The 128743-nt window shown below is 47.5% G+C and overlaps 2 protein-coding genes and 1 pseudogene across 3 annotated transcripts; all 3 read left to right on the forward strand.

The window, feature by feature from the left end:
* The first annotated feature begins 528 nt into the window (after nt 1–528).
* IMPA2 (inositol monophosphatase 2) lies at nt 529–57164 on the forward strand. The gene is made up of 8 exons (XM_053571733.1): nt 529–843; nt 17229–17362; nt 26846–26950; nt 28836–28881; nt 31002–31110; nt 48560–48668; nt 49463–49614; nt 50817–57164. The coding sequence occupies exons 1-8, from the start codon at nt 748–750 to the stop codon at nt 50930–50932; spliced, it is 867 nt and encodes a 288-aa protein (XP_053427708.1). The 5' UTR covers nt 529–747; the 3' UTR covers nt 50933–57164.
* A 30456-nt stretch (nt 57165–87620) lies between these two features.
* Nucleotides 87621–108483, forward strand: CIDEA (cell death inducing DFFA like effector a). Of its 2 annotated transcripts, none has more exons than XM_053571825.1 (5): nt 87621–88007; nt 97987–98131; nt 100662–100808; nt 104853–105034; nt 108010–108483. In XM_053571825.1, exons 1-5 carry the CDS (start codon nt 87970–87972, stop codon nt 108191–108193), a joined length of 696 nt encoding a protein of 231 aa, XP_053427800.1. In that variant the 5' UTR covers nt 87621–87969; the 3' UTR covers nt 108194–108483. The 2 variants fall into 2 exon arrangements, with proteins under 2 accessions (XP_053427800.1, XP_053427801.1); XM_053571826.1 differs by lacking the exon at nt 87621–88007 and adding an exon at nt 88069–88418.
* Nucleotides 108484–125580: 17097 nt separating this feature from the next.
* LOC128572117 (interleukin-1 alpha-like) lies at nt 125581–126496 on the forward strand (annotated as a pseudogene).
* The last annotated feature ends 2247 nt before the right edge of the window (nt 126497–128743 follow it).

A 128743-nucleotide genomic window follows, 5' to 3' on the forward strand; every position in this document is an offset into this window, starting at 1 on the left:
AAGTTTAGGATCCAGATTTGAGTTTGAACAGTTTATCAAATTCAGTCACTGCATCGTAGTGCTAGGTTTTTAGCTGGCGTGACCGTCCCCAAACTCTCGCGCGGGTCCGCGCCCCGCCGCCGTCCGCTGGCCAAAAGCGATCCGCGGGACGGTGTGGACCCGGGTGCCCCCTGGGTCCTGCCCAGAGCGTCCGCCAGAGGCCAGTGGACACCTCGCGCCGAGTGCGTGCGGGGTCCGGAGCGGCACCACCGGGGTGGGGACACGACCTGCACATCCGGGGCTGGCCCGGAGTCTCCCGCGTGGGCGAAGCCGCCCCGGCACCCTGCGCTGCGGCCCCAGCCCCTCCCTTTCAGGCCCGGGGATCCGGGCCGGCAGCCCTCAGCGCACCGCGCGAGCGCTGAGTCTCCTAGCGCACAGCTAGGGGGCGGGCTCGGAGCGGGGCCGCGTTCACTTTGGGGAAGGCGGGGCCGGGCTCGGCGCGGGGAGGGGTGCGAGGCTCCGCGCTGATTGGCGTTCAGGACCTGCGCGGCGGGGCCGGGCGCGGGGCGTGGAGCTGGGAGCGCTGCGCGGCTTTCCTCGCCGCTGCCGACTCCTGTGTTTCCCGCGCGCGCAGCTGTAGGGCTGGCGCCGGACGAGGTGGGGAGTGACGGGAGCAGGTGGAGGTAGCGTTGGAGACAGTGGGTTCCGGGGTCCCGTCCTTGGGCCCGCAGAAGAGGGCTGAAGGTGGCAGGGTCCTGCGAGGACGCGATGAAGCTCGGCGGCGAGGCCGCGGCGGCTCCCGCGAGGGACCCCTGGGAGGAGTGCTTCCGGGCCGCGGTGCAGCTGGCGCTGCGGGCTGGACAGGTGAGCGCCGCGGCCTCGCGCTGGACTGGCCCAGAGGGCGGGAGGGCTGCCTTGGGGGGCGGCCGGGCTGGTGCTCGGGCCGCGTCACGCCCGCTCGGAACTTCGGGTCCCAGCAGGAGACCATTGGTCGGCGCAAACACTCTGCCTGGAGCGCGGGCGTGCGTCCCGGGGCTCCTCTGTGCGGAGCAGGCAGGCTCCTGGAGTCCGCAGAGCGAGAGAGCCGGGCGAGACGAGATGAAAGAGGCTTTGTGTTTGCTTCCTGCGCACCTTCCCTCTTCTCCCAAGGGAGGTGACCCTCTCCTTTGGCGGTCGAATGGCTAACTGAGGGTTATTTATCCTTTGCGTTGGAGAGAGTTAAAATGTAAAATTCCTCCAGGGCTGGCACACTAATGTTGCTAGCTGTGTGTTTTTAAGGACTTTGAATTGATCAGGCGACCGGTTCGCGGTAGTAGATGGCTTGGGTTCGCGCGCCACCCAGTCTGGCAGCGTGGCTGTTAGATGTCCTTCCTTGAGCATCCTGATACACTTGCTCTGACCCACACACTTGGTGGTTGGCACCGACCAGCGTTGCAGAGGAACTTGTTGCACCACCCGGAAGGATGGAGACCAGCAGCAGGGCGCCAGGGCTCTCAGAGCAGAGCGCAGCTCCGCCCTGGGTCCCTTCAGCGCGCGGGTCCATGCGCTTTCTTAAATACCTTCAGCAGCCCCGGTGCGCGGCAGCTGCGCGTCGTCAACTTTGGTGGATGAATGAACACTGGTTCTCCCACCACTGGGCTCGATTGTGTAGAAAGATGGCTTAGCTGTTTGCAGGGGCAGGAGCGGTGTGGACAGATTGGCCTTTTGTATCCAAACAGCATCTCTGCCCCCGCCCCAACAGTTGGGAAAAGCTCTACCAGTTTTCCCTAGGTGTTGAAATCCTACTGTTACCAATCTTAAATTTGAAGTGAGCTATTAAATCCAAAGTAACACTACTTGGACCCCTTTTGTGTGGAAGGGGCTTCCTTCTCTCTGTGGCTTTAAGGACCAAAGATTCAGGTTGTAAGGAATGAATGGATTAAAAACAGTGTTGTGAACTTTTACCCTTGGACCCCATCACCTTTCCCTTCTTTAGGAAAAAGAGGACCCCAAAACTCCCTTCAGGGCACACATTCTTTCTGGAGGGCAGACCCCGTGTGCTCCACTCTCCCTCCAGGCCCCCCTTGCAAAGTGTGCATCCTCGGGCTGTGTAGGAACTGTTAGGCTCCACCACCAAACTCCACTTTTCAGACCTTGGGAAGCCAGTTTAGGATCCAGAAGCTACTGTGTAACCCTGGACAGTTAAGTTATGGGTTACTGTGCTTTCAAATGTAGATCCTTGAAGAAACAGACAGTTTTGAGACAATTTAAAATAATTATTTAACAAGGCTCCGTGCCTGTAGCTCAGTGGTTAGGGCCCCAGCCACATACACTGAAGCTGGCGGGTTTGAACCCAGCCCTGGCCAGCTAAACAACAATGACAACTGCAACCAAGAAATATCCAGGTGTTGTGGTGGGCGCCTGTAGTCCCAGCTACTCAGGAGGCTGAGGCAAGAGAATCGCTTAAGCCCAAGCGAGGTTGCTGTGAGCTGTGATGCCATGGCACTCTACCGAGGGCGACATAGTGAGACTTTGTCTCAAAAAGAAAAAAATAATTATTTAACAAATGCTCAAATGGAGCTTATGATGTAGCAGGCACAGTTCTGAAGTCCCTATAATTTTTAACTTATTTAAGAGATATTTTATGTTTTTTTTTTTCAACTTGCCAACAACATAAAAGACTTTTTTAAGAAGAGGGGGAGGGTTGAAATAAAGAGTCTGCCATTAGGAGTCTGGTCAGGAATCCCTGGTCTGGGGCTCCCTTTTGGGGATTATGCTGATGCTTCCTGCCTGCTGGGCACTGGGTGAAGGAACAGCCAGAATGGACAAACAGAAGCCATATCAGGTCATCGGAACCTGTGTACAGAGGGACAGACTGTCTTCATGATGTCCTTATAGCAGTCTGGTGCCGACTGGGAAAAACAGCTCAGTAAGGCTGACGAGTGGTATGTGGTGACCCTATGTGGGGTCCTCCTTGGTGGAGGGCATGTCTGGCAGGTCCCAGTGTCTCCCCAGTGTGCAGCATCTTGCTCTCTTCTTGCTCACTCCTTGCAGCTGCTCCTGAGGCTGAGTCTGGGTTTTGGATGTGGAGAGGTTGGGGTAACTGAAGAGGGACTTCCCAAATGCGAATGCCCACTGCCCCTCATTTCTGATGCTGGCTCTGGTCAGGGCCGCCCTGGACAGTCTGCCACCACCTCTGCTCTGCCCCTGTTGGGAGCACCCCCCCCATTCTTTTCCTTCAGTGCCTCCTGGAGTCCCTCTGCCTCTGATTTCTAACCACCTGCTTCTAGGCTTTGGGGAGGGGTGGCCCCACCTGCACCCCAGCCACCCTTCACTACAAATAACACAAATAATGATCTCTGTTGGCTGTAGGCTCAGCATGTGTGAACAGGGTACCTTAGACACTGTTATTTTTTAATCTCCCTGCAGAGAAGGAATCGGCTTTGTTGGACCTGAAAGCTTAGACAATTTAGGGGTCTTCTTTAAGAAAACACATAATTACAAATTCAAATTTAGATATAAAAGTTATTTAAAATGAGAACATTCAGGTGGCATCTGTAACTCCAGAGGCTAAGGCGCCAACCACATACACCAGAGCTGGTGGATTCGAATCTAGCCCAGGCCTGCCAAACAATGACAACTACAACCAAAAAATAGCCGGGCGTTGTGATGGGGCGCCTGTAGTCCCAGCTACTTGGGAGGCTGAGGCAAGAGAATCGCTTAAGCCCAGAAATTTGAGGTTGCTGTGAGCTGTGACACCATGGTATTCTACCCAGGGCTATAGCTTGAGGCTCTGTGTCAAAAAAAAAAAAAAAAGAACAATCACAACTGCAATAAAGTTTAAGATACTAGGAAATACTGCCAATATCACAAAATATGTTTAAAAAAAATCCCAATTCTTTTACTGCTTCTCACTCTTTTGTAATATAGTCTTCACTCTTTTGGGGGGGAGGAGAGCTTCATGCTCTCTGTCTTTGAAGGACAATGATTTTGTAGTATTTCCTATCAAGAAAATGGACAAATTCAGCGTTTCCTGCAGCATGGCTAGTTGAAATTTATTACTGATAATTTAGAAAAGTTGGGCGGTGTCTGTGGCTCAAGGAGTAGGGCACTGGTCCCATATACCAGAGGTAGTGGGTTCAAACCCACCCCTGGCCAAAAACCACAAAAAAAAAAAAAAAGAAAGAAAAGTTTACCTAGGCTTCAAATTTGTTACTGGTAGCAGTTGGCCATATAAGTTTTTAGGACTGTGGTGAGACTGAGAACTTTCTATCTGTGTTCTTTTATGAATTAGTTGTAAGATGTGGGAGGTTTCCATGGACTCACTTCTTTTCTTTCTGAGACAGAGTCTCACTTTGTTGCCCTCGGTAGAGTGCCGTGGCGTCATAGCTTATAGCAACCTCAAACTTTTGGGCTCAAGTGATCCTCCTGACTCAGCCTCCCAAGTAGCTGGGACTACAGGTGCCTGCCACAATGCCTGGCTGGTTTTTTTTGTTTGTTTGTTTTTTGTTTTAGAGATGGGCCTTTGCCATCTTGGCCTCTCAGAGTGATTACAGGTGTGAGCCATGGTCCCCAGCCCCCACAGACTTGCTTCTGGCTCTGTTGGAAAGAGACCTTGTCTCTTCCTATGACCCAAGAGCAGCTCCTTGCTCACTCCTCTGGTCTTGCATGTCTGTGTCCCCATGCCAGATCACTCAGCAAATGCCTCCCATCAGACCCCTTTATACATCTAGTATTTTACCCTAGCTAGTGGCTAAGCAAGGAATGTGCATCTCTGCTCAGTTCCCCTTTAGCCAAACTAAGCATCCACTCCAGTCCCTCCTGACACTACATCTGATGGAGAGACAGGCCTAGTGGGAAAGACAAGGTTGGATCTACAGTAAGAATAGCTGACTTCTGCACATTTTAAAGTTTTCAGTATGGCCTTTTGAACACTTTTCTAGGGCCACTTGTAGGCGAGAGGGGGCGGCCTTCACATTTAAGCTTCATTAACTTCAGTTAATTCATCTCTGCTTATGTGTCTCAAAATCTTAGGACAAAGAAACACAAGCCCAGTGTTCTACCCTCTGCACTCCAGACTCCTTCCATCTCTGGCTGGCCCTGCATACCCCTGCTAGCCCCACCATGAGAAGGGGGCCTGTGGTCCTGACAACCCTGCTGCACCAGCCCGTCTTCCAGCCCATTCTGCTCCTCTGCTTGGTGCTTTCAAAACAGACACAGCCCCTGTGGGCCGAGAACCCTGCCCTCTCTCCAGACCCTAGACCCAGAGCCCCTTCCTTAGCCAGCAGTGTTCCCTGCCCAGAGACCTCTGCATCTTCCCTGGGCCTCCCTTGGCCGACCCTGTCCCATGAAGTCTTCATAGCTTCATTCATCCCTGGTCTGGGTGGGGTCTCTCCCCACAGTGGGCCCTTCAAATGTGGACACTGTCCATCCACATCTGTGCCTCTGGCCTTGCCAGCACAGTGTTGGTTTTGATTTGTGATTTTCCTTTTCACCAGGTATTCACACAGGGGATCTAGTGAGTGAAGTAACACTAAAAGGGCCATCGTAAAAGACTGTAGCACCCTGTTCTGTCCCCAGGACAGATTGAAAAGCCATTTCAGTGTTGTGGGAGTCACACCCATTTTCTTTTTTTTTTTTTTTTTTTGAGACAGAACCTCAAGCTGTCCCCCTGGGTAGAGTGCTATGGCATCACAGCTCATAGCAACCTCCAACTCCTGGGCTCAAGCGATTCTCCTGTCTCTGCCTCCCAAGTAGCTGGGACTACAGGCACCTGCCACAATGCCCGGCTATTTTTTGGTTGCAGCCTTCATTGTTGTTTGGCGGGCCAGGCTGGATTTGAACCTACCAGCTCAGGTACACATGGCTGGTGCCTTAGCTGCTTGAGCCACAGGCGCCAAGCCCCATTTTCTAAGTAGTCCACTTCCACCACTGCTTCTTGAGTCCTCTGTCTTAGACATCATCTGTTACGCTGTGTGGCTGCTTTGCCTGCTTGGGTCCAGGTCCCCATTAGGGTAGCCACATGAATGATTCACAGTTGAGCTGGACAGTATATACTTTTCTTTCTTAGGCAATTCGTATTTTCCTTAAAGTTAAAAAAAAGTTTTGCTTTGTTTCTCTTCATTTGTTTAGTTTTCTACATACGTATTGCCAACCATCCATCTTGAGAATTTTTAATTATGTCTTCAGTGTAGCCTAACTGCTTAGATCCTGCTACAGAGCACTAGTTCTCAGCCTGGCTGGCCTTGGCAGCACGAGGAGGGCTTGTTAAAGCAGGCTGGGTCCCACCCAAGGCTTCTGACTCACTGGGCCTGCTGGGGGTGAGCACTCCCAACATCCCTTGCCAGTCTGAAGACACACTCTGTGAGCTGTTCCTGCATGGTGTTTTATTATGTGAGAACATCACTGTTCATTCCTTCAACTTCTGAGAAACTTTGGGTAGTGTCCAGTGTGGAGTTAACATGTGTACTGTTGCTATGAACATCCTTGCATGTGTCTTTTGGTTATGTATATGTAAATTCCTGTTGGGATATATTAATAGTAGGAGGGGAATTTAATTGCTGTGTCATTGAGAATGTAAATTCTGCCAAGAAGTTCTCTAAAATGTACCAGGCTAAGCATGGTGGCTCATGCCTATAATTCTAGCACTTTGAGAGGCCCCAAAGGGAGGAATGCTAGATGCCAGGAGTTTGAGACCAGCCTGGGCAGCATAGCAAGACCCTAAGGGCCCATCTTTATAAAAACTTTAAGAATTAGCGGGCGGCGCCTGTGGCTCAGTGAGCAGGGCACCAGCCCCATATACCGAGGGTGGCGGGTTCAGGCCCAGCCCTGACCAAACTGCAACAAAAATATAGCCGGGCGTTGTGGCGGGCGCCTGTAGTCCCAGCTATTCGGGAGGCTGAGGCAGGAGAATCTCCTAAGCCTAGGAGTTGGAGGTTGCTGTGAGCTGTGTGATGCCACGGCACTCTACCGAGGGCAATAAAGTGAAACTCTGTCTCTACAAAAAAAAAAAAAAAAAAAGAATTAGATGGGTATGTTGGCATGTACCTGTAGTCCCTGCTGCAGGGGAAGCTGAGGCAGGAGGCTTGCTTGAGCCCAGGACGCTGCAGTGAGCTATGATAATACCATTGCTCTCTAGCTCTCCAGTCCAGAGGGCAGAGTGAGACTCTGTCTGTAAAAAAAAAAAAAAAAGAAGAGAAGAAGATTACCAATGCCACCCTGCTCTGTAGCATAAGGGTACCATCACTTCACATCTCCCATAATGTTTAATATGGTCTTTTACATTTTAGCCATTCTTATGGGCTTGAGGTGGCATTTTTTTTTTTTTTTTTTGAGACAGAGTCTCAAGCTGTCACCCTGGGTAGAGTGCCATGGCATCATCATATCTCACAGCAACCTTCAACTCTTGGGCTCAAAAGATCCTCTTGCCTCAGTTTTTTTATTTTTTTAGAGACAGGGTCTCAATCTTGCTCAGGCTGGTCTCAAACGCATAAGCTCAAGAAATCCACCCTCCTCGGCCTCCCAAGAGTGCTGGGATCAGAGGCACAAGCCACCATTTTATTGTGGTTCTCGTTTGCATGTCCCAGATGACTGATGAACTTTGTACATATTTATCAGCCTCTTTGATATTCTCTATTTGCTTTTAAAAAGGTGGTACTAAAACACTGACAAGAAATTTATTTATTCACTCAACAGATATTCTCTGAACAGCTCTGGAAAGGACTTTGGCCTTCAATATGAGTGTGATGAGATTCTCAGGGAAGGGTCCTGGGTGGGGCTCACAGTGCTACAGCCGCCAGCATTGGGAACTGGCAGAAAGCAGGAGAAAAGTGAGGAGGGTTGGACTGGGTGTTCTGGGAAGTGGGGAGGAAGACTCATCCTGAAGGCTGAGGTGACAGGTTTGCCTTGGAGTAGGGTGCAGGGTGCAGGAGAAGACAGGGTTGGAGGGTGACTTCCATGGTCTGGGCCTGAAAAACTGATTAAAGGAATTTGCCACTTCCTGCAGTGGTGATGTTGTGAGAAGCAGGTTTGGAGCTGTGAGGCAAGTACTCTGTTCTGGGCATGTCAATGGTGAATTTCCAGATTTCCAAGTGAGATGTTGAGTGTGGATCAGAGTTGGGTGGAGAGGCCGATGTGGAAATCACTGGCACGGAGAGGGTTCACCAGGGCGTGAGCAGGTGAGCTGCTGCCAACCTCTTCCAGAGATCCCTGGGTCCCAATGTGTGCAGGTCTATGCCTGGGAGGTCATTTCTCTGGAGGAGGCTGCCCCTCTAGAGCTATGGGCCTGAAGACACTTGTTGCTGAGGGCAGTGGGGCCTCCCTAGATGCCCACCCCAATGGCTGCCCACCCATGTTTGCCCACCCCAGTGGCTGCCCAGCTCCAGGGCATGGGGTTGGCCCAGGTGAAAACTCTAGAACTGTCACCAACTTCAGCAGAGACAGGATCCTGTGAGCAGCAGCTGAGGTGCAGGGTAGCAGCAGCCCCTGTGTGGGGGATGGGGGGGAGGCACATGGTCTCTGAGTGTTGGGCCCACTGGTCCTGACCCTGTGAGAGGCCACTGTCATTTTCCTTACATAACATTGTGAGAAAAACAAAGCATCTTTTCCCCAGAGGCATTTGCTTTTTTTTTTTTAATTAAATCATAGCTACGTACATTAATGCAATCATGGGGTACAACGTGTCAGTTTTATATACAATTTGAAATATTTTCTTTTTTTTTTTTTTTTGTAGAGACAGAGTCTCACCTTATCACCCTCGGTAGAGTGCCGTGGCGTCACACAACTCACAGCAACCTCCAAATCCTTGGGCTTAGGCGATTCTCCTGCCTCAGCCTCCCGAGTAGCTGGGACTATAGGTGCCCACCACAATGCCTGGCTATTAATTTGAAATATTTTCATCAAACAGGTGAAAATCATAGCCTTCACAGCATTTTCTTAGTTATTGTGTTAAGACATTTGTATTTTACATTTAGTAAATTTCACATGTACCCTTGTAAGATGCACCGTAGGTGTAGTCCCACCAATCACCCTCCCTCTACCCATCCTCCTTCCTCCCCTCCCCATTCTTGGGCTACCCAGAGGCATTTGCACCTGCTGCTGGTGGTAGCTTTGCTCCAGCCCTGGGACTGGAGCGTCATGAGGTCCCCTCACCTCCCTGGAGAGAGGCTGGGGGTAGGGCATCCTCTCCCCAGGACAGGAGATCCTGCCTCTGTGGCCAGAGATGCCCACTGCCCCTGCCTGGGACACAGACTCAATTTCTGTGGGGCCAGAGCAGAAGGAGACAGGTCACTCAGCAGGCCCAGCCCTGGGGAAGGAAAGGGCAGCCTGGTCCCCTCTGCTCTGGCCTCTTGCTGGGCCTCTTTCAGCCTCTCTGAGCCAGTCACAGGGCCCTGTGCCTCTGTCCCAGCTCCTGCCTGGCAGGCAGACTGGCCCTGCATGTGAGACGGTCACAGGGCAGTGTGCAGGAGGATGGATCAGCTTCCTGGAGGAAGTCACAGCTGAGTTGTGTCTTTAAAGTGAGAAGTGGGGTCAGCTAGAAAAGCTAGGTGATGGGCCAGGGGTCAAGGGAGTCAAGGTCAAGAGAGAATGTGACAGGGTCAGGGTGAAGCAGGATGCAGCACCAAGGACCCATGAAAAAGGTGCCTTGCCTGGTGCTTGAGGGGGGGAGAAGAGGCTTCTGGGAACGGTGGGTGTGGAGGGCATGTGTGCAGTCCTGACAGGTGGGCTCCTGGTGGTGGCTGTGACTGAAATTCAGGGGGACAAACGGGGAGAGGTCTGCAGGCTGGGTCAGCTGGACAGTGTGTTCAGAGAGGAGGCAGACCTGGACAGGGTTAGAAGTCATGGTGAGGGTGGTTGCAGCTGGGGGGCAGTTACCTCCCAACGGGGGTTTGTCCTTTGGCCCCAGGTCTTCTGTTCCAGGCCCCTGTTCCTGACCTTGCAGCTGTCCAACCCTGGGCAACTTTCCTGATTTCTCTGTGCCTCGGTTTCCTCAGCTTTGTCCCCAGAGCCAGGGCAAGGACTGACCACATCGTCAGTTGTGGTCTGCTCAGACTGGGGCCAGGGTGGGACTTGTGGGAGGTGTGGGCCAGCGTGGTATGGTAGGGCAGCGGTGCCTTCTCTGGGGACTCCTCGCAGAAGCAGGCACAGGGCAGGGGTTTGGGAGACTGATGAGCCTATGCCACCATGAGAGGGGAGGGTGGCCACTTATGATGGTGCTGCTACACGAGCAAGCCACTGGGGATGCTGAAGAAGGGCTGCCGGCAGCCATAGGGGTAGCAGGGCCCTGCCAGGGCTGCCCGTGCAGCCTCAGGGCTGAGGGAGGGTGCAGAGGGGGGCTGTGGGCACTGGCCCGGGGCTCCTCCTCGCTTCCCCACTTGGGGCTCAGGTGTGATATGTGATGCTTTAGCAGCTGGGAGCTGCTGGGAACATTTGTGCCACATGAGAGCCGGGTGGGTTACCTAGGGATCTGATGAACTTTGGGATTTTATCGACTGTCATGTGTGTTAGTGTTCTCCAGAGAAACAGGCCTTGCAGAAGGCTGGCAAGTCCAGGCCACAAGGTGGGCCTGCAGGCTGGGGACCTAGGGAGGGCTGATGGCCCAGTTGGAAGGGTGGAGATAAGAAGAGGGATCCCCAGGGCCATCTGCAGTACAGTCCCCTCTTACTTGGGAGGGCCAGTGCTTTTGTCTGTACAGACCTTCCACCAACTGGATGAGTCCCACCCACAGGAAGGAGGACAATTGGCCTTCCTTTGCTGATGAAAATGCTAACCTCACTCAAAAACACTCTCACAGGAATGCCTAGAATAGTGTTTGACCAAATATCTGGGCACCCCATAGCCTAGTCAAATCCTTCAGTCCTCACAAAATTAACCATCACACCCATTCACTTTATTCAAGTGAGTCCAGAGCATGGACCGTGGATGCAGGTCAGGCCCACAGCTCCAGTAGCTGCATTTTCCACCTCTAACAGGGAAAGACGTTGCTCTGTGCAGTCCCTGCACACTGCCCCATGGGCGGCCTGCAGAGTCTGGCTCTGGAGCATACGTGGGATACGAGTGTTCTGTAGGGCTGGGTGCAGAGATAGTGTGGGGACAGCTGTGCAAGACAGAGGCACTGAGAGACAAGGGGCATTTAGATGTGTCTGATGCTGGAGCCAGTGGTGTTCCTTCTGGATTTGAAATTCAGGCTTCCATGGCGTTGGTCCCATATTTTATATATTAAACATTAACAGAATGTTATTTGGAGGGAAAGACCCAGGCAAGGTCTGTGAAGGGTAGGCTTAGTTAGTGAGTAGCTGGAAAACATTAAGTCAGCATACACTAACTTCTTACCAGGAGAATGGAATGTTCAAAATCTCCAAGTCTGAGGGAACACAGCCGTGGCACAGGGTGCCAGCAGGCACTTGCCTGGCAGTGTCACCATTCACTCCCTAAGGAGACAGATGTGGCTGAAGGGCAGGACTGTTTGTGTCTAACTCAGGTTTGTTCCAGAAATGCAGCCCTTGGTTGCACACACTCTGCCATCACTGTCCTCTCAGTGTAGGAAATTTTGTGAATTAGACTTTTCTTAACTGTTTATTTATTAGCATCCCGCTTTAGACTTGTGCATTGAGTGGGGGGTGGGTTCTTATTTTTTGTCGTAAGTCATTACATTTTGTCTGGTACACACTCTCACATGTATGTGTGTGCAGCTTGCCCTGCACCTGCCCTCTGCATGCAGTCCCTCGCTTAGCTCTCAGCACGGCCCGGCGTCCCAGACACTGACTCTGTCACCAAGGAGGAGACTCGGCCGAGAGCCCTGTGGGGTTGAGTTGGTATCTGTCTGAATCTTAAGTGTCTTTATCCTCTCTACTTCAGTGATGTTGTGAAACTGGTGGAAACAAGAACTACATTCTAGGTGGGAATTTTTCACGTGCATGTTCTTCATAAAGCACAAGTGCCCCCATGTTTTCAGGTTAGCTTGCTGCTGTGAGCTCACTGGCAACTGAAAGGAGGGTAGTTTGCCTGGCTGCCTGAGAGTGGATGTCCACGGAGTGCCACCCCCCACACCTCTCACCCCTGCATGACTGCTCGTGGGTGCTGCCATCATCGGCACCCTCTCCTGGGGCATGGCTTGTTCTTGGACCCCCCTCAGATGATAGGTAGAGTTCTTGCCTGGAGAGGCGTGCTGTCCAGTGCAGGGGTCAGGACAGTGGCCTGGCAGAGCTCAGATACCACAGGCTGTACAGTGACAGCCAGGAGAAGGGGTCTCAGCTGGGACGGTGAGTGGCCAGCCACACAGGTGGCTTCCCAGAGGGGACATGCCAGAATAGGCAGAGACCAAGAGAACGACCGGCAGGAGGGATGTCATTGCAGGCACAGGGACATAGTGTCCTAAGACACAGAGGTGTGGGAGGGATTGAGCTGGCATGGGGAGCATCCAGGGCAGGCTGCAAGGCTGAGTGCTGCCCAGGCTGGGTGTGAAGGGTCTCACCTGTGAGAACCAAGACGGTGGCTGATGGGGAGGCTGGAGGCTGGGCCTGGCATGGGGCAGCAGAGTGTATAGGCTGGCCAGGGAATGCCCATCCTCCTGCTAGAGGACACAGGCACATTCGAGCCCCGTGGGCTGCCTTGTGATACACACCCATAAGAAAACCATCAGAGCAACCACAGTAATAAATATTAATAAAAACAGAAAATAGTGCTATCAGAAAAGAACAATACAGCGTCCTCCCGTGAGTGTGCACTTCCCTTCCGTCCTATGCAGGGTGTGGCTGGGCCCACACTGCAGCACACACACCCCAACTCAGCCCAGTACCCCTGTGCCCAACATACAAGGTATGGATGGTTGGGGTCTGGAAAACCTAGCACATAAAAACTGCAGAGGGTAGCTGTGACTCCCCAAGGGCACTCACTGTGAAGTCTTTTAGATTTTAGTGAGAACTCAGGGAGCAGCAACGAGGAAATGTCCTCAGTCCACTCACAGGTGCTCAGCTGCAGGGCGCACCAGCAGTAGGCAGGCACAGAGAGGAGTGAGTGGCGTGGATGCCTGGGGCCAACAGTGTCCCTCTGCCCACAGACACTGGCAACTCCTTGTGGAGAGATGACATTGGGGGTGTGTCATAAAGAAGGACCTAGCCACGATGGCCCATCAGGACCTGGGGTGACTGGTTCCACGTGGCTGCAGCAGAATAGCTGTGGAGAGGGGCAGGTGGAACAGAGGAGGAGAGAGCAGATGAGGACTGTAGTTACAAGGTTTGCAAAGGCCCAAGGAAGTCCGGTTAGCGAGAAGTCCAGGGGTGGGGTGGCCCTGCCTACTGCAGTCCCCAGGGACCCAGATTCCTCCCCACTTGTTGCTCTAAGGCAGGCGTCCTCAAACTTTTTAAACAGGGGGCCAATTCACTGTCCCCCAGACCGTTGGAGGGCCACACTATAGTTTAAAAAAAAAAAAACTATGAACAAATTCCTATGCACACTGCACATATCTTATTTCGAAGTAAAAAAACAAAACAGGAACAAATACAATCACACCACCTCATGTGGCCCGCGGGCTGCAGTTTGAGGACCCTGCTGTAAGGTGTGGGCAGAGCTGGCCCAACAGCACCACACCCACATCACAGCCTGTGGCAGGCAGTGTCCTTCAGAGGCTGTGACTCACAAGTTGCAGGTCCTATTTCCAGGCCACCTCTCAGGCAAAGCTTCCTGCCAGGGCCACCCTTGCTGTGGGGCAGGGCAGTGCAGGTTTTCAGGGAGGCCCTGAGCTTGCTAAAAAGAAGGGGAGAGTGGACATTGGGAGTCAGGTGGTCTCTACTACCAGGGCAAATTTGGAAGCTAATGTCTACCCCTCTGGGTTCTGACATGGTAATAGGACAACATCAAGTGCTAAGTGCTGGGGACATGCCCGGTCTGGCTCTGGTGGGGAGAAGGGCCTCGGTGTGTGGGCAGACTGGGCCTGGCTAGAGGGCTGGGGTCTGTGGATGGAGGCCATACTGCAGGACTGTGGAGCTGGAGGCTTTTAACAGAGCAGCCAGAGTGAAAGGACTGGGTGGTCTGTGCTCACCCAAGCAGTGAATATTGCAGAGTATCCAGGTGGCCTGCTGTGTGCTCCCTTCAGCATTCACAGAGCTCTGTGCACCTGCTGTGTGCCAGGGTGCAGCGGGGTACCAAAGAGAGCTTTAGCTCAAGGCCCAGCGAGGAAAGACATAGCCAGCAACACAACAAGGTGATTTCAGATGAGGACAAGTTGTAGACAGAGGATCAGAATATTTTCTGGAAGTCCCTGGGGTGGAAACACATTTGGCTGGGAGCTGTGAGATAACCTGTAAGCCTGAAGGAGAGCCCAGGAGGCATGTGTGGGCATAAGGTTGGGAGGGCTGGCGTAGCCCTGGGGGCCTGGGGTTTGTTCTAAGCAGCGGGAGCCAGAGGTGATCTGATGTGATCGATGTCTGAAAATCTTTACTCCAGCTTCTGCGTGGAGGCTGCAAGGGTGGCTGGCTTCCTGTGTGGGGACCCACAGGTGTGAAGTAACCTTCTGTGCTTTCTTGTGGGCAGAATCCTGGGGTAGAGGTGCAGGTTCAAAACTCAGAGCCCTGCACCCCATCCTGCCGAGTCGGACACTCTGGTCCTCAGTGGCCCTCTGCACTCTAGGGCTTAAAGACCTTTGCTCATTACTCAAGTGTGCTCCCAGCATCAGGGTGCATTAGAAATGAAGTCTCAGGCTGGGTGTGGTGGCTCATGCTTGTGATCCCAGCACTCTGGGAGGCTTAGATGGCAGGATCGCTTGAGTTCAGGAGTTCAAGACCAACCTGAGTAAGAGCGAGACCCTGTCTCTACAAAAAATATAAAAACTAGCTGGGTGTGGTGGCAAGTGCCTATAGTCCCAGCTACTTGGGAGCCTGAGGCAGGAGGATTGCTTGAGCCCAGGAGTTTGAGGTTGCTGTGAACTATGATCACACCACAGCACCCCAGCTTGGGCTGCAGAGTGAGACTCTGTCTCATTAAATAAAATAAAAAAAAAAGAATGAAGGAGCAAAGAAAGAAAAGAATGAAGGAGCAAAGAAAGAAAAGAAAGGACAAGCCTTAGACCTGTACAGCCACCACCTTCATCTCAATGGGACCTGAGGAGCTGTGCCATGTCCCCTCTGCTCTGTCCTCTGGTTAGGGCATCCCTCTCACACCCCTCTAGAGATGCACACAGACACCTCCAAGTTGCCACTGCCATGCAGGGTGCACACTCAGCACCCAGTGCCTTGTCTCATAGCTGAGGGTCCCTGGAGGACGGGCAGGCACTACATGCAGTTGCATTTGGTGAGAGATTACTGTGTACAAATTGGTGTTTTAAGAAAATTAGCCTGATAGTGATGAGCAGGATGTTGCAAACACAGGACAGAGAAAGGCCCTGTGGGGACAGAACGTTAACAGTGGTCGTCTGTAGTGGAGGGACTGTGCACGAGCACTTTGTGCTTCGCCTTTTATATGGTCTGTCTCACTCTAAATAGTCTGTACGGTGCAGCTGATATTTTTGCAGCCAAGATTTTATAAAACCTGCCTAGACTTGGCATGGGGTGGGTGCAGTACTGGGACAGGGCAGGGACAGTGAGAGACAGCAGGGCCTGCAGCCAGAAGCTTGGAGACATTGGCATTGGGCTCCTGCTCCTTCTCTGGAACTGCATCTGAGCACCCCACCCGTCACTGTCAGGACAGTACAGGGCCTGATGTGGAAGAGGGCCCTTGATAAAAGGTTATCAAAGCTGGCCGGGTAAGGTGGCTCATGCCGGTAACCCTAGCGCTCTGGGAGGCTGAGGCAGGGTAGATTGCCTGAGGTGATGAGTTCACGACCAGCCTGAGCCAGAGCAAAACCTCATCTTTAAAAAAAAAAGCTGGGCGTTGTGGCAGGTGCCTGTAGTCCAAGCTACTTGGGAGGCTGAGGCAAGAAAATCGCTTAAGCTCAAGAGTTTGAGGTTTCTGTGAGCTATGACTCCACAACACTGTACCAAGGGCAACAAAATGAGACTCTGTCTCAAAAACAAAACAAAACAAAACAAAATGGGTATTAAAGCTTGCAAACCAGATGCTGTGGTTCTCACTTATAATTCCAACACTTTGCGTGGCTGAAGAGGGAGGGCTTCTTAAGGCCAGGAATTTGAGACCATCCTGGGCAACATAGCAAGACTCCATCTCTATTAAAAAAAAAAAAATGAAAAATTAGCTTGGTATGGTGGTGTACACTTATAGTACCAGCTATGCGGGTGGCTGAGGTGAGAAGATCGCTGGAGCTCTGGAGTTTGAGGCTGCAGTGAGACATGACACCACTGCACTCCAGCCTGGACTACTGGAGAAAACAGCAAGCTCACAATGGGGATAGGAAGTTGAGTCTGGGTGGCTGGGCAGTTTAGGGTACTTTTGAAAGAAATATATGATTTGGGGTGGCGCTTAGTTTTGGAGGAAGGATCTGAGGTAGTTTTTAGGTTCCTGACTGTGTCATAACGATAAGGGATATGTCAGGTTGTTACAACAGACAGGAAGGATGAGAGGCTGGGACTAGAAATAGAGGTAGCTTTTTATTTTGCAAACTGGAACTGGTCCTTCCTGAAGAAACTGATTAACCATTCTCCATCCATCGTGCTGGGGACTTAGGGTGTCCTGGTACCTGGCACCTGGGGCTGTCCTAGTCTAGACTTTAGAGGCAGCTGGAACCTGTGCCCCACTCGAGCTCCTCTGAGGTGCTGTGCATTGTCCTGCCCAGAGCGTCAGTGAGAGCTGGCCCCGTGTCCTGAAATGCACTTGCTGGGATTCTCAGTGGAGATTTGCCACCTGGATTCAAGGGCATATCCCATTTCATGAGATTCATAAAATGAGTTAGGTAAAAGAAGTTTTTGCTTAACATAGAAATTTCCTGAATTCTAATTCATGAGGTTATATGAGGCAAAATTGTGTTATATCATGTTTTCTTGGGAAATTTTTACAGAGGAAGTTTTGTGCTCTTTTCAGAACCACTGTTTTTTTCTTTTCCTCCAAAGAAAAATTATTTCACAGATAGGACAAAATAACTTCAAACAGTGAGTGTGCCTTGTAAAAAGAATAAAGGTGTGGTAGAAACCCAGTGAACCTGGGGTGTGACATGGAGCTCTGAGGTCTGTCAATGATGGGAGAGGTAAGTGGCCCAGAGACTCACACCTCTGCCCCATCCCCACTGCAGGCAGAGTTCAGAGTGGCCTCCAGGAGTGGAGCACTCTTTTGTTTGGGGAGGACAATGTTTGAAGGCTTTACCTGGCTCTGTGCTTTTATTTCAGATCATCAGAAAAGCCCTCACTGAGGAAAAATGTGTCTCAACAAAAACGTCAGCTGCAGATCTTGTGACAGAAACTGATCACCTAGTGGAAGATTTAATTATTTCCGAGTTGAGAAAAAAGTTCCCTTCACACAGGTGGGTGTATTTGTCAGAGAAAACACCAGCAATGCTGGCCGTGCTCCTAGAGGGCGAGGGGGTTAAGATTGACCCCAAATCCTTCAATACATGGTAAACAAACTGATCCTGTTACATGCTCTTTTATTGCCTATGCGACCAGGTGTCTGGACTGCAGAACAGCCTGGACTCAAACTCCTAGGCTCAAGCAATTTCCTACCTCAGCCTCCTGAGTAGGTGGGACTACAAGTGCATGTCACACCTACTTGGCTAATTTCTTTTTTTTTTTTTGTAGAGACAGAGTCTCACTTTATGGCCCTCGGTAGAGTGCCATGGCATCACACAGCTCACAGCAACCTCCAACTCCTGGGCTTAAGCGATTCTCTTGCCTCAGCCTCCCGAGTAGCTGGGACTATAGGCGCCCGCCACAACGCCCAGCTTTTTTTTTGGTTGCAGTTCAGCCGGGGCCGGATTTGATCCCGCCACCCTCCGTTTATGGGGCTGGCGCCTTACTGACTGAGCCACAGGTGCCGCCCATACTTGGCTAATTTCTAAATGTTTTGTAGAGAAGGGGGTCTCACCATGTTGCCCAGGCTGGTCTCAAACTCCTAGTCTCAAGTCATCCTCCAACCTTGGCCTCTGAAAATGGGATTTCAGGCATGAGCCACTATGCCCAGTCCTGTTTTTATTAATTTATTAAAAAAATTTTTTTTTTTTGGCCGGGGCTGGGTTTGAACCCACCACCTCCGGCATATGGGACCGGGGCCCTACTCCTTGAGCCACAGGCACCGCCCTTTTTTTTTTGAGATAGAGTTTATGTCACCCTCGGTAGAGTGCTATGGCGTCACAGCTCACAGCAACCTTAATTCTTGGGCTAAAGTGATTCTCTTGCCTCAGCTTCCTGAGTAGCTGGGACTACAGGTACCCACTTCAAGACCCAGATTTTTTTTTGCAGTTTCTGGCTGGGGTTGGGTTTGAACCCACCACCTCCGGCATGTAGGGCCAATGCCCTACTTCTTTGAGCCACAGGCGCTGCCTAAAACCTCTCTTTTTTTTTGCAGTTTTTGGCTGGGGCTGGGTTTGAACCTGCCATCTCTGGCATATGAGGCCAGTGCCCTACCCCTTTGAGCCACAGGCGCTGCCCAAACACCCAAGTTTTTTTTTTTAGAGACAAGGTTTTACTCTGGCACAGGCTGGTCTCGAACTCATGAGCTCAGGCAATCCACCCACCTCAGCCTCCCAGAGTGCTAGGATTACAGGCGTGAGCAGCCGTGCCTGGCCTAGGTTACATTATTTGCATTTGTAAGGTAAAGTCCAAAATCTGATTTGCAGTTGAGTCCTGCACCCAGGAAGTGTGTCATATACCTCTGCATTGTACCCAGTAGGTGGGAACTTACTGAGCCCCTTTTCCCCTTCTGGAATTTCATGTGTTTTCCTCTCGTGTGAGTATGTAGTTGTTCATCTACTATTTTCAGATTAGTAGTGAGTACGTGGGATGCTTGCTTTTCCATTCTTCAGATACTTTACTCAAGATGAATGTTCTACAAATCCATCTAGTGAATACAAAAGATGGAAAGTCTCCATCTTTTTATGGCTAAATAGTATTCCATGGGATACATATACCACCGTTTATTAATCCATTCATGTGTTGATAGGCACTTGGGTTGTTTCCACATCTTTGGGATTGTGAATTGAACCACTGTAAACATTTGAGTGCAGATATCCTTAGGGTAAAATGATTATTTTCCTCCTAGATAGACATCTACTAATGGGATTGCAGGATCAAATGGGAGGTCTACTTTTAGCTCTTTGAGGATTCTTCATACTTTTTTCCAAAGAGGCTGTATTATTTTGCAATCCCACCAACACTGCATAAGTGTACCCCTGTCTCTGTATCCACACCAGCATCTGCAGCTTTGGGACTTTGCGATGTGGGCTATTCTCCCTGGGGTTAGGTGACATCTCATGGTGGTTTCATTTGCATTTCTCTGATGATTAGGGAGGATGAGCATTTTTCATGTGTCATCCATGTGTCTGTCTTTTTGGGAAAAGGTTCTGTTCATGTCACTTGCCCAATGATTAATAGGGTTGTTTTTTCTTCTCTTGTTGATTTGCTTGAGTTCTTTGTATCTTCTGCTCATTAGCCCTTTGTCCAACTCATAACTTGTGAATATCTTCTCCCATTCTGAGGGTTGTCTGCTTATTGTGTCCTTAGCTATGCCGAAGCTTTTTAAGTTGATCAGGTCCCATTTATTTACTGTTGTTGTTGCTGCAGTTGCCAATGGGGTCTTCTTCATGAATTCTTTCCCAAGGCTGATATCGTTAAGAGTTTTTCCCACACTTTCCTGAAGGGTTTTTATCTTTCATGTCTTAAATTGAAATCTTTTATCCACTGTGAGTTATTTTCTGTAAGTGGTGAGAGGTGCGGGTCCATTCTCAGTCTTTGACATGTGGCTAACCAGTTCTCCCAGCACAATTTATTGAATAGGTTTTCCTTTCCTCATTTATGCTTTTGTTTGGTTTGTTGAACTTTGTTTTTATTTGTATTATTAATACTATTATCTTGATAGCCATAATGTACAAATATTACCTTACAAATACTGAAAAGGCTCTACCTTTTATAACACATGCTCAGGGAAAGCTCCTGCTTCCCTGTACTAAGCCATTTATTATTTCTGGAGGGATTCAGTAGAAGCACGACACACCCAGATGCCTGTGGCTGCTTGGCTGTCTGTGCCGACTTTCCCAGGGGGATGGGGCACAGAGTGGCATGTTAGCTGTGGGGCCACAGACCAGGGCATATGGTAGGGACAGCTGGCACAGCTGAGCACCGGAAACTCTTCTCCCAAGAAGGCCTCTGCAGGGACGCCACCCTCTTTCTTTCTTTTGAGACTAGGTCTTGCTGTATTGTTCAATCTGGCCTCAAATTCCTGCACTTAAGTGATCCTTCCACCTCAGCCTCCTGAGTTTGCCACGTACTGTTTTCTTCTTTAAAGCAGAAGTTCTTAATCTTTGTGGTGTCACCCTATGGAGAATTCGATCTTTTCCTCAGAAAAATTAAAATATTTACACATGATTTTGCATATAGTTCCAAGGGAGCCATAGACCCAGATTAAGACATCCTCTTTTGCTCTGGGGGCCTCTGAGGCCCCTTCTCTCTCCCTCCCAGAGTTCTAAAGAACACGTCTTCAAAACAAGTACCTTGGACGCAAGGGCTCTCTTTTCTTCCTTGTGTAGACTCTCTTAAATTGTTGGATTCCTAAAACTAGATACCAGTTATTGGATCTCTGGGCATAAACTGTTATAGCTGACAGTTTGGGTTTCCATGGACTTAGGAGTTCAGCAATAGAGAAGGGATCTCCCTCAGGGGCAGCACACGGCAGGCTCAGTAGGTTTTTTCCCAAAATTGAAAATAAAAATGAAAGAATAAACCAGTGTTAAAACTTTTAACCTCCTTTTTTCCTGCTGCTCCTTCTCTGGAGAGAGCTCTCTATTAGAGGGCTGTGTTTGTTTTGTTTTTGACAACCTTTGTGTTTGAGGCTCTCTTATTTCCTGTTTCCTAATTAGGTTTGAAGTCAGTAGCTCTGGCATCTGTTATAATATTTATAAGCTGTACAACTTTTTTAAACCTAATTTTACTTAAATGGCAGAGTCAAACCAGCTATTTCAGGCTACTTAATTGCATATTTTGGTCTGGAGGGTTCTGTGGCCATGGCCATGTGGCTGTGACAACAGAGGGTAGCTCATCTGCACAGCGTCTGGTAAAGGCCAGGTCAGGCACAGTGAAGTCACTGGGCTCTGGTGTGTTAATTGGATTACTACACAAACAGCACTCTGAGATGTATCCCTGTTGTACCTGCTGGCACCACGTGCCAGTGGTTTGGCTCTGCTGTGCATAAATATGTGGGGTCAGTTCCATTTGTAAAAGGTAAACTTAGATGCTTATTGCTGTGTGCACAGGTAAGTGTTAGCAGATTGTCGGTGAGCCCAGGCATCTCCACCTGCACCTGCAGCCTTAGGGCTCAGGGACCACAGGGCTCCAAGCCCCTTTGGAAGACCATGATCTAGGACATGCCCCTTAGGCAGGGCATGTGTCGGGCTCATCCAGGAGCTTCCCCAGTGGGATGACACCAGGCCTCCATCTCTGAAACTCACCCCAAGAGAGGATCCAGACACCTGTCCAGGAAATAGTAATCAGGAGCCTTGGTTCCCAAATACCAGTCCATGAGGTAGTGTAGGCAGGGCTGTTGGGGAGGGACTTAGCTGCCCCACTGTTAGCCCAGGTCCTGTGTCCCCCATCCCTTGCTCTGACTGTGAACCCTGGGCTGAGGTGAAAGCAGGCCTGTCCCCTGCTCAGTTTGCCTCACAAATTCAGACCAACAAAATCCTTTTTCAAGGTTAAAAATAAAGTACTAGAATATTGGGCATTTAATTGTTTTAGATCATGGACATACTGATAAATTTGGAATGAAAAAAAATTACATACATACTACAAAATGATATGTATGTAATTACTGTTTTCCAAGTATTTAAATATAACTCTAAGTAGTATGTTTAATATAAGGTTGCTTATCATCCTTTCTTTGAAAAGATTGTTATTCTGAGCTTTCAACTTTCCTTATTTTTAGTCTTTTCTGAAATTGTCAAAAATAGATTGTAATTGTTATAGGGTGTTTTGTTTTGTTGGATTTTTTTGAGACAGAGTCTCACTCTGTCACCCTGGGTAGAGTGCTGTGGCATCATAGCTCACAGCAACCTCAAACTCTTGGGCTCAAATGATTCTCCTGCCTTAGCCTCAAGAGTAGTTGAGACTATAGGTATGCAACACCACACATGGCTAGTTTTTCTATTTTTAGTAGAAATGGGATCTTGTTCTTACTCAGGCTAGTCTTAAACTCCTGAGCTCAAGGGATCCTCCCTTCTCAGCCTCCCAGAGTGCTAGGATTACAGGTTATGAGCCATTCCACCTGGTCTGTTTTATTTTGATAAAATAATAATGTGATGCATGCTCCCTGGTTTTATCATTTTATTTTATGCATCTGTGAAATCTAAAGGTTTGGGTCCCTGACCTGGAAGACAGGCATAGACCAAATCTGAGAACAGTTAAGGTTTAGACTTGCTGCTTCCTGTGTCCCTAGCAGCTCTTCTCTGGGCCTCACACTCCTCCCCTGTGAATGAAGGACCTGATTAAGGTTTTCCCTAAGGCCCCAGCATCTGACTCCAAACGTGCTGTGGTGATGACAAAAAGCAAGCCAGCAAAGTAAGGTTGGGGTTTACAGGCTGGGTCGTGGGGTTTGTTGGGTGTCTCAGCCTGTTTGCAGTAGTGATTTTGAGTTAGATCCAAGTGTAGCTACTCTGAAAATATTATGTAGCTTCTCCGAAAATGTTCTGTAGCACAGCCTGGCCCCTTGTCAAAGGCTGTCTGTGTTTGCTCATTTAAAGGACTGGGCACAGTAGCCTCTGCCTGGGCCAGAACACCCACACACACCCCCACCACCAGCTGGCACCCTGCAGTATGCCTGCACAGAGGAGGGCTATCGGTGCACAAGTCCCCCGAGATGCCAGACAGTGTCCTTGAAATAGTAAACACATTCCCGGCCACCACCAGCTGGACATTGGCTTCCGGTTGCTTTGTGCTGGGCTCTTGTGTCACCTTCAGGCAGGAGCCTGAGGGACAGCTGGCAGGGACAGCCACTTGGTAGACTGGCCCTGACCTTGTCACAGAGTAAACAGACTAAGTAGCCAGAAAAAATCTTAGAGGTACTTGACTGTCAAAATACAAGGAGGGCCAGATACGGTGGCATGTACCTGCAGTCTCAGCAACTCAGGAGACCGAGGCAGGAAGATCGCATGAACCTAGGAGTTTCAGACCAGCCTGGGCAACATGGAGAATACCCTGTTTCCAAAAAAAGAAAAAAAAGAAACACAGAAGAAAATGAACAAAACTTACAAGGAGGGTTTATTACAACTATTATTTTTATTTTTTTGAGACAGAGTCTCAGTTTGTCGCCCTTGGTAGAGAGCCGTGGCGTCACAGCTCACAGCAACCTCCAACTCTTGGACTTAAGCGATTCTCTTGCCTCAGCCTCCCAAGTAGCTGGGACTACAGGTGCCCACCACAACACCCGGCTATTTTTTGTTGCAATTCTCATTACTGTTTTAGCTGGCCAGGGCCGGGTTTGAACCTGCCACCCTTGGTATATGGGGCCAGCGCCTACCCACTGAGCCACAGGCGCCACCCACAACTATTATTTTTAAAAGGAAAGTGGTTAAATTAGGCAGTGGAATGTATTCTATCATTCTAACTTGTTACCAAACTTTTAACCTTAACCTAGTTGCTATTTTCCTTTTGCCTATCAGGGTAATGAAATGTTCTTTTTGCTCCCTAAATTTAGTCATGTGCATTGTTCTTCTCTATTTGTGTCCTGGATTTATGTAGATGTTCAGAAGATGGCTTGTACAAAGGCCTCAATTATCTCACACTGACCACTATCTGGGTGACGGGTGCAGGGTGGACAGCACCTGCTCCCCTGCTGTGGAATGTTCTCTCCCATTTTGTGGGTATCAGGTTCCTACACGAAGGAAATCAGGTTTAAGTAAATGAAAATTGCACGGCCTTCCTCATATGTCAGGGAAATATTTTTGGTGCCCTTGAAGACCAGATGTGGTCTGTGCCTCTGCTGCCTTCAGAGGTGTGAGGCCAGGAGGGACTGAGGGTGCTTTTCCATTTTTTAGGCAGGCAAGTGGGCTAATGAGTGGAGGGCACAAAGGTGGGCAAAGAGGAAGAAAACCCAACCTCAACTGCTGAAAAGCCCAGCATTCAGGGTGGGCTGAATTGAGTTATTCCCATCCAAAATGTCTTGCAAACCTGGATGGAATGAAACACATTGTCCTCAGTAAAGTATGACAATGATGGAAAAGCAGGTATCCGATGTACTCAATACTAATATGAAGCCAGTAGACAAATTAATACACATCCACATAAGAAAAAAATTCAATTCAAGTTGGGAGGGGGGAGAGGAAGGAAAGGGATTGGTGAGCTCCCACCTAATGGGCACGATGTAAGGGTGTATGACATACCTCTTAGGTGTGGGACACAACTACAACAGGAACCTTACCTAACAAGCCCAAACGTTGTAACCTAATCATGTGTACACTCATATTAATCTGAAATTTCAAAACTAAAATAAAGCTTTAAAAAGAATGTCCTGGAGATCAGCCTGAACAAGAGCGAGACCCCATCTCTAAAAATAGCCGGGGTGTTCTGCCAAGTGCCTATAATCTACTCAGAAGGCCAAGGCAAGAGGATCACTCAAACCTAAGAGTTTGAAGTTGCTGTGAGCTATGATGTCACAGCACTCTACCCAAGGTGATAGAGTGAGACTCTGATCCAAAAAAAAAAAATATATATATATATATATATGTATATCTTGTATGCCAGTTCAGTGGTTCATGCACTCTGGGAGGCCTAGTGGGAGGCCTCCTTGCTGAGCCCAGGAGCCTGAGCGTGTAGAGAGGAGCTTGGTAGACAGGAGCATTGTGGTATTACCACGAAGACATACTGCTCAGCGACCCACAGACAGTGTCCCACACATCTGGCAGATAGGCAGACAGCTTACAGCCCTGAGTATCCTGAAAAGCCTCTCGGTGTTCTGGGTAGGTGGCACGAGTGCCACTCAGGTGGGGTGGGGGATGACCTGGTGCTAATGCTGCAGACTCAGGCTCCCTCCTCCTCCCTTAGAGCTGCCCTCCAGTTTCTCACTTGAAATCAGATTGAAAAGGGAAAGAATCTACACTCCTTCTGGCTTCCTGGGCACTCACCTTTGCACGTGACTCTTTTTTTAGGCCCTTCTGTATTGAATCTTATCCTTTCACTGCCTTGTCAGCTTTGCGCCCAACTCAAGCTTTGAAGCCTACTCCTTGTATGTGTGTGTTTTTAGGGTGTGGGCCTTTTTCTTTTTTTTTTTTTTTTTCTTTTTTTATATTTTTCTGTATGGCAAAGGATAAAAAGGAGGAAGGAAGGCCTACGGTTAGAATGATAAAAGAAAGGCACAAAGTTAAGAAGTCACAGAATCATCTCTGTCCCATTGAGTGACAGTTGCCGCTGGTAGAGTCCCAGGGCAAAGAAGCCATCAAGGGTCTTCTCTCAGCACCAGCTACCAAAGTGGGCCTTTTTCTTTAAAAACATAATTGCAAGTCATTCAGGGGAGGAAAATCACAGAGCCACAGAAGACACCCTTGGGTGTGTCTCCAGCTCATTTATCTAAGGGACCGAGGGACTATGACAGTGCAGAGCACAGACCACATAGCCCAGGAGATGGAGTGTCTCCAACTCATTTATCTAAGGGACCGAGGGGCTGTGAGAGTACAGAGTGCAGGCCCATAACGTGGAAAGGACAGTCCCAGTGTAGTGGGAGCAGGGTGGCATGTGGCAGCTCCTTTGCATGCCAAGTGCCAGGGAGTACCTGCCAGAGCATCCCAGCACCCTGCAGCCCTGCATCTGCACACCCCCCAGGCACCCACTCATCACATGGGACTGAGATGTTCTTTTTTTTTTTTTTTGTAGAGACAGAGTCTCACTGTACCGCCCTCGGGTAGAGTGCCATGGCGTCACACGGCTCACAGCAACCTCTAACTCTTGGGCTTACGCAATTCTCTTGCCTCAGCCTCCCGAGCAGCTGGGACTACAGGCGCCCGCCACAATGCCCGGCTATTTTTTTGTTGCAGAGTCCCTTGCCCAGGTGCTGTCCTGAGCAGCGGGGTGCTTGGTGATGCCGTCGGCTGAGGCAGGCCCTGCCTATGGAGTCCTCCCTGCTGCCCATGGCCTCCCTGACACACTGGTCCTTGGGGAATGCTCCCATGGCCTCTCTGACACACTGCTCCTTGGGGAATGCTCCCGTACATTGTACGTACGTAGCCGGCACCCTAGCCGCTGAGCTACGGGCCGGAGCCTGCAGAGGGCTTCTTACAAAGAAGGGGCCATGGGAGCAGGGAGGACTCCATAGGCAGGGCGTGTCCCAGCCCCACTCCTTCCCCTGACCCTGCCTGGCTCCTAGTCAGGAGACCAGGGGTGGGAGGGGCTGCTGTCACCTGTATTTGCAGTTCTGGAAACAGACCTGGGAGGCATCAGCTTCAGGTGACATTTAACCCTTCAGTGCCCATGTCCCAGCCCTGCCCGGAGGAGGGGCGAAGAGGAGTCCTGGGCCCACCCTCACTGCACTGCCCTCGGGGTCTCTCGGCCTAACTCCTCCCAACAGGTGCCCTTCACTCCTCTCTGCCTGGCCTGCTTACATTCCCTGGTGCTCTTCTGGAACCCAAGGATGAGGCTTTCTATACCCCACTACTCAGGTAGCCTGAGGGCAGATGGACAAGCAGGTGTCTTCCCCAGATATACTGCCTTAGCGAGATCTGCTAACAGTGCCTCCTTTCCCAGACGGGGACTGGAGGTGCTGTCAGGTGTACTGTTCTGTGCATGTTCCCTCAGCCTGGGCTCCTCCACCACAGGTTCATCGCAGAAGAGGCCACAGCCTCTGGGGCCAAGTGTGAGCTCACCCACAGCCCCACCTGGATCATCGACCCCATTGATGGCACCTGCAACTTTGTGCACAGGTAGGCAGTAGCAGGGAGCACCTCCATTACAGGGCGTGACAGTTCCTCTGTAAGTTTTCATCCATTGCAGGATGTGACACGTCCTCTATAAGTTTTCATCTTTCAAAAGCAGCATTTTTAAAGCAAGAGTATATAAACAAACTTATAGTTGGTTTATAGTCTTACTAAAAATGTGATCACATCTTGATATGTCTAAAATGAGGTTTTTCATTTGTGCGAGGCTCTCAGAGTGTGTACTTGTCTAAAAATTGTTTTCTTATGTTGATATGTTGGGTTACGTTTAAGAAGGACCACCTCAGAGAGTCCCTTGGAGAAGCAGGCAGGGTTAGACTCTGAAGCCTGTGCAGATGAGCAGTGGCAGACCCCGAGGTAGAGAGTAGCATGGACAGGTGAGATCCAAGAGCCACCTTTGTGTGTGCATGGGAGTTAACCTGTGATTACAGAAAGCAGGAGGTTTGGTGAGGCCAGCGGGGCCTAAGTATAGGGAACAGAGCTAAGTGCTGGGAAGGCACCAGGGCAGGGAGGAGACAGGGACACGACAACAAGCCCTCCCTGATGTCCGGGCAGGTGCTGGGCCTGCAGGTGCCTGTCCAGGGCCATGCACAGGTGGCTGAGGGCTCAGGACATGGAATGTCTGTGGAACGGGGGATGGTCCTCTGACTCGAGTGTGCCAAGAGCCCTGCAGAGATTCCCATTCTGTGGGACAGGTGGCCCAAGGCTCACGGTTCTCACAGGTTAATGGCCACAGGCCACCACTGCCAGCCCACAGGCTGTGCTGAGGGGACATTTGGGCAGAGCCAGGCAGTGGGGTTCCTCCTTCTTATCCTTTGTTTTTTCTCTAATGCTATGTTTATATGTAAAGCAATTCTGAGTACAGTGTTGTTAGTATAGCCTTTTTTATAGGTGAGGGACACCTTGAGAAAGGACTCATCCTGATGAGTCAGGAGACTCAAAGGGACAGCAGAATCCTCCGAAAAGGTCAGGCCCCTGTGGCAGTCTGACCCTTCTGAGGTGACCCTTCTGAGGCAATCAGTAGTGCTACCTGATGTCACCAGGTTGTCATTTCAACTGAAGCAGGACCCCTCCCTTGGGTCCCCCTAGGTGAGTGTCCCAAGGGCAGCACCCATCACCCTGTCCTGCTTGTCACTGCGCCCTGCTCATCTTAGGGTCCTCCCATGGTAGCAGAGACAGTTTCCAATATCCCCCTCTCTGCGGCCCTTGTCGGGCGAGGGGCCTGGCAGGCTGCTTGGAGAGAGTGACAGCTTCAAAACAGACTCTGTGAGTAAGGACAGTGCTGGAGCCCAGGTGAAGGGAAGGAAGGAGAAAGGGCTCCTGGGTGTTGCCAGCTGCCCTCAGGGCCACCTGGGTTGGGTCCTATGTGCTGATTCCTAGTTTTTCCTATAAGCCTGTAGTGCCAAGCCTGGCCACATCCCTGCCTGTCTGTGACCTCTGATGACCTTTACATAAAGGAAGGTCATCATAAAACTGAGCAGGACACACACATGGTGCTGGTGTTGCCACAAGTGGCCTATAGCAGAGAGCTGTCCCCATAGGGGGCTGTGGCAACTCCCAGGCCCCACCTGGGACAGGGCCTGACCTTTTTGGAGGATTCTGTTGTCCCTTTGAATCTCTTGAGAACCAGGATGATTACACAAGTCCAGATTGGGTGTCACAGGGTCAGTGTTGGATTACATCAGTCTCACATGACTTTCAAGGTTAACTGTCTTACTACATGGTCAGCTAGGTCTGTGTTGGAAGCAGGCAGTAAAGCTCTGGGAAGTAGTTTTAAAAATGAGCCCACCAGGGTGTAGGAAGACACTTGTGTTCCCGTGGGGCTCATGAGGCCACCTCCTGCTCAATGCACAGAGTTCTTTCTCCTTTGCAGGTTCCCCACCGTGGCAGTCAGCATCGGCTTTGCTGTTCACCAAGAGGTAGGCGGTGCAGCCCAGTACCCCCGGGCCCTCGTCCTTTCTTCCCATTCAGCCCCTGCCTCTTTAGCTTTCTGTCCTACTGTGACTGAGAGATCAAAGTCTGGTTCCCAAATCTAGAAGTAAGGAAGCACAAACTGGTTTTGGGGTGTGTAGGTGTGCAATTCCACTGCCAGCCCTCACCCCTGCTGGTGGCTGGCCCTGGCCTCTGCTCAGCCTTCTCATGACACTGCTGTGGAAGCTGAAGTTCCAAGTTAGTCTCAGTCCAGGTCAGTCTCCAACTGACCCCTAGAGCGTGTGATCTAGTCATAAACAAAGAGGAACTCCTATTTTTGGAGAACATTTTTAATTCCAAATGAGTTCTCTGTCTTCCTCTGGCTGTCAGTATGAGAATGAGGCTCTTTTAAGATTCTCACAGACCTCCTGAACTCCTGGTCAGGGCCTGCATGGAAGACGTGGGGCAGAGTTTGGATTCCATTCACCACGTCGAGCAGTAACACTTGGAAGAGCCTCCACTTCTCTGTAGTTAGAACAGCTTCAGCTAAGTGGGGCCACAAGCAGGTACCCCCCTAAATTCCCTCCTTCAAGTAGTGTTTGTTCCTTTCAATCCTGTCTCAGTGTAGACCCCCCCCCGGCGTGGGGGCTGAGAGAAGTTTACACCCGTCTCAGAGCACCCAAGTTGAAGACAAGTAAGAATTTTAATACTGAGATTCGGGTAAGGACTAATGGCTAGCTTGTTTTTCTGCTACATGCGTGAAACCCTGTGGGTGTGAGAGGCTGAGCTCTACCTTACGGCTCCATTGCTGTTTGTGACTAAGGTCTCATCGCTGACAGGGGAGGGCTGGCTAGTCCTGGCCCATCTGAGGTATGCTGTATCAGTTCCATGTTCCCAGCAACTCAGCAGGGAAGTGCTGTGTGGGGCCAGGGCAGCCCCTGAAGTCTGGGGCCTCTCAGAGGCTAGAAAACTGTGGGCTCTCAGTAAGAGTTTCCTGGATGATGCCCCTCTCTCAGAAATCAACCCCTTTTCTATAGGCTGGGGCATCTATCAGGGCAGCTCAGCCCAGGGCTGGCCAAGGCTTTGCCACGGCATCTGGCCTGAGTATTTCATTTTCCAGAGAACTGGATACTGGGCTAATCCCCAAACCAAGCACGCCTGCTCATCCAGAGCAGGGGAAAGCAGAGAGGAAAGGTAATGAAGACATGAGGGCATGCACTTGCATCATTTTCGCACTGACCCCTCCATTCTGCCATTTCTGCTTGGGAAAATGTCACCTGACACTGTCACCTGGTTACAGCAGCGAGTAACTCAGTGCTCTGCCACTCAGGATGAGTCCCACACCCTTACTGGGTCATTTCTCTTTTCCCAGGGCTGTCCTTGGGTTTCTGTGATTTTGTTGACTTTACCAATGGGTTCCTCACTCTTCATACATCAGCAATTTTGGAGATATCTTTCCAGGTTTGGTTAGAGTCACAGATAACCTTGTTTTTCCAGTAAAAAAGAGCTTTCTAAAGAATTAAGCTTTTTAGCTGGGCTCGGTGGTTCACACCTATACTCCTAGCACCCTAGGAGGCTGAGGCAGGTAGATTGCCTGAGCTCAGGAGTTCGAGACCAGCCTGAGCAAGAGCTAAAAAAGAAAAACTAGCTCGGCATAGTAGTATATGTCTGTAGTCCCAGCTACTCCAGAGGGTGAGTCAAGAGGCAAATTCTTGCTGAAGCCCGAAAGTTTGAGGTTACCGTGAGCTATGATGCTACGGCATTCTACTAAGGGTGACAAAGTAAGACTCTGCCCACCCCCCACCCCCGAAAAATTAAGAAAGAATTAAGCTTTTTAAATAACTTTTTGTTACTAATGCCAATGATGTTAATCATTTAAAAGCTAAATAATTAGTCTTAATATCTTTTAAAATGTAGTTATTTAACAAAATAAAACTTTACTTCATGTCCAGGTCTAGTTTTAAATCTAGGCACTGATTTTTTTTTTCTGTTCCTTTTTGAAAGGTAATTTCTGTCCCATCATCATTGACTTAGTCTTAATACCTAGACCAGCCATCATCTTTAAATCACTGTTTTCTCCATGTCAAAGGAATGAATCGCATTGCTTCCTATCCCCTCTGCACCACAGCTTGAATTCGGAGTGATTTACCACTGCACGGAGGAGCGGCTATACTCGGGCCGGCGGGGCCGGGGCGCTTTCTGTAACAGCCAGCGGCTGCAGGTCTCCAGAGAGACAGGTGGGCCTTCCTGGGGCTTGGCTCACTTCGTTTCTGATGGAAAAGTGTGAGTGGAAAGTGGTAGAGTCACCACCATGAGGGGCGGTAGTGGGACCCTCCTGCCAATGCTTCCATCTCTTTTTAGACACATCATGTCCCTGACAAACTGGAAGTCGAGCCAGCTCCCTGTCTTGATGTGCTGGGTAATTTAAGGCCTGGAAGCCTTAAATAGTGTCGTTCTGCTCTGCACTCAACATCCTTGACCTTTAAGGTTGAAAGAAACTGTTTGCCAGTTAGGACTTGGTCTGGTGAGACCAAGTGAGCAATCCGAGGCAAAGGGCAGGCAGAAGGGTGCTGGAGCCCTTGGAGGACCTAGGCGCACCCTGGTGGCACTGACATCCCCTTGTGGTGTAGCTCAGGTGCAGTCTGAGGCTCTTTGTGCTAGGAGTGTCCAACCTTTTCTTTCCTGCTTCACATTAGAAGAACTGTCTTGGGCCACATAGTAAATACACAAACACTAACAAAAGCCGATGACCAAAACAAGGTCTGTGCATACTTTTCATGATATCTGATACCACAGATAAGGAAAACAAGTCCTCACAAAATCAGCATATGGCCCATGGGCCGCAGGTAGATTAACAGCATTTGCCTTCAGTGTATGGGAGAAGACTTCCTTGAAATGAACCGTATAAACAAGGGGTCTTCCCATGCACCTCAGCTTTTATTTATTTTTTATTTTTTATTTTTGTAGAGGCAGAGTCTCACTTTACTGCCCTCGATAGAGTGCCGTGGCATCACACGGCTCACAGCAACCTCCAGCTCTTGGGCTTAAGTGATTCTCTTGCCTCAGCCTCCCGAGCAGCTGGGATTATAGGTGCCTGCCACAATGCCCGGCTATTTCTTTTGTTGTTGTTGTTGTTGTTGCAGTTTGGCCGGGGCTGGGTTTGAACCTGCCACCCTCGGTATATGAGGCCAGCGCCCCACTCGCTGAGCCACAGGCGCCGCCCGCACCTCAGCTTTTAGAAAGGGGCTACTGGCCACACACAGTGACAGGCACCTGGAATCCCAGCGCTTGGGAGAACCACCGAGCCCAGGAGTCTGAAGCTGCAGTGAGTCAGGATGTCACTGCACTCCAGCCTTGGTGGCAGAGTGAGACCCTGTCTGTAAAAGATGGATGGATGGATGATAGGTAGAAAAGGAAAGGAAGATGTTACTGTTGAACTCACGCCGCCAGTGACTGCACACGGCTGCCTGTCACTAACAACAGGCCTGTTTAGGGGTTCCCCTGCTCTTTTGGGCCTTTCTCCCCAGTTGATTAAACTAAGCTATTGCATTGTGAGATAGGGTCTATAGGGGACAGAGAAATACCAGGTAGGAATACAGGGAAGAGCGCCAGGCTAGAAGCAACTGGATGAGAAGACTTTAAAAGCTCCATAGTGTCCGCATGTCCGGGTTTGAGAGGGTGGAGAGCATAGTCCCACCGATTTCTGTAATACTCTGCCTGTTTCTGAAGCTGTATATCCCAAGCCCCTCTTTCCTCTGGTTCTGTCCATTTGCTGACAGTCAAGTCCACCCCCACCTGTTTCCAGTCTTCCTTTTCAAAATGCCTTTCCGAGCACGCTTCCTGCATCAAGTCTGTTTATTCAGCCCTTTCTTCTTCCCTGGCTGCCTCCGTTGTCCTGCTGGCCTCAAAGCAGGGAGAAGAGCCAGGGAGGCTGGGCAGACCTGCTATCAGAAGAGGGCACACCGGTGAGGGACAGGATTGGTGATGCTGGACAGGACAGGAAGCCACAGGAGCCCTGCGAGCTGGGCCAGGCAGGCAGAGTGCACAGGGCTCCAGGAGCACCGCCAGGCCCCACCTCTGCACTAGGAGGTGGCACAGCCTCCAGCCCCCCTTCTCCCTCTCCAGAGAGTTTAGTTGTCTGAGTAAAAAGCAGTGTTAATTACAGCTCTGCTGCTGAGAGGCGCCCACTCAGGTCTAATTGTGCAACGCTGCAGGGAGGAAGCATGTTGCTGAGCCCTGCGAACTTTGCTCCATATTTCCTGGGTTCTAACACTGAGCTCTATTCACACCGCGCTTCCTGCTGGCTGCCACACTCTCAGTCTTGCACCAGTGGGGGCCTACTCCCTCACGTGGCCCACCTGAACCCTCAGGAGGTACCCAGGAACTTCACGGAACAAAGGAAGCAACAGGCTCCAGCCCGGTGGCATGCATCACTCAGACCTGACAGTCACATCCCCTCTGCACCAGTGTGTTGCCACAGCTGCTACTTCTCTCCAAAGTGCCCATGTTCTAAAGCTCATTTGCAGCTTTTTAAAAATTCTGGCAGACAAGATGCAGTGAGTTGCTTTCAACCCTGCTCATGTCTTTTATGTGGGTGACTGGAATTCCTTAGGAGTTGACAGATTGGACTCTAGCATCAGGGTTGTCACTAGGCAGGCCAGATTTCAGATCCTGATTCTGCCACCCTCCAGGGCAACTGGAACTTGAGCAAGTTGGTTAACCTTTCTAAATCTCAGTCCTCGTGTTTAAAATGAAGGATGCATAGTACCCTGAACCCCATAAATGCATCAATGTACAAAGTTATGATTTAATAAAAAAACAATTAAAAAAAATAAAATGAGGATGTTGATGATAAGAGTTGCTGTGGATGAAACAGTTACATGCACAAAGCCCCCAGCACCTGATATCTACCATCCAAAAGTGAGAGCTGTTGTCAAGGAGAAATGGGAGTCCTTTGCACGAGACCAGTCAAGTCATGACTTGTTAAAATCAGGATATGTTTCTAGAGGATACCTCTGTTAAAACCACCACTACTACTAATCCTGTCTCTACTTCTCCCCGCCTCCTTTATTTATCATTCCTTTCTAGAATATCATCAGCTCACAAACTGGAAAACAAACTACACTTGCTGGAGTAAAGGATTAGATGAAGTCCACAATTTCATTAGTAGCTAATGCTTCAAATTCTACCATGCAAAATTTCAGACATACACAAATTAGGCAGAAAAGTACAGTGAAACCTATGGCTGTGACACAGCAACAACACTGTCAGGAACTTCACCCAGACCTCACCCCCAACTCCCTGCAAATCCCAGACATCTCTTTATTTCTTTTTATTTTTTTTTGAGACAGTCTCACTTTGTTTCCCTCTAGAGTGCTGTAGTGTCATAGCTCACAGCAACCTCAGACTCTAGGCTCAAGAGAGTCTCTTGCCTCAGCCTCCTGAGTAGCTGGGATTACAGGTGCCTGCCACAATGCCCGGCTATTTTTTAGAGTCAGGCTCACTCTAGCTCAGGCTGGTCTGATCGGCCTGCCTCAGCCTCCCAGAGTGCTGGGATTACAGGCATGAGCAACTGTGCCCAGCCTCTGACTGTTCTTTTTAAAAAATCATAAAACACATGTTGTTCCCTACCAAAAATTAATCATTCCTGAAATCATTACTTCTCTAGTCAGTGTTCACATTTTCAATGGCCTCTTTATGGAAAATGGTCTTCTAAGGCCATAGTCTGGGTTTTGGGGGACTTAACTGCTCCCAGAGGGTTGGTCTTTGTTACTAGGCCTGTTCAGTGCACTCAGCTAGGAAATCAGTTGCTTTTTATTTTTATTTATTTATTTTTTTGAGACAGAGTCTCACATTATCACCCTTGGTTGAGTGCCATAGCATCACAGCTCACAGCAACCTCAGAGTCTTGGGCTCAAGCAATTCTCTTGCCTCAGCCTCTCGAGTAGCTGGCTGGGACTACAGGTGCCCTCCACAATGCCAGGCTATTTTTAGAGACAAGGTCTTGTTCTGGCTCAGGCTGGTGTCGAACTTGTTCGCTCAGGCAATCCACCTGCCTCAGGCTCTTAGAGTGCTAGGATTACATGCATGAATCACCTCGCCTGGCCATGAGTTGCTTTTTAGATATAAAATTCATCATGAGTTATGCTGATGTTTTTTATTCAAATTCATGACTACAAGCTTTTCTCCTTAACTCTGTGTGTCTCCTTCCCCCATGCTAAGAACCCTAGTTCACAGAGACTCCAGGGACGATCAAAGTCATAGTAGCATGCAGTTACTTGTTTGCTTTAAACCCACAATGCACATTTACCAGTTTCAGACTAACACTATGAGCCCTGCTATCAACAGATGATTACTGAAAATAGTTCAAAGAGCATTTAACTTTGTTTTGTCTTTTTGTGCTTAGTGCCTCTCCTAATGCAACATACAGTCAGGTCACTGTGAGGGTCACCAAAATTAGTCCTCTGGGTTCCTTGTTATGCCACCAACTGAGGATGATCATTTAGATATGTTTGCTTTACTTTAGTTTTAACTTGGAGGGATTACTTTTTGAAAATTTGATTTTTTGACAATTATGTAAAAATAAGCACAGTATTCCAAAGTCAAATCCGTAAGGTATATCCAGAGAGCTTTAGCTTCTTTTTCCTCCCAACCATTCTCTCTCCTTCCCCCATAGATAATCCCAAGAAATTTAATTCCTGGGCTGGGCACGGTGGCTCATACCTGTAATCCTAGCACTCAGGGATGCCTTGGAGAGTGGATTGCTTAAGCTTAGGAGTTCAAGACCTGCCTGATCAAGAGCGAGACCCCTGTCTCTACTAAAAATAGAAAAAAAAAAGAAATTTAATTTTTAGAGATGAGGTCTTGCTCTGGCTCAGGCTGGTCTCATACTTGTGAGCTTAGGCAGTCCGCCTGCCTGGGCCTCCTAGAGTGCTAGAATCAAGTAGTGGTTTCTTAAAGTTTGGTTGCAATTTGAAATTTAACTCCACAGCATTGGGGTTTTTGTTTCTTAGTCACATCGAGATGTCTTGGGCTGTCCTATATTTTGAATAGATCTTTTGCCCGTGGATAGTTTTGTAACTTCATACATTGGTCATTGGGAAATGGGTTCACTGACATGCTTCATTATAAAATACTAAAAACTATCATGCTCGTTAATATCATCACTCTTCTTGGGAGAAGTCTTTACATCTTGGGACAATATCAGGCTTACAGTGATAGATACAAGTTTTCCCAAATTCTAATTTCCACTTGAAAGCTTGAATTTTATCATTGGCAACATTGGCAAAATTAAAGGTTGGACTCACTGCTTTTTCAAGAAAATGCCCTCCAATTCCAAGTCTGAATAACCATAGTTTATCTAAATTTTCTTTGTGTATGTCCCTTCTTATCACAATATTCAAAAGACATCTACTTAGGTTCAAGATTTAATGCAATTGATTTTTTTTTTTTTTTTTTTTTTGAGACAGTCTCCAGCTATTGCCTTGGGTAGAGTTCCATGGCATCATAGCTCACAGCAACCTCCAACTTCTGGGCTTAAGTGATCCTCTTGCCTCAGTTTTTCTATTTTTAGTAGCAATAGGTTCTCGCTTTTGCTTAGGCTGGTCTCGAATTCATGAGCTCAAGCAGTCCACCCACCTCAGCCTCCCAGAGTTCTAGGATTACAGCCATGAGCCACTGCACCCAGCCTGTAATTGATAATTTTTGCAGCTTTGTTATTCTTAAGTAAATCTAACATTTCCCCCACTCTGTTTATTGCAGTGTTGATGGCAGTGCAGTGAGCACTGCTGCAGGTGGTGGTGGTGGCCGCCACATCTCAGCAAGGCCATCTGCAGCCCACTGTCACTGATTGCAGTTATATCATCAGTGCACATATTAGCCCGGTGAGAAAGGCAGAGAATGCTTTAGTTCATTATGAAATTGTTTTAACCCTATAAATTCTTGAAAGAGTCTCAGGGACAACATTTTGAGAAATTTTGCTCTAGCTGATTTCTTGGGAAAGGCTCCTGAGTTCTTATAAGTTCATTACAGATTATCAGTGACCTTTATATTTGAAAGTCATTTTTCTGGTAATAAAACCCATGGGTCACATTTTCTTGTCTTAAGTGTCTTTTGGGGGAGAGGGGGCAGAGTCTCATTCTATGGCCCTGGGTAGTGAGGGTGTCCTGGCATCATAGCTGACAGCAAACTCAGACTCCTGGGCTCAACTGTTGTTTTCTTCTGAGTCACTTTTCCTTGGCACACAGGAAGTTCTTTCAGAATGTAATTTCAAGTCTTTTTTTGGAGAGTTATCTTGAATTACAGTTTTTAGTATTTCTTCCCTTCCAAATTCTGATCCTTTGTTTTTTTATTTTCTGAGACTTTTAAGTATGATGGGTGTCTGCTGCTTACCCTCACCGTCCCTCCCTTTTTCTTGTATCCTTTTTACCTTCACCGCCAATTTCTTTATTTCCTTTTCACCCTCAATTTCTTGTAAAGCACAATCTCTTGTTTATTGTCTATCTTTTCTGAAGTATTTTCTTTTCTAATATTTTTCCAAGCTCTGTGACCTTTAATTTTAAGTTATGCTGGTCTTCCATATCTTCACAAAGCAGAAACAGCTTTCTGTAAAAGAAATGAAGATATAAAACATCTTGGTTACTTCCTGTTTCTTGAAATTCGCCTTGCTGAGCTGGCGGGGGTGGGGGGGGGGTTGGGGCTGGAGCAGTTTTTGTAGTTTCGTGACTCTAGAGCTCCCTCTTCTGTTGTTTCTGTGAAGTCTTCAAACAATTGGTCTTGTCTTTAGATTTTCCTTTGAGTTTTAGGCTCTGTCCTTCCTGTCCCAGTGAGTGCAGGACCGCGCCTTGTGACAGGCCCCGCATGTCCAGGAGAGGCTTGAGGGTCTCGCAGACGGTCCGGGCTCCCGGTTCCCTCCCGCAGCACCAATCCTTGCGGATCTGGGTTTTACATTACATAGGCTCCAGTTCTGTCTTTCCTGGGATTCTAAACAGTATTTTGTCCTCCAGATTACTTGGGTAGTTTTAAAAATAATTAATTGAGGTCAAAGTCATATAACCAAAAAATCACCATTTCAAAGCGAGCGATTCAGTGACATTAGTCCATTCACAGAGCAGTGTGGGCTCAGCGGCTGAGGCGTCTCCCAGCCCCAGGCTGTGCTGTGCTGTCTCACACTTACATTTTTAAGTTAAACAAACTTAGATTTTATTTTCATTTCATGTGCATCACTCTTAGTGGTCTATAAGAAGTCTGACAGAACTAGGACGTGTCCTAACAACACGCTGTGGTGTGAGCACTGTCCAGGAGCCCAGCATCCCACAAGCTGACCAGCTATGGGTACCACACTTGGAGAGCCCTGGCTCCGGAGCAGCCTCGGCCTGCACAAGTGCCTCTCCTCCACACCTGCAAGTTGTACCTTCTCTCTTGAGACAGAAGTATTCTTTGATACTCAGGGTATTTTAACTAGTATTATTCAACAACAACAAAAAAAGGGTTTTCAAACTGTCAGAAGTCACAAACTTTTTTTCACCCTAAAATAAATTTACTGAAAGAATATGTAGAGATGCCCTACTTCAAAATCAACTTGACTTTTTTAATTGTAGTAAAATGTATATAAGATTTGCCCTTCTAATTGTCTTTACGCATACTATTCAACAGCCGTAACAGCATTGTCAGTATAAAACCACTGTACACTTCCAACTTTTTATTACTGCAGCCATATACTCCGTTCCCATTATACATTAACTCTCTATTCCTCCATGAAATCAGAGAATGTTTTAAATTAAGAAGAGGTAAGTATTTGATTTACTACAGTAAATATAGGGCAAAGGGTAATAAATTTAAAAATTGTAATTGTGGAAAATTACTCAGAAATTATCACAAGACGGGGAACATCATAGTAAATTACCTTTCTCCCCCTTATTTGAAGCAGTATAAAATAGTAAGGAGGATTTGTCCATAAATGAGAACATTCAGGCTCCCCTTTTACGCTTGTCTTGATTTTTTAAGATATTAGATTAATATATGAGTACAATGATTAGGTTACATTGTTTGCATTTGTTAGGTAAAATGCAAGTTGTAGTTGAACCCTTCACCCAGTAGTTGTGCCCTGTACCCTACACTGTGCCTGATAGTTGACAGCTTACCAAACCTTCCTTTTTCCCCTCCCTTTCCTCCCTCCTTCCTTCTTGAATTTAATTGGGTTTTTCTCTCGTGTGAGTGCGTGGTTGTTCATCTACTGGTTTCACATTAGTATTGAGTGCGTTTATTGGATACTTGCTTTTCCATGCTTGTGATACTTAGGAGGATGTTCTCCAAATCCTTCCAGGTAAATGCAAAAGATGTAAAGCTCTATCTTTATGGCTGAATAATACTATTCCATGGTACACATATGCCATAGTTTATTAATCCATTCATGGGTTGATGGGCACTTGGGTTGTTTCCACATCTTTGGGGTTGTGAATTGACCTGCTGTAAACATCTATCCTGTGGTAAAGTGGTATTTTTTTCTTCTGGGTAGACACCTACTAATGTGATTGTAGGATCAAATGGGAGGTCTACTTTTAGCTCTTTGAGTATTCTTCATATTTTCTTCCAAAGAGGCTGTATTACTTTGCAGTCCCACCAACAGTGTAAAAATGTTCCCTTCTCTCTACATCTATGCCAGCATCTGCAGCTTTGGACTTTGTATTGTTGGCTCTTCTTATGGGGATTAGGTGATATATCAAGGTAGTTTTGATTTGCATTTCTCTAATGATTAAGGACAATGAGCATTTTTCAGGTGTTTGTAGGCCATTTGTCTTCTTGGGAGATTTTGTTCATGTCTGTTGCCCAGTGATTAATGAGATTGTTCTTGTTGATTTTTTGAGTTCTTTGTAGATTGTGGTTATTAGCTCTTTGTCAGATTCGTAGCATGCAAATAAATCTCTTCTCCCATTCGGAAGATTGTCCATTTGCTTTATTATTAATTTATTCATATACATATTTTTTGGAGCTAGAGTCTCACACTGCCACCCTGCATAAAGTGCATCATAGCTCACAGCAACCTTAACCTCCTGGGCTCAAGGGATCCTCTTGCTTCAAGCTCCCTAGAAGCTGGGATTACAGACGCCCACTATGATGCCCAGCTGGTTTTTCTATTTTTAGTAGAGATGGGGTCTTACTCTCAAGCTGGTCTTAAACTCCTAAACTCAGGCAATCCATCTGTCTCTGCCTCCCTGAGTGCTAGGATCACAGGCATGGACTGCTGTGCCTGGCCTGCCCATTTGTTTTAATTATTGTATCCTTAGCTGTTCCGAAGGTTTTTAGCTTGATCAGGTCCCATTTATTTGTTTTGGGTGTTGCTACAATTCCTAGTGCAGTCTTCTTCCTAAAATCTTTCCCCAGGCTGATTTTGTCAAGAGTTTTTTCCACTTCTAGAGTTGTTATCACTTCGTGTCTTAGATTTAAATCTTTTATCCATCATGAGTAGTGAGAGGTGCGGGTCCAGTTTCAGTCTTTTATGTGTGGCTAATCTGTCCTTGATTTCATTTGGGGAAAAAAGTACATTGGCAAGAATAAGAATGAATGAATTCCTGGCAACCAGAAGAGGAAGGTGCTAGACGCAGAGCCATCTTTTCATAAATTGGAAAACTACACCAAGAAACCCTTTTCTTTCACAGAATCACCAGTCTGGCCTGAGTCTGGTACCACCACATAGGGGCTACCCAGCCTGAGCAGGTCACCTCCCGTCCCCCTGACTCAGGGATTGGACGGTGCTCAGCACAGGGCTGTCTGGAGGGAGGATGTCGTGGTAACTGTGAGAGGTGGCACTTCCTCCACGTGACTTAATTTCCTCTTGTGAAGTAGCCCCAGGGTGCTCTTCCTGTGTCAGCCCTGAGGTGTGGAGGGGCTGCCTGTCCTGGCTGGCACTCGTGACTTTCCTCCACATATGATGCGGTTGGCCCTGCCATCAGGTGCAGACAATGGGCGAGGCCTTGGAGAGTGGTCACACTTCAGTTCCTGGAGTAGGTGCTTATCTCCCTGTGGAAAGTGACTGTTCAGCTTCCTGGTTCTTGAGGGGAAATCTTCAGTGTCTTCCTTAATATCTTCCTGCAGGGATTAAGAGTGGTACCAGTAAATGCCCTGTATATAAGGATTTCATTCTCTTGAACTTGTATCTCAGAGAAAATCTCTTTCTGGTTTTTTTTTTTTTTTTTTTTTGCATTTTTTGGCCGGGGCTGGGTTTGAACCGGCCACCTCTGGCACATGGGGCTGGCACCTTACTCCTTTGAGCCACAGGCGCTGCCCTGTTTGTTGTTGTTGTTGTTGTTGTTTTGAGACAGAGTCTCACTGTGTCACCCTTGGTAAAGTGCTATGGCATCACAGCTCACAGCAACCTCAAACTCTTGGGCTTAAGCAATTCTCTTTCCTCAGTCTCCCAAGTAGCTGGGACTACAGGCACCTGCCACAATGCCTAGCTATTTTTTTGTTGCAGTTGTCATTGTTTAACTGGCCCGAGCTGGGTTTGAACCTGCCAACCTTGGTGCATGTGGCTGGCGCTGTAACCACTGTGCTATGGGCGCCAAGCCAACAAAAATCTCTTTTAAAGTATACATCCAGCAGTAAGGGATACCTGTTAGGGACTCAGAGATAGTGCAAAGTCTCTCACACCCCAGTGAAGTTGCTAGAAGGTGTAAAATTGATGAAGCTTTTCACAAGGGCAGTTTGAAAACTTATATCAAAATCTAAAATATACACACCCTTTGATTCAGAAATCCTACTTGTCAACCTGTCTTTTTTTCCTTTCAGATTAATATAAGGGCACATACAGTTAGGTTACATTGTTTGCATTTGTTAAAGTCCAAGTTGTAGTTGAGCCCTTCACCCAGGAGGTGTGCCCTACACCCCTACATTGTGCTGGTAGTGACAGCTTACCAACCCCCCTCCCTCTTCTCCGCGTCCCCCTCCTCCCTTGAATTTGATTGTGTTTCTCCCATGTGGGCCTGTAGTTGTTCATGTACTAGTTTCATTTTCATACTAGTATTGAGGGCATTGGGGCATGCTTTTCCATTCTTGTGATACTTAGGAGGATATTCTCCAGTCCTTCAGGTAAGTACAAAAGGTATACAATCTCCCCATCTTTTTTTTTTTTTTCTTTTTAATTTCAGGTTAATGTGAGGGTGCAAATAACTAGGTTACAATGTTTGTATTTGTTAGGTAGAGTCCCTCTTGTAGTGTCTTGCACCCAAGAGGTGTGCTATATGCCCTTACATTGTGCCCCTTAAGTGGGAGTTCACCAATCCCCCCTCTCTCCTTTCTCTTTCTCTCCCTCCATCTTTCTTTATGGCTGAATAGTATTCCATGGGCACCTGGGTTGTTTCTACATCTTTGGGATCACGAATTGAGCTGCTATAAACATTCTAGTAAATATGTCCTTATGGTAAAATTGGGTTTTTTTCTTCAGGGTAGATACCTACTAATGGGATTGTGGGATCAAATGGACTTTAGGGATTCTCCGTTCTTCCTTCCTAAAAGCCTGTATTAGTTTGTAGTCCCACCAACAGTGTAAAAGTGTTTCCTTCTCTCCACATCCACGCCAGCATCTGCAGCTTTGGGACTTTGTGACATGGGCTAGTCTCACTGGTGTTAGATGATATCTCAAGGTGGTTTAGATTTGCATCTCTCTGATTAGAGGCCATGAACATTTTTGCATGTATTTGTTGGCCATTTGTCTTCTTGGGAGAAGATTCTGTTCATGTCTCTTGATGTGGATTGTTTGCTCTTGTTGATTATTTTGAGGTTTCCATGGACTACGGTCAGATTTGTAGCATGCAAATATCTTCTCCCATTCTGAAGGTTGTCTGTTTGCTTTAGTTGTTGTGTTGTTAGCTAAGCAGAAGCTTTTTAGCTTGATCAGGTCCCATTTATTTATTTTTGGTGTTGCTACAATTGCTAGTGGAGTCATCTTCATAAAATCTTTCCTCAGGCTGATAGCATCAAGAGTTTTTCCCCAAACCTTCTTCTAAGAGTTTTCATCATTTTGTGTCTTAGATTTAAATCTTTTATCTATCATGAGTCAATTTTTGTTAATAGTGAGAGGTGTTGGTCCAGTTTCAGTCTTTTACATGTGGCTTATCAATTCTCTAAGCACCATTAATTGAACAGAGATTCTTTTCCCCAGTGTATGCTTTTGTTTGGTTTATCAAAGATCAGATGGGGAGATGAGGTGGGTTTCTTTTATCTCTAGGTTCTCTATTCTGTTCCATAGATCTGTATGTCTTTTTTTAGGAACAATACCATACTATTTTGATCACTATAGACTTGTAGTATAACCTGAAGTCTGGTAACATGATAACTCCCAATTTGTTTTTATTTCTTAGAATTGCATTGGCTATTTGGGATTTTTTTCTGGTTCCATATGAAACAAAGTACTATTTTTTCAAGTTATTCAAAGTATGACATCAGTGTTTTAATGAGCATCACATTAAATCTGTAAAGCACATTGGTCAGTGTAGACATTTTAAGAATGTTGATTTTTCCCAGCCATGAGCATGGTATGTTCTTCCATTTGTTAGTTATCTCTTCTTTCTCAGGGTTTTGTAGTTCTCTCCGTAGAGATTCATCCCATACTTATTTAGGTATATTCCAATGTATTTTATTTTATTTGAAGCTACTGTGAAGGGATTATGTCTTTGATTTGATTCTCAGTTTGACTGTTGTTGGCATATATGAAGGCTACTGATTTGTGAACATTGATTTTATATTGCAAGATTTTGCTGTACTTCTTGATCACTGCCAGGAGTCTTGTGGTTGATTCCCTGGAGTTTTCTAAGTATAAGATCATATCATCAGCAAAGAGTGAGAGCTTGACTTCCTGTGTCCTCATTTGGATGCCCTTGATATCCTTCTCTTACCGGATTGCATTGGCTAGAACTTCCAGCACTATGCTGAATAGTAGTGGAGATACTGGACATCCTTGTCTGGTTCCTGTTCTAAGTGGAAATGCTTTTAGTTTTACTCCATTCAGTATGATATTAGCTATGGGCTTGTCGTAATTGGCTTCTATCAGTTTAAGAAATGTCCCATCTATGCCTATTTTCTGGCCAATTTTATTGATTTCTTGAGACAGATTTTGGACTGTGTTTTCCACCTTCTCTTCAACTCCATTCATCTTATTTGCTATCTATATTCTGAATTCTATCTCTGTCACTTCTACGATTTATTTTTGGATGACATTTTCATCTGTACCTCCATTGTTATCCCTACAGTGAATTGATCTGCTCTGAATTTTCATCTTGCCAGCATTCTTCTGCTGATTCCTCCCCATGGGTGTTTCCTTTTTTTTTTTTTTTTAATTTTAAGCTGAAAGGTTAGGGTCTTCCTAAATCATTAAGGGAGATTCTAGTTAGGCTCACTTAGGTGGCTGACAGGCAGCCACTGGAGCCTGGAGGGTGGAGTCTGTGTCAGTCTTTTTAAAAATCAATATGACTGTACAGACCTATATAGAAAAATATTTACTTTACAATCGATTATAATAAGAAGAGTGGGAAATGTTCATTTCTAGAAGACTGGTTAAATATAAATTGCAGTTATTACAGTGAACGGAATAGAATGCAGTTGTGAAGAGCAAGGTACTAATAGTAAAGGATGTTTACAAGATGGTTTGTTTTTTGGGTTGTTCTTTTTTTTTTTTTTTTTGAGACAGAGTCTTACTCTGTCACCCTGAGTTGAGTGCTGTGACATCACAGCTTACAGCAACCTCAAACTCTTGGGCTCAGGTGATTCTCTTGCCTCAGCCTATAAGTGGCTGGGACTATAGGTGCTCACCACAGTGCTCAACTATTTTTAGAGATGAGGTCTCACTGTGGCTCAGGCTGGTCCCAAACCTGTGAGCTCAGGCAATTCACCCACCTCGGCCTCTCAGAGTGCTAGGATTACAGGCGTGAGCCACTGTGTCCAGCCCAGGTTTGGTTTTTTGTTTTTTTTTTTTGAGACAGAGTCTCATTCTGTCATCCTGGGTAGAGTACTGTGGTGTCATACATCAACCTCAAACGCTAGGGGTCAAATGATCTTTTTGCCTCAGCCTCCCAAGTAGCTAGGAATATAGGTACCCACCACCATGCTCAGCTAATTTTTCTATTTTTAGTAGAGACAGGGTCTCACTTTTGCTCAGGCTGGTCTCAAACTCCTAAGCTCAAGGGATCCTCCTGCCTTGGCCTCCCAGAGTGCTGGGATTACAGAAATGCGCCTCCACGCCCAACCTATAAGATGGTTTTATATGAAAAGAGTAACAGAATAACCTACAACAATGTTTTTTAAAAATAACTATGGTACATGTCTGGGTATGTGTAATGTTTGAAGTAAATTAAAAATCGGGCTCAGGGGCTGAGTGTGCTGATTCATGCCTGTAATCCCAGCTCTTTGAGAGCTGTGGCAGGAGGATCACTTGAGCCCAAGAGTTGGAGAGGAGCCTGGGCAACACAACTAAACAATCATCTCTATAAAACACAAGAAAACTATCTCGGCATCATGGTACATGCCTGTAGTCCCAGCTACTTGGAAGTCTGAGGCAGGAGAATTGGCTGAGTCAGGAGTTTGAGATTGCAGTGAGTTACTATGAATACCACTGTACTCCAGCCTGGGCAACAGAGCAAGAACCTGTCTTGAAAAAGAGAGAGAGGGGGAGGTTTGCACTTCTTTATCAGGACATGTCCTCCTCTGACAGTTCATCCTTCCTTGATTTTTCTGGTTAAAATAACATGTAAACCTTCCAGTTCTGTTCCTTTATTTTCTTTTTTTATTTTCTTCTTCCTTCTACTTTATTAGGATTATAGCAACACTGAGCTGAAGGTACAAAGAGAGAAAGCTCCCACGGTCCCTCCCGTGCACAGCCTCCCCTGCCAGCAGCATCCCCACATGGGTGCAGTGTTAAAACGAGGCCCTCTATGGACACATGGTTATCACCCTAAGTCCATGTTACACGAAGGCTCTTTCTTGGTGTATAGTTCATTCTGTTTCTTTGGACACACGTGCAGCAGGACGTGTGTACCATTACAGTATCATGCAGACTGGTCTCCCTGCCCTGAAATTCCCTGTGCTCCCTGCTCCTCCCTCCCTTCCCAGCCCCTCAAAACCCCTGGTTTCTTATAGTCTCCATAGTTTTCCCTTTTCTAGACTATCACACAGTTGGAATCGTACATTCGTGCGTATTTTTCATGTTAGCTCCTTTCACTTAGTCTGTGCATTGAAGTTTCCTCCACATCTTCACAGGCCTTGATAGCTTGTTTCTTTTTAGCACTGAACAATATTCCACTATTTGGATGGACCACAGTTTACTGTTCATGTACTAAAGGACATCTCAATTGCGTCCAAGTTTCGGCAATAATAAAGCTGCTGTGAACCTTGATTCGTAGGCTTTGGTGTGAAAATTTAAGTTTTCAACTCCTTTAGGTAAATACCAAGGAGTTCAATTGCTGAATCAGATGTTTAGTTTTGTAAGAAATTCCCAAGCTGTCTTCCAAAGGGGCTGCCCCATTTTGCATTGCCACCAGTGATGAATGAGAGTCCTGTTGCTCACCCTGACCAGCATCTGGGGCTGTCTGTGTGCTGGGCCCGGCCATTCTGAAGGCTGGACGTGTCTCCTCCTTGTGAGGATCTGGGGCTGTCTATGTGCTGGACCTGGCCATTCTGAGAGCTGATGTCTCCTCCTTGTGAGGATCTGGGGCTGTCTGTGTGCTGGACCTGGCCATTCTGAGAGCTGATGTCTCCTCCTTGTGAGAATCTGGGGCTGTCTGTGTGCTAGACCTGGCCATTCTGAGAGCTGGACGTCTCTTTGTGAGGATCTGGGGCTGTCTGTGTGCTAGATCTGGCCATTCTGAGAGCTGGACGTCTCTTTGTGAGGATCTGGGGCTGTCTGTGTGCTGGATCCGGCCATTCTGAGAGCTGGATGTCTCCTCCTTGTGAGGATCTGGGGCTGTCTGTGTGCTGGATCCGGCCACTCTGAGAGCTGGACGTCTCCTCCTTGTGAGGATCTGGGGCTGTCTATGTGCTGGACCCAGCCATTCTGAGAGCTGAACCTGCTTCCTCCTTGTGTTAATTTGCATTTTCCTCGTGACCTATGTTGTGGCGCATCTTGTGTGTGGTTATGTCTCTCTTCTGGGGAGTCCAATTTCTATTTTTAAATTTTATTTAATAGGCACTCCCCAAGTTACTATCTTTTCAAAGGTCATTTTTAGGTAAAATATTTATAATTTAGAATTAATTTCCCGCCAAAATTAGTGTTGTACATGGTTCTAGATTCTTAGACTGGCTAACAATATTCTACTTAACTCAAAAATTTCTCTGATAAACGAAAAATGTTAGTAAAGTGACAAAGTGGTCCAAAACAAGGACTTTTGTTAGTGCTTCCTGAAACACTGCTTTCACCCTCATGCTGCAGCCAGCTACCCAGGCCCCACTGTGCCTGGCCCTGCTGGTGTCTATTTCTTCAAAAGACATCGTTTTTCACCCTAGAAAAATACCATGTTTGTTTGTGGCCAAGTGAAGGTGGGGATTGTAAGGTAAACAGTGAACTGGATCCTGTCAGCAGATCTGGCAGTGATGACCTGAGCTCCAGGACCCCTGGCTCCTCGCTCGGTGGAGGTGGTTGGGGGCGTGAGTCTGTGGGCCCTTCCTCCTCCCAGACTCCCAGGAAGTGGTGTCAGCCCAGCTGAGTGCTGGGTGTGTCTGTATGAATGGCTGGGTCCTCCTGAATGCAGAGTGCTTTGCTGTGGAGCCAGGTGCTTTCCAGAAAGTGCAGGGAGTATAAAATGAGAACTTCCCTAGAAGAAAAGGGCAGATGGATGGCTCAGATTCTGATTTCCTCAGTAAGAGGATGACAACTCAAAAACGGCTGCACAGAATCAGGCCCATTTAGCTGAACAGAGGTGGTTTCTGTCCCTGGAAAGTCACTCTGTGTTGTCATCCAAGCACACCTGTTTGGCTTTGTTGTGCCTGAGCAGTGAGGCCTGACAGGACATGACTGAGGTTTGGCTGTGTTTGGTGTATGGAAAGCAGGGACAAACTGCTCAGATCTCGCAGCAGCAAATCAGGGACAGAGATAGAGTCCCAGGCATGTCCTTCACTCCCAGCCAGGCTCACGCATTCAGGCAACAGAAGCACCACAGCCTGGCCGGTAAATGGTGGGAGGGTAAGCAGCTGTGTCCACTGGGATCAAGCCTCCCTTTCCAAAGACAACATTGTTCAAAAGTTGGTTCTCAGAAATTAATAAACAGAATAGTAAAAGAAAATAGAAAGATGCTTTCTCTAAATGCTTTGTGATCACAGCATTTAGAGAATGAGGTTTTTTTTTTCCCTCCAAACATTGATTTTATTTGTTATTGAATGAAGGTGATTTTCATAAGCCACCAAATCCTTTCAAGGTCTTCACATTACCTATTTAAGACAAAGTATCCTTTGAAAAGTCTGCTCCCTCAGCTATCTGAAACAAAATGGTGTGAAAGGAGCAGTGATGGAGACTGGCAGAGTGCAGAGTCTGTCTCCTCCCCACGTCCTTATTTTCAACATAGCTGTCACAGAAACCTCCCACGTGAAGCACACCAGAGGGGATCCTTGCTCTGAGAAACAAAGGCTCACATTTGAGTTTTGCTTCAGAGAAAACCCCAACTGCTCAGTTGGTTTTGCTGGTGATGGGAAATCTTTCTATTGCAGATCTCTCCAAGGCCTTGGTTCTAACAGAAATTGGCCCCAAGCGTGACCCTGCGACTCTGAGACTGTTCCTGGGCAACATGGAGCGGCTGCTGCATGCCAAGGCTCACGGGTAGGGCCAGTCCCGGGAACACTGTGGCCAGAGGGGAAGGAACTAAATACTCATTCTTGCCAAAAGTTCCTCCCTGTGTGGCAGGAGTGGGAGGGGGCTGCATACACCACCTGCAACCCTGTAACACCAGGCGCAGGGAAGCCAGGCAGTGGGTCTGGCCCCTGTGGGATGCGACATTCCTTTGGCTACACAGCCCATGTCCCTTCAGTTTGGTGTTTTAAGGATCTGCATACACTCTGTGAGGCCAAGGCAGGTGGATTGCTTGAGCTCAGAAGTTCAAGACCAGCCTGAGCAACAGAGAGTGAGACACTGTCTCTATTAAAAATAGAAAAATTAGCTGGGAGTTGTGGCAGACTCCTGTAGTCCCAGCTACTCAGGAAGCTGAGTGAGGCAGGAGGATCACTTGAGCCCAGGAGTTTGCTGTTGCTGTGATCTATGACGCCATGGCCCAGGGTACAGAGTAAGACTCCATCTCAAATTAAATAAATAAATAATTTTTGCATAACTGCTGTCCAGGCCCTTGTCCAGCGCATCCTTGCTCGTTCTCAGAGCCCTTCCTAAGTGCACTGGGGCTTCAGGCAGTTACTCTGATTTGGCACACCCTAAGGGTCTGTGCAGTGACTGCTAGTCACGTGAGAAGGCTCATGTTGAAAGTCAAGCCCAGCAGAATTACGCTCAGGTCTCCAGCTGTCCTAGCTGCATTTTGGGTTCCAGGGCTGCGTGACCAGTGAAGTCAGCACGCACACAGGAAGGAAGCCCACCCCACCTTAGCCGCCTCCTTCCCTCTCCACCAGGGTCCGTGTGATTGGAAGCTCCACCTTGGCGCTCTGTCACCTGGCCTCGGGTGCTGCCGATGCCTATTACCAGTTTGGCTTGCACTGTTGGGACCTGGCAGCTGCCACGGTCATCATCAGAGAAGCAGGCGGCATCGTGATGGACACTTCAGGTGAGCCCCCCTGTGCCCAGTTGCACAAACTAGACCAAGTGATGCCCAGAGTGGACGCCCTCTGGGATCCCCACTTCCCCTGAGTTTCTGACAGTGAGTACCCTCCCAGCTGGACTTCCTTTTTGCACCTGCCAGCTGTAGGACCAGGGCACCTTGCTGGATAGCAACAGCACTTCACACTCACGTCGTCAACAGGTGTAGGCTCTTACACATGCACACCCAGATGCACAGATTCAGTGAGGGAGACGGGGCAGGGGCCATGCTCCCCAATATCTGAGGTCAGCTGCTTCCCCATGGCCCCATAGCTTGATGATAGCTCAGCACTGGTACAGGGTATGTGTGGCCTGCTGGGTCTTAGGGGTATTGATCTGGACAGTGGCCTGGTCTTGCTTCTGTGAGGTCACCTGACCTGGGAGCATGTAAGCCTTGCACCTGTACTCTCTGCCACATCCTATCTCTTCAGACTGAGATCTGAGTTCAGGAGCAGCAGTGAGGGGCCAGGTGAAGCCCGCTCAGACCTGGTTCTCAGGAGCTCTCTGGCAGGACACTGTGGCTCACATCTAACCACTGGATCTAAGCAGTGAGTTTTTTGTAATATGATTTCTACTTTTTTCCTATTTCTCCTTTGAAAGACCTTAATTGAGCTATCAGAAAGGTATAAAAATGAAGAAGTCTCAGCCACAGTAGACTGAGTAGTCAAGTTTCAGATTTTAAAAGCCTTCAATACTCTGGATTTTACCATGTCAGTCCCTGGATCCCAGGAAGACACAGGCCTTCACTGTCTACCTGGTGGCTTGGCATGTGGTCTTCAGGGCAGTGGGGGCTGTGGCACCAGCAGGCTCAACCCCACCCCGCCATGCTAAGTGACAGCCTTCACTTCCCGAGGCCCTGCCAGCCCAGGTGCAAGGTTCAGGAGGAGAAGGACTGGTGCCCGCCCAGTCATGACTGAGATACTGGACTTTGCATCCTCCCAGCAGACTCTAGATGGCGCAGGTCCTGGCCGCCCTTGCCTGCAGTCTCACGAGGGCAGACAAGGAGGCAGGTGTGAGGCCCCACCCCTCTCCCACGCCAGGTCGCTGCCAGCCCCCTCGTCTGTGCAGGCACAAGGGCCCTGGTGGTCCCTGCATGTGAGATAAATTGTCGCATGAGATTGTCGAGCCCCTCCAGTAACCTGGGGCGGCCCTCCCTTCCTCTCTCCCCAGGTGGACCTCTTGACCTCATGGCATGCAGAGTGGTTGCTGCTGGCACAAGGGAGATGGCCATGTTCATAGCTCAGGCCTTACAGACTATTAACTACGGGCGTGACGATGACCAGTGAGCGTGATGGCAAAGGAGCTCTGAAGGCCTTCGTGGGGTGCTGCAGGGCCCCTGTGCTGCGGGCTCTACTTCCTGCCATCTCAGAGAGAAATGCTGTGCTCAGGTGCGCAGCACATGCGTCTATCTCATGGGGACTGGCGTTTAGCTGGTTCTTCCTGTAAGCTCACATAGCCTTTCTCAGGTTAGTGCCTGTTCCTCTGTCAGAGCCAAAAGCCAAATCTCCCAGCTTTGATAACCCAATCATGATTTCCCCCAGAATACAAATCTCAGGTAATATACAAATATACAAATCTCTTTAGAACTGCAGGGAAAGTGGACTGGGTCTCAGCCCCCACCATGGCACTTCAGAACACAAGATGCCTGGCCACTGCCCCCAGACAGCCTGGGGTGTGGCTGCAGACCAGGCTGCCAGAAACACAGAGCTGACAGCCCCTGTTGTCTGCTGCCTCTGATAAGTGCTCTGAAAACAACTTCAGTGATCATCACGTCAGTGTTCAAAATCCAAGATAGGGGACTGACTGAAAAAAACTAGCAGCCCAAATAGAAACCTCTGAAATGCTATTGTTGTGATCCATTTAATGGGGAAAAATTGCGCTGTATTTTCTAGGCCTTATTTGTTTCTCGTTAGGAAGATTCATATACCGTATAAGGATAATTCTAAAGAGCCTGTCAACTGGCTGGCCAGGGCATCCTTTCTGAAGTTTGAGAAAGTCAGTCATAGAAGAAGTTCCAACTCGTTCTTTTTTCTTTTGAGACAGAGTCTTATTCTGTCACCCTTGGTAGAGTACCATAGCATCACCCTCAGAACAGTTACGGTGGTGACACAGCTCACAGCAACCTCAGACTCCTGGGTTCAAGGGATCCTCCTGCCTCAGCCTCCTGAGTTGCTGGGACTAGAGGTGCCCGCCACAACACCTGGCTAGTTTTTTCTATTTTTAGTACAGACAGCATCTCGCTCTTGTTTAGGCTAGTCTCGAACTCCTGAGCTCAGGTGATCAGCTGGCCTCGGCCTCCCAGCGTGCTCTCAGTGAGCCACTGTGCCTGGCCTCAACCCACTCATAACTTCTTCTGTCATCTTCCGAATTTGCCATCAACACATACAGGGCATTTGTGAGTCTCCCTGGCATCTGTTGTCTCTGGCTTCTCTATGCTAACATTGGGGATTGCCCCTAAAATGACCCTGTCACTTTCACCTGGCTTACCTGGCAGTCTTCAGCAGCCTCTCCTCTTTGGTCCCCTGAGGCCACAAGGCCCCTGCTGCAGATGCTCGGGGGCCACACTGATGCTTGGCTTTCACCCTCCTGGGCAGCCTTGGGGACAATCCCCCGGGGACTCCAAGGAAGATTCTTTGGGAGCAAAATACCCTAATGCTTTGCTTCCACTTCCCCTTGGGCTGCTTTGTCATATAAATTTACTGTCTAAAGGAAGGCATCTCCTTTTGCCTGAATGGGGGGCCGAGTAAACTCTGGATATGCACAGTTCAAGGGCCTGCAGGTGCTGAGACTTGGGTCTCCTTTGGGACTAAGCAGCCTACTGCCCATAGGCACACGTCTGGCTGCACACAGGCCATGGCCTCTGGGGGCCTCTGAGCTGTGGATCTCCTGCACCCTCCTGACCATGTCCTGTCTTTCACTGCACCCCCAAGTGGGGCAGATCATTCCTCCAGGGACCACCCATCCCACACTGAGATCTTCCACAGTGTTAGAATGTTGTGGGTGTTAAGCCAAAGTCTGTCCACTAGTAATGTGCATCTCTGTTCTGATTTTAACCCTGGGGTCCATGAGGAACAGCACCCCTCCCACCACTCCCTGTCCCCAGGTAATGCAGCTCTGTCCCCTCCCTCAGCCCCAGGTGTGTCTTCTAGGCTTCAGGTTAATCTTGCAGTCTTTGAGGAGGTGCCAGGCCACTGCCTCGTGTGACCAGGTGCAAGTCCCCATTTGCCCTTTGATTGTGCATGTCCCCCCTGGAAGCCCTGGTTGGCCAGAGCCCAAGCGTGCAGGTGCTGAGACACACTTACCACAGCAACCTGGTCATGAGGCGGTGGGGATGCCGGTTTTGTCCTTCCTGTCTCCTCATCCCCACTGCCCGTGCCATAGCCTATCAAGGTTTCCTGGACCGCAATGCTGCCTTCCAGCCTCGCAACAAGCCCTCTGGGGGCTTGTTAGCATCATGCTCCTCCGTCAAATCACAGAAAATGTTGACTGGGATTGAAAGAAGTGCAGAGCCCACCAGTACCTCACCCGAGAACCCTCCAGGGTCACAGGTCCTTCACCACCTCCAAGGGTCGCCACAGACCAGCATCCAGCACAGCCCAGTGTGGCTCACACCTCTGTGTGACCAGAGGATGGCAAAGGTCTCACTGTCATCTAGATTTGTAGAACCCTGCCTTCCATAGCCACATGCACCTGCTTAATTGAGGTTAAACTTACTCAGTTCCCATGTGTGGCTGGTGGCTGCCATGCCAAGCAGTACAGGTGCTCCATCCACTCAGGATGTCCTGTTGGGTACCAGCATGGAGAGGGGCTTTTTAATAATCTGAAATCTTGTTTTATTTCTATATAGTCTCAATTTTATGGCATCTACATTCTTCCCTGTTTTTTTGCCAGTCTTGTCCTCAAAGATTCCTTGTAGCAGTCTTGCCTACAAAGTAACCGCTGTGTGTTGGGAGCTAGTGGCATGGAGCAGAGCTGAGAAGACCTGGCTAGGTCAGGCAGGGACCGAGCAAGCCATGCACCTGTCACACAGCTGAGCCAGATTGGGACCCAGACCTGCAGACAATACTGTGAGACTCTGACTCTTAAAGAGAAAACCTCGCAAAGGGAAAGGAGTGACAGGGCATGATCCTGGGCCTCAGCAAGGCAGGGCACAGCATGGGCGGGGTGGGTGCGCGTCAGCCCAGGGTCTGTCGTGGGAGCTGGCCCCACTCTGCCCGCCCAAGGCCAGGCTGCAGCTGCAGCTGCTAAAGGGTCTGCACAAGGGCTGGCCAGTGCCCTGCACGTCACTGTCACTCAGCACATGTGAGCACTTCACCAGTCCCCTTCTGAACCAGAACCTTCTGGCCTGAGTGTCCCCAGATGGGTTTGAGAGCCAGGGTCACCCCCGTGGAGCAGACATGTGGCACGTGTTTCACCAACAGAGTCAATGTGAGTGGCAGAGAGTGGAGATGGGGGGGGGCACTTTCCTATCTGGGCTCTGATTCTGCTGAAGTAACATTAGGACCATGTGAAGGGAATCTTCTGCTGCCCCTAACCCTGGCTTAAGTCACCTGTGTATGCCGGAGTCCTGGAGCATGGGCGCTGTCTGCGTGTCTGCAGCTGACGGAAGTCGAGGTCTGTGTACACCCGAGTCCTGGAACATGGGCACTGTCTGCGTGTCTGCAGCTGATGGAGAAGTCATCCTTGCAGCAGAGTCTTGTGCACATGTGTGTTATATGTTAAAGCCACGTTCAAATTAATTCGGGGCAACCAAAATATGTAAGAAATTAGATTCTATTTTCCAGATGATGTCAGTTTTAACACATTTTGAAGATGAGTGATAGAAATGAAGGGAAAGCAGCGGGCAGTGTGGATGTGTGGTAGGGGAGTGAGTGGGAAGGGCTCGGGCTCAGATGATGGATTAGCTGCCCTGGGTCCTCCGTGCACAGGACAGAGAGAGGTGATGGGTGCAAGTGACACAGGATTCTCTGAGTCATGTAGTTTCATAATTTTTCGAGTTTTCAATAGGAAAACATCTTGGTGCGCCCTCCTCTAGGCCTGCCTCACCAGGGCAGCCTACACTGCCATCTCCACAGTGACAGGCTTCTTTGTCAGGTATTGGGCACAGGCAGGTGCTAAGAACTGGGACGTGAAGCACCAAATATGTACACGAGTGGGGGTGTTCCAGGTCTTGGCAGAGAACCTGGAGCAGGGGTTACGCCTCAGCAGACTTTGAGGCCATGAGGAGATCCGAGCTAGACTCATACATGCCAGGGCGAGGATCAACATCAATACTGAGTTAAGGGTTGTGCTTAAAATGCAGTTGTCCCAGAGACCCTGAGTGATCGTCCCCAGACTAAATAAATGTCGTGTGAACACAGTGGCCCTCAGCTGTGTGCACTGGGGAGCGCCCTTGGGAAGCACCTCTCTGAAGCTCATCACCTGTGCTTCCCAGGGGAACTGGAAGTAGTGCAGGTACTCTGGCAGTGTGACAATTTAAAAATATTTCTTCTTTGGCTTGGCGCCTGTGGCTAAAGTGGCTAAGGCGCCAGCCACATACACCTGAGCTGGCGGGTTCGTATCCAGCCCTGGCCCGCTAAACAACAATGATGGCTGTAACCAAAAAATAGCCGGGCGTTGTGGCGGGCACCTGTAGTCCCAGCTACTTGGGAGGTGGAGCAGGAGAATCGCTTGAGCCCAGGAGTTGGAGTTTGCTGTGAGCTGTGATGCCACAGCACTCTACCAAGGCCAATAGCTTGAGGCTCTGTCTCAAAAAAAAAAAATCTTCTTAAATATCAGTCTCATGATCAATCCACAATCTTCAGCCATCTTTATATCCTGCTTTGAGAGAACTAACTAAAGGAATTGAAATCTCCATTAAAGTGAAGTATGAGGGCGGCTCCTATAGCATAGCGGTTACGACACCAGCCACATACACCAGGGCTGGCGGGTTTGAACCCTGCCTGGGCCAGCTAAACAACAATGACAACTACAACAACAAAAATAGCTGGGCATTGTGGCGGGTGCCTCTAGTCCCAGCTACTTGGGAGGCTGAGGCAAGAGAATCACTTACACCGAAGAGCTTGAGGTTGCTGTGAGCTATGACACCATGGCACTTTACCCAAGGCCACAGCTTGAGACTATCTAAAAACAAAATAAAATAAATAAATAAAATGAAATATGTCTGTGAAGCCTGCATGTATCAGAAGGAAAAAGAAATTTGAAAGCAATACCAAAATAGTATTTAACATCTTGAACAGTTAATAATATCTTTTAGGCATAAACATGTAACTTTGAAAACATTAGCATAAATTTCTAATGTTTAAAGATTAGGAAGAAAGATTCCAGGGAAACAAATGTGTGGAAGTGTAGCTGGACAAGGGTCAGAATTCTGCTTCTGACTTCAGGTCTTGGCATCACATGGAGCAGCCATGTGGCCACAGGCATGTCATTTAAGGAAATGGAGGCCCCAAGGGCACCTGTAGCATGTGTGAGCTGCCGATCTCCAGAGCTTGCTCCAGCTGCCTCACTAGTATCACTGTCAGGAGTGTGTGTTTTTTGGCTGTACTAGTAAATTCCTCTTACTGGTAGCTGATGTTTGGAAGTCTTCATTGGCCACTCATGAGCGAGCACTGTGTTGGCCACGTTTTATAGTAGTTTGGAGTAATATCAGGAGCACCTGTGCAGTGACTGAGCTGCCACTCTCATCCTTCTGGGCTACCAGATGGTTCCAGCCACAGACCACAGCAGCCAAGAGGACTCTGGTGTTTCTGTCTTCTCTGGAAACAGCTTGATTTGGCATCTTATTGCTTTGTTTGCACAGATTTTGTTTAATAGGACTTTTCAATAAGCAGTATGGTTTTTTTAAAGTGAGGGTTGAAAATGTATGTTCAAATTTCTCCAAATTGCCACTTATCCCTTTAGGCTTAGATTTATAAAGTTTTTATTTCCTCAGAATATACTCAATACAGCTCTTCTGAGTATCTATATACAGATGTGCAAGAAATTCCTTAAATTCCTCCATGTGCCTTTGGCGATAAGATGCTCATTAGTCATGGAATGTGGTTTTAGTTCTTAAATGTCTTATGAAAAGTTTTCTTCAAATAAGTAACTCCCTGCAGGAAAGGCCTCTGACGGGCCCTGAGGGCAGCAGAAGGCCTTGGAGAGGACCCAGGGCGGGCAGACGCCCTACTCCTTGCTCTGGCCTGGTTGCCAGACACCGAGGCCAACTAGGTAAGCCGGGGTGCACATCCTCATGGCTGCAGAGAGCAGGGTGGGGTTCACTCCCTTTGGGGCACGTGGGCTGGCCCAGTCCACCTCAGACAGCCTCCCCCTCACTGTGTTCTTCAGGGTCAGCACAACTTCGCACTGTGCCCATCAGTGTCACCAAATCTTCAGAATTCCACTCGTAGGCCTCCAAATGCCTTCCCTAATTTTTCCTCTTTATTTCCACAATTGTACTCAAAGGGCCTTGTGCATAAGAGTTGTTGAATGTTTTGGTACCTTTATAATCCAATGCCAAATAAAAGGTAAAACGTTTGTCCTGGTGTGTCAGTATCACCATCCAAACAGACCAGGAGTTAGAAAACACCAACTTGGGTCCCAGGGGCCGCCTGGGCTCCCTGGCGGCCTCCCTCAGGGCCACTATGTGAAGCTACCAATGGCTGTGGCATATCAGCTGGGTTTGTTTGGGGTTTTTTTACAATTAACTATTCAAGAGTTAAAAGATCATGGTATCTTTCATAGCCAGAGACTATTAGAGAAAACTAGGAACATAGAGATCACACAATTGCCTCCACAGCTCTGCCTAGTTTATGGAGCCACTTATAGTCAGTTCTTCAATCCCAGAAAATCCTACCACAGCCCTGCTCAGTATAACCATGTGAGTCTCCGGGCTTCCTAACATGGAGCAAGGTACAGCTAGAGCAGGCTTTTAAATGCACCAGGACCGATCGGTGGCCTGAAAGCTTGTGTGATTTTCAGAAGCACACCAGGCCATTTGAACCGATGCTTTTGGTCCCCAGTAGATGGTGGGACAGGCCAGAGTTGTGCATGTGGCCTACTCAACAGCTGGGTGAGCTGACTTGCTTGGTGACGTTTCTGTAAGATGTGTGAGACCACACTGTTAGGCAGGCCAGTGGTTAGACAAGGCAGGGCGTATGGTGGGTGCTATTTGGGACGGGCTTGAGTCAGGCTGGCCTGAGTTGCCATGCTGAGTTGTCATGGGAATGGCACTAATGGGGACCCCGCAGGTACAGGACCCTGCAGGTGCTTTGAGACAGAGACTAATCAATGTCCCAAGGACTTGCTGACAGCAGAAGACATGGTCATACTGTCATGAGTTGTTTGGGGAACAGCCTGATCAGGACCCTAGAAAGAGGACTCTCAAGAAAGAACAAGTGACATGTTAAGGGGGTCCCCAAGGACTGACCAGTCAGAAAGAAATGGAAAAACCACAAAGTAGGTGTGTTGTCAAGACCTCCATAGAGTCTCGGGAGTATGCACACCATCATAGTTGATGGTGTCACTAAATTACCTACCCTCACTGACATTGTAAAAATCTCAGCCATCAGCACCATGACAGTTTACAAACTAACTGCCTCACAAGGACAGAAAAGGGGAGGGCTCCCAATTCCTGGTATTTTTCACCTTTTCCAAGAAAAACGCATGAATTACAATACAATTAACATAAAATTAGGGAATCAACATAAAAGGAGAAATCTTTTTTTTTTTTTTAAGACAGTCTCACTATCGCCCTCAGTAGAGTGCTGTGGCATCACAGCTCACAGCAACCTCAACTCGGGCATAAGTGATTCTCTTGCCTCAATTTCCCAAGTAGCTGGGACTACAGGCACCTGTCATAATGCCCAGCTATTTTTTTGTTGTTGTAGTTGTCGTTGTTTGGCAGGCCTGGGCCAGGTTCGAACTGCCAGCCCCAGAGCTACAGGTACTGAGCCAAGAAATCTTGTTAAACTCAGGGTCCCCTCCACTCACAGAGGCTGACCCATTCCTTCTCTGGAATGTTCTTTCCTCCTCCCCCCCTTTTATTAAGTCATATACACATAGATCATGAATACATTTAGAATGTTCTATGCTTTAATCTTTTTTTTTTTGTTTGCAGTTTTTGGCTGGGGCTGGGTTTGAACCTGCCACCTCCGGCATATGAGGCCAGCGCTCCTTTGAGCCACAGGCACTGCCCTGCTTTAATCTTTAATAAAACTTCAGCACTTTGCCTGCTCACACTTGCTCACTCTGCTCATTCATTCCATATACTCGGTACCAGTCACTGTTCTTCAGTACTGGGAAGCAAGAATCTAGGAACACAGGACCTGACACTTGGCCCCAGCCCTAACAGCACACCTCCCAGGGTCATGCACAGCAAACAAAACAGCATGTGCTCTCATGGGCACATCAAACATGCACAGAAAGAGCAGAAAGACTGCTAGAGCCAGAAGGAAGGACCCAAAGCCAGGGAGTGCATCTCAGTTTCAGCCCACAAATGGCTTCCGCTCCTGCTGGTGAAGGCCACAAAGTGGAGTGAAGCTAAGCCACCCCTGAAGCCCCATATAGAGGACTGGAGTTCTGTCTGGAAGTGCCTGGACAGTCTCCACTGAGCACTGGCCAGCCACCAGGGGATCACATGGCTCCTCACCCGCCGTATCACTGCCCATCAGCAGCCCCCACCAATCAACAGCAGCAAGGGAGGGACAGAGGCTGAGGTGGAAGGTGAGTACCTGGTATGCGGGAGTGGAGGTTACAGCAGCTTGTAGGGATGGAGAGGCCAAAACCTGAACTTGAAGTGGCAGGAAGAGGCAGTGGTGCTGGCCTCTGGGAGTGGGAAGACTAGGTGTGCCTCGGACACCGGAGTTCTTGAAGAAGCAACACAGCGTCCTGGAGTGTGATGTTGCAAGGGGCTTTCAGCTTTGACGCAGTTTTTGCCAATTATTGAGACAATGAAAAGGATCTTTTTAAGGTAAAAGCCATCTTGTTGGAAGAGTGGGAGAATCTGCCTCAGATCCATCTTCCTGCTTGTGGAGCTTGCAGGCTGTTTGAGGAGGGTCCAAGCCACGGGCAGCCCAGGGGCTGGTATCTATAGTGGGATGCCTTCCTGGGGCCTTCGGAACCTCAACTCCTTTTTCTTCCAGAATTTCTGTTATTTTTGGGAAACAGGTCAGAAAGGCTGTCATGCCCTATTCATCTAAGAACGTACAACACGAGACTGGCAGCATCATAAAATATACAGAGTCATTAGAAATTGTCTGCGGTGCCAGTCACAGTGGTTTCCACCCAGGTGGCTGGGGAAGAGTTCCCACTCACTCTCACTGTAGGCCTGAGCAGACTGAGGGATAGGGCAGGACAGGGCAGGCTGCTGAGCATCGGGAGGAGCCTGGGGGACAGCTGCGGGGTTTCAGAGCTTCAGGGCTGGGAGGAGCCAAAAGTGCTGGGATGATTCTGTGACACTGGCAGCCCCTCTCCTGGACAGCTAGCCTGGACGCTGTTCAGGGAGAGGAAAGGGAGCTCTGAGGTGGCAGGCACAATGCAACTGTGAGGATGGCGTTGTGGTCATGCTGTGGGCTGTCCTCTCCCCAGGGTGCTCAAGGTGACTTGGGTGCCCTGACTGAGCAGCAGAGCCCACGAGGGGAAGGGCATCTTAGGGGCCACCTGGCCGGCCCTGCTTCAGACTGCAAGCAGGTCACACTGTCTTAGCAAGTCTCCGGGCGGACTAGGGGCAGGAGGCAGCTGTGACAGCCACTGGTTGCTCCGGTCACGGTGCCAAGTATTGAGCCATCCCCTTGTGCAGTAGCCTAGGGCTTAGGAACTTGGCGCACTGGGTGAAGGGCACATTCCCCCTTCACGCCCATAGGACAACCTTGCTTCTCGCACCTGGCTGATGTCTCCATATTGGCCCTCCAGTCATCAAGGCCTCCTCAAGGATGGGCAGGAGGTGAAAGTTCCTCACCCTTCTGGGTGTCAGCTCCAAGCGGCTGCTTACTGGGACAGTCTCCTAGTGGTGAAGCCTGTGATTCTCAAGCGTCAGCATGGACTGTCACCTGGGTAGCCTCGAGGCCTCTTTCCCTGACTGGACACGCCCCTTCCCTCCCACCATGTCTGGATGTCCCTTGGCTGGGAGAAGAACAGGTCTCACCTAGATGTCGTAACTGAAAGTCACACAAACACAGCTGGTATGTAGGTGTCAACTTGAAGAAAGCCCAGACAAGCTATCCAGAAAAAATGAATTCATTTGGGAATACAAGGGTTGCAATCTGGGACATATGATGGGACAGACCATGGGCATATTCAGGGGCATTGAGGCAAAAGAGACCCTCAAAGACAGAGAAATCGCATAAGCTGCCTATGACAAGGTTTGTAGGTCTCAGGCTCACCAAGGAGCTGGCATTTGTTCATGGGTGGGGACAGCCCTGGCCAACTAAGGGTCCTGGGCAATGGTGCCTCTGTAATGCTGCGGCCCAGAGCAGGCCTTGCAGTGAGTCCTCACCACCCGCACAGGGACGGTCTGACAAGGCCAGCAGTGCTGGTCGTGAGGGCCTCTTCTTCACAGCTCCTCCCACTCTGCTATGTGAGTTTGACAAAGGCAACTCCATTTTGGCACAACAGCTTTCACAGAGGTGTTTGTTTATTTGCTTGTTTTCAACAAGGATTGAGTTAAAGCCTTTAATGCATATTGTAATTAAGATATATCTCCCCCGTCATGTTCCTATCAAGTCAGAGTTTTTTTCACCTTTTAAAAGAGCAGAATAGTTACAATTAGGTTTGCTCGGCATTCTCCATATTTTAATAAAATCAACATTCGTGGGCAAAAGTTTAACAGTATTTCCCCTTTTGCAATTCGCAAGGCAGTTAGGGGGTTGCCCTCCCACCTGTCTCCAAGGCAGATGAGGGGGTGAGACTCCTCTAGTAGGTGGCTTCCAGCTGGCAGAGGAGCTAAGAGGGGGCTGCAGTGCTGTGTCCTTGAGCATGGCGGCCCAGTACAAATAGGTGACCACCTGGGCAGCTTCTGGGCAGCTGTGAGTCACCACCTCCGTCTGAACTGGCCTGCAGGAATGAAGGTTTCAGTTCCACAAAACTTGGAGAGACAGAAAATACTTTTGCCTTTTTTTTCAGACCATTGCCTATGTGACAAAGTCCCCACTGTCAGTTAACCCCCTTCCATGTCTGTGGGGGAAGGGCAGTGCAGGCTTCCCTCGGGGCCCTGGGAAGGGTCTCCCATAAACTGTCGATTAGGGGCTGCTCTTATCCAGAGGTGGGCAAGCAGCAACACCTTATCCCACTTTAGGTGGGTTCCATGTAATTTTCATTCTAGACATTGGGCTTTGCTTACTTGCTGGGTCACCTCTCCTACAGGGAGGGCCTGTTATCACTCAGGTTTCTATCGGGGGTTCACACAAAGAAGCAGGAGGACCACAGACATTGTGGTCCAAGTGCAGATGGTTGGAGGCAAGGCTTCCCCCACGGACATCATGTGGAGAAACCAAACATGGTGAGGCAAAGGAGACTCTTGAAGACATGGTGATTCCTTTTATTTTGAGACAGAGTCTCACTGGTTGTCTGGACTAGATCACAGCCTGATTGCCTCAGCCTAGTTCACAGCCTCTCTTTTGTTGTATAGAGCATTCTCTGACATCACTTAGAAGCATTTCTCAGGCTTCAGGCCTCAACCTTGGCCCAAACAAACTTCCTATCTATATTAATTTTGCCTTAATTTATTTCTTCATGTCAATGTGACTTTTTTTTTTTTTTGAGACAGAGTCTCAAGCTGTTGCCCTGGGTAGAGTGCTGTGGCATCACAGCTCACAGCAACCTAAAACTCTTTGGCTTAAGCGATTTTCTTGCCTCAGCCTCCTAAGTAGCTGGGACCACAGGTGCCTGCCACGATGCCTGGATTTTTGTTGTTATTGTAGTTTTCATTGTTGTTTTAGCTGGCCCAGGCTAGGTTCAAACCCGCCAACTTCAGTGTGTGTGGCTGGCGCCATAACCACTTTGCTATGGGCGCTGAGCCTTTTTTTTTTTTTTTTTTTAATAGACTCACTCTGGACAGAGTGCCATAGCATCATCAATAGCTCACAGCAACCTCAAACCCTTGGGCTCAAGTGATCCGATTGCCTCAGCTTCCTGAGTAGCTGGGACTACAGGTGCCTGTCACAACATCCAGCCATTTTTAGAAAGGGGGTCTCGCTCTGGCTCAGGCTAGTCTCGAACTTCTGAATTCAAGGAAATCCTCTGGCCTCAACCTCCCAGAGTGCAGGGATTTATAGGCGTCAGCCACTGCTGGATGTTTGCATTTTAAAGGCAGGATTCTTAGGCTGTGGAGAAGCAGACCTTTTTAGCACCAGGGATCAGTTTCATGGAAGACAATTTTTCCGGAATTGAGATGGAGATGAGGGGGGAAGAGGTTGATATGAGTCTGCAAGCAATTGATGTATTATGGTCTCATGTAGTCAAACCTCTCTGCTAATGGCACTCTGTATTTGCAGTCACTCCCCATCACCACCTCAGCCAAACCTCAGACCATCAGGCGGTAGGTGCTCACAGGAGCATGAAACCCAGACCCCGGCCATGTGCAGTTAATGTAAGGTCGAGCTCCTGTGAGCATCTAATGCCACAGCTGATACGGCAGCAGACAGAGCTCAGGCTGTGATGCCAGCTGTGGGCAGTGCCAGTGACTGCAGATGGAGCTTCACTGCGTGAACTCCTGCTGTGCAGCCCAGTTCCTAACAGGCCACCTGCCAGCACAGGGCCTCCACCCCAGGGCTTGGGGACTGCAGTTCTAGAGGATAGTTTGGGGTGGTCAAAGATTTATGTCTCAAAGAGATAAGAGAAGAATGCAGCTGGCTGGGCTCAGTGGCTCACGCCTGTAATCCCAGCACTCTGGGAGGCCAAGGTGGGTGGATTGCTTGAGCTCATGAGTTTGAGACCAGCCTGAGCAAGAGTGAGACCCCATCTCTAAAAATAGAAAAACCAGCTGGGCATTGTGGTGGGCACCTATAGTCCCAGCTACTCGGGAAGCTGAGGCAAGAGGATCACTTGAGCCCAAGAGTTTGAGGTTGCTGTGAGCTATGATGACATGGCAACCAAGGGTGACTGAATGAGACTCTGTCTCCAAAAAATAAATAAATAAAACAAGAAGGATGCAGCTTTTCTTAAAGCCCTAAAAAGTGTTTCAGGAGCAAATCTGTCTATTATCAGGGGCCTATGGAAATTCCTATTTAAGTTTTTCTTCTTTTTCTTTCTTTGTTTCCTATGCTCTGGCCCTCTGGATTTAATGTGTGTGCCTTTAGAATGTTTTTTTTTTTTTTTTTTATAAATCATTCCACAAAGGCCTTAGGATGTGTTATTTTCCTCTGTGTACATATCCCAAATAGCTCCAATCAGCTCCCAAATATTGGCCTCCGAGTGGGCCAACGTTTGGCCCTTGGCAGGGGGGCCTGGAAGATATTCCTGCCTTGCTTATCTTGGTGAGGAGGGTTGTCCAGAAGCCCTTGCTGGGGTGTGATCAGGTGGGAAGGGCACCCTTAGATACTAGCAAGTAATAGGCTTGTGCACAGCCCCTAATCCTTCTGGGTCCTCTCTGAATTATTTGGTAGGATCTTCTAAAAGTGGGGGTGAAAGAGTTTTATGATTTAAAAGCTTTGGGCCTGGCAGAATGGCTCCCAAACAAAGGGTGGTGAGATGAAGGGCCGGTCTGTCATCAATGAGGTGGTGACACGAAAATACACCATCAACATTCACAAGCACATCCAAGGAGTGGGCTTCAAGAAGCGTGCCCCTTGGGCACTCAGATCTGGAAATTTGCCATGAAAGAGATGGGGACTCCAGATGTGTGCATTGATGCCAACAAAGCTGCCTGGGCTAAAGGAATGTCCTGTACCGTATTCGTGTGTGCTTGTCCAGAAAACGTAATGAAGGTGAAGATTCACCAAACAAGCTCTATACTTTGGTTACCTATGTACCTGCTACCATTTTCAAAAATCTACAGTCAGTGTGGATGAGAACTAACTGGTGATTGTCAGACACATCAAATAAAGTTATAAAACCACAAATAAATAAATAAAACTTTATAGCTGTCCAGAGGACTTGAATCCTTTGGAGTGAGGGCCCTCCACAGCATTTGAAACAGGCATTGCATAGGAGGACTGGTGTTGTCAGGGTCTGATTAGAGTCCTGGGAAGCAAATAGAATTACAGTGGACGGGAAAACAGACCCTGCTGTGCCTTCCTGTGGCCCTGGACAAAGCTGTTTCCTGGCTGTCAGCCCTTCCATAAGTGACTTCGTGTGCACGGCCTGGAGGCCAGGCTGCTGTGCTCTCTGCAATTCTCAGAAGAAGAGTGAGTTAGAGTGGGCAGTTGAGTGATTAAGGGATTTTCGGGGGGAGTCAGAGGAACTTGGGAGGATTAAAGAACTTTGTTGTGGAGGTGCAGCCCAATTTGGGGAGGAGGATTTGAGGCCAGAGATCAAAAAATTCTTCTAGAGCAATGATTTTCAACTGGTATGCTATGAGAGGATCTTAGGTGTGCTGAGAAAACTTTTCAAGGTCATTAATTATTTTTGAAAGACAGTCAAAATCGTGAGTATATTCTTTTTTTTACTCTTTTTTTTTTTTTTGATCAACATAATTTAAGTGTACCATGGAAGTTTAACTATAGGTTCAACTGTGCCAAGAGATAAAAACAGGCTGAAAAAATCACTGTTCTAGAGAGTCAGAGACCAGGAGTAGGCAAAGAGGAATTCACGAGCACTTGGGTTCCAAGTCTGGTTTCTGCTTTTGAATCATATTTAGGTAGTCTCTCTGGCCATTCATTAGGCTCTTTTTTGTTTGTTTAGAGAACAAGTCTTGCTCTGCTGCCCCAGCTAGGGTGCTAGGGCCTCCAGCCTAGCTCACAGCAACTTCAATTGACCCTCCCGCCTCAGTTTTCTGAGTAGCTGGGACTACAGGTACCCCAACAACACCCAGCTAATTTTTCTATTTTTAGTAGAGATGGGTCTCGCTTTGCTCAGGCTGATCTTGAACTCCTGAACTCGAGCAATCCTCCTTCCTCTGCCTCCCAGAGTGCTGGGATCACAGACGTGAGTCACCGTCCGTAGCCATGCTGCTCTTTTGCATGCTTCTTTCAATCTGAGTCTCCTGAGACAGTTAATTTTTCTATAAACTTGGCAGAATCACAAGGTACCCAGATATTTGGCTAAAGATTATTTCTGAGTGTGTCTGTGAAGGTGGTTCTGGGTGAAATTAGTGTTTGAGTAGGCTCATTAAAGCAGATCGCCATCCCTGATCTGAGACGGCAGAGGCAGGGGGGGATTCACTTTTCCTGTCCTCAGAGTGACACAGAGTCACCGCTCAGGTTTTCAGGCTGAACTTCACCACCAGCTCACAGGTGGTGGGTTGTGGGACTTCTCAGCTTCCACAACTGCAGAAGCCAATTCCTCATCATAAATCTCTCCCTGACTCTCTTCCCCTCTCTCTTTCTCTATCTCTGTTTCTTTTTTTTTTTTTGGGGGGGGGGGTTTGGCCGGGGCTAGGTTTGAACTCACCACCTCCGGCATATGGGACCTGCACCCTACTCCTTGAGCCACAGGCGCCACCCTCTCTATCTCTGTTTCAATCTCCATCTTCATGGTTCTGTTTCTCTGAACTAATTCAATTTCCCTGACTGATGCAGATTTTGGTATCAGGAGTGGGGTCTATAGTAACAAATACCTTAAAATGTGGAAGTGGCTCTGGAATGGGTCATGGGCAGAGACTGGAAGAGATTTAGAACATACTAGAAAAAGTCTGCATTGCTGTGACTGACCCTTCAGGGTGATTCTGATGAGGGCTCAGAAAGAAATGAGGAGACTCGCAAAGAATGTGTCCACCTAGGAGCAGAGCGGTCAGGGCTGTGCGCAGGGCATGGGCAGAAAGGTGGTGAGGAAGGGCATTCTGACAAGGTCATGTTAATGAGCAAAGGAGAGAAGGTGATCCCTGTTATAAAGTTGCAAAGAACTTGGCTGAATTATGTTCATGTTGAAGAAAATTAGAAATACTTTACCCCAATATACACAGGGTATCCATAAAGTTCATGCGCAATTTTAATAGCCAACTATTTTAAATTGCATGCAGATTTTATAGACCCCTGTATTTCTTTTTTCATCTTCTTTTCTTTTTCTTTTTTTTGAGGAATTAAAAGAAGATCTTGATATTCCACCCTTTTGAGTTACAACTGGGAGGGGGGAGATCTGGAGTGGGATGGGGAATCAGAAGGGGCTCAATGGCTGAAAGTCTATCCATTTAGGTTTTGTCCTGGAGGGGCTCATCGCCAGTTTCATTGAGAAGACACATGTGGATGAGGGATTCCGTCGTCAAGAAGGGGTTGCAGTTGGCAGAGGGGCGATGGTCTTCAGAGTAGCCCTTCTTCTGCTGGCCGACCGTCCAGGGAATGCAGATATTGGCACTACAGTTGGCTACACCAGCAGACAAATCGTTGATGTTGGAGGTTTCGTGGAATCCAGTTAGGCACTGGGCAGATCCCTGTATTTCTCTGATGTGTTCTGAGGTGGCTGCCACGACCCTCTCTAAGGCAGAAGCAGTGCCACAGAGCTGGCTTGGGTGGGGGGATTTGCATCTATCGAGAATCTCCATTAATTCAGCCAGGTGATTTCTTCCCTGAGCTAGGAAAGATTGAGAGTCTGACACCTCTAAAGGTCTGAAAAGACAGAACAAAACAATGGCAAGTCAAAGAAAGAAAAAGGAAAAAGGAGAGGAAAGGAGGGGAGTGGTGGGCAGGGAGATCAGTGCAGGTGCAGATCACAGATCTGATGATTTGGGTTTGAGCTGAAGGAGACAGAGGGACAGAATGAAGACAGCCTGTTAGACTTCTCATCCTGCGGGACTGGAATCCTGGAGCTCTCAGGTGCAAACGTTCACCCTTCTTCAAACCCCAGAGGTGAGCCAGAGGTCATCATGCTGGCCTGTCACAGCCCGCCGGCTTGGGCTAAGACTTCACCTTTGTTTCAAAGGCCCAGACCACTGCTCCTATGGGTCCTGGAGGTGGGATCACTTCCCCAGAGGGTCTGGGAGTGGTGGTGCAGAGCATCAAGCCACAGAGAGCTATTCTTGAGACTTAAGATCTAATGGAATTTGCCTTGCTAGGTTTGGGGTGTACTTGGGCCCCACTGCCCAAGAAGGGTTCCTCCCTTCCTGTTTCTCCTTTTGGAGTGTGAATGTCTACCTTATACCTGTCCCACCACCTATGTCTTAATGTATAACCTGTCAGATTTCAGAGGTTCACAGCTGGAGAGGAATTCTGCCTCAGGATTAACATAGCTTGAGTTTCACCCATTTCCAGTTTAGATGATACCTAGGTGAGAGGCTGTCCTTTAGAGCTGATGCTCAAATGAGTTAAGACTGGGACCATAGGAACGAATGTATTTTGCATGTGAGAAGCCCATGAGTTTGGGGGGCCAAGGGTGGAATATTTTTGACTGAATTTTTGTGTTCCCCCAAATTCATATGTTGAAACCCTAACACATCCTGTGGTGGTATTTGAAGGTGGGAACTTCTGCAGGTAATTAGGGTTAGTTTAGTTTTATGGGACCTAATTCATGATGGAATTAATGCCCTAATAAAAAGAGAAAGAGGCACAAAATCTTCCCCCATGCCTGCTGTCTCTCTCTTGGGCATGACCAAGGGAAGGCCACACAGAGACATGACAGGAAGGGAATCCTCACTATGAACCTGACCTGTTATCACCCTGATCTCAGACCTCCAGCTCTCCAGAACTGTAAAAGATCAAAGTTTGTTGTTGAAGTCCCCCAGCAGCAACTGTGATGGGCGCCTGTAGTCCCAGCTACTTGGGAGGCTGAGGCAAGAGAATCGCTTAAGCCCAAGAGTTTTAGGTTGCTGTGAGCTATGATGCCACAGCACTCTACCAAGGACGACATAGTGAGACTCTGTCTCAAAAAATAAATAAATAAAAATAAAAACATTTTAAATATAATGCCTATTGGTCTTGTTTTCTTTTTGCAGCATTATTTATTAATTAATTTATTTATTTTAGAGACAGAGTCTCACTTTGTTGCCCTTCGTAGAGTGCTGTAGCGTCACAGCTCACAGCAACCTCCAGCTCTTGGACTTAGGTGATTCTCTTGCCTCAGCCTCCTGAGTAGCTGGAACTACAGGTGCCCACCACAATGCCCAGCTATTTTTTTTGTTGCAGTTTGGCTGGGGCCAGGTTCGAACCCGCCACCCTCGGTATATAGGGCTGGCGCCCTATTCATGAGCCACAGGCGCTGCCCACCATTTTTTATTTTATATTACATTCTTTTGTGCTAAGGGAAAGGTACATACAGTAAATTACATAGTTTTTATGTTTCAGTTTGATGAGTTTTGACTACTCCACACAAGATACAAATGTTTCCATCACCACAGAAAGTCATCTCATGCTCAAATCCAGCCAGTCCCCGCCCCGACCAAGCAGTCACTTTTCTGACTTCTGTCATCAGACGTTGTTTTGCTCTCTGAGGTTGTTAGATAGGTGAAATGCGTGCTTCTTAGGTGTACGACTTATGGTTTTGACAGATGTCTACATTCACATAACCATGTCCTGATCGAGATGTAGACATTCTCCTGAACTCCACAGTCTCGGTACTCCTCTGTCCAGATCCTGCCTACCCCCAGGTACTTGCTATGCTGACTTTCCTCTGCTGTAGATCGTATGTTTTTGAACTTCACTGAAATGGAGTCCTGCACTCTGAGCTCTTTTGGGGCTGACTTCTTCCCATCAGCACGGTTTAAAGATTTATCCGTGATGCTGTGCAAGTCAACAGGTTGTTCCCTTCTGTTGCAGGGTAGCGCCCTGTTATGTTCATATGCTGACATTTGCTTAGCCATTCTGTTAAGGGATAGCAGGGCTGTTTCAGTTTTGAGCTATTGTGAATAAGGATGCTACGGACATTCTTGTACACATCTTTGTGAGCAAATGTTTCATTTCTGTTGGGTAAAATACCTAGGAATAGTAGAATTACTAGGTAATAGGATAAATGTACACTTCATGCTACTTAAAAAAAAACTGCCAAAGTTTTCCAAAATGATTATACCATTTTGCACTCCTACTGGCCTTTTTTAAAAAATTAAAGTATTATTTACATGTGATAAAATTTAGCCTTTTTCTTTTTTTTTTTTGAGACACAGTCTCACTATGTTTTCCCCTGTAGAGTGCTGTAGTGTCACAACTCACAGCAACCTCAAACTCCTGGGCTCAAGTGACTCTCTTGCCCCAGCCTCCCAAACAGCTGTGACTACAGGCACCTGCCACAACACCCAGCTATTTTTTCGTTGTAGTTGTCATTGTTGTTTAGCAACATGTTCAAATGCATTAGCCCCGGTGTATGTGGCTGGTGCCCTAACCAGTGGACAACAGGCACCGAGCCTTTTAAAACAAAATCTCACTCTGTTGTCCAGGCTAGAGTGCAGCGTTATCAGCCTACCTCACAGTGCAGCGGTACCTCACAGCAACCTCAAAACTCTTGGGCTCAAGCGATCCTCCTGCCTTAGCCCCCAAGTAGCTGGGACTATAGGTGCCTGTCAGGACGCCCTGCTAATATTTATATTTTTAGTAGATACAGAGTCTTGCTTTTGCTCAGGATAATCTTGACTCCTGAGCTCAAGTGATCCTTCCTCCTCAGCCTCCCAGGCGTGACCCACTGGGCCTGGCCAAATTCACCCTTTTTAATGCACATTTCTTCAAATTTTGACAATTGCATACAGTTGTGTAACTACTGCCACAATCAAGATACACAATAAGCCCATCACCCCCAATATCTGAATGCGTCCCCTCGCAGCCACCCTCCCCAACTGTCATCACTGGTCTGCTCCCGTATCTTTGCCTTTTCCAGAATGTCATATAATGAAATTATGCCGCATGTAGCTTTTGACTCTGGCTCTTGCACTGCGCATTGCATCTGAAGTGCATCCGCGTTGTTGCATGTGCGGATCCTTCGTTCCTGTTTACTGCTGAGTAGTGGTCCATTCTATGGACACACCGTTTGTTCATCCGTTCCCCAGTTGAGACACATTTGGACTGTTTCTAGTTTGGGGGAATTATGAATAAAACCTCTATAAATATTCGAAAATAGCTGTTGTGTGAATATGCAACTACTAAGCAGTGTTGCCTAAGTAACTACTTAGAAATGAGATTGTTTGACTGAATGTTTAACTTTTTTTTGAGACAAAGTGTCTCAAGCTGTTGTTGCGTGACCCGAGACACGAACGAGCAGCAGCTTTGCTGTAGGTGTAAACTCGCTCCTGTAATTATTAAGTCAAGAAACAGACTATACGCTGTGGGATGGCATATAGCAAAGTTCTTTATTCCAAGTTTAAGTTTTATACTCTTCCAGTCACGTACACACCTCATCCATTATCTATTAGCTGAATTTTAACTTGAAAGGAAATATTTATCATATCAATGTAACCACTAGTGTAGTAAATCCCTTCCTCTAAACAGTGACTAGTTTTCCGAGCAGGGCACAAAGACGAAAGCAGCTATAGGGGAACAGAGTTAATAGAAGAATATCTTCAAGCATTCACTCAGTTTACTCAGTATGAAGTAACGACTGTGACCTTCCTTCAGGGCAGAGCACCTATAGACCTCTGACAATATGTTGTTAACATATGTCAACCCTCTGGCCCGTATCTCTGAGGAAGGGCGGCATGCCCTTGGATCTCAGGCTTCACGGGGTGTACTGCTTCAGAGAAAAGGCCTAAGGAATTTTTACAATTCCAAAAAAACCTAACTCTGTGAGTAACCCAGGGGGGTCCAAGCGTCTTAAGCCTCTGGAAGAAAAGCATGTCATTTTAAACTCACACTGAATTTACTTTGTGTGCTTGATGTAGGATAAGTTTATTTCTAAATATTATCCTACAGCTGTCACCCTGGGTAGAGTGCTATGGCATCATAGCTCACAGCAACTTCCAACTCTGTGCTCAAGTGATCCTTTTGCCTCAATATATATGTATATATATATTTTTTTTTTTTAGAGACAGAGTTTTACTTTATCTCCCTTGGTAGAGTGTCGAGGCGTCACAGCTCACAGCAACCTCCAACTCCTGGGCTTAGGCAATTCTCTTGCCTTAGCCTCCTGAGTAGTTGGGATTATAGGCACCCACCACAATGCCTAGCTATTTTTTGTTGCAGTTTGGCCGGGGCCTGTGTTTGAACCCACCACCTCCCCCCTCCCCGTATATGGGGCTGGCACCCTACCCACTGAGCCACAGGTGCCACCCTCAATTTTTATATTTTTAGTAGAGACAGGGTATCACACTTTGCTCAGGCTGGTCTCAAACTCACAAGCTCTAGCAATCCACCTGGCTCGGCCTCCCAGAGTGCTAGGATTACAGGCCTGAGTATTTAACTTTATAAGAAACTACCAAACTCTTGTCCTACTTGCATTTGCACTAGCAATTCATCAGAGTTCTAGTTGCTAGGTAACTGACAGTACTTGGTATTGTCCTTTTTTTTTTATTTTTGAGTTTTATACATTCTAAAGGGTGGTGATATCTTTTTATAAATTTAATTTGTATTTCTCTAGTGAATAATAATGTTGATCATTTTTTCATGTGCTTATTTACACAAGTATTATCTTCATTAGTTTTCCCTGTTTTTTTTTTTTTTTTTTTTTTGAGACAGAGTCTCAAGCTGTCACCCTGGGGAGAGTGCTGTGGTATCACAGCTCACAGCAATCTCAAACTCTTGTGCTTAAGGGATTCTTCTGCCTCAGCCTCCCAAGTAGCTGGGACTATAGGTGCCCGCCACAATGCCTGGCAATTTTTTTGTTGCAGTTGTCATTATTGTTTTTTTGCTGGCCCAGGCCAGGTTCGAACCTGCCGGCCTCAGTGTATGTGGCCAGTGCCTTACCCACTGATCTATGGGCACTGCCAGTTTTCCCTGTTTTATATTGGGTTATTTTGTTATCAGAGAGTTTAGAATTCTTTATATATACTACATACAGATACTTTATCAGATATGTAATTTGCAAAAATTTTGCATCTGATACTTTATCAGATATGTAATTTGCAAATCTGTGGCTTATCTTTTCATCCTTCTCACAATGCCTTTGGAAGAGCAAACATCATAATTTTTTTTTTTTTTTTTTTTTGGTAGAGACAGAGTCTCACTTTATGGCCCTCAGTAGAGCGCCGTGGCCTCACACAGCTCACAGCAACCTCCAACTCCTGGGCTTAAGCGATTCTCTTGCCTCAGACTCCCGAGTAGCTGGGACTACAGGCGCCCGCCACAACGCCTGGCCATTTTTTTTTTTTTTTTTGTTGCAGTTTGGCCGGGGCCGGGTTTGAACCCGCCACCCTCGGTATATGGGGCCGGCGCCTTACCGACTGAGCCACAGGCGCCGCCCAACATTATAATTTTGTAATTGAACTTTATTCACTTTCCTTCTATGGATCATTGCTTTGGTATCATAGCTATGACATCGATGCCTAATTCAAGGTCAAAAACATTTTTCTCTTATTAAAACTTCTCGAGGGGCAGCACCTGTGGCTCAAGGAGTAGGGCGCCTGCCCCATATACCGGAGGTGGTGAGTTCAAACCCGGCCACAGCCAAAAACTGAAAAAAAAAAAAAAAAAAAACTTCTCGAAATTTTGCAATTTTATGTTGTATATTTAGGTTTATGATCCCTCTTAAATAAAATTCACATGTGGTAAAAGGTATGGAGCAAAGTTCATTTTTTTGAACTTTGAACTATGAATATTCAGTGTTCCAGCACGATTTGTTGAAAAGACTATTTTTTTATTATTGATACGTCTTTATACTTCATAGAAAATGAATGCACGGGTCTGTTTCTGAGCTCTCAAGTCCATTCTACTTTGATTTGTGCGTCTATCCTTTCAACAAATACCACTGTCTCAATTACTATAGCTTTATACTAATAGGAAGACTTGAAATCAGCTAGAGTAGGTCCTTTAACTTTGTTCTTTTTCAGAATTCTTTGGCTCCTTTGCCTTTTCATGTAAAGTTTAGAATCAGTTTGTTGATTTATTTATTTATTTATTTATTTTTGCAGTTTTTGGCCGGGGCTGGGTTTGAACCTGCCACCTCCGGTATATGGGGCCAGTGCCCTACTCACTAAGCCACAGGCACCACCCCAAATTTGTTGATTTCTAAAAGAAAAAATTCCTGCTACAATTTTGATTGAGATTACATTGAATCTATACATCAGTTTGGAGAGAACAGGCATCTTAACAATACTGAACAATATTGACCCCACACAGTGTCTGTCTCCATTTGTTTATCTCCTTCTTGATTTCATTTATCAGTGTTTTGTGGTTTTCAGAATACAGATCTTACACATATTTTGTTAGATTGCAATCCAAATATTCCTACTGTTGTTACTGTTTCTTTTTATTGTGGTAAATTAGAATTTACCATTTTAACCACTGTAAGTGTGCAGGTGACTGGCAGTCACACTGAATTACATTCACATTATTGTGCAACCACCACCACCATCCATTTCTAGAACTTTTTCATCATTCCAAACAGAAGCTCTGTTCCCGCAAACAACAGCACCCTATTCATGATGCCCACCCCACTTCTGTCTCTGTGAATTTGAGTACTGTAGGCGCCTCATTTAAGCAGAATCATACAATATTTGTCTTTTTGTGATGTTTTAAATTATACTTGGCATAATATCCTCAAGATTTATCCATGTTGTAGAAAGTATCAAAATTACATTTTTAGGCTCCGTGCTTGTAGCTCAAGTGGCTAGGGCATCAGCCACATACACCAGAGATTGCAGGTTCGAAGCCAGCCCGGGCCCGCCAAACAACAATGACAACTACAATCAAAAAATAGCCGGGTGTTGTGGCGAGCACCTGTAGTCCCAGCTACTTGGGAGGCTGAGGCAAGAGAATCTCTTAAGCCCAGGAGTTGGAGGTTGCTGTGAGCTGTGATGCCACAGCACTCTATCCAGGGCGATAGCTTGAGACTCTGTCTCAAAAAAAAATTACATTTTAAAAAATAGAATACCAGCTCAGGGCCTGTAGCTCAGTAGGTAGGGCACCAGCCACATACACCAAAGCTGACAGGTTTGAGACAGGCCGGGCCAACTAAATAACAATGACAACTGCAACCAAGAAATAGACAGGCATTGTGGAGGGAACCTGTAGTTCCAGCTACTTGGGAGGCTGAGGCAAGAGAATTGCTTGAGCCCAAGAGTTTGAGGTTGCTGTGAGCCATGACACCAGGACATGTACCAAGGGCAACATAGTGAGATCCATCTCAAAAATAAATAAATAAATAAACAAATAAATAAAAACAATAAAATAAAAATAGAATACCATTCCATTGTGTGGAAATGCCATATTTTGTTTATCCATTCATCTGTTGATGGACATTTGAGTTGTTTTCACCTTTTGACTCTTGTGACTAGTGTTGTAATGAATACTGGTGTATGAGCATTCTTTTGAGTCCCTGCTTTTTGCATTTGGATATATAAAAGTGAAATTACTGAATCACATGATAATTCTGCTTAACTTTTTAAAGAATCACCAAACTCTTTCTCACAATGACTGCATCATTTTACATTTCCATCAGGCATGCACTATGAGATCTAATTGCTACACGTATTCACCAATACCTGTTATTTTCTTTCTTTTGGAAATTACCCTCCTAGTGTGAGTAAAGTAGTATTTCATTCTGATTTTGATTTGCATTTACCTGTTGAGTACTGATGTTGAGCATCTTTTCATGTGTTTATTGGCCATTTGCTTATCTTTTTTGTGGGGGAAAGAGCTCTTTAAGTCCTCCCCAACTTTTGAATTGGGTTGTTTGGGTATTTTTGCTGTTGCGGGGATTTTGCTTGTATGTTTGTTTCCTCATAGCTAACTGCAACCACCAACTCTTGAGGGAGGTTTTTTGTTTTGTTTTGTTTTGTTTTGTGTGTTTTTTTCATACAGGTGAAAGAGCTAGGGAAATTTCGCCACAAAATATGAGCCCTTGGTACAAAGAATATTTTGAATTGAAGCCATTCAGGTCAGGAAACACTGCAGGAGGCCCTCCCTCTGTCTTCATAAACTGGAATGGCCTGATTAGAGGATCAAATGGGACAATTAACTCCCCTTCCTCCTTCCTGTTAGTCCAAAATATTTCAGAAATAAAGTGTGGGTAATGTAGGTAGACCTGGCCCAAATCATTTAGGTCATAAACACCTGTCTCCCAGGTTAATCTACACGTCAATCTATTTCTCTCCAATTCATTTGTCCTCCCTAGCAACTGTTTACACCCTGCAATACTCAATTTCCTCCCTTTCCCCTACAAGCCTTGTATAAAGATATCAGTTTTCCTTTGGAAAACTGGGTTCTCACTCTGTGATTTCTTCCTGTGCACACAGTAAATAAATCTTTTCTCTTATTAATCTGTCTTAATTGTGAGTTGATCTTTCAGCAAACTTTCAGGAGAAAGGGCAAGTTTCCCCTCACCCCAACAAAGATCTCATCTGTCACCCAGGCAGAACACCAGAAGTACAGTGGCATGATCACAGCTCACTGTCCCTCCAATTCCTAGGCTTAAGCAATCCTTCCAGCTCAGCCTCCTGAGTAGCTAGGACTACAGGCATGCCTGATTAAGTTTTATTTTTTATTTTTAGAGAGGGGGGTCTTGCTATATTGTCCAGGCTGGTCTTGAACTCCTGGCCTCAAGTGATCCTCCCACTTCAGCCTCACAAAGTGCTGGGAGAACAAGTGTGAGGCACTGTGCCCAGCCAGGAGTTTTTCATATATTCTGTATATTATTTTCTTATTAGATATATAATTTGCAGATATTTTCTCCCATTTTGTGAGTTACCTTTTCATTCTTTTGATATGACACTTTAAAATTTTCAATTTCTAATCATTCATCGCTAGTATACAGAAATACCATTGCTGTGTGTGTACTGACCTTATACTTTGTGACTTTCCTCAATTCACTTGTTGGTTCTAGTTGGTTCTTCAAGTTTTCCACATAAACAATCGTATCATTGCAAAATGAACTTTTACGTCTTCCTTTCCAATTTGTATTCCTCTTAGTTCTTTTTCTTGACTACTGCACTGGCTAGAACCACCAGTATGATGTGGGATAGAAGGTGCAGTGTATGCTGTGGGTGTCGGGCTCCTGCAAATCCATGTGGAAATTTGATCCCCCAGCCCCTTGTTGGAGGTGGTGCCTGGTGGGAGATGTTTGCATCATGGGGAGGGTCCCTCAAGAATGGCTTGGCTCCCTCCCCTTAGTAATGAGTGAGTTCCCCTCTGTTAGTTCACATCAGAGGTGCTCCTTCTCCCACCGTGTGGCGTCCCTGGCTCCCATGTCTCTTCCACCTTGATTAGAAGCTCCCTGAAATCCTCACCAGAGGTGGATGCTATAGAGATGCTTCCTGTATGGTCCGCAGAATCATGAGCCAAAAAAAGCACCTTTCTTTTTTGTTTTTTTTTTTTTGTAGAGACAGAGTCTCACTGTACCGCCCTCGGGTAGAGTGCCGTGGCGTCACACGGCTCACAGCAACCTCTAACTCCTGGGCTTCCGCGATTCTCTTGCCTCAGCCTCCCTAGTAGAGCACCTTTCTTTATAAATTCCCCCACCTTGGGTGTTTCCTTTGTAACAATGTAAACTGCGCTAACACAGAAGTGGTGAGAATGGACATTCTTGTTCTTGATCTTAGGAGAAATGCATTCAATCTTTCACTGTGATGTTAGCAATAGGGTTTTATTTTTAATTGATATATAATCTACACACCTAAAAGTAGCAATTTTAATGTTTACAATTCAGTGGCTTTTAGTATAATCACAAAGTAATGAAACAACACCACTATCTAACCCAAGACATTTCCATCTCTCCAAAAAGAAGCCCCATAGCCATTAGCACCAACTTATATCTCCCCTCTCCTAGCCCCTGGAAGCCATTAATCTATTTTTTTCTGTCTCTTTGGATTTGCCTGTTCTAAACATTTACGGCTTCCTTCACTGAGCATAATGTTTCATTATGTCTCATATGTTTACAGTGTGTATCAATGCTGCATTCCTGTTCACAGCTGTGTAATATACCGTTTTATGGAGACGTTATGGATAACATTTTCTTTTTTTTTTTTTTTTGTAGAGACAGAGTTTCACTTTATGGCCCTCGGTAGAGTGCCGTGGCCTCACACAGCTCACAGCAACCTACAACTCCTGGGCTTAAGCGATTCTCTTGCCTCAGCCTCCCGAGTAGCTGGGACTACAGGCGCCCGCCACAACGCCCAGCTATTTTTTGGTTGCAGTTTGGCCGGGGCCGGGTTTGAACCCACCACCCTCGGTATATGAGGCCCGCGCCCTACCGACTGAGCCACAGGCGCCGCCCATGGATAACATTTTCTTAATCCATTCTTCAGTTGATGGACTTTGAGTTATTTCCTCTTTTTGGCTACTATAAATAATGATGCTATGAACATTCCTATACAGATTTTTATTTATTTATTTATTTATTTTGAGCCAGAATCTCACCCTATTGCCCTGGGTAGAGTGCCGTGGCATCATAGATCACAATAACCTCAAACTCTTGGGCTTCAGTAAGAATTTGCCTCTTGCCTCAGTCTCCGGAGTAGCTGGGACTACAGACATATACTATTATGCCCCGCTAGTTTTCCTATTTTTAATAGAGACGAGGTCTTGCTCTTGCTCAGGCTGGTCTCAAACTCCTGAGCTCAAGTAATCTACCCACCTTAGCTCCCCAGAGTGCTGGGATTACAGGAGTGAGCCACTGAACCCAGCTACACACACAGGTTTTTTTCTTTTTTTTTTTTTTTTTTTTAATTTGGTCAGGGTTGGGTTTGAACCCGCCACCTCTGGCATGTGGGACCGGCACCCTACCCGCTGAGCCACAGGCGCCACCCAACACACACAGGTTTTTTTCAATGAAAGTTGCCTTTTTCCTGAATTTTGGCTATTGAATGCAGATATGTTATTAAATGAACATGCTCCATTAATTGCTCTAACATAAATCCCCTTGAAACGTCAAAACTGAGTCCTTTTCACACATGTCCTCTTTGTTCTGTCCCTGGAACTGCAGAGTATAACCAACCCGACCGAATAGATTTCAATGACCCCCCCCCATATAATCCTCTCCCTTAATTACCACCTGAGGTTTTGAGATGTTTCCCAGAAGTGGACTTTCTGCACGACAAAGACGCTGAGCTTCTGACCACCACCCCCCTCCCCTGATGGATATTTGGACACCAAGAAACACCAGCCCCCAAAACCAGTGCTTGTTAGTTAAGGGACCTGCTCCAAGGCACGTGGCCCCTCCTTTAAAGCTAGAGTGGGAGAGGTGTATTTGAGGCAGCTTCTCCCAACAGGACATCTGTAGAAGAAATCCTGGTCCTCACAATAATTGACTGGCTCCTTGAGAGACTGGACTTAGGCCAAACCCTCTGCCATCTGGACAAGAGTATGGCCTGCCTCGCCTAAAGAAGCAAGTGTCGGTCCTATGAATGTCCCCTCAGGGCAAGGGGTGATACTGGGCATGCTCAGCGGGATCCCTCCTCCTGGTGGGCAGCGCTGGCAGGGGGAGTAGCCACTGCCTCCTGGCCAGGCAGGTCAGTGCACTCAACCCCCTACTCGGGCCTCTGGGATGTGGGATGTGGAGCCATCCCGCAGAAGAGGCTGAGCAGCCTGCATAGATTTTCTGGAGTGGAAGCAATGCATAAAGGTGGGGATCATTTTTTCATGTTTGTAATAACCTATTTCCTGAATTACTTTCCAAAGAGGTGGAACAATTTATACTCCCATCAGCAGTAACAGTGCAAATTCCTATTCTGTTGCACCCACACCAACAAGATAGGGTCTTCTTATAAATAACAATTTTTATTAAAGGACAGACAAAAGCTGGCGTCCATTAGTGACTTTTATTTCCCTTTCATCACTCATGAGCTTAGATAGTTTCTCAAGGCTGTTTCTCATGAGCTGATTGTTCCATTTTTGAAAATTATTTTTATATCCTTGGAAAAGATAAGTTTTAAAATAAGTTTTGAAGGAAAGCCTAAATGGCAGCTATTAAATTATCTTTAGTAGGATGATAACTTAATAGAAAGTGGGAAGGAGAGCACTGCGGAGGCACAGTTCAGGGTGCCCTAGTGTCAGCACAACTGTGGTCACCTGGGAGGGGCTGGGCAGGTGCTGCCAGGTACTGCCGTGGAAGGAATCAGAAAAGCATACCCACATCACAGAGCCAGGAGCCCAGCCTCTGAGCAGACCAACTGTGCGCCGAGATGAACACTGCAGGTTCTCCCTGGGCAGCAGGAGGGGCAACCCCTAAATACGATGTGCTGCAGCCGAGCTGGGAGCTATGGTGTCCACTTCAAAGGCAGAGGTACTATGTGCTGAGAAAGGGAAGGGCCATGTATTGGCAAATTGGGAAGTGTGCAGGAGGTTGCTGATGTAAACAATCCACACAAAACTCTGCTTCATCTGATGCACATTTATAAACAGGAAGAGGCAGGGGAGGACTTAGAATGAGCCCAGGAGGGGGACAAGAATTGTGACAGAGGTCCCAGAAGATTTGGCCTTATCCATAATGTTTCAATAGAAAATGTTTAATAGACTCGGCACCTGTGGCTCAAGCGGCTAAGGCGCCAGCCACATACACCTGAGCTGGCGGATTCGAATCCAGCCCGGGCCCGCCAAACAACAATGAGGGCTGCAACCAAAAAGTAGCCATGCGTGGTGGCGGATGCCTGTAGTCCCAGCTACTTGGGAGGCAGAGACAGGAGACTTGCTTGAGCCCAGGAGTTTGAGGTTGCTGTGAGCTATGATGCCATAGCACTCTACCCAGGGCAACAGCTTGAGGCTCTGTTTCAAAAAAAAAAAGAAAATGTTTAATAATGACACAGCATTTATGTATTACTTATAGAGTTAAAATTTTATTAAAATATTTTTAGGAGATCAGGACACTATCTTTTCTTTTGGACTACTGTCTCACTCTGTCACCCAGGCTAGAGTGCCAGAGGAGTCCCTCGCAGGAGCCTCCAACTTGTGGGCTCAAGATGATCCTCCTGCCTCAGCCCCCCATATAGCTAGGACCACAGGTGTCCCCCGCAATGCCCTGCTAATTTTTCTATTTTTAGCAGAGACAGTATCTCACTTTTGGTCAGGCTGGTCTCCAACTCCTGAGACCTGGCTCAAGTGATCTGCCTGCCTTGGCCTCCTAGAGTGCTAGGGTTACAGGCGTGAGCCAAAGACACTTTTTATGGAAGTCCAGTACTGGTGTCTACAGACAGGCTGTTGACACTGGCACACTCGTTGCATAATGCAGAGTTCTGCTCTGCCCTTGTGCCCAATTAGGAAAGGCCTGGAATCAGCTCCAAAACACAGACTTCTCTGAAAAGGAAAATTCAAAGTGAAGTCAGCAGAAAAGAACATCACCTTTGTTCCTATATTTGGAAGGAAAATAAACATCCAAGCACAGCAGTAGCCACCACCAAACGAGTGTTGGGCACCAAAAGTGGGGCCAATGTCCCCAGCTTATCAATAGCACAAGTGCTCTGTGAGGGGTTGTTATAGCCACCATGTAAATCACACATCTCAGCTGAGCCATTTTCCGGTCTAGGTACTGGGAGCTCCACAAAATGTTAGTAAAATGCTTGTATATGAGCCTTTTGGAGAGAGGAGCTATAGCTCTCATCAGATATTGAAAGAATCTCAATGGGCGGTGCCTGTGGCTCAATGAGTGGGGCACCAAACCCATATACTGAGGGTAACAGGTTCCAACCCAGCCCCGGCCAAACTGCAACAAAAAGTAGCTGGGCCTTGTGACAGGCACCTGTAGTTCTAGTGACTCAGGAGGCTGAGGCAAGAGAATCGCCTAAGCCCAAGAGCTGGAGGTTGCTGTGAGCTGTGACACCATAGCACTCTACCGAGGGCAACAAAGTGAGACTCCATCTCTAAAAAAAAAAAAAAAAAAAAATTTCAAAACCCTCCTAATTAAGGACCACTGCATGGGGACCCCATTAAATATCATAGGTGTGTAACAGTTCAACATTGAATTTTTAATATAGGATACAAAAGAAATCATAAAAGTCTTTTTATTTTTCAGACAGAGTCTCACTTTATCACCCTTGGTAAAGTGCTGTGGCCATCATAACTCACAGCAACCTCAAACTCTTGGGCTCAAGCAATTCCCTTGCCTTGGCCTCTCAAGTAGCTGGGACTACAGGTGCCCACCACAATGCCCAGCTATTTTTAGAGACGAGATCCCACTCTGGCTCAGGCTGTTCTTGAACCCGTTAGCTCACGCAATCCACCCATCTCGATCTCCCAACTGCTAGGACTACAGGTGTGAGTTACTGCACCAGGCATAAAAGTCTTAATGTTCCTTTTAGAATGAAAAGGCACTTTTGCTTTTAATCTGCTTGAAGAATCAAGTGTTTAGACCAGTGTTCTTCAACCACTTTTATCTCACAGCACACTTGAACCTATAAACTTCCATGGCACACTTAAATTATGTTGATCAAAAAAACAAAAACAAAAAACAATAATAAAAAAAAAAGAATAGGTGCTTGTAGCTCAAAGGCTAGGGTGCCAGCCATATGTGGGGCTGGCAGGTTCAAACCCGGCCCGGGACCTGCCAAACAATGACAACTACAACAAAAAAATAGCCAGGCATTGTGGCAGGCACCTGTAGTCCCAGCTACTCGGTAGGCTGAGGCAAGAGAATCGCTTAAGCCCAAGAGTTTGAGGTTGCTGTGAGCTGTGATATCACAGCACTCTACCAAGGGTGACATAGTAAGATTCTGTCTCAAAAAAAAAAAAAATAATAATAATAAATAAATAATTAAAAAAAGTATACTTGCTGTGCTTTGAACTTCTTTCAAAAATAATTTAATATGGTCTTTAAAAGTTTTCTCAGCATACCTAAGATCCTCTAATGGCACACCGTTTGAAAATCACTGCTCTAGACAGAGGCCTCTCACAGCCTTGCTTATGTTCACCCCGGGATCACACTGAAGTCAGGCAGCCCTGACAATGGCAATTTTCCATCCTTCTTCAGGGTCTATCACAGCTGCCTACACACAGACTGGAGGGCTGGCCCCAAGTCTTGTCCCTAGCCAGGGGCTGGCTGCTCTCCCATCCAGCTCTCCCACACGCATGACATGGACTGTCCATACTTCCCCACCTGTGGCTATTCTGTGTGTGGAACTGGGGCTTAGAACTGGAACACCTTGCTGCACCCTGACTTCCTGCATAATCCCTCCCACACAAGAGAGCTCACCAGCCCCAGGCCAACACACAGTTGTGCAGGTCTGTAACTCAGTTTCAGGCACTAGAACCCAAACCTGTACTGCTGCTAGAAGGGCAGATGCTCAGGCCACCCCTCCTGGCCAGGCTGCAAGTCCGGTCTTCCACCCCAGCTTGGGGAGATGAAGCTTCCCCATCAGACCTGCATACTGGAGACTGGCAAAGTCTTCCGTCCATTTCTATGTGTCCACATCCCCATGGTCCCTCCGTCCAAGAGGAAGCAGCACACATGTGCACCAGGAGACATGCACAAAAATGCTCCTTGCAGTCTTACCGCATTCTTGCTGGCCAAATGGTGATCACCTGTGGAATGAGTGATCAAATGTATCGAAATAAATTTGATACATTACACAATGGAACTCTACTTGGCAACAAGGATGAGCAAACTAATAACACAATCCATGTGAATTTCACAGGTGCAATGAAGAACAAATAAAGCCGGGTACAGGTTCTGCACCTGTAGTTCAGTGACTAGGGTACCAGCCACATATACCATAGCTGGCGGGTTCAAACCCAGCCAGGCCTTCCAAACATCAATGACAACTGCAGCCAAAACATAGCCAGGCGTTGTGCCGGGCACCTGTAGTCCCAGCTCCTTGGGAGGTTGAGACAAGAGAATCGCTTAAGCCCAAGAGTTTGTGAGCTGTGATGCCATGGATGGCACTCTACCAAGGGTGACATAGTAAGACTCTGTCTCAAAAACAAAAAACAACAACAACAACAAAACACCAGGTATAGAAGAGAACATCTTGTAAAATTCAATCTATATGAAGTTCAGGGTGTGTCTGATCTTTCTGTGGGGACAGAAGCCAAAATCCTGTTATCTCCAGGGCAAGGTGGAGGTTGCTGCCTAGAAGGAGCCAGAGAAACCTTCTGGGTGTTGCAAACATTCTTTGCCTTGATTTTTGTGCAGTCTATACACAAAAATTCTATGAGATGTACACAAAAGATCTGCAAATTTTGCCACATGTACATTATTCTCCAATGTAATTATTTTTAATTTTTTAAAAAGCTCATTAAAAGAATTAAAGAATTCAGCTGGAGTCAAAGAGCAGGGAACAATCCCTAAGGCCAGCCTCCTAGAGTACAGGGTTGGGCAGAGAAGAGCAGAGAATGGGTTGGGGTGGAAAATAAACATTGTGATGTTCAAATATGTTTGCTGAGTGGGATGGCAATCATTCACATGCTAGTATAAATAATATACAGAATTTTTTTTCCAAGAGCCAGTTTTTCTGGGAAACAATATAGAAATAGAAGGACACTACCTTTGGTAAATACTAGAACAAACTGAAAGGTGTTTGTCTTACTGCCAGTTCTGCTGAAGATGGCTTGGTTGTGTGCTCAACAGTATGTAAATTTGTTCCTTTTGCCGGCTTGATTTCCTCATCAATTCCATAGGACCTAATTTTTGTTAATGGTTGACTATCTACAATGTATTAAAAAATATTATCTCACTTAACCCTCACCACAATGCATTCCGCATTGGTAGAAAATACATATCAGAGATTATCAGAAATAAATTTAAGTTCAGAGAGTACAGCCATTCTGAATTCTTCTGTGCCATCGCTCTGCTGGCTGAAATAAAGCCCTTCCTCTTTAAAAAATAAATAAATAAATAAAATTTAAGTTCAAAAAAAAAAAAAGAAACTTCCCATAGTCACAGAACTTGCAAGTAGCAAGGTCAGCATTCAGCTTGTTCAAGGTACATTGTTTTATCCATTCTATTACAAAAAGTTACAGAAATTGGCTTAAACATCTGCGTTCTAGTTCTACTGTGTTCTTAGCGCATTCCACATTCCTGTAAGTGAATCAGTTTCCACTTTGGGTGCTCACTGTTGGCTAGGGGCTGAGATGGTACCACCCATCACTGTCTTTGTCACTCACACTGCTGTCCCCCTACAGGACACTGGGCCAGGCCAGCTGTCCCCCTCCCCCAGGACCCGAGTCTCACAGTCCGTGAGACAGTGGGGCTGCTATAGGTGAAGATCTGGAGCTTGGACAGGTTGAGTGACCTATCTGGGATCAGCCATACAGGTAAAGCCAGGCTAGGAACCCGGTCTCTCTGTTCCAGAGCACATGCTGTGAACATGAGCGGGGTCTCAGGAAAGGGAAGCAGTGTACACCCACAGAGGAGCTGAGCCCACTGTGGCATCACCCCACAGACGTCTGCCAGAAAGGTTACATTCTGACACTGAGGTCCTTCCCTGAGGGTGTGGGTGTCCAGTGGAACACACTGTCTGTAGACTTTATAAATGTTCAAAAAATTAAATACAAACGGGGTTTCTGACCTTGGCTACACTGGAACAGAACAACACTGAATCCAGATGGGTCAGATATAGCAACTGAAGAGGGAGTCTGTGTGCTAGAGATGGGAATGTGCTGGAGGGCATGTGGCCTCTCACCCAATTTTTTCTTGGCCCTCTGCTGGGTTTGCAGCCCAGTCCCTGGACCACAGGCTGCCCCTGGCCTCTCCTGCCACACTCCCTCCCAGAGCATCAGGCCAAGATTTCCACTTGGACAGGGTGGTGGCCGGTGGCCTTCCTTCCAGCCCAGCGTCCCTCAGCACATTCCTGAGTCTCCTTCTACTGCCTGTGGAAGGGTCCCAGGCCATGGTCCCCACCGCTCCCACAAACTTTGCCCTCTGCATTCCTTACTGCACTTAGAGCATTGCTGTCTCTCCAACATCCCAAACTAAAAATGCTGATGTTGTCTTCAGTTACTTCCTTTCTTATCATCTCCACATCCTGGAAATGTCCCCTAGCTCCCCTCTCACCCTCTCCCAGCCTTGTGCTCACAGTCAGTGCCTGGTTCTTGCCCTTGACATCTTTTACTTGGGTCACCGACAGCCCAGCATCCATGCCCTCCTTGGAGTGATCTCCTCAGAACTACACCAGACAGATCACTCTCTCGTTTCTGTTAGCTGCCCACTGTGACAGCAACTCTCACTGCCACTCAGGGCAGTACACATGTGTCCAATATGGCCACCTGACTGGTTCTTGCCAGTCTCTTCCAGAACCCACTCACCCAGCCGGGACTGCCCAAAATACACTAGTGTCCCTTTGCGTCCTTGCTTTTCCAAAAAGCAATGCAGGACAGTGTCCCCAGCCCCATGTAGGACTCTCCTCATTCATCTCTCAAGCCCCAGCACCCATGTCTCTCTTTGGACACCCTTTGGATGAAATTCATTACTTTGTTCCCTTTGCACCTCATTTATCCATCAGCAAGTGTGCAGGAAAGGCCTTCTGAGTCCAACAGCTCCAGGCCCAGACTTCACAATGAGTTGTTATACTGACTGCTGGGCTGGTCACTGGCTGTGAGACTCCTCTAGGACTTTGACCCTCACTGCTCCACAGGGGTCTGGCCCCTTCTGTGAGGTGCATGCTCAGATCAGCACATGTGAAGGGCTAAAAGAGCCCCACTATGGACTATTAGATGCTATTAAGGGATCACTGTGCTTGTGTATGTAATGTCCTTGTTTATTTACTTATTTATTTATTATTTTTACATATACATGTGTTAATTAGGTTTCCATTTTTTTGCCTTCAAAAAAATTAAAAAGGCTTAAAATTTGATAACAATAACAATGTTTAAGATAAGGACTAGAAACAAAAACCTGCTAAAGAACAAACAAACATAAACGCATTCAGAAAAGGAATCAGACAATTGCTACATCGAAATATTAAGCAATAATAATAATATTCATGCAAAGAAAGTAACATTACTTTTAATAACATTTAATGTGATGGGGTTCAAATAAAAATTTGGATAAATAACAAGAAAAACTGTCAAAATATTAACTGTGGTTGCACTCAGGGGCTGGGTATAAGGGTGTTTGTTGTAGTTCTTTCTATGCATCTCTGTATTTGTATTTTTTCACAAGAAAAATTAAAAATTTAGAAGTGAGTTGAATTGACTAGACCCATTTTCTTATCTATCAAATTGGGGGTGTGCGTGGGAGGGGCAGGTCATGATCTCTGAAGGCTGTGTCCTGCCCTGTGGCTCTTTGTGGGCCTGGAGCTGGGGTGTCCCCAGCTGGCTGAGTCGATTGGTTTCTGTGAACCACACCCAGGGCGAGGGCAGACTCACGCTGGTCCCGTCTTAGGGGGTTAACGCCTAAATCCACGTTGAGTCAGGAGAAGCAGCTCAGGCTACAGCTCTTCGGTAACAGCTCAGTTGGCAGCCAGCAGCTTCTTATTTGGCACAGGAGTGTCTGGTGAGTCTCCCCAGAAAGCTCACGCGACTCGCAGGGCTGGCGTTACCAGACTGACCCGCCTTCCACAGGCTCGGTTCTGTGAGTAAGAGCTCTGCGGGTCCCTTACAGCTCCCGCTCCTTCCTCCAGGTCTGAAACACACGGACCTGCGCCTCCCTGACACAGAAGTCTATTCTGGCGGCGCGCGCGGACCGCCCCCCCACCCCGCCCAGCTCCCTGCCCATGTGCTCAGCCCTTCCTTTCTGTGAGGCCCCTTCCTCTTGGCTCAAAGATCGTTCATAACGTCCAAAGCGTCCTTTTACCGTCTCCCTTTTGAACCCTCCCAGATGGCCCGGAGGGAAGCCGAGACACCTGCCGGGCTGTGTGTCCCGGGGGCTGCTGCGATTTCCTCCTCTCCACGCGGAAACAGGACACCAGGGGCTCTGCCTTGGGACAGCGGACTTAGCCCGTCCACGACCCGCTCCTGGACCAGAGGCCTGGGTGTAAAATCAACACGTCTGTCTTTTCCACAGCCAAACTGATGCTACCGGAATGGGCGAGGTCACCGATGGCCCCACCCCCAGAAGTACACAACTAACACCGGCTAACAAGTGACCGTAAGAGCCCGGCGCAGCCTCTGAAGTTCGAAGGCGCTCGGTCCCGCTGGTGCGGTCAGGCGGCTCTAAGGCACGCGCACGGGGATCCGGCGGCCGGAGCTCCCCAGACCGCCAAGGCCATCGCCAGTTTCCTCGCCCCGCCGGGTCAGGCCTTGCGGGGCGGGCGGGCGGGGGCGGGACCTGCCAAGGCTTTAAGAGGCGGCGCGTGCTGGAGAGGCGGCAAGGGGGCCGCACCATGGAGACCGCCTGGGACTACGCGGGAGCCCTCATCAGGCGAGCGCAGCGTCCCCCCGCGTCCCCGCGCGTCCGGACAACCCTGAGCCCCACAACCCCGCGCCCTCGATAAGCCCCTAGTCCCCCTGCGCTCCCCAAACCCCCAGCGATACGCCCCTGGTCCCCTGCGCCCCAGCCTCCCAAATAGCTGGGACTATAGGTGCCGGTCACCATGCCCGGCTATTTTTTGGGTGTAGTTGTCATTGTTAGTTGGGGGCCCGCGATACGCCCCTCGTCCCCCTGTGCCGTGAGCCCCCCGCACAACACCCAGCTGTTCCGCTGGGGCCCAGGTCGGCCGTCCAGCGGCGCGGACTCGGCCTGCGCGGGTCCCACGACTCCTCCCCTCCACCTGGCCATAGGTGCCAGCGCGGCTTCTGGGGAGCGCGGGCGTCTGTGGAGCAGGTGACAGCGGTGAGTTCAGGAGGGGTCTTGCTGATGAGGAGGACTCAGTACCAGGACCCCCGGTGCGCGTGGACAGGGCTTCGCCGGGGCCCGCGTATGGCGACAGGAGCCGGAGCGCAGAGAGGAGGGGGTGACTCTGAGCGCCGTCTGTGGGCTACCGAAGCCGGGCCTAAAGGAAGCTTCTGGAGATGCTTAATTTTAGAAAAACAGCTGTCAAAGTGTAAGGGGGTCTTTCTCCACGACACGGGCTTTCTCTATAAAAACAAAAAGCAAGTCCTAGCGGCGGTGCACCGGGAAGGAGAAACAGGCTTGCCTCATCGCTGACGCGTTTCAGCGCAAAGGTCAGGTCACCCTTGCTCCTCTCCCGGGGAGAGGGCTGCAGACATGCAGGGCGCCCAGCCCGCGTCCCCCCACCCGCCGGAGCCCACGGGCTGCAGACATGCTGGGCGCCCAGCCCGTGTCCCCCAACCCGCAGGAGCCCACTGCAGGCTGAACCGCGCCCCCCGGCCTCTGAGCTGGAGGAAGAGTTAATAGCCAGGAATTTCCTACAGCAGGTTACCCAAATTCAGACCGTTCTGTGCGGTCTCGTGTGGTCACATGTGAGGTGCAAGGGACCTGCTTACGAGCTGTTGACAAATCAGAATGAAATGTCTCATCGCCTGAGACACATTTCTTCTAACTTGGCAAGTCTAGGGCGTGAAGGTCTATTTGTTAGGGACAAACTGTTGTTGCGATTTTTTATTTATTTATTTATTTGCGATTTTCTTTGAAAATCTACCTTCTTCCAGACTGAGCTGCTGTAATTCTTTAGAATCCACATGTTTCCACACCAAACTGGAAGAAAACAACCAGTAATTTTTTATTTTTTAATTTTTATTATATTTATTTATTTATTTTGAGGCAGAGTCTCACTATGTTGCTCTGGGTAGAGTAGAGTGGGTGGCATCATAGTTCACAGCAACCTCAAACTCCTGAGCTCAAGTGATTCTCTGGTCCCAGCCTCCTGAATATCTGGGATCACAGGCCAGCTATTATTATTATTATTACTTTTTTTTTTTTTGAGACAGAGTCTCACTTTGTCACCCTTAGTAGAGTGCTATGCCGTCACAGCTCACAGCACCTCAAACTCTTGGGCTAAACCGATTGTCTTGCCTCAGCCTCCGAAGTAGCTGGAACTACAGGCACTTGCCACAAGGCATGGCTGTTTTCAGAGATAAGGTCTTACTCCCCTCAGGCTGGTCTGGAACTTGTGAGTTCAAGCAATCCACCCACCTCAGCCTCCCAGAGTGCTAGAATTAAAGGTGCCGGCTATTTTTTTTTCCTAGCTCTTGCTCAGGCTGGTCTCGAACTTCTGAGCTCAGGCAATCTGCCTATCTCGGCCTCCCAAAGTGCTGGGATTACAGCTGTGAGTCACCCCCAGGTAATTCTCCTTGAAAGGAAACACCTTTCTCCCCTGTCCTTCTGTATAGCTCTGCCTGGGCTAAGAAGCCAGTGTGCGGTCCTGACAGGTGTGCCCATTGTGGCCTCGCTGGATTCTTCTCCCTGTCCCTTAATTCAAACTACCAGATAGAGTGTGTCATAACTCTGTCTTCACTAGCAAGTGACTGCATTTTGCTAAGGGAGTAACTTGATCAATATGCAAAGTTTTGAAAAATCAGGTATTTGTAAGCAATTACATAATTTTCCGCCAGTCATTAGTTTGTTAATAAGCTGTAAGGGCCTGAGGCCATAGTCATGATAAAAGCAGCCCCAGGTCTCCTAGCAAAGCTCCAGACACCAAGGATGCCCACACAGGCGTTTACTTTCATAGACACAGTCTGGTTTGCTCTTGTGTCCTGTTGCTGATAACATTCAGGCCAGACCCTCACCCTGTCAGAAATCTGCTGAGGTTCTATATATACTTGACGGAAAATGGCTGCTCTTTGTAGTTATTTACAATATCTTTCCTTTCCTTGAGTAAGAAACTACATTTTATACAGCTGCTATTTCAGTACAAAATTTTTTTTTGAGACAGAGTCTCAAGCTGTTGCCCTGGATAGAGTGCTGTGGCGTCACAACTCACAGCAACCTCAAACTCTTGGGCTTAAGTGATTCACTTGCCTCAGCCTCCTAAGTAGCTGGGATTACAGGCACCCACCACAATGCCCGGCTATTTTTTGATTGTAATTGTCATTGTTATTTGGCAGGCCTGGGCTGGATTCGAGCCCGCCAGCTCCAGTGTATGTGGCTGGCACCCTAGCTGCTTGAGCTATAGGTGCCGAGGCTATTTCAGTACAAATTTTATCACAGTATTATTAGTGACATTAATAAGGAATTAAGTTTTCTACAAGTAAGTCTCCCAGCTTTCTGCTTCTTGAATCTAAATTCTTATTTTAATAACGTTTTGAAGTATTCAAAGACTCTGTCTCAAAAAAAAAAAAAAAAGTCTTGGTTGCCCTCGGTAGAGTGCTGTGGTGTCACAGCTCATAGCAACCTCAAATTCTTGGGGATAAGTGATTCTCTTGCCTCAGCCTCTTAAGTAGCTGGGACTACAGGCATATGCCACAACACCTGGCTCCTTTTAGAGTCGAGGTCTCATTCTGGCTAAGGGTTGTCTCAAATCCGTGAGCTCAGGCAGTCCACTCTCCTCGGCCTCCCAGAGTGTCAGGATTACAGGCGTGAGCCACCGATCCCGGCCTGAGTATTCAAAGACTTCGCAGTCATGTACTGAATATTCCTACTATGTCAAGTCTGTTGTCAGCTTGGTAGAACCCAGCTGTATGCCACACAGCCTCCTCAGGATGAGCTGCCTTTGGTCAAATGTGTTCCCACCCATGTTTTTCACATCCAACAGGACCCTGTGGGGAGCTGGAGGACAGAAAGCCCCACGGAGACCAACACTGGCTCCTTTTGCTATGGTTGGGTCAGCCCCACCACCCTCTGGCACTGCTCTAGGGCACTTCTCCAGGCCTGAGGAAAGCTCTCCCAGCCCTGCCTTCTTTCTTGGCATGACCATCCTTGAACTTACAACTCCCCTTCTTAACATTCATTGTTACTCTTGGCTTTTGTGACAGTGCTCAGTTGGCTCACATACTACTTCTGCGTGTTCTTTCTTCCTAATGAGGACATACGGGGTCCCTCAGCCATCACTGCACTCCAAACGTTCCCCGGGCATCATCTCACACAGCCTTGCTGCACCTGGCCCTTTCCCCTCCATTGCCTTCAGAATAACTATCAGCCCATAGGTTGTAAAGAAAGCTTTTTCAAGATCTGTGGCAGTCAGGTTAGTTCACATGTACTGCCAGTCTGTGGCTTGTCGCTTTATTTCTGTCACTTTCGTGAGGTGGCAACTCCTTCCCTAAGGGAGAATCACAAAGGCTCACTGTTTCCCTTCTCTTCTAGGAGACAGGCCCCTTCACAGTTTTCAAGAGTGTTCATTCTATGAAATCGGACTTCTCTTATCATCTTGATTTCTCTGAAACACCTATTTCCTCAAACAACCTATTTCCTTATTTTTCCCCTGTTAGTGAGATACTTCCCTTCCTGCTTCATGGGACTCTCTGTACCCACTTTCACAGGAATCAGGGAGCAGCTGTTTCCATGTGTTGTGTATCTAAAGCAGAAGTCTCGGGCTTCTCGGCGGCTCTGTGTCAGCGCTGTGCACCCAGCCAGTGGTAGAAATCGTTCTGGCCGTTCCATGGTTCAGAAGTAGGTTAGGTTAACCCGATATACTGTCCCTGCAGCTGGAGCAGAGAGAGTGCTCTCACAGGGTCCACTGGCTACTGTACATGTCACATGAGGCCGTCTTGCTGTCATAGCATCTAGCCCATCAAATCACGGTCCTGTTCTGTGAGGAGAATGGTGGAGTTTCATTTTTATGTCTTCAGCCATGCTGCCTGTGCTCCACCTACCTGTCCTCCAGCAGGGACCCAGTTCTCCATCACGAAACATGACAGGTTAGAACAACAATAGATTGTATGTACTTTTTTTTTCTTATTCCACAATGGGTATCTTGAGGGCAGGTGAAGGCAGGGAGGCCAGACATGGTTCCCATGTTTATCCTGTCAGATGAGAGACTGTAGGAACTTTGAGTGAGTCAGCTGTGGCAGGTCACTGGGGCATGGCTTAGGAAGGCATGTGCTCAACAGTGAGAAAATACCGGTTCTGGATGACCAGGTCAAAGGTGTGCCCCTGACCGGCAGGGGCTAGACAGAACATCTGAAGGGAGTCAGGGTGTGTCTCCCATTTCTGATTTTGGCCTACCCTGTTTCCTCAAAAATAAGACATCCTCTGAAAATAAGACCTACTTACAGGAAAGATAAGACGTCCCCTAAAAATAAGACCTAGCGCATCTTTGGTAGCACACCTTAAAATAAGACACTGTCTTATTTTCAGAGAAACAGGGTAGTATGTCTGTGAGGTGCTGTGGAAAAGTGGGAAATGGGGTTAGAGTTAGGGTTAGGGTTCAGCGACCTCAGAATCTAGAAGCCTCATGCGTATTTCCATGACTTTCTGCTCTAGGAAGAAAGAAGAGGCTTTTGCTGATGAGGCCAGGGCTTCCCCCAGCCAGGCTGTGGTGTCCCGAGGCAGGCACGCCCATGAAGATAAGCTGAGCTGCACTCTGGGCCTGTTCTAACACCTGCTAACTCTGACCTCCTTAACTTCTTAACTTCCCTGAGCCTTGGTTTACTCATTGGGAAGACTCACCTGGCAGCGACTTTGTAGTGCCCAGTGTGCACAGGTGTCTGGCACCAAGCAGACTCAGGCCTGTCTTCCAGCATTCCTAGCAGGAACCTCAATACCTGGTTTAAGCTCAGAGGCTGTGGTGAGGTGGGGGCAAAGCCAGGCCTCATGTGCAGTACAATCTGGCTAAATCCCTCTGCCCCTCCAGCAGCTCAGAAGGGATGATAATGTGTGTGAGTTACCTCTGATGTTAGTACGGTCAACATCTTGTTCATGGGGTTGTGTAACTGAAAACCTGCTGTGACTCTTTTTGATTTAATCAAGGCAAAGGTTCAGCCAGCCCTACGGAATGCTGTGGTTGGAGTCCTGGCTCCAATATCCTTGGTGGGTCTCAGGCAGAGGCCCACAGGTCCTTCTGATGGGTGGCCCAGGCCAGGGACCCCTGATCCAGCATGTTCCTGTTGGCATTACCTCAATGGAAAAACTCATGTAGCAACTTTGTTTACCCAAAAGGAAGAGGAGTTGTGAGGTGAGCTCACAATGCTGCTCTTCTGTGTAGCTCTCCGGGTCAATGTGTAATAACAGCTTACTCCCTCCACTTAAACCCTTGGCAGGCCAGGCGTGGTGGCTCACATCTGTAATCCTAGCACTCTGGGAGGCCGAGATGGGTGGATTACCTGAGCTCACGGATTCAAGACCAGCCTAAGCAAGAGCAAGACCCTGTCTCTAAAAAAGAGCTGGGCATTGGGTGGACACCTGTAGTCCCAGCTACTCGGGAGGCTGAGGAAAGAGGATCACTTGAGCCCAAGAGTTTGAGGTTGCTGTGAGCTGTGATGCCACAGCACTCTACTGAGGGTGACAAAGTGAGTCTCTGTTTCAAAAAAAGAAAAACAAAATATAAAAATAAAAAATCCTGGGCGGCGCCTGTGGCTCAGTCGGTAAGGCGCCGGCCCCATATACCGAGGGTGGCGGGTTCAAGCCCAGCCCCGGCCAAACTGCAACCAAAAAATAGCCGGGCGTTGTGGCGGGCGCCTGTAGTCCCAGCTGCTCGGGAGGCTGAGGCAAGAGAATCGCTTAAGCCCAGGAGTTGGAGATTGCTGTGAGCTGTGTGAGGCCACGGCACTCTACCGAGGGCCATAAAGTGAGACTCTGTCTCTACAAAAAATAAAAAAAAAAATAAAAAACCCTTGGCTTTGGACAAACAGGATCAGGTTCCATCTCTCCCTTACTAACTGGGTGACACTGAGAAGCCACTCAGCTTTAGTTTCCTCTGAGAAACTAAATAGAGTTATCTGGGGCAGTGCTTTCCTTGGAAGGGTGTGAGAACAATAGCTAATCCATGTTAAAGAGTTTAAAGAGTAGCACACTGCTGCCAGAGCAAGAGCTCAGAGGGCAGCAGCTCTGGGGCACTGACGGGATGTTGGCCAGATGCACTGGGCAATCAGATCTCACAATCTGGGTCTGGGATGGACGCCCGTCTACTGCCAGGGCGCAGAGGTGAGGCACAGACACTCACACCTGTGGAGAAGGTCCTGAGGCTGCCGACCAAGCTGGTGGCATGAACTTAACCTCACAATTTGAGTGTCAATCTGTCACCACACTATCAGTTTTTTGTGCCAAATTCCCTGGTGAGTCATTGAACTTTCACTCGTGTCCTTGCATAGGGCTTCAAGGTAGACACCAAACCACTTAAAATGTGTGCGGCTAACGCTAAGCTAGTTATTTTTTTTTTTTTTTTTTTTTTTGTAGAGACAGAGTCTCACTTTATGGACCTCGGTAGAGTGCCATGGCATCACACAGCTCACAGCAACCTCCAACTCCTGGGCTCAAGCGATTCCCTTGCCTCAGCCTCCCAAGTAGCTGGGACTACAGGCGCCCGCCACAACGCCCGGCTATTTTTTTGGTTGCAGTTTGGCCGGGGCCGGGTTTGAACCCGCCACCCTCGGTATATGGGGCCGGTGCCTTACCGACTGAGCCATCGGCACCGCCCGCTAAGCTAGTTATTATAGAAAGCATGACAAGTCTTTGTCCATAAGGAAATTTCAGTCTCATAGGGAAAATTAAGCGATTTAAATGAGAATATATGTATGTGTTTTGGGGGCAAGGCACAATTGTAAGAGGGACTTTACCTAATAAATGCAATCAGTGTAACCTGGTTTCTTATACCCTCAATGAATCCCCAACAATAAAAAAAGGAGAAAAAAAGAAGAATGGAGAATATAGGCGTGTGTATAATGCAGTGCTAAGTCATAGGGGATAGAGTTATCTGGACAAACTGGGTCAGAAAGCATTGAGGGCTCACTTCCTATCTTCTACCAGGTTGTCCTAAAAATAAAGCCCTTTGTTTCCTTCTCCTGAATGTACTTGTGAGGTATTTGTCCCACGATCAACCCCTGTTTGAGCACCTACAGTAGGAAGGATGTGTGTGGGTGTGGGAGCTAAATGAGGTCGCCTGATCACTGTCACAGCGCCCAGCACTGAGACCTGAAACCTTGCCACATCTGTTTACCCTAATTTTACTATTTAGAATCTTTGTTGTTTTTTTTTTGGAATCTTTTTTTTTTTTGCAGTTTTTGGTCAGGGCTAGGTTTGAACTCGCCACCTCCAGCATACGGGGCCGGTGCCCTACCCCTTTGAGCCATAGGCACTACAGTCTCAAGCTGTCGCCCTGCGTAGAGTGCTGTGGTGTCCCAGCTCACAGCAACCTCAAACTCTTGGGTTCAAGCGATTCTCTTGCTTCAGCCTCCCAAGTAGCTGGGACTACAGGTGCCCTCCACAGTGTCCAGCTATTTTTTTTTTTTTTTTTGAGACAAGGTCTCACTCTTGCTCAGGTTCATCTCAAGCTCATGAGCTCTGGCAGTCCACCCATCTCGGCCTTCCAAGTGCTGGGATTACAGGTGTGAGCCACTGAGCCCAGTCTTGGAATCGTTTCTTTATGCCTCCATCTCACAATGTAAAAAAAGTCTGCAGTCCTAGAGGAGAGCTCTTTACACATTGCTCAATTGGGATAATTTCTAGTGACAGCAGCAAGGCCATCTGTCTCCCCTCATGGAGCTTTGTTTTGTTTTGTATTTTCTTACCTCTAAACACCGACCTATAAAAATGAAAGTTTTTTTTTTTTTTTTTTTTTTTTTTTTGTGGTTTTTGGCCGGGGCTGGGTTTGAACCTAGCACCTCCAGCATATGGGACCGGCACCCTACTCCTTGAGCTACAGGCGCCGCCCTGAAAGTTTTTTTTGTTTGTTTGTTTTGGGTTGTTTTGGAGGGGGACAGAGTCTCACTGTGTTGCCCCATGCTAGAGTGTCATAGCTCACAGCAACCTCAAACTTCTGGGATCAAGAGATTCTCTTGCTTCAGCCTTCTTAGTAGCTGGGATTACAGGTGCCTGTCATAACACCCAGCTAGTTTTTCGATTTTTAGTAGAGATGGGGTCTTGCTTTTACTCAGGCTTGTCTGGAACTCCTGAACTGAAGCAATCCACCTGATCTGGCCTCCCAGAGTGCTGGGATTAGAGGCGTAAGCTACTGCGTCTGACAAGTTATTTTTCCATTAAGCTGGTCACCACCAGACAAGTTATTTTTAAAAAACCTCTTGATTTTTGGCTTAGAAGCATGAGGTAGTGTGTCAAAGGTAGTTTGGCGTTTCTTTAATTGCTATCCAAAACTTCATCTGTTCACCACCACACAACTCTTCTCATTCTTTACTCACTCAGTATCCCCAGAGGCAAAGGACAGGGCCCGGGCCTGGAGCTCTGGCCTGACATCTCTCATCTGGGAATCGAGAAAACTAAGCCTCTGTCACAGGGTTTCCTGAGAATTAAGCAAGTTAATATTTATGAAGCAAAATGTTTGTTTGTTGAGCAACTTTAGAGTAGTAACTGCTTATCAGCTATTTCTTATTTATCCAGTCTTATTACTTTTTTTAGTTGCTAGGTAACTAATGTTTAATAATCAAGGGCTGCTTTTTTTTTTCCTCAAAAAATTGTCTTGATTTGGTTTTGCTATAGTTGTTTTATTTTTCCATGTTAGTGCTTTTATAGTGATTGTTTGAATTAATTCTTTGGTAAATATGGAACTTACTCCAGCTTTAAAGTTCTTTTCCTTATTATTCCAACCACATAGTTATTCTGTTGTTCTTGTTTTTTTTTTTAAGTAGATTTCAAAAACTTGGTTAATTACTCCAGTGACCAATATCTAGTTTTCAAGCTAGTATCTGGGTTGGTCTCACTGTATAAATATAGAGCTCTGTGTCTGCGCCTGTGTGCACCTAAATCTCTAGCTCTGCTTACCTACTTTGTAGCAACTACAAATTGCTCATTTGGATTTTTTATTCTAGAACTCATCTGTATTTGCAGAATATAATTTTTATTTCCTTCTTGTGTTTGATGCCCTTACTATTTTTTTTTTTTTTTGTAGAGACAGAGTTTCACTTTATGGCCCTCGGTAGAGTGCCGTGGCCTCACACAGCTCACAGCAACCTCCAACTCCTGGGCTTCAGCGATTCTCTTGCCTCAGCCTCCCAAGTAGTTGGGACTACGGGCGCCCGCCACAATGCCCAGCTATTTTTTGGTTGCAGTTTGGCCGGGGCCGGGTTTGAACCCGTCACCCTTGGTATATGGGGCCGGTGCCCTACCGACTGAGCCAAAGGCGCCTCCTGCCCTTACTGTTTTTATTAAAGCAGGGTTGGCAAGGACTTTGAATGATCTGGTAAAATAGGGTAAAGATAGTTGGGTTTTTTTAATCTGATGCAGTACTGTTTGTTTCTTGGAAATAAGTGTATGTGTGTATATAATTTTTAGTAACTCCCAACCACAGAATTTCTTTCTTTTAAATGCAAATGTTAAAATTGCATGATTTCTGTGTACTTCAAAACTTTTCTTAAAGATTCTTTTTTTCACTTTCTACCCCCATTTTCAGGCCCCTGACATTTATGGGATCACGGACCAAGCAAGTCCTGCTCACCCCCCTCATGCATCCAGCCCGCCCCTTCCGAGTCTCCAACCACAACAGGAGCAGCCGGCGAGGGGTGATGGCCAGCAGCCTCAAGGAGCTCATTAGCAAGGTACGTGCCTCTCCACCAGCTTACAAGGGCAGCCCGAGCTCTCCCAGGGCCCCGGTCTTGTGTACAAAGCCCATGAAAAGGCAGAAGTCTGAAGAAAAACAAAATGCCCTGGCCAACAGAGTAAGAACCTCTATCTAGAAAAAGAATTAGGCAGGTGTTACCCTCAATGAATCCCAAACAATTAAAAAAAAAAAAATAGTACTAGGCAGGTATGATAGTGCATACCTATAGTCCCAGCTACTTCGGAGGCTGAAGCAGGAGGATTACTTGAGCCTAGGAATTTGAGACTAACCTGGGCAACATAATGAGACCCTATCTCTTTTAAAAACCCAAAACAAGGCCCAGGCACAGTGGCTCATGCCTGTAATCCCAGCACTCTGGAACGCTGAGTCTGGCAGATCACCTGAGCTCACGAGTTCGAGACCACTCTGAGATAGAGCACGACCCAGTCTCTAAAAATAGCCTTGCATTGTGGCAGACACCTATAGTCCCAGCTACTTGGGAGGCTGAGGCCAAGAGAATCAATTGAGCCCACGAGTTTGAGGTTACTGTGAGCTATGTGCCAAGGCATTCTACAAGGGTGACAAGGTGAGACTCTGTCTTGAAAAAACAAAATAAAACAAAATAAACCCCAAAACAGAGGGTGAGCTTGAGAGAGATATGGGGAATCCCTGTGATGGTTATGGGGTTTCTTGAAGAATAGCAATGCTCTAAAGCTGATTGTGCTTGTGGTTGGCCAGCTCTGGACATCCTGTAAATCATCAGATTGTACACTTTAAAATGGAGGAATTGTGGCTCAGTGCCTGTAGCTCAGCAGCTAGGGCGCCAGCCATATCACCAGGGCTGGCAGATTTGAACCCCGCCAGGGCCTCCCGAACAACAATAGCAACTACAAAAAAAAAATCCGGGTGTTGTGGCGGGCACCTGTAGTCCCAGTTACTTGGGAGGCTAAGGCAAGAGAATCACTTAAACCCAAGAGTTTGAGGTTGCTGTGAGCTGTGATGCCATGGCACTCTACCAAGGGCAACAAAGTGAGACTGTCTCAAAAAAAAAAGGGGGGGGTAATTGTGTGATAGGTGAATTATGTCTCAATAAAGCTGCTTTAAAAAGAGAGAGAAAGGCTGGTGCGGTGGCTCATACATGTAGTAGCACTCAGGGAGGCAGAGGCAAGAGGATCGCTTTAGCCCAAAGGTTAAAGGTTGCTGTGAGCTATGACACCATGACACTCTACCCAGAGTGACAGAGTAAAACTCTGTCTCCAAAATAAAAGAGAGAAAAAGAAAAAAAAATAGCATGTTAAACTCAGACCTTCTCTAGGCCTCAGAGAGTCTGAGGTAGCCCTTTCTAAGTGGGTAAAGGCCAGGTATAAATAATCAGAGGGAAGTAGTATTATGTCTCTATCTGTGGAAGATTTAGGCACAGAGTGACACCCTTCAGAGTAGTCCCCAGAGGATAATGTGGCTTTGTGTCTTTGACAGGCCGGAAGGCAGGGAAAGTGCAGACTCTGGATGTCTGTTTTTGATTATAAAGACAAGAGAGAATAGTCCTCAATCTAAGGAAGTGTCCTAGGCCACCAAAAAGGAAGGGTCCTAGACTCTCAGAAGCAGACACAGGCCATGAGGAACAAGCATCCAGCATGCAGTCTCTGAAGCAGGTGTTCACACACACCCCTGGAGACTCTGCTCTGAAATGTCATACATGCAGGATTTCTCTTTTCATCCATCTCACTAAGTAGGTAATCTTAGAAATTATAAATATTATTCAATATAATCACTTACCTCATGTCTCTTAAGAAGATAAATTTGGGGGCAGTGCCCACGGCTCAAAGGAGGCAAAGGGGTACCAGCCCCATATGCTGGAGGTGGCGAGTTCAAACCCAGCCCCGGCCAAAAACTGTAAAAAAAAAAAAAAGAAGATAAATTCAGCTCGGTGCATGTAGCTCAGTGGTTAGGGCACCGACCACATGTGCCAGGGCCGGTGGGTTCAAAGCCGGCCCGTGCCTGATAAATAACAACGACGACAACAACAACAAAAATAGCAGGGCATTGTGGTGGGCACCTGTAGTCCTAGCTACCTGGGAGGCTGAGGCAGGAGAATTGCTCGAACCCAAGAGTTTGAGATTGCTGTGAGCTGTGATGCCACAGCACTCTACCAAGGGTGACAAAGTGAGACTTGGTCTCAAAAAAAAAAAAAAAACCTGAACTTCCTGGCTGGGCATAGTGGTGTGCACCTATAGTCGTAGCTACTTGGGAGGCTGAGGCAAGAGGATCGTTAAACCCAAGAGTTTAAGGCTGCAGTGAGCTGTGATCACACCAATGCAACAGAGCCAGACCCCACCTCAAAACAGCAACAACAAAAAAATTCCCTTTTCCCAAACAAAGACTGAGTCATAGACACTAATCAAGGTATATATTTTCCACTGAAATTTCATCCAAATCAGCCACCGTTCCTGAAAACAGACTTAGCACATGCTGTGGGGTGACCCAGTGGGAACATCGCACTTCATTCCATTTCTGTCCTGCAATCCTAGACCCTGGATGCCCTGGTCATCACCGCTGGGCTGGTCACTCTGGTGCTGGAGGAAGACGGCACTGTGGTGGACACAGAGGAGTTCTTCCAGACCTTGGGAGACAACACGCATCTCATGATCTTGGAAAAAGGACAGAAGTGGACTCCGGTAAGCACAACACGGTCATTCAAACGGCTCCCGGGTAGGCTTTTCACCTACAAAAGCATGTGCCCTCCTTAGGTGACTGGAGCACTTTCTAAACACTCTGCATTCTCCTAACAACTGGATCTCTGTGAACTTGGGCTATGTGATTTATGGTAAATAATTCTGAGGAACAGGCTTTTGCCAGAGAGTAGCTACAGAAGCTGTGAAATGAACAGAACTGACCTGGTGACTATTCACGGTCTTGGTTCTTGGAGGCCAGACAGGCTAATATAGCCAACAAAGGCAGGGCAGGGTGTGCATGTGTGTGTCTTTGTAAACGCAGAGGTTTAGCAAAGCAAAGAGATAGAATGAAGTTTCTGGGAAATTAGATGACATATCTTGAAAAGCCCTCTACCATAAAACACCTAAAGATGCAAAGCAAAGCACTAAAACATCTTTTTCAATCTATGACCTTCAAGAAAGGGGAATCCTGACTCAGCGCCCGTAGCACAGTGGTTACATACACTGAGGCTGGCGGGTTCAAACCCAGCCCAGGCCAGCTAAACAACAATGACAACTGCAACAGAAAAATAGCCGGGCATTTTTTGGTGGGTGCCTATAGTCCCAGCTACTTGGGAGGCTGAGGAAAGAGAATTGCTTGAGCCCAAGAGTTTGAGGTTGCTGTGAGCTGTGACACCACAGCACTCTACCTAGGGCGACATAGTGAGACTCTGTCTCCAAAAAAAGTGGTGGGGGGAAATCCTCAGAGGTCAAAGTTCTCACAAGAGTGAGAGTCCGGAGAGGAAAGCAGACACGAAAGCTTTTCTCAGAGAGAAAAGACCGTGGACCTCTGGCCTGTGAGCACCCACCAACCTCAGCGACCCAAGGCTTCAGCTTCCATAGATGCTGGAAGGCGGAAGGCAGAGTCTCAGGCTGGTACAGAGAGGGACATCAGATGTGAGAAGTCTCCATAAAACAGAATCTAACGGGTTCCTCCTGAGAATCTGTGGGCATAAACTACCCTCATGGGGGTTTAGGCTCTACTGAGTCCCAAACACCTAAGCAGAGAGATCCGGAGAGAAATATCAGTTTACACAGGGGACTCTCTTTACTCAAGGAGTTGCTCACCGGCCTAGTGCCCAGGGTGGAAATGTTCAAAAATACACAAAAAATAATCAAAAGTAACAAGGAGCAAGAGATAATAAGAGAGAACTAAACAGATTTGAAACAATCAAGTAGGTTTTCTGGAATTGAAAAATACTGTATAAGGCTCAGCACCCATAGCTCAGTGGTTAGAGTGCTGGCCACATCCACCGAGGCTGGCGGGTTCGAACCCAGCCCGAGCCTGCTAAACAACAATCACAACTATACCACCACCAACCACCAACAACAAAAAAGCCAGACATTGTGGTGGGTGCCTGTAGTCCCAGCTACTTGGGAGGCTGAGGCAAGAGAATCACTTAAGCCCTAGAATTTAAGGTTGCTGTGAGCTGTGACACTACAGCACTCTACAGAGGGGGACATAGTGAGACTGTCTCAAAAAAAATACTGTATAAAAATAAATATAAAATCCAGCAAATGGACACTCAGGTAGACAGGACTGGAGACAATAAGGGACTTGGAAGATGTCCAAGGAAGGTGCCCATGGCATAAAATAGCAAGGGAGGTGGGGACACGGAGGGCCCTAGAGACAAGGCTGAGAGAATCAGGCACTGCTCTGTTCAGCATCCTGAGGGTAAGGAAGGGTTGTCTTTTTAAATTAGACACAATGCACAAGCTGTTTAAGAAGGTGGGAGAAGATATAAATCTATTCATTAAGAATATTATTCATCAAAAGATACTATAAAGGATATTAAACAAGCCACAAAATGGGAAAGAGGTGTTCTCAACATAACCTTGCAAAGGATTGGTATTCAGCAAATGTAAAGAACTTAGATAAACCCATTTGGAAACAACAGCAGTCCAATTAAAAAATAGGCACAAGACAGGGGCAGCCCTCTCTGAATGAACAATTAAATACAGGAGAAAATGCTCAGCCTCCTTGGTGATTAGGAAATTTTAAGGAAAGACCACAACAAGACACCATTTCATACCATTAGATTTGGTATGGTTATACTTATTTTTCATTTTTTTTTTTTTTTGTAGAGACAGAGTCTTACTTTATGGCCCTTGGTAGAGTGCCGTGGCCTCACACAGCTCACAGCAACCTCCAACTCCTGGGCTTCAGTGATTCTCTTGCCTCAGCCTCCCAAGTAGCTGGGACCACAGGCGCCCGCCACAACGCCCGGCTATTTTTTGGTTGCAGTTTGGCTGGGGCCGGGTTCGAACCCGTCACCCTCGGTATATGGGGCCGGCGCCCTACCGACTGAGCCACAGGCGCCGCCCCTTTTTTTTTTTTTTTCTTATTTTTCATTTTTAAGATATGGAACAACAAACTCTTTTTTTCTTTTCTTTTCTTTTTCTTTTTTGAGACAGAGTCTTACTCTATTGGCCCGGCTAGAGTACACTGGCATCGTAGGTCACAGCAACCTCAAACTCCTGGGCTCAAGCCATCCTCCTGCCTCAGCCTCCCAAGTAGGCACCCACCACAACACCCTGCTAATTTTTCTATTTTTAGTATACTAGAAATGGGGGTCTCACTCTTGCTCAGGCTGGTCTTGAACTCCCGAACTCAAGCCATCCTCCCTCCTCAGACTCCCAGAGCATGATGATCACAGGTGTAAGCCATAGCACCTGGCCAACAGACTCTTACCCTTCCACCAACTATTTGAAACAGCAGTTTGCCTTCATGACCCAAACATGAAGCAGCAACTTTTTCCCCAAACATATCCTGAAACTGATGTGTCCACGTCAGGAGCTGGGCATAAGAGCGTCCCTGCCAACAACGCCTCTGCCGAGAGCAAGCCCTGGAAACCATACGCCTAGCAGTGCACTTCTGGGTGAATGCACATGAATAAAGTGTCACACGGTCACAGACTGGAATGCAGAAGTGCACCTGCCGTGTGCAGAGTGAAAAGATCACAGCACCTTAAACAAGGGCCGCTCACATTCCTTCATCTCAGGACCCCTTTACACTCTTACAATTAATGAGAACCCCAAATAGCTTTCATTTATGTGGGCTATGTCAACAGACTCTGAAGATAGCTATCAGAGGTTTCCCCTCTGGGGACATTTGCCCCTTGGGAGTACCTGGCAGTGTCAGAAGCACAGTCGGCTGTTTGGGATGGCGGGTGCTACTGGCACCTAGTGGTAGCGCCTGGAGGTGCAGCGGCCGTCTGAGCGCCCGGGGTTCCAAAGGGCCTCAGCGCCAACGTTGAGAAGCTGTAAGCCGTATACCTGGGTAGCTCTGACCATGTTGTGGCCATAAAAGAAGTCAAGTCGCCAGGTAGCCGAGGGTGGCCTTCAGCTGTGCGAGTTTTCACAGCATTGGGAGACAGTATCCTTTGAGCAGTGAGATCCCAAAACTTGGGCCTGAAGCCAGATCAGATTTTTCTTGAGTCACTAAGCTGAAAGTAGCTAAGGGACAGGACTTGGCTGTGTATTTGGATGTAGTATAAGCAGATTGGTTGGCTCTAAAACAGCGGTTCTCAGCCTGTGGGTCGCAACCCCTTTGTAGCAATGCAAATACATCCTGTATATCAGCTATTTACATTGCAACTTATAACAGTAGCAAAATTACAGTTATGAAGTAGCAATGAAAATAATTTTATGGTTGAGGGTCACCACAACATGAGGAACTGTATTAAAGGGTCGCAGCATTAGGAGGCATTAGGAAGGTTGAGAACCACTGCTCTAAAAACTAACTGGACATTGTGGTAAATACCTGTAGTCCCCACTACTCGGAAGGCTGAGGCAAGAGAATCACTTGAGCCTAAGAGTTTGAGGTTGCTGTAAGTTGTGACACCACAACAAAGGGAGACTCTGTCTCAAAAAATAAAAAAAAAGAATGACTTGGGTAATCAGCAGCCTGGTCACTGGCAGATTTAAATGGACATCTGTAACATTCTACAGCTCTAAGGTCAGGGTTGGGGACACTCCTAACATCCACTCCTCTCTTCATTCCTGCAGGGTAGCAGGTATGTCCCCACGTGCCAGCAGCCAAAGAAATCGGGGATTGCAAGAGTCACCTTTGATTTATACAAGTTGAACCCTAAGGACTTCATCGGCTGCCTCAATGTGAAGGCCACTCTGTATGAGATGTACTCCATGTCCTATGACATCCGGTGCACGGGGCTCAAGGCCCTGTTGAGGTAACAAACTCCAGGGGTCAACTTTGGGGATCTGGAAGCTTCGCAGGGGCCCAGCACAGGTGGCAATTCTCACCTGTTCCTCTGTACAGCCACCCAGTGCCAGGAGCCCCCTGGCCTATGGCAGTTGTCATTAGGAGTGTTAATAATTGTTAATAATTCATGCCTTATTTCCTAGGCTGATTTCACAAAACAGAAGGTCTTAAGCCAAAACAGAAGATTTTTTTTTTCCTCCAAAGGCCATCAAATACTAAATGGAAACAAAAGCTAAATAATAAATGTAAAGAACTAAATTTCTACTGGGCACCTATAGCTAACCCATTAGAGCACCAGCTCTGTACACACAGGAGTGGTGGGTTCAAACCTGGCCTGGGCCTACTTAACAAAATAAATAAATAAATAAATGATATTGTTTTAGCTCAGGATTGCCTGAGCTCACAAATTCAAGACCAGCCTGAGCCAGAGCAAGAACTCATCTCTAAAACTACTACCTGGTGTTGTGGTGGATGCCTGGAGTCCCAGCTAATTGGGAGGCTGAAGCAAGAGAATCGCCTGAGCTCAAGAGTTTGAGGTTGCTGTGAGTTGTGATACTACAGCACTCAACCAAGGGCTACAAAGACTCTGTCTCAAAGAAAAAAAAAAAAAAAGAACCAAATTTCTTTTAAGAACTAGAGCGCCTTAATTCTAGCAATGACAACTAAGCTGGTACCATGGAGGTTCCGGCCCAGTCTACAGGAGCAGCCACCTAGACCTTGACAGATAATCCTCTGCACCTGTCTCTGGCCTGTGTTGTGGGATAGTCATACTCCTCCTCCTTACATCAGGGCCCATCATCCCAGAGGCTGGGGCCAGGCTGGCTGCAGAGCACCCAGGAGAGAGGGCTTCTAGGCGACAGAACCCCAACCTGCACCACAGACCTATTTGAACAAATTCTGTACAGGCAAAATGACCCCTGTCTGGGTGTTCCTTCTCCATAATCAGAGTGGTAACCCTGTCACCAAGCCCTCCTCTGAGTAACCAGCTGTGTGACCTTTCACAGGTTATTTAATGTCTCTGAGCTGTGGTTTCATCCTGTTTAAAGTGAGAAGGCTGCTTCTGAGTTCTTCATGAGTGCCTGGGCTTTGCGTACACCTTCTGCTCCATTAAACTTACCATGGAGCTCTGAAGAATGAATTCTCTGTGCAGGGAGTGGGTAGAGGAGAGGGGCTGACTGCAGCAGGAAGGGCTTTGAGGAGAGTTGGAGTCCTCGGCAGTCCTGCCATCCTGGCCTCCCTGCAAACCCCCGGCAGGGCCTGGCTTGTTGTCTTTCAGAGTGTGTGAGGGTGAGGCCTGCTCTGACCTGCTGTGAGCATGACGCCAGGAGAAGAAATGCTTTGGAGACAAGTGTGTTCCCCTCTGGGGGGTCTCCTGTGGGCACCCCTGGTTGGCTCGGGTGCATGGCCCCTCCATGGCCTCAGTTTCTCGTGTCTTTTTTTTTTTTTTTTTTTGGTTTTTGGCCGGGGCTGGGTTTGAACCTGCCACCTCCGGCATATGGGACCGGCGCCCTACTCCTTGAGCCATAGGCGCCGCCCATGGCCTCAGTTTCTCAATCAGAGCTGTCAGCAGCTAAGTCCTAGACTTGAGTGTTGTTCTGACATTGAAATTCTGAATCCCAAGAGACCATCTTCATTTTGCTGAAATGGGAGAAAGTAGCCATATTCTTTGATTTTTAAAGTGAGATAGGAAGGTTGCAACTTAGAAAGGTATAATAAGTAAACATCACTCCAAATCCTGGCACAGCAGCGCATGCCTATAATCCTAGAATTCTGGGAGACCCAGATGGGTGGATCACCTGAGCTCAGGAGTTCAAGACCAGCCTGAGCAAGAGCAAGACCCCCAACTCTAAAAATAGAAAAACTAGCCGGGCATGGCGGCAGGTGCCTTCTCCCAGCTACTCAGGAGGCTGAAGCAAGAGTTTGAAGTTGCTGTGAGCTATGATGATGCCATGGTACTCTACCCAGAGGACAGAGTGAGACTCTTCCTTTTTTTTTTTTTTTTTTTTTTTGAGACAAAGGAAAATTCAGCCTTCCTACTACTAATCCTCACAGACTGAGATCTGACAGCACGGCAAGTCAAGGCCTTGGCTGCCCAGGGTCTGTATGGGAGGCATGTGCCCAACTAACTCTCTGCTGCCACCAACAAAGTGAAAGGATTTTAAATCTGAAACAAAGGCTTGGCACCCATAGCACAGTGGTTATAGCACTGGCCACATACCCCAAAGGCTGGCGGGTTTGAACCCGGCCCGGGCCAGCTGAACAACAGTAACAACTGCAACAAAAAAATAGCCGGTTGTTGTGGCAGGCGCCTGTGGTCCCAGCTGCTCGGGAGGCTGAGGCAGGAGAATGGCTTAAGCCCAAGAGTTAGAGGTTGCTGTGACCTGTGACACCACAGCACTCTAACTAGGGTGACATAGTGAGACTCTGTCTCAAAAAAAAAAAAAAATCTGCATGAATTCCTTTAGCTTCAGCCTAGGTAAAGGAAAAGAACTTGAGTCAAGCTTTTTAAATGTTTTTAGTTCACTGTAACACTCATGTCAGACTCACCCTTAGAACTTGAGGCCAGCACGGGGCAAAGTTGTCCCTCCTGTAACTTTGGGAACAAGTTGGACTATCCCAACCATCTTGGACAAAGTGGATCATAGGGTCACACTTCCAGTTTCTGCTAAGACTTTCCTTCAACCAGACTTGTCCCCCCCCAAGCTGACCAGGTGGAAGTCAGAAATGAGCTCTGCACCCTCCCAGGTAGGGCGGGACACTGGCACCCCCCAACCGCTGACGGTGAACCATCTGCCATCTGCACAAGGAGCTAGTGGGAGCCCAGCACCCACCAGCCCCGGACTCGTGCACCCTGAGCTCCAGCTAGGTGGGGCGCGTGCTGGGGAGTGCACAGTCCCGTGCTCACTGAGATCCCAAGCCTGACACCCTGTTTTCTTGTTGTAGGAGCCTGCTGCGGTTCTTGTCCCACACTGCCCAGGTGACTGGACACTTCCTCATCTACTTGGGTACATACATGCTCCGAGTGCTGGGTGACACAGAAGAACGGCCCTCCCTCCAGTCACATGCCTGGGGCCAGTTCACGTCTGGAAAAGGTCTTAGGCTTCGGAGGGCTCAGCCTGTGTCCTAACCTGAATACTGTCTTGAGTGACAAGTTTTGAAGATGCCTTAATGTTCTGACCTGCATGCACTTATAGGTTGCTGGTCACTCTGCTCAGGGGTGATGTGCTGCTGAAGGAAAGGGCTTGGTGGCATCTGAAGTGGGGCTGTGCCACAGGGCACCCTGCCGGAGAGGGGGCATGGGGGCCCTGAGGCTGGGGGGCACCAAGCAGCTGGTGGGTCCTGCAGGTACATCAGACCTACTTGGCTCCTCACTTCCTGCAATGAACAAATCATAAGAGTCACTCTTAAGACCTGTAATACTTCCTTGTGTCTCTTTCATCTCTCAAAAAGGCAAATAGTACATTTATATAGAAGCAAATCTCAGCGAGAAATGTTCTACTAACAGCTATAATCACTTCTAAGTCTTTAGTTTATTTACACTGGCCCAGCGCGGTGGCTCACTCCTGTCATCCCAACACTCTGGGAGGCTGAGGCAGGAGGAGCCTTGAGCTCAGGAGTTTGAGACCAGCCTGAGCAAGAGCAAGACCCTGTCTCTACTAAAAATAGAAAAATTAGTCAGGGATTATGGAGGGGGCGTGGAGTCCCAGCTACCCAGGAGCCTACGGCAAGAGGATCTCTTGAACCCAAGAGTTTGAGGTTGCTGTGAGCTATGATGCCACTGCACTCTTCTGAGGGTGACAGAATGAGACTGTCTCAAAAAAAAAGAAAAACAACTGTCAAATGTTGTGTTTGTTTCATATGGGTCTTTAATGAGCTCAGTATGGCCCTAAAGCTGAAGGGCCCCAAATTTTGGAGGTCTTCAAGGACAACTGCAGGCTATTTCTTAAGAAAACCAACCCAAAATGCTTGGAACCTGCTTTGAGCCACACCTGTTGCCCTGGTGTTCTCTGGCTGGATATGGCTCTGCCTCCAAGGCTGAGCTTGAGATGCCTCGTGGCCACAGGGGCAGGCGCTCAGGCTGTAGGAGTCTGCCCCCCACCTCCTGGGCCTGCTTTTCTTTGAGCCAGCCTCACCTTTGAAGGGACCCTCCTCATGTGGAAGCAGGTGTCAACTCCAGCTCTTGTGGGAGGACACTCTGGGCCACATCTCGTCCTCACCAGATGCCCCTGGTCCCACTCCATCCCCTGGTCACAGCAGCCAGGAGGCTCTGCCAGACTAGGTCTGGAGACAGGGAAGGATAAGCCCCAACTGTACAGATTGGGGGGGAAATGAGCCCCTGAGGGAAATAGGGTACAGTTCCTAGAATAGGGGGGAACACATGCTGGGAGTCAAATCTTTTTGTTTTAAGGAATGTTGCCTTAGAAACCCTTTTTCTTCCTTACCCACTAGCTTGGGCCAGTGTCCCAGAGCCCAGGAGATGAAGAACATCCCCATCCCGCCCCCTTCTGGCGGCCCTGGCCAGGGGCTTTCCACCCTTCATGGGGCCACCATCTGCCCGACTGACCGGCTCTCGCGGAGTCTGAGCGAGTCTGAACGGGTCAGGACTGGCAGCCTGCATTCCTCAAAACACAGCCTCTTATTTTTTAACATCCCCAAACTCTAGACCACTTTTATTATTATCCCATCCCCATCTGTTTCTGGAATGAGCCGCTGCTATCCGTAGAGGGAATGTCACAAAGATTGCTCAGAAGCCATCCCTAAACCTTTCCTATATAAGGAGCTCGCCCCGCGTCCTGCCCTCCCGGTTGGCCAGCAGAGGGGGCCAGGGAGGGACAGTGAGCTGGGCGGTGCCGGTGGCTCCCTCCTCCTTCGTCTGGGCTGCGTCACTTCCTAAGGATTCCATTGTCCTGGGAAGTGACTGCCTGGCTTCCAAAAAAGGAATTTTTAATCCAGTGCCTGATCTGGTTGACTCATCACTGCCCCCTGCCCGAGGAGGCCCTCAGCCTATCTGAGGGAGGAACTGAGCAGGGAGAGAGCACAGGGTCTGGCCTCCTCCCCAGAAGGAAGGGGGGTTACACACACAGGTAGCATTTCTGAGTGAGGGTGGCCTCCCCTATGCCTATGATTGACGGGCCACCAGTACAGAGCAGCCCCTGGGCAGGCTGGGGCTGTGAGGAGAATAGCACAGGCCGTTTTGCTGTTGTCAAAGCTTCAGATGGCCCTTGGCCAGGCTGAGCCTGGGAGGAAGCAGGCGGAATTAGCACCCGCCCCATTTCAGCAGGTGTATCCATTCCAAACGTGACACTTTTGTCTGCACTCTGGTTTGCTCTAGCTCCAGGATGGGCCAGTCTCCACATGGGAGAGGGGGCATGGGCGCCCACAACAGCTCTTTTCCCCCGCCCCGGCCAGTGCACACAAGCATCCTAGTGTGTCTTCACCACACGGCTAGTGGTCCAGATTCAAGGAGCAGAGGACAGTGAGCAGGCCTGGCATGAACTGACAGCCAGAATGAAAGATTCCAGGCCAGGCTCAGTGGCTGATAATCCCAGGATTCTGGGAGGCCAAGGTGGGGAGGATTGCTTGAGGCAGAAGTTCTATACCAGTCCAGGCAACATAGCAAGACCCCATTTCTACAAAAAATAGAAAAATTAGCTGGGCGTCATGGTGGGTGTCTGGAGTCCCAGTTACTACAGAGGCTGAGACAGGAGGATCGCTTGAGCCCAGCAGTTTGAGAGTTTGAGGCTGCAGTGAGCTGTGATAACACCACTGCACTCTCCAGCCTGGATGATAGAGCAAGACTCTGTCTCAAAAAAGAAAAAAAAAAAAAAGGAGAAAATATTCCAAAAGCTGTCAACCTCAATAGGCAAAAGCAGACTCTGGCTGCAATCACCCTGCTGTGAACAGACTTCCCGGGCCAGGTCTCTCTCCTTGTCTATAAAACCAGGATCTAAGGTGCTCCAGGAATTCCATTCCCAGACAGATTTTCTTGGCACAGTTTTTAAAATGTAAACATGGTAACTTTTGCCAGTTGACACTTTTCGGCTGACCAACTTGTCCTTCTCCCACTGCCATGTAGAAGTTGTCTGTTGCCTGCGGGCCACAGCCCCAGTTTGGCACTGTGACACTGGCCTTGCAGAATTAGGGTGCTGAAACTGGCGTCCTATTCCCTTGATAGGTCTCAGCATCCTAGTCCTGAAGGGTACAGTGCCTCTGGTGAGGCAGGTGCATCTATGGCTGGCCGGGTACATGGGACCCCGGAGACACGGGCCTAGCATTGCTGACTGACACCTCCTCCAACTCCCCAGACCTGTGAGGACATATACTTTCTCCAGGAAGGTGGGTCCCATGAGCTCTGGGCACAGGGAGGAGCCTCCACCCATGTAGGACTGTCCCACACAGGGGTCTCCTGCTTCCTGCTTCTCTCCTCTGTTATAAATAAACTGTATGGAAAGAAAACTACGGGCCACATTCTAATCTTTCCCATCACCTCCTTTGGGCCTCCTGTTTCCAAACAGGAACCAGCTCTGTCTTTTATCTCAACCAGAAGGCACCTGCGTGCCCTCCAGCTCAGACAGCCAGGCTGCTCAGCCCACAGACCGCTATGGGCTGGGAGGTGGCCTTTTCCTCACAATGTTTTGTTGTACTGTGGTAAGGTACACACAACATTTTAAGAAGTATTAAATTCTTGACTGTTGGTCCCCTACCTTTTATTTTGAGCCTCCGTTGTCAGTGTCTGCTATGGCACACTGTCACTGCACAAATAAAACAGGACGCGGATTAGAAGCACATGCTTACAAGAGGTGGGCTTCCCATATTGCAGGGAAAAGTCCCAAGTAACTGCTGCCATGGCCTTTTATTGAAGCATTATACAACAGGTGTGGGGGGCCCACGTACAAGGATTACAATGAACAACCGATCTCATTAACGCATGTAGTTGCTTGAGGCTTGTCTCCAGCCTGCAGAACATCTTGCTAGCTAGGAGATTTTCCTGCTCCCAGTGCCTCCCTCAAGAACCAGTGACCGCTTCTACAAGCCTGGTGCTCAGTCTCCTACACTCTGTCCTCTGAGTGGTCTCCCCCACTGCACACCCCAGGGGTTCACATGAATGTGACCAGATGTTCTGGATGCTTAAGTGCCAAGAGGTTATGCTGTGACCACGGGGTCATGTACCAGCCAGGCCTCCCCTGAAGTGCCCTCTGCTGTGGTCTTTGGAGGCCATCTGTGAAGGTCAGTGGTGCATCTTCCCAGGGGCGTCTTCTACTCAGAGTCAGGGCATTACGATATAATAAGAGATATATATCTGGGCCTCTGTCTCCACTTCATGATATAAAGCTCCTAAGACCTCCGCAATTTCCTGACTGACAGGAACAGCTATCCCAGAACTCCACAATCCTCTGGAATTTGCTGAATGATGGGAGTACTTTTTGTTCTAATGAGGAGACTCCTGGCGGCCCCTGGACAGCCTGAGGAGAGGCTGCCCTGTGATCGGAGATGGGACTTCCAGCCTCACCCCCAACCTTGGCGGGGGGCTGCAGGGCAAGTGGCTGCCAGACAGCTGGAGCGTGGGGGTCCTGAGGGTGGGCCTGCAGCCTGGGGCTCTGCTTGGGGCACCTTTGGCGCCTTTGTGACACACTTTGTGACAAATGAGTAGACAGGAGGGAAGTGTTTCACCGAGTTCCTTGAGCCACCCTAGCAAATCAGTCAGAGCCGAGGACACGGATCAGAAGCACAGGCCACAGCGGGCCTTGCAGCTGCACCTGCAGTGGGCAGTCCCCTGGGGCTGAGCCCTCACCCCACCCTGGACCTCCAGGTAGGCAGGGGCAGAAGGGACACAAAGTAAAGGGAACTACTTGTCTGCGGGGAGAAGTCCCCGCACATTTTGGTGACCAGATGCAAAGTACTCTGCATGAAGACTGACCCCACAGAGCCATCACACCTTCACTTCATTCTGCTTGTGATAATTAATGTTTGGTTTGGGATGAGGGAGGGTTGAGACAGAGTCTTATTCTGTCACCCTCAGTAGAATGCTCTGGTGTCATAGCTCACAGCAACCTCAAACTCCTAGGTTCAAGTGATCCTCCCTCAGATGTCCGCCACAATGACTGGCTAGTTATTTTTATTTTCAGTAGAGATGGGGTCTCACTCTTGCTCAGGCTAGTGTTGAACTCCTGAGTTCAAGCAGTCCACCGCCTCAGCCTCCCAGACTGCTGGGATTACAAGTGTGAGCCACCACATCCAGCCGAAGCCTTAGTTTTATAAGAAAGAAAATTTTCAGTTGTTAAAGATGACAGATTACGCTTAGCACCTGTAGATCAGTGGTTAGGGTGCCGGCCACATACACTGGCACTGGCAGGTTTGAACCCGGCCTGGGCCTGCTAAACAACAAAGACAACTACAAAAAAAAAAAAAAAAATAGCTGGGCATTGTGGCGGGCGCCTGTAGTCCCAGCTACTTGGGAGGCTGAGGTAAAAGGATTGCTTAAGCCCAAGAATTTGAGGTTGCTGTGACGCCATAGCACTCTACCCAGGGCGACATAGTGAGACTCTGTCTCAAAAAAAAAAAAAAACAGACTAATCCCATAAATTATAAAAGAGATTAAACATATAAACTGAGCTAGTAGCAGAAAACACTGTAGAAATGGAGGCATATGAGTAATCATTTGGGTATACACAATGAAATTTCAATTCCAGAAGAAAACTTTTTCTGTTGATTATGTATAATCAGTTATATTTGTGGTTTGGTGAAAAATGTAATAAAGTTTTAAATTATTTCAAACTATTGAATCATGAAACATTGCCAAATAATGTATATGAAGTTCCATGGCTTTCAAATGAATGAAAATTAATTAGATGAAGGCAACTAATTAAATATAGTATTCTAACAAAGTGTTGTCATGACTGATTAATAACAGACCATTGGGGGAGTTAATGTCTCTGAGGTTTTATTTCCTTGTCTGTAAAATGGGTGTTCTGTTATCTTTCTATTCTACCCACAGTGTTACAAAGATTGAATAAGATAATAGATTATTAAAGAATCATAGACATGCATGTAGCTCCTGATAACCACGAAAAATAACAAAAAAAAAGAGAAATAATATCTAAAGTAGGTCATGAATGTGAGGAAAGTCAGTCATAAGGAGAACACTCCAAGTAGATCATCACAGGCGAGCAGCGCTTCCTGCCTGCTGCTCTGACAACACCAGCCCTGGAGCCCTGGGGTACCAGAATGTCGGGCGTGGCCAGCACTAGAGGCACAAGCCTTCCTTGCACCTGTTCTGGCCTGGACTCGAGGACTCTTGGTCACAACAAGAGCACGCCCAGGTAGCTGCTGCCACTCAGCCAGGACCCCAGTGGGACATGGGGACAGGTGTGACCCTGACCTCAGCCTGAGCCATGCCCAGTGACCTGCAGGCTCAAGCACAGCTACCAGCCCACCTGCAGGCCCTGGAGCAAGAAAATAAATACTGCCCTAGTTGGCCCACACAGCCGCACTGGGTGCAGGATTGTTGGCTGTCCCAGACACAGCCCTCAGATCCCTGGGTCCGCACTGATTCTATACGTGCCTTGTCTGTCCCTGTGGGCCTGGGAGCATGCCACACTCCTCTCCCTGCGCAGCGCCCCTTCCTGGACTAGAGGTGAGGAGGAGCACCTTTCCCTGGGGAGCACCAAGTCCCCAGTTCTGCAGTGTTTGGGTTAGGCTACCAGCTGCACCCTTGCACATGAGGGCCCAGGGGCCCAGGACCAGCACACAGTAGGGGACCTGGGGACCAACCCCCTCCCGCCCCCAGCAGCTCTTTGCTGGATCTAGATAGCCAAGTGGACCAGCCAGTGAACAAGAGGGAAGCATACACACCTTGGGAACCTGCATAAAAGAGTCAGGTCCCAGGAAGGGCCAAAGCAAGATGCTTTGATGCGTTTTAGACCAAGAAGAAGTTATAGGAGAGAAAAAATCTGGCTGGACAGCAGATTTTCTGGGGGACATGTATGGGTGTGAGACAGGTAGAAGCTGAGAGCTGCTTGCTAGGTGTGCGCATTCAGGTCCATACAGCCCCAGGTCCCATCTCTGGTCTTTCCCAGTATGGAGCAGAGGAATCCCCCAGCCTGCTGCATGCAGGAAGGGTCAGTCAGCTCGCCCCCCTGAAACTATGACTTCTCCAATGTCTTCAATTCGAAATGAGCAGTGGGATGGTCTGGGGACGGCATGGTCTGGGATCCTTCAACAGAGACCAAAACCCAGAAGCAGTATGGAGGGAAGGGGGCACGGGAAGGTGAGGCCCTCTGTCACTATTCTCAGCTGCCGGTTCTCCAAGTGGCCCACACCAGACTGGGTTAGAAGCAGGAAGAGCAATCACCATTGACTGGGCAGAAATCCCCGGGGGCTAGACACTGCAGGTCATCAGAAGGGCTGAGTCAGGGGCTGTCTGGACCACATACTGCTCCGCCACTGGCTGCTCCCCACCAGCCGGTGGGGACTGAGGTGGCCCTGCCTGGTATCAAGAGGGAGAGGGACACTTCTGCTTCCAAGGTGAGCCAAGGACCATCGGTCTGTTCATTGGTCACTTGCAACCAGAATGCTTGGCTTAACCTTCCAACCACTCCTAGAAGGAAAGCAACTGCAGGGCCTGCAGGGCCTCAGAAGAGAGTGTCTGGCCCCTGTTGATCAGGCAGATTTAAAATAACTCTTTTAGGCTCGGAGCCTGTAGCTCAAGTGGCTAAGGCTCCAGCCACATACATCAGAGCTAGTGGATTCTAATCCAGCCCGGGCCAACCAAACAACAATGACAACTACAACCAAATATTAGCCAGGCGTTGTGACGGGTGCCTATAGTCCCAGGTACTTGGGAGGCTAAGGCAAGAGAATCGCTTAAGCCCAAGAGTTGGAGGTTGCTGTCAGCTGTGATGCCACAGCACTCTACCCAAGGCGACAGCTTGAGGCTCTGTCTCAAAAAAATAAAAAATAAATAAAATAACTCCTTTAAATTTTTAAGTATTTGAAGATAATTTTATTTGATTTTCATAACAATATTATTATATCTACATTACTATTATCATTCTACATGTGAGGAAGCCTAGAGCTGGAATTTGGGAACCTAACACATCTGCCAGGTCACACACACAGCTAACGCCACACCCAGGGCTCTGGGCTTCGCGGTGGTTTCCTATGGACCCTGCGATCTGGTGGGTGTCATCTCAGTAGATCCTGGGTCCTGGGCAGAGCTGGGCATCTGGGAGGCACCCACACATGCTTGGGAAGTAATCTTTGTTTTGTTTTGTTTTTCTGAAAACAGAGTCTTTTTCTGTTGCTCAGGCTGCAGTACAGTGGCACCATCAGCTCTCTGCAGCCTCCAAGTTCTGGACTCAAATGATCCTCCTGCCTCAGCCTCCCAAGTACTTGCGACTATAGGTGCCTGCCACTGTGCCCAGCTTAACCACCCTTTAACTTTCACACTAATGAGAAAGGAAGGGGTAAGAGAAATTCAACAGATGTCTTCAAAATATCTGACGATTTCTTTTTCCTGAAAAGGGCAAATGAAAACATTTACCATAAACTGGACACAAATACACCCTCCTAACCTGGCTTATTGTACCCTCAATGAATCCCCAACAATAAAAAAAAATACACCCTCCTTATTCTTCTTTTAGGAAACAGGCTCATTGTTAAGATCTGTTTAAGAAAAGGTTCCTTTTGATTGTTGGTACTCTCACATTAACCTGAAATAAATACATAAATAAATAAAATAAAACGCTTTACATGAAGTTGGATGATAGGTATATGGGCTTTCATTATTCTAGTTTCTAATTTGTGTATCTTTAGGATTGTCTATAAAGAAAGGGGATTTTTATTTACTGATTTTTTTTTTTAATGAAAGAGTTAAATTAGACTCTTTCTTTTTTTTTTTTTTTTTATTTTGCAGTTTTTGGCCGGGGCTGGGTGTGAACCCACCACCTCTGGCATATGGGGCTGGTGCCCTACTCCCTTGAGCCACAGGCACCGCCCTACTGATTTTTTTTTTAATGTTTCCTCCCTTTAACCCTAAAGCAAGCTCTTCCTTTAACCACAGCCCTAGAGACCACACTGCTGCCAGGCAGGTGCTCAAGGCTTCCAGGATTAGTCACCGGGACCACAGGTGCATCTTTCCACACTTTCCATCTTTCCACTACCTGCATGAGCTGGCAATGGTGTGGGCTCCCACCGCTGTGCTGCTCTCCTGCCCTGCACCCAAGCTCTGCGCCTGCAGAAGGAGCAAGGGCCCCAAACTGCCCCAGAGGACAGCAGAGTGGGCCTTCTTTCAAGCCACATTTGCAGCATCCCTGGCACAGCCGTGGAAGCTGGGGACAGGCATCTGCAGCTGTCAGGGTGGCACCCACCTGCTGCGGCACTCCTCTGGCCTGTTGCTGCTTGCCAGGCTTGGCCTGGATGGCAGATGGTCACATAAAAATAGTCAGAGAGCCTTTGAGGTGCCACTGCTCCAGCTGTTCTACTGAGCAGAAGCCAGTGGTGGGGTGGAGGAGGGGCGGCAGGGTGTGGAAGAGGGCATGAGTGGAGAAAATCTCCATCAGCCAAGAAGCAGTGGTAAGCCCAGCCTTCCCGGCAGTGCCCTGCTCTGGGTGGCAGCGGCCTCTGAGTGGCTGTTGCAACTGCCTCATCTGACACCTGTGCCTGGACACCACATGGCACCCCAGGGCCCTGTTTCTTGTTCAAGTGGCTGGGTCCAAATGTGTGGCTCAGGACACACTTGGCCTATCTCAGACTGAGGATGTTTCCTCATCCTCAATGTGAAGGATGCCTGTAGTGAAGAAGATGGTGACCACAGGGGACACCTGGGCATGATGGACACAGCCCTGGTTGTGTGGTTGCCCCCTCAGTTGACAGAGTGGGCATGGGCATGATAGTCACAGCCATTGTTAGTAGTCAAAAGGGAAGGGTCAAAGAATAGTGGGAGAGTCATCAGGGCTGTTGGGAAGGATGTTCTCTGAATCACGCCAGCTGGAGCCCAAGGGGCAGTCACAGAATTCCTAGGAGCAGCTGAGATGCAGGGCGTGGCCAATTCCACTGAACTGAGTTCTCCAAATAGATGGTAAGAACCTCAAGGCTTTTGTTAGTGCTCTTCAGTTTTCAAGGCACTTTACAGACATTAGCACAGCGGCTTTCCCTGCAGGCAGGTCAGGTACAGAGTGCCCACCCCGAGAAAGGCCCCCACCCAGCCACCTACCTCCCACCTCCACCACCCTTCCAAGGAACTCTCAGGGCCAAGACTAGGCACAGAACTTGGTCTTAACCAGATAGCAGGGACTCGGGAGGGAGGGAGCTCAGGTAAATAACTAGCTGGTCACAAGCATGAGCTTTCCTGACTCTATTTTAAAAGCATCATCTAGATTTATACTTAACTCTGAGCAAAGACTAGAGCAGGCCTCTGTGTTGAGGCAGGCATCGTTCGTTTTCTTTATTCCCATCATGGTACCCTGGGTCCTCCTCTCAGGGAAGGAAAATCCTCCAGTACCACAGACTTTCTGCCATGCTGCTCCCTCACTCACAGTCCCTCACGGAGTGCCCCGTGTGTGACGGAGCACCGAGCATGTGGCCAGCCTGCAGGAAGTCTGATCCTTAACTGTGAGGACTCACACCCTGCTGCAACTAGATTAGGACTCTGGGGCCATTGCAGGGGACACACTGGCCCATCTGAGTGCAGGACACATGTCAGGCAGTGAGTCCACGCCCAGGGAGGGTACTGGACATGGCTCTGACATCCCTGTGCGATGACACCCTGCCCAACAGGGGTCTGGAGGTTAATGTGATCTAATCCAATCCACTGGGGAAAGTAGCTAAGACACAAGCCTTTCATCTGTGGTTTCAATTGAGAAAGAGCCACCAGCTTTAAGTGCCTTTGCCGGGACCTGCTCAGTATGTAACAGTTTGTGGGGGAAGGGCTCAAAAAGAGATGGACAGGTCCAAAGATCCAGAGTTGAGTATGGATTTCGGGGGAAAGAGCCTGGACCAGTGAAGGAAGTCACTGGAGGTCTCCCACAGAGGTTATGGGAAGCCCCAGAGGTGGGAGGGGGACCCAGGCAGGGTCCAAATCCCAGGGAAACAAAGTTCTCTGAGCCAAAAGTCAAGGTTCAGAGCAGAGTTAAATCTTTTTCATGAATGCTATTGCAAAGCAAAGAGAAGGATGACTAATCTACAGATGCAAGTTCTGCTTATAAGGTTTGCACGGTGGCCGCAGGCACATGCCTACTGTACTCATCGCGACCAGGGCCTGGCTCAGCTGCCAGGCGTGCCCCTGCCTTGCCCTGCCCCACCCTGCAGCCCCTCTGCCCCAGCCTGGAGGAAGGTTCCTCAGGGTCCAGGCGGGCCCTGGCCCTTCTCCTGCTTCCTGGCACAAGTCAGTCCCATTGAGCTTCTCCTTTCTAGGTATGGAGGCATCGTCCACACTGGCAGCAGCACCTGCACTCATTCCCAGCACCTGCTTTCTTATAGGCCGTGGAAATGTTCCTGCTCATGTAAGAGTGCTGCAATCACTATTTGTTCTGAAACAAATTTATAAATGATTACAGTAATATATAGTATACTAACATGTAATATATACGGATTGCTGAACAGATCAATGAATCACCACTAAACACTGAAAACAGTGTCCTACCACAGACCCAAGTGGCATCACGGCGCTGCAGCCCAAACCCTGGAACTTCTGGCCGAGTGCCTGTGAGTGGTCCAACCCAGCAGAGGGCAGAGGGCAGAGGGCAGAGGGCAGAGGGCAAAGGGCAGGGCAAGGACAAGCGCCTGCTCCTCAACTGGGGCTTGCCCTGTTCACTGTTGAGTATGATGTGTCTGCCCTTCCCTGTGTCTGTCTGTTCATTCCCCTTTCCCTTCCCCTGCCCTCTCTTTTCTCTCCTTTGACTAAAATATAGAACAGATATTTATTTTTGTCATCTCAGTAAATACTTGTTTGATTATAAATAAAAGTTGGTTATTTTTCTATCACAAAAATCCCACGAAACAAATAATTACTTAGATCAATGTATAGCTTATCTAATATAGCCTTGATTTTTTTTGTAACCAGTGGCCCTCACCTAAACAAACAACTTCAGGCCTGAGAGGTACATGGAACACACTGGGCTGGGTGTCAGGACGAGCAGAATGCCCCAAGCACCATCTGCCCACAGCAGTGGAGCAGCCTGATGCCAGACTGCTCATCCCAGGCACCTCCTCATAGTAAGAGAGTGGGTGCTCTGACACCCCAGCACAAGATGCTACAGCAGCCACATCAAAGGAGGCAGGGAGCACTCTGCAAATGATGGTGCCAGGGGCAGTCCCCTGAGAAGGGTGACCTGCAGAACATAGAACCTTCTTTGCACTCAGCTCCCATCACTCCAGTGTGAGCACACAGGGCAGGCCCCTGGGGCAGAGCTGGTGGAGGCCCAGCCTTGCCTTCTACTCTCTCCATGACAGCCCAGGTCCCTGGGGGCCACCATCACCCCTCTAATCCCTCCCCTTAGCAGTGGGAGGCTTTGCTTTCTCAGAGACTCCAGGTGTCCAGACCAGATGGAGGGTCTGAGGGTCTCCTTCTCATTGAGTAAGTTCTTGGCTGCAGGCTTTGCTGAGCTCTCTCCTTCCACCCACACTGCTATCTCCTTTCTGGAAAGAGCAAATGTATCTAAGTCCTTTGATCATACCATTTGACTCAGAAACTCCACTTCTAGGAACCAATCCTCAATTCTAAATTCAAAAACTATTTCCTGCACAAAGATGTTTGTTGAAGCATTATAGTAATAGTGATAAGAATGGAAAATAAGAAACAATCCAAGTATCTGAACATAAGAGAATAATTAAAACACACTATAAAATAATGCACAGCCATCAAAAATGTTTGTTTTTTATTAAATCATAACTTTGTACATTGATGCATTTATTGGGTTCAGGGTACTGCTTCAGTATACAATGTGAAATGCTTACATTGAAGTAAGTAACACATCCATCACAATTATACTCATTTCTTAATAGTTTTAAAATGTACCGTTGTATCATGCACATTAGGTGAGGTCCCCCCAAAGACTGTCCCTCCTCCCATATCCCCCCTCCCATCCCCTCTCTCTCCTCTTCCCTTCTATTTTCTGGACTATAGTTACGTTTTGCCATTCACATGAGTGTGTAGGTGATTATATATTGATTTCATAGTAGTATTGAGTACATTGAATACTTTTTTTCCCTCATTCTTGAGATACTTTACTAAGAAGAATATGTTCCAGCTCCATCCAGGTAAACGTAAAAGATGTGAAGTCTCCATCTTTTTATGGCTGCATAGTATTCCATGGTGTACATAGACCACAATTTGTTAACCCATTCCTGGGTCGATGGGCACTTGGGCAGTTTCCATGACTTGCCTATTATGAATTGGGCTACAACAAACAATCTGGTGCAAATGTCTTGGTTGTAAAATAATTTTTGATCATCTGGGTGTATACCTAGTAGAGGAATTGTAGGATTGACCGGTAGGTCTACTTTTAGTTCCTTGAGTGTTCTCCAAAATTCTTTCCAAAAAGGTCATATTAGCTCACATTCCCACCAGCAGTGTAGAAGCATTCCCATCTCTCTGCATCGACACCAACATCTGTAGTTTTGGGATTTTGTGATGTGGGCTAATCTTACTGGAGTTAGATGATATCTCAAAGTGGTTTTGATTTGCATTTCTCTGATGATTAAGGATGATGAGCATTTTTCATGTGTTTGTAGGCCATGCACCTATCTTCATCAGAGAAGTTTCTGTCCAAGTCTCTTGCCTACCTAGAAATGGGGTTATTTGTTCTTTTCTTATTGATTAGGTTGAGTTCTCTGTAGATTCTAGTTATCAGACCTTTGTCGGAAGCATAACCTGCAAAAATCTTCTCCCATTCTGTAGGTTGTCTGTTTGCTTTACTTACTGTGCTCTTGGCTGTGCAAAAGCTTTTTAGTTTGATCAGATCCCAGTAATGTGTTTTTGGTGTTGCTTCAATTGCCCAGGGGGTCCTCCTCATAAAATATTCTCCCAGGCCAATTTCATCAAATGTTTTCCCTGCACTCTCTTCTACTATTTTTATGGTTTCATGTCTTAGGTTTAAATCTTTTATCCAGTGAGAATCATTTTTTTTTTCCAGAGACAGAGTCTCACTTTATTGCCCTCTGTAGAGTGCTGTAGTATCACAGTTCACAGTAACCTCCAACTCCTGGGTTCAGGTGATTCTCTTGCCTCAGCCTCCTGAGTAGCTGGGACTACAGGCACCTGCCACAATGCCCGGCTATTTATTTTATTTATTTATTTTTTTTATTGGTGTTGTCACAGTTTGGCCAGGGCTGGGTTTGAACCTACCACTCTCAGTATATGGGGCTGGCACCCTACCCACTGAGCCACAGGCACTGCCCAGGAATCAATTTTTGTTAATGGTGCAAGGTGGGAGTCCAGTTTCAGTCTTCTACAGGTTGCCAGCCAGTTCACCCAGCACCATCTATTAAATAGGGAATCTTTTCCCCACTGAATGTTTTTAATTGGCTTGTCAAAGGTCAAATAATGGCAAGTAGCTGGGTTCATCTCTTGGTTTTCTATTCTGTTCCATAAATCTACCTCTCTGTTTTTGTGCCAGTACCATGCTGTTTTCATCACTGTAGATTTATAGTATAGCCTAAAGTCTGGTAACGTGATACCTCCTGATTTGTTCTTATTTCTGAGTAATGTATTTGCTATTCCAGGTTTTTTTCTGATTCCATATAAAACAAAGTACTATTTTTTCAAGCTCTTTAAAGTATGACAATGGTACTGTAATAGGGATTGTATTAAATCTGTAGATTGCTTTGGGTAGTATGGACATTTTAACAATGTTGATTCTTCCCAGCCATGAGCATGGTATGTTAACTTCTTCAGCTATCTTTTCTCAGAGTATCATAATTCTCTTTATAGAGATCTTTCACATCCTTTGTTAGGTAAATTACCAGATATGTCATCTTCTTTGGCACTATTGTAAAAGGAATAGAGTCCTCGACTATATTTTCAGCTTGACTATTGTTGGCATATATAAAAGCTACTGACTTGTAAGTATTGATTATGTATCCTGAGACACTGCTGTATTCCTTGATCACTTCTAAGAGTTTTGAAGTTGAGTCCCTGGGATTTTCCAGGTATAGGATCATATCATCAGTGAAGAGTGAGAGTTTGATCTCCTCTGACCCCATCTGGGTACCCTTGATCGCCTTCTCTTGCTTGATTGCAATGGCTAAGACTTCCATTACTATCTTGAATAGCAGTGGAGAGAGTGTGGGCCTCCTTGCCTCCTTCCTGATCTGAGTGGAAATGTTTTCAATTTTATACCATTCAATGTGATATTAGCTGTGGGTTTGCTGTGGATGGCCTCTATCAGTTTAAGAAATGTCCCTGTTGCCTATTTTCTTAAGTGTTTTTATCATGAAAGGATGCAGGATATTATCAAAGACTTTTTCTGTGTCAATTGAGAGAATCATATGGTCTTTGTTTTTTATTTTATTGATGTAATGTATTATATTTATAGATTTGCATATGTTGAACCAACCTGGTAACCCTGGAATAAAACCAATTTGATCATGGTGTATAATTTTTTTTTAATTCTGCAAATTTTACTAACATATTTGGTGTATAATTTTTTGATGTGTTGTTGAATTCTGTTTGCTAAGATCTTATTGAATATTTTTGCATCGATATTCATTAATGATATTGGTCTATAATTTTCTTTCTTTGTTGGATCCTTTCCTGGTTTGTGTATCAGGGTGATATTTGCTTCACAGAATGTGTTGGGAAGTATTTCTTCTTTTCTATGCTTTGGAAAACGTTATATAATATAGGTACTAGTTCCTCTTGAAAGCTTTGATAGAATTTGGATGTGAAGCCATCTAGTCCTCTACTTTTCTTTTTGGGGAGATTTCGTATTGATGCTATTTCAGTGATTGATATAGGTCTATTCAAGATTTCTAATTCTTTCTGGTTGAGTCTAGGAAGGTGGCATGCTTCCAGGTATTGGTCCATTTCCTTCAGATTTTCATATTTCTAGGAATAGAGATTTTTGTAGTAATCATTGAGGATTTTTAGAATTTCTGAAGTGTCTGTTGTTATGTCTCCTTTGTTGTTTCAAATAGACAATATTAAAGATTTTACTTTTTTGTTTCTGGTCAGGTTGGCCAAAGGTTTATCAATTTTGTTAATCTTGTCAAATAACCAACTTTTTGTTTCATTGATCTTCTCAATGATTCTTTTGTTTTCAATTTCATTTAATTTTACCATAATTAGGTTATTTTCTTTCTTCTGCTGGGTTGGGGGTTGGAATGTTCTTCCTTTTCCAGTTGCTTGAGATGACCCATTAAGTTGTTGGCTTCCTCTCTTTCTCTTTTCTTAATGAAGGCTTCCAATGCTATAAATTTCCCTCTTAGGACTGCCTTTGCAGTATCCCACGGGTTTTGATAATTTGTGTCTTCATTATCATTTTGTTCCAAAAATTTGGTGATTTCCTTCTTAATCTCTATCTTTGACCCACAGCAACAGAGCAAGACCCTGTCTCTTATAAAGAAAATAGAGACTGGGTGCAGTGGCTCACTCCTATAATCCCAGCACTCTGAAACGCTGAGGTGGGTGGATTGCTTGAGCTCAGGAGTTCTGAAGTCAGCCTGAGCAAGAGTGAGACCCCATCTCTACCATAAGTAGAGAAACTAGCCAGGCATTGTGTTGGGCGCCTACAGACCCAGTTACTTGGGAGACTGAGGCAGGAGGATCACTTGAACCCAGGAGTTTGAGGTTGCTGTGAGCTATGGTGATGCCACTGTACTCCAGCCTGGGTGAGAGAGTGAGACTCTGTCTAAGAAATAAAGAAGAGAGACGAAAGGAAGGAAGGGAGGGAGAAGAGAGAGGGAGGGAGAGAAAGAAAGGAAAAAAGAAGGAAGAAAGAAAAAAAAGAAGGAAGGAAGGAAAAAGAGAGAGAGAGAGAAAGAAAGAAAGGGAAAGGAAAGGAAAGGAAAAAAAAGAAAAGAAAGGAAAAGAAAGATAAATATAGTAAATTCGGGGGTTATTTTCCACCATTTTCTTTTTAGACACTATATTGTCTAGTCTGTAGTTTAGAGGCACAATCAGAGTTCCTTATAGACTCAAACTCCTGGGGCTCAGATGATCCTGTTGCCTCAGCCTCCTGGTAACTGGGAATACAGTTAGCTAATTTGTCTTATTTTTATAGAGACAGGGGTCTCACAATGTTGCTCAGGCTAGTCTTGAACTCCTGGCCTCAAGTGATCTTCCCATCTCATCTTAGCCATTTTTAGGTGTTCAGTTCAGTAGTGTTAAGTTAATTTACATTGTTGTGTGACAGATTTCAAAACTTTTTCACCTTGGAAAATTTTTATCAAAACCTCAATGGCATTTCAGCCCAGGTCCAGATACTCACTGCACAAAGAACCAATTATTGAAAAGAACTTTTTTTTTTTTAATTGAAAATAATTCTTAAGAAGTTTCCAGCCAGAGAGGGAGTCATTTCATTGGTGTTTGAGTCAGCAAAGGCATCTGATTCAGAGGCTGGCTCAGCAGACAGCCACTGGTGTTCTCCGTTGCAGAAGATAAGATGGCCAGAGTTCCAGACCTGTTTGAAGACTACTACAGTGAAAATGAAGAATACAGTTCTACCTTTGACCAGCTCTGTCTGAATCAGAAATCCTTCTATGATGCAAGCCATGGCTCACATCATAAAGACTGCGTGGATCAATTTATGTGTCTCAGTGCCTCTGAAACCTCTAAGGGATCAGGGTATACCGTCAAGGAGAGTGTGGTGGTAGTGACAGCCAAGGGGAAAGTTCTGAAGAAGAGACGGTTCAGTTTAAATCAACCCATCACTGATGATGACCTGGAGGCCATTCCACATGACAGAGAAGAAGAAATCATCCAGCCCACGTCAGTACAGCCCACATCAGTACAGGCCCAGGTCAGTACCTATCAATTTCATGAGCAATGTGAAATACAGATTTATGAGGATCATCAAACACCAATTCATCCTGAATGACACCCTCAATCAAAGTGTAATTCAAGATAACTCTCATCAGTACCTCACCACTGCTGCACTAAATAATCTGGATGATGCAGTGAAGTTTGACATGGGTGCTTATAAGTCAGCAGAGGATTCTAAATTGCCTGTGACTAAGAATCTCAAATACGCGACTGTATGTGAGTGCCCAAGATGAAGACCAGCCGGTGTTGCTGAAGGTGATGCCTGAGACACCCCAAATCATCACAGATGGTGAGACCAACCTCCTCTTCTTCTGGGAAACTTTTGGCACTAAGAACTACTTCACCTCGGTTGCCCAACCAACATTGTATCTCGCCACAAAGTAAGATAATCTGGTGCACTTGGCAAAGGGGCCACCGTCTACCACTGACTTTCAGATACTGGAAACCTAGGCTTAGCTTTTAGTCTACTCACTTACCAAGTAGTGACAGACTGTATGTACCATGTACATGAAGAAGTCAAATCCTTTACTCTTAGTCATTTGCTCAGTATGTGCTTAGCCTTTCTAATTCTAAATGAATGTTTGCCCTCTTTGTAAGAGAGGAACAAGGTCTAGTGGAACCAACATTAATGCAGTTGTTTGTTACTTAAAGAACACCCTATACTTTGCACGGTACCAATCATTTTAATTATTATTCTTCATAACAATCTTAGGAAAACCAGTGCTACTGACTATGCTTACAAAAAGACTACCCATAACACAGATGGGCTGACTGAGGCATAAGAAAACTATAAAATAAATGCACATGGTAGCAGTTGGAATGAGAAGGCACAAACCTAGGATTCTTTTTTTTTGTTTTTCCTGAGGCTGAGTCTCATTCAGTTGTCCTGATATTGAGTGCCCTAGCGTTATTACTCACAGCAACCTCAAACTCTTGGGCTCAAGTGATCCTCTTGTCTCAGCCTCCAAAGTAGCTGGACCTATAGGCACCAGCCACAACACCCACCTAATTTTAGAGACGGGGTCTCACTCTTGCTCAGGCAGGTCTTGAACTCATGTACTCAAGCGATCCACTGGCTTCGGCCTCCTAGAGTACTGGGATTACAGGCATGAGCCAACATGCCCGGCCTGCCACAAACCTGGGATTTCATTCCAACCATTTGCCTTCTGCTGATGGGCCTTTAATCAAATGGTGTAAGTTTCTAGGACCTTGATTTTATCATTTTCAAAGTGGAGGGAATAATACCTACATCCTTGTTGCGTCAATATTTTTTTATACCTATCAGTGAGATCATTGTGGTCAAACACTTCTTGAAGCTAAGCCTCAAAAAGGAGGCAAATGTTATTTTTAATTATTATTTATGTATATGTGTATTTATAAATATATATTGAAGATAACTATAACATTATTATATTTATGGCAGCTCCTTGCATCCTCTGAGTGTGACCAGACATCCTCAACAAGAGCAGACAGTGTTTGCCAGGCTGAGTGAGTTTCATTTAGTTAGCAAAAGGGCACTTTGTTCCAAGTGATGATTTTTCCATATCATGAAACTCAGAATTATAGCACTTGGGGACCCTATAATTATGATAATAAATTTACCTCAATTACTTTATTTGTTTGAAAAAAAAAAAAGAAAATAATTCTTTTTTTTTTTTTTTTGTAGAGACAGAGTCTCACTTTATGGCCCTCGGTAGAGTGCCGTGGCCTCACACAGCTCACAGCAACCTCCAACTCCTGGGCTTAAGCGATTCTCTTGCCTCAGCCTCCCGAGCAGCTGGGACTACAGGCGCCCGCCACAACGCCCGGCTATTTTTTGGTTGCAGTTTGGCCGGGGCCGGGTTTGAACCCGCCACCCTCGGTATATGGGGCCGGCGCCTTACCGACTGAGCCATAGGCGCCGCCCGAAAATAATTCTTAAGACAAAACACATCTGTCGGCAGAATGGAGAGTCACCTCCAGCTCTGTCTTCCCAATGACATAGCATGTATGCTTTTCAAGGAGGGCCCAAGCACAGAGGCAGGTAGTGGGCAGGGGGGGTGCTTCTCAGCTCAGGAAGTCTGCCTGGGGGCCTTCAGACTTCAGTTCCTCATCTTGCAGAAATTCTGCTTTTTGGTAAACAACTCAGAAAGGTCAAGCAGTTAGTTAACACTCTCAGAGTTCAGGTCATCCTGCCTGACTGGCCTGGGAATCTAACCTACAAGAGGGAGAGGACTGTACAAAGCATGTCGGGGTCATCAGAATTTGTTCATAGAGCTGGTTACAAACTCAGAAACAATAAAAAGGTTACCTTTAAAAATATAAACCTCCTTGGCAGCGCCTGTGGCTCAAAGGAGTAGGGCACCGGACCATATGACGGAGGTGATGGATTCAAACCCAGCCCCAGCCAAAAACTGCAAAAAAAAAAAAAAAGTGTATATATATATATATATATATATATATATATAAATAAAAGAGTTGAACAGCTGCAAGCTGGTTACAAACTCCTGGCCCATGGGTACCTCCCCACCTCCCCTTCCCTCCCCTAAGTCCCTTGACTGGGAGATTCCAGGTTCCCTGGGCCTCTGCTCCACCCTGCACTCCTCCCCCTCTTCTGGGGGCCCTTGAGTGGTGCAGGCTAGAGATAAGGAACCCAGAAAGTGGAGGGGAATGTCCCAGAGCATGCTGGGGTGCCCAGGCATCTGAGCTCCTCACATC

This window comes from Nycticebus coucang, chromosome 19 (genome assembly GCF_027406575.1).
Source record: "Nycticebus coucang isolate mNycCou1 chromosome 19, mNycCou1.pri, whole genome shotgun sequence".
Taxonomy (NCBI): Eukaryota; Metazoa; Chordata; class Mammalia; order Primates; family Lorisidae; genus Nycticebus; species Nycticebus coucang.

Excerpts from the sequence above, each read along its gene's own strand:
- IMPA2 (XM_053571733.1), top strand. The coding sequence starts at position 748 with ATGAAGCTCGGCGGCGAGGCCGCGGCGGCTCCCGCGAGGGACCCCTGG. Across the intron at positions 48,669-49,462 it reads CTGCATGCCAAGGCTCACGG|GGTCCGTGTGATTGGAAGCT; the intron begins GTAGGGCCAGTC and ends CCTCTCCACCAG. Across the intron at positions 49,615-50,816 it reads CATCGTGATGGACACTTCAG|GTGGACCTCTTGACCTCATG; the intron begins GTGAGCCCCCCT and ends CTCTCTCCCCAG.
- CIDEA (XM_053571825.1), top strand. The coding sequence starts at position 87,970 with ATGGAGACCGCCTGGGACTACGCGGGAGCCCTCATCAG. Across the intron at positions 88,008-97,986 it reads TACGCGGGAGCCCTCATCAG|GCCCCTGACATTTATGGGAT; the intron begins GCGAGCGCAGCG and ends CCCCATTTTCAG. Across the intron at positions 100,809-104,852 it reads AAGGACAGAAGTGGACTCCG|GGTAGCAGGTATGTCCCCAC; the intron begins GTAAGCACAACA and ends TCATTCCTGCAG.